Source organism: Clinocottus analis, unplaced genomic scaffold, assembly GCF_023055335.1.
Source record: "Clinocottus analis isolate CAN_PGR_092001 unplaced genomic scaffold, fCliAna1.0.p SCAF_24, whole genome shotgun sequence".
NCBI classification, from domain to species: domain Eukaryota; kingdom Metazoa; phylum Chordata; class Actinopteri; order Perciformes; family Cottidae; genus Clinocottus; species Clinocottus analis.
Genome location: NW_027175976.1, coordinates 3,201,719 through 3,345,897, shown reverse-complemented (window position 1 = coordinate 3,345,897; position 144,179 = coordinate 3,201,719). Strand labels below are relative to the sequence as shown.

The following is a 144,179-nucleotide window of genomic DNA, read 5'->3' as shown; positions in this document are numbered from 1 at the left end:
GCGTGACGCACACCTGGGCCGCCGTCCTCCACCTCTCCTCATATCTTCCAGATGAATGCGTTTAGAGGCCACCGGCTGTGCAGAGGTCAGCGATCTGGCCTCTCTCGCCCTCGTCCGCCGTGTCACCCAAAAACCCCGCCTCCCTCGCGTGCGCCCGAGCAGAAAATCAAACGCCTGTTCAGCAGATGTTATAATTTCATCGCTGTCTGGCTTTGAAAATGAAGGAGCCGCAGTTTAAAGAAGTCCCACACAAACGCACCGTTCAATGTTGCTCTCATTTAGTGGGCCGTGACGCGATGTGTGCCGAGGGTTTCACACTGCAGAGGCTACGGCGTTTTTTAGGATTCGGAGGAAAGTAAAGTGCGTTATATATTATTACATGCATTGTTGACATATAGACTCATTCGTTAAAGGGAAGTGTTGTCGTGAAATATTTTTAGTACATGGAGAAGAATGTCAGCTGCACAGTATTGGAAAAGACATGAAGAATATGTCTATTTGATCGAGAAAAAAAACATGAGTTGTGGAGTTTTAATTTTACAATTTTACACAATATTAAACTCTGGCTTTCAGCTGTTAGTCACCAAATATTTCCAGCATGGACTTCAAGATCCATAATCATATAAAATACATTTTTTCATTTGCAAATAATGATTATTATTAATACAAATTATTTCTATTGTGATCATTGTTTGTGATGGTTTGGTAGCAGGATGTTTTGAGGATCAGCCACTGTAACATAACCCAAATGTGGAGCGTTCACAGGCACAGCATCGCATCTGAAGACTGAGCACATGCCTCCCGTGCCCCCTGGCTCGTAGTTACTGCAGCTTCCCACGATCAAAGACCACAATGTGGATGGCAGGGTGGAGGGAAGGGACAGATGGAGAGAGAGGGGCGTGAATTAAGCACACAATTAGAACATTTCTTTTTTTGGATGGTGGATGCATGAGTGAATATTTTTAGCTGCTGCTGGAGCAGGAATATTAAGTGAAATGATTAATATTCATACCAATGCTCTGGCAAAGTGTAGTCACTGCCAGGAGACGGGGGGGTCTGCACATGTATAGATGTACAGTTGGGAGGCGCTAGTCTTGTGAATATAGAGTTTTATAACAGTGGCTAGATTTTCATTCATATTTTGTTCATAAATGGATAATCCTCCGCTGTATTTTGTGTTTCACGGCTAATTAGCACATGCTAACACGCCAAACGAGCATGGATCGCCATCGATGTTAGCGTTAAGCTCAAATTGCGGACGCAGCGAAGGGTCTCTCATCACCACTGCACTGAAACCCCTCGCCACGGAAATGCATCGTGCGGCCGCTCGCTTTCCCGCAACAGAAACCGTCCCATGTAGGAAGGCTCAGGAGGCGGACTCTATTGTATCCTGCGTCGAGAGAAAGCGTCCAGTCTCACAGGACAGGCTGCTGTTTGATTCCAGCACAGGCAACGGACTACGTGGTTGGGACAATAGGACAAAAAATAGTGTCAAGAATGCTTGTATGGTGCCAGCTAGAGACTTGCCATGAATGAACCGCATTATGCTCTTAAAAAGGCAATTATGAGAGTTTGATGTACCTTGGTGACTAATTTCTCCATCATATAGGCACTGAGCGTTTTTACAATGAGAGGAAAAGGAGAGCGCTCATTGGGGACGAGAAACCAGGGGCCTGAGCATACTGAGCATTAATAATTTATGTCATCAGCCTCCATTTGTCTCTCTCACCCTGGTTTTTTCTTTTCTCAAACGTAATAGACGTCTGGGACGCGAGAGCAAGGCAGAAGCAGACGGCACACGCATGTACGTGTCCTGTGGGGCGCCATCGTTTCTGCCTTTTTAAGTGAAATAAGAAGTGAGACTCTCTAATGACCCTCTTACCAATCTGAACTATTGAAATTGCATTCTGAATAAGATGCGCCTTCTTTCTCAAGGTTCTTCTCCATTCACACAGGGAAGTATTTTACCTCTGCTCTCCCACAGGCACGAGTTCTGAAGCAAGGCAGGAACATTAGCCGAGTGAATGCAGCAGCCCGTCAATAGCATCACCGAGACATGATTTTCTCAAAACTAATCTACTCCACATTATCACAGTGTGAAGTGAATAGACAGTCAGGGATGGAAAGTGGTGCAGTGTCGAACTCATCGACCCTTTCTTTTGGTTATCATGACAAAATGTGTTTTTAAAAGACTGATAATGGGAAACGAGTTGGCCGGAGGGGTCGATGAGCAGACCTTGTGTGGAAGAGGTGGTGAGTGGGAGCTGTGCACGTCAGCACAAATGCATTTGGTATCTCAACCAGGCCTTTGTCACGTAGTACAAACTCACAAATCCTGCTTCCCAGAACTGTGGACTCATATTCGATCAATTATTTCAGGTTTAAAGAGAGTAACCTTTCCTCAACAGTGTCTACTGTGCACAGAACATAAAACATGCTGAATGTTAAACTACTGCATTTAGCTACAATGCATTTTTGTTACAGATAAATAAAGTAAACCAATTCCGTAATGTCAGCTATGCAGCAATATTCATCTAAAGTTGGCTGTCGCAGCAAAACCTCTTAAATGTTTTGAATAGAGAAATAGTTCAATGTTTATGGCGTCACTTGAACCAAACATTGGCTGGGCAACTCTACTATGTTGCTGAATTCTGCTAAAGAGCTTTTTAAGAATATTTTTTTTTAAGGAAATTAAAATGTTAACATGCATACATCCAATGTACATTTGTTCTGAAAGGAAATGTTCTGTGAGAACATTTTTAATTAAATCAGAACTGCATTAGACACCAACCAACCGTATGGTTTCCCCTCCTCCTTAATCCCAATCTAACCCCCGGTCAATACCCGAAATAAGTTTTCTCACACCGCTACGGTCGGCTGCTATTGTAATGAGCCTGATTCCCACAGAAACGGCGGTTCACTTTGGGTCCACGCTGAAGGCGGAGGAACAAATGAAAGAATCTCTCATTTACATAGATCCCGGACCAGGTGTACAAATGAATGGATCTCATTAGATGGTTAAGATGTTAAGCCCTTGGCCTAATGGAAATCTTAATTATCGCTAATAGCCCCAAAGGAGGGCCGGCACCAGTTGTGACAAGCAGAATTAATAAGCAGCTGCAGAAATGTGGAAAAGGACAAAACATGTTGGGTTTTTTTTGCTCTGACCTCTCGAGGGTTTATTTGCTCCGGGCTGCAGGAGAGACATTATTGCAGAGTCGCAGGGGTCCACTGGTCTCCACCAGTTCAGGGTGCAGAAGCACCCTGCAATGATTTACAATCCTTCAATATTGTTCTTCCCCTGGCATTTATCCAGGGCCAGTCCAATTGATGAGATTTTACGTGTCCTTGACTTGCCTCATACTTGTGCATCCAAAACAAATTCTATTCAGGACATGTGTTAAATAATTGGAAATGGCAGAAAGCAAACAATATCAGAGAGAAGGGAAAATAAGGACAGGGAGTGGTGGGCCAAAAAAAACAAAAAAGATGAAGAGGCTGGCTTCAGTTCACAGCGACACGATTAAAAGGTTTAGAAGCCGACTCATCTCGCTGATTAAACCAGTTCCCCTCGAACAACTTTTGTCCAAGCTCCCTTTCCATAAATGTTTGTGTAGGTAGACGCACAAAATGTTCGAGAAGCAAAGAGGCGCGCTCTGCCGATTGGCTGAACTCGACAGTCGCGATCACCACAGAAAGGAAACCCTTAATTAGAACGACATAGCTCCGCTAATCGCGTACATATGTTTTGGGAGGACTTTTCAACCGATTCTGTTTTCCTCCGGGGAATTAAACGTCTAAATGAATAGAGCCTGACATCTGTCAATCATCTGAGGTAATCTCGAGCCGGCTTTAAACGGGTCGCTTGAGTCTTGACACGTGATTTTAAAAACCGCCAGCAGCGTGAGACCTGGGTAGGCGGGCTGTGTGATTAACTTAGAGAGACTTGACACTGTTCAGTCAAAGGTTTTTTTTAGCTTTTAGAGTCTGTCAGGGAGCCAGGATTTAGATGCAAGAAATACAGTGTAAAAGATGGTGAAGTCAAGTTGACTTGCAGAGAAATCTTCTCCTCATTTAACTTCCACAATGTCAAATAGGATTTAACGAACCAGATAGAGCGCCGGGGTGCTACTGTGCTCATGTAAATGTAAGAGATTATATAAAGAAACTACAGTCAATAGGTTCTTTTCTTCTTCTCGTTCAGAAGACAGAAAAGATGGCTTCACCAGCAGCGTCAGTCTGCTCCTCTTGTCTAGACGACCTTCAGCCGCGTTGAAGTCTAAGAACAACATTCTGTACTATCGATACGTCTGCTAATGTGGCGCCCGCTGAGCATGCTGGGAATCAAACATCCTGTGCAGGAAATATTTGTGACAAAAAATAACAGCGATGAAAGTTACAACACACCTAGACTCTGCTCATAACGTTACATTATACTCTGAGATTACTTCAATGTCATGTATTACATGACATTCCTGTTTAGATTAGGTTCATCCGTTTGTGATACTGTCCACCACGCGTAGTATTTTAACTTATATTTTAGCCCTGTATGCATTTTAGACTTTGTCCTGTATCACTTCTAAGACTCTCATTTTGCTTTTGCTTGCATAGAATATTCATATTTAATGAGCATTGTTGAAGGGAGCATGAGATTTAAGGTTTTCGCGACAAGAGGACTGTTTAGTTGTAAACTCTGTGCGAAGCCTCCGCTCAACTACTCAACAATAAAATCTCCCTCTCTTTGCGTGCACGAGGTTGAGGAAGTGTCACCTGCCCGGCCGTGGCGGTTCTTCCCATCTTCCTTCAAGCCAAGACAGTCGCCTCGTTTTAGTTTTTTCCGGGACGAGACAGTTGTTGGGTCGTTGCCCTGCTAATAAAACTTCTATTGCTTCTGGGAAGGGGAATTTAACTGAGAAATCATGTTCGTTAGCACAAACGGGGAAATGGGATGTTTGTGAAAATAAATGCAGCTGATTAGACCGCAGAGAAAAATGAGAGGACGAGAGGGGGGGGTAGATGTGTGGGGGGGAAGTAGAGAGAGATAACCATATCATAACCGAGCGAGGGGAAGGAACAGAAACGGAGAGACACAAATAAATGGCAAGAGAACTAATGCGGCATAAAAAAGCCAATTTCCTAAAGCTCTGAAGCCCCCTCCTGGGTGGAAACAATTACTGCGGACGGGGAGACAGTTATGATTAAACAAGCGACCGCCTTGACAGTGGAGATAAAGTTTAGAGAGGACGGGTATGACAGAGAGTCGTGTTTGCTGCAGAATGTGATGGCTAATTCACCGCCGCTGATCGGCGCCTGCAGTCAGAGCAGCAACACGACAAATGACAGTTCAGAGGCGGATGCATCCAAACGCAACCCACACACACACACACACACACACACACACACACACACGTGCTTGAAGTCGTGGCTGAACTTTCCATGACTTACCCTCCCGTTGCAGATCACACCGATTGCCGGTTGCTCAAAGAAGTCAAAATGACAGTTTATTGTATTTATTTGAACGGCAGCACGGAATATCTTCCACAAAACTAATTTCAAAGAATAGGACGAGTCTTTTAAATGAAATTACAGAGGATGGTGCTCTGGGAATGTGCCGACGCCTTCGCTGAAGAGCTGCGTCTTCGTCTTCAGATTAGAAAATAAGGAGCCGATAAAACAGAGTGGTGGCAATCGTCGGCTGGATTAATGACTTAAAAGTGGATGAACACCCCCTTCCCCCTCCCCACCCCCCGCGAGACCGAGAGGAAAATGGCCGACAACAAACCGTGACGTCAAAACAACAGCGGGGGGCCACTTTGGCATCTGCTGAAAGCCGAGGATTGTCATTAAATAAATAATGTTGAGCTGCAGCGCTTTACTGGAAAACACCGCTGTGAAATTGGTGCTCTTCTCCGAGGGAATAATAAGCAGATAATAATTGCCACAAAACTGCGCCGGGGTTTCAGATGTGGACGGGTGCTATTTCCACAAGAATTAGTCATGCGCTGGTTTAGTTTAGCCAGTTTCCGTTGGCCTGCCCGTGGAACAAACCCACCTTTTTCATCCCTGCAATGACTAAAGATGACGGCCGGGGCGATGCTTCGATGATTACAAAAATGCGTCCATTTGCATAACCGGCCTCGCCGTTAAGTTTTAAGCCAAGCGCTTCAGTCAAAATACGGATTCTTCAGTTCAGGGGAAAAGGGGCTGCTGTGACAAACATGGGACTTCCTCATTTCCCGATTTTCTGCCTCCTCGTCTCCTTGCCTCGCCGCCCTCCGGCTTGCGACTCGGAAATTGATCTCGGCGCTCCATCTTGAAGGAGCGAGGATGGAGGAGGCCCGCTGGAGGAGCCATAAGATTAAACACCGCCGCGTGTGGTCCCTCGCCGCGACAGATGAAAGAGGCGTGACACACGGATGGAATAATCTCACCTTACAAATGGAACTGCTCCTTTTTGTTTTCATAAATTGAAGTTACTTAAATTCATCAAACTTCCTGCCCTTCGCTTATATTGCTTATAATACACGCCTAATTCATCTGCTGTATTATAAAGATGTGCAAACAGCTGCTGCATCGATTCATCAATAACGACGTGCTCTTGCATTCAGAACTCAATTACTGTATTTCATGTTGTCATATAGATAAACAACTGTTTGTGTGCACGTAATAATCACTCAATCATGTGTCACTTTATTTGCATGAGACCTTTAATACAAATATTTGATTGAATTGACTTTAAATGAGGAATACTAGTTGTGATAAACACTGTTTTGCTCATCTGACAGCTCATAAAATACAGCGGTGGAACAAAACAAATGCAAACAGCTGCGTCACGCATCCTGTTTGATGGACGTTGCTGTAAAATGGCGGCTCTCAGGCTCTCACTGGTTAGATGCCTGTCGTGCTTTCAGGTTGTCGAGTCCTCTTTACGAATACCTGGTATTTGGTTTGGAAGTTATTCCTCTTTCTTTTTTTTTACATTGAGAACAAAATGCGCACAGTCGATCAACCTGACAATCGAAAGAGACAAAGACCGCTGGAGCCCAAAGGCACCATCGTGTTTCTGTAATTATCGAAGGTTATTTATGTTTTCATGGACTAGAGAACCATTTCTAATTGGGAAGGTATTTAGGGGGAAAGAATGCTCTTAACAGTGATCTCCCCTGGCATATAATCCTGCAGGGACATCGACTAAATGTATGTTTTAATCCCTTCATTCTTCTTCTTTTACACCAAAACTATTTCAAATGGAAACAGTACACTTGGCGTCTCTACATACTTGTTCTGTCTGTTATAATGGAAAAATATCAGTACGAGAGGGAAACAGGAGGGTATATATAAATAAATATGTATCAGAAAGGTTTTTTAAAATTTATTTTGGATAAATGAATTTAACAAAATACTCGTTAGAATAATCGATGAGTCAGTAATCAGATTAATCAACAAATGGAAAAATAATAATTTTATGAAATGACCGTTGTATAACAACACATATTTTGGATGTCTGAACACGGCGATAAGTTCAGTTCATTCTCCTCCAGCATCATATCTCTTCGGTTATTGAATAGCATTTTTGTAAAGTAGGATATTGTCTTGATTTCTATTTATTCAGGAGTTTACTCATGTTGTGCATGTTTCAGTCCCCTCTCAGCATGATGAATACCGTTATCAGTATCCAACAGGCTGGCTGTCCTTCAGTTGCACATTAAGCATGAAGTGCCATATGCCAAGTGATGCATTGGCTCGGGACATTTTGTGCAGTACGAGTCCTTTTCCCTTCTCGGATTGTGTTCTTCACAACTTCTTCAGCAATATTTGTTGCGCTCTGCCTGGCTCCAGAACAGAGACCAGAACCTGGCCTGCTCCCAGGCCTTCAAGACCCCAACCTATCGGCAGACAAGGCTGTTAATACTGGACCATTCTGCGCAAGGGGACACCGCTTCCTCCGTTCACACTGATTGGACATAAATCAAGATGTGCAGAATCCTTCAATAGAGGTAATCCGTTTGAGAATACTGGGAGTCCCTACTCTTTCCTTCTTGTTACTTCTGGCTACGCTTCTTACAATAAGTGAAGAAAACTAAATCCTCCATTGTTGAGTGCAAAAACAGAAATAAAGATCAGCTGTAATTCAAGCGAGCGTTTAAACGTGTTGTTCATATGGACCTTGTGCGTTGCTCAATAGTTCTTTAATTTACCGCTCAATCAAAAAGTGAGAAAGAAACACTGCCATGTGCCGTACTTATCAGCAACACATTGTAATGAGGCCAGTGATCCTGCATCTTAAAGGGAAAATAATCAACAGCATCACATATAGCCGTAAGCTGGGTGTCGACACCAGTTGCTATGATACACGTCCCTCTTTCTTCCTTCCATCACTGCGGATCTCCCTCTTCCTCCCTGCTCTCTTGCTCTCTGTAGATAGGTTACAGCCTGGGTTCCTAAATATTCACCCCTCTCCTTTTTTAGCCCCCCCCTTACCCTTTCCTCCTTGTTTACAGATAGAGAACGACAAGATAAGTGTGGAGGATGGTCCCGGAGTGAGCAGATGCTGGCATATCATCTCTGTAAATGGCAGTTTATGAGGAACAACAACAGAGGGCACAGAGAGAGACAGAGAGAGAGACGGAGAGAGAGAGAGAGAGAGAGAGAGAGAGAGAGAGAGAGAGAGAGAGAGAGAGAGAGAGAGAGAGAGAGAGAGAGAGAGAGAGAGAGAGAGAGAGAGAGAGAGAGAGAGAGAGAGAGAGAGAGAGAGAGAGAGAGATGTGGGTGGGCGGGCGGAGGTTGGAAACCTTTTTTGGAGCAGGATCGCAGCTTTTGGCTCTGAACTCATTACCGCTCGAATCAAAAGATGCTGCTGAAGGAGCACGCCGCTGTCACTGAGATCTCCGCCCCGCGCTCCTTATAGAACACAACTTGTCTCCCCGCCACGTCATTTGACGCCCGCCGCCCCCCAAACCACCACCACCACCACCTTCCTCCCCTCCCCGTCCTCGTCTGACGATGACAGGCAATGCGAAACTTCACACGGCTCGCTTGCAAAGTGGGTCAATAACAAACTGGGAGGCGAGCGAGGGAGACGGAGAGGGGAGCGAGTCTCGCCGCTGCTCTAGTTTTGAAGACGTAACAAAAGGGTTCTCCGTCACACGTGGCTTGTTTTAATTGCACATGTGGGTGGACTGCTCTTTAGCTTCTGGAAGCAGGCCGGAGCGCCCCCTGCCGTCAGTTGAGGCCTCAGTGCAAAGAGATTAGACAGAAAGGCTCCTTTTTTAGACGTTCTTGACGTCCAGTGGCGTTAATGGGCACCAAGAAGGCGGAGGTTCGGTTTTAGGTGGGGGGGGGGGTTGTGTACATTGTCGTATTAGTGTACTCGAGCAGCGCTTCCAACCCGGGGCGGACTGCGAAACCAGAAATGTTCTTTTCATCAGATTTCTAAAGCTGCGCGTGAACCTGGTTGTGCTTTATGAATCCCGATGCGTGTACCCGTCCTTTCCACACCCAAAGGTGGGCTTATAGATGGGTGTCCGACCTATCCATACCTCATTTCACCTGTGGATGAGGAGCAGTGCAACTTCGGCAACGTTCTCCACCCGACCGCGGCGCCCGAGGCCGTGTCCGTTCCGAGCGTCCGCATCGCTAATTCATCACACGCATCTGTAAACCGCCACGGCGGCGATATCTCAGTCATCATTACTAAAGGTCAGACGGGTGATTTATGATTCATTTGCGGAGCTCGTGTTGAAGCGGGCCTCGCAAATGGCTCCGTGAAGCCAATTTAGGACCAAATGAAAAGATCATTAACAAATGTAAACAAAAGGAGCGACACAAACAATGTTTTACAAAGGTTACATCTCCCCCTTCATATTCAATCACTTCCTTATCTAATCACCCGCAGAGCTCAACTTTTAATACGCCGGTCTGACGCGTCTGTGACGTGCACGCGTTCTCCTTTCATTAATATCAGTCTATGAGGGAAATGGCCTTTGCAGGGTTCTTGGAGTAGCTCAGTGTGATTTGATTAAAACATACAGTATATAAATCCTGCCGGATATGCAGGATATACAAAACAAACATGATGTGTTGGTCAGGCGGTCTGCTTGACTGACAAACCCATTTTGCTGCAATAAAAACGATTGGAGTGAGATGAACCGAGTGAGTTCATTTGAAAGGTCTGCGGGGCACAACAAAGGCAGAGAGCCACGGCTCCACTGCTTCATTTTTGATTGTTTTTTTTTGGGGGGGGGGCTTTTCTGCTTTTTTGATGGGGACAGTTCTGATGGCATGCAGCAAAAAGGGGGCTCAGGCAGCCGCATCCAGGACGCCAACAGGTGTGCCGTAGCGGTGGTGCCCCAGTGGAAGGATGTTCTGAGCCCCGAGTGGCGCCCGCAGCCCTCCTTTCAGGCTGCACACACGCCCACCAAGACGTTAAAGCAGCACATATGTTGCCAGGCAGAACCTGAGGCGAAAAGCACACAAAGCACTCGCTGCCGCTTCATAAAGAGTCACTTTTTGTGAGTGAGTAAATCCTGCGTGCCGGCACTTTATGACAATATCTATTGATCCTGGCTTCATTTTGTAATTTACCTGAATGGAAGTTATTCTCTGGCCTCTACCTGCTGCTGCATGCGACACCATTCTCACGATCTTAACATGTGCAATATCAGCTATATTTACATTTTACCCGGCTACACGTTTTCCCCTTTCCCCGTCTTGAGCCAGAATCCAGTACTGCATTCATGCACGACCTGCAGCTGCCATGCTGAGCGCCTTGGAACAGTTGAATCAGTCGTTTCTTGGTGCACCTGCACGTCTCTTTGTTATTTAAAAATTACAACAAAAAAAGGTAAAAAAAAACCTGCATGAGAACAAGTGAAAATGTGGTTCTAATAAATGCAACAAATAAAGAAAAAAAAAAAACGCCCACGCAGTTTAATGAACTTGCCGAGCCAAATTGCCGCCAAACAAAAGCTGTAGTTTTAATTGTGCAAGTGAAGAGGACGCGTGGGAGTCTGTTGATGTTTACCGGTGTCTGCCTGGGCTCTCAGTGCTCAACCATCGCAGCTTTTAACTTTAAAGTCCGGCTCCGGTGACTCACCGTCGGGATTGTTGCTGCTTTCAAAGCACAGGTTTATATTATGGGGAGAATCTGACCGAGATAACTATTCTTTTCATGGAAGGAACTTGAACTTGGTAGGAGATTAGAGATAAAGTGATGTTTTTCATCTCCTTTCATGAAACGCCGGCAGCATGGGCGAGCGCCAACAAAAGCCTGGAGTTCAACCGGGGGACCAGAATCCCACGACTTCTGGCTCCAATTAGCCCCTGGCGCTCGTGCGGCGCTGACGTCGGCGTCCAGCTGTTAGAACTCCTCCGTCTCCACTTTTTGTTCTGGATTCTAAAGCAGCAGAATTTTGTTTATGAATTATTCTTTAGCGCAGATGGATTTGGGGTCACTTCACGCACCTCCGGCTGCCGACTGAAGTCAGATAGCGACGCGTAGCACGCGGGATGTCACCTCGAGTGTGACGAGCTGTCACAACACGGGGATTTTCTCTCGGTGCTGCTGTGCAGCTCCGTTCATGCGAGGTGTTGTTTAGCATCTTGCCAAATTCAGCATCCCTCATTTTGCCAAAAAACTCCCTGATTGGAAATGTTTCACGTGTTATTTATTCCTCCTTTTTGTTTTTCACCAACTTTTAACTGTCTCTGAATGCTCCATAAAACCATTATCGTCAAAGTCAGACTTTTAAAGTATCTAAAGTGATCCAGGTGCTTTTTGTCTGTACATCTGTGCTTGCTGTGACAATTCACTAGAACGTAAACAAATATAAAAATAACTTTTATATACTATATCAAATTATATACTATATACTATAATAATGTAAGAAAGCACAGTCTAGTGGTCAAGGATATTTTTAAGTATTTGTTCTTCAGGACAAATGCTAGGCTGACATTATGATTGTGCTATGAACCATTTATTAAAGGTTTATATAGTGTTTAAGAATGATAAATAGGAGGGGCAATACATGCTTCCCCTGTGCTTTTCATTAATTTCATGGCTGCCCTTTTATTTCTAATTATGGGCGATTAATTACTGTTTATTTATTATATTTTTATACATTTGCATCAAAGTGTATCCTATGTTCGTTATTATGCTTTTTAAATGCTCTTCTGGTGTCTTTATTTGCCTCAAGGTGCTTTGAATAGCCTCTGAGCTTGAAAGGTGCTCAAAAACCGATGTGAAAACAGGCTCAGGGCCGCGGCTATCCAACCGACTGCACGGCAACACAACATGCTGTGTTCACGTCACCCGAAGCATGTTGGGGACGCTGGTGGCAGAATCTCAAAATACATCCACTGCATGAGGAACCGAACACAAAGAAATAGTGGCATAATCATCGTCCACAGAAATAAGGCTCAAAGTGTTCCCGCCGACAAATCTCTGACACGGACACTGTCCTCTTTCCTGAGTCTGTGCCCCGACTGTCTGTCGACGTGGCGGCGAGAAGTACAGCAAATACAAATGTTTTTCTTGTCCATAAAAACGACAGCGCTGCTGGAGTCCTGGACGCTTCTGTACACTGTGTAAATACATAAAGGTGTATATATATTCCCCTCCCCTAGGCTGTGTATGCTCTGTATTGTAAGGGTTAAAGCCGGCGTACGTATATAATCCAATAACAGCCCACTGTGTTTCTGTTACATTGTTAATCCCTACTGGTCTCCGGCTGACTCCGGACTGCGGCCGTTAAACGCTATTGGAGGCGTCTGCTCTCCAGTCCGCTCACGTCGGGCCCGCCTCGCTCCAACGCGGCGCCGCCATTGGCTCGTGGCACATTGGGTATGTCCGAGGCATCGTCGGCTTCCTGAAAACATTAAGGACCTTTTCTTGCCGCTCAGACGGCCCGCTATAGACGCTTTTGTGCCGCGAAGAAAGAGAACGGGGATGGATTGAAAAGCAGGGAGGAAGAGGAGGGAAAGAGTGACACATTGACGGAGGAAGAAGCCAACTGGTGCTCGCATAATTCTCATTGATAGACATATAGGCTGAGCCAAAGAGCTTTTCTTTGAGGAAGAGGGGGGCTTTGGGATTCATATGCGCCGGGTGTCTCGGGCTTTATTCACACCAGGAACAGAAAATCACATCTTTAACCTCGTACGACCCGGAACTAATAGATTTTTGAGACGGGGAATAGATGCGATCTGGGATGCATTAGGCTAAAAATCAACTTGTCTTTTCTTGTACACGTCCTCAGAATAAGCTCTTGCTCTCGCTGTGACCTAAAATCCTATTTTCAGAGCGCACAGCTTTGGCAACAACTTAATCTTTTTTAAAACGCAGACGTATTTGGACTCAATGAAGACGCAGCGCTCCAGGCCCGGCGGCGCTCCTGATTTAAGTCGAATCGTGACCGCTTTGCAGCCGATGCACTCTTGTTTGAAAGTGAACGTTGATATTTATGGTCGTAAACTTCTGCGTTTAAATCGATGAGGCCGCGATGTAGGCTTCACTGTTAATGCTGATGGCTCCGAGTTAACCGGAAGAGTTGTGGGTTGCTTGGCAGAGCGGGAGCGATGGCCTCCGCTCGCCGGGCCTCCGTCCTGCCAAAGTCCAGACGGGGTCGGCTCCGAGCCGCCGGGTCGTCTCCTCCACCTCATCCATCAGCCGCGTGGCTGAGACAGGATCGCCGGATCCTCCACTGAGATCCAACGGAGGATAATCCATTTCCCCGTTTCTCTTGCCGCTATCAGCCCATTAACTTCATGCCGAGCTCAACGTGGAGCCCTCTGTGTTTCTAATTGTCTGCGCAGAACCAAAATGCTTATTACCTCAGGTACTGAGTCCATTTCTCAGCCTAAACAAAGTACGTCTTCATCCTAATTTCCTATTCTTACGCAATAATGCTCATTTAATAGCCCTTTTTTTTTCTTTTCTTTTTTTTCAATTATCCCTATTTGATAATTAGCTGCTGGAGCCAATGTTGAAAAATAATTATGCAATTCTAAATCACAGCACATAGAGACATTATTGATAATTTGCCCGAGTGAATTGGCAGCATAAGCTGGTTGGAGACTTGGAAGAGGGACTTTGCCTCCAACGCCTCTCTCTCTCGCTCTCTCGCTCTCTCGCTCGCTCCCCCCCCCCCATCTCCCCACACATACACACACAAATGGACAGTACGAGTTTTAAATTAGGCCCTCGTTTCAACTCCATTTGCAGTATGAGCCGTGTTAATGAAACTGAAAGTGTGACTGTGGCTCAGCAATGAAGCGGCGACTATTAAGGAGTCCCGTCTCAAAGAGACAGAGAGAGTCTGACTTTGGCTTTTTTCTCTTTTAAACTGGTCACGAGTGGTAACTGGAAGCCCATCTGGCTCTGCTTTCTCTCTTTTTTCAGGCAGCATGAGCGAAGATGTGTCCAGCACATTTTCACAATACTTCGGTGCGTGCCGCGTGAGCTTTGCCAAACGATGGTCATAAAGTGGACCATGTTGGCCAACTTAGCTTCGCACTTTGCTAACATTTGCTCATTAGCAGTGAACACGAGGCAGACTTGAGACTGCCAGTGGTTTATTACCGCAGTCTAACAAAGCTGAAGTATTGGAGAAATGATTTTGTAGAAATCCACCCCATAGTTCACGCAGAAGTGGACAGATTACAGTGCCCTTTGATTCAAAACAATGAATAATATTTCCCTCTGCTTTCCGACCAGAAGTGAGGAAAGCCTGATTTGAGACACGCTCTCCAACGTGAAACTAATAAGTCCAGCTTCCAGGTACGGAGAACACAGAACTTCTAATCGTTTTCACAGCAGCAACATAACACTTTGAGTGTGCACGTGTGTGTGTTCGTTGTGTAACCGCTGTAGCGTTAGCCGGCAGTCTAGAAAGGGACGATGACGATGGGGGGCGGCACGAGAACAGCGACTCGTCGCCGACACACCTTGAGCAGGTGATTATTTACAAAGTCGGGACTCGGCGGCACTCGGCTCCCCGGGCTCGTCCCCAAAATACAAATCTGTTCACGTTGCCTGGTTACATTTACAATTGAGGCGCTCTGCATGTGTTCCCATGAACAGGTTTATTTATTCATTTTCCTTTTATTGATTTCAATCTGAAAAGGAATAAAAGATCGACGTCGAAAATCCCACTGGAGGAGCAACGTGGCCCCTTTTCTGTCTTTCTGGAGGAACGAGGAGTCAGTGGCTGATATGTTGTCGTCATCCTCACCAGGATGGTCGCGGGCCGACAGCTTGTTGAGTTTGATTCAGCTGTGTTGCATTAATGCAAAAGAGTTTACTTTATTTGTTTTGAACTGCTTTGTACACTGTTGGTTCCCAACCTGCAGACGACATCTGAGGCTGACTGATGATTAAAGGAAGATAAAGAAGAAATCTATTTTCTTTGTGCGGGGGACTTTTTCCCTCTCATCTTTGTCTTTGTTTGAACTTTTTGATCAAGTTGGGTACAGATTAAATGTACAGATTAAATGTACAGCGATACTTTCACAACAGTTTGTTTGTTGTTGCGTTGATGTACAGTACATGTGACTGACACAACATACATTTGCAATTTACAGAAATCACATGTTAATAAGGCATCGTGCACTATTTCATTTTATATAATGGCGAAGAAGAAAAAAAAGTAAAAAACATGAAGAGCCCCGTGAATAATACACAAAGAGAAAACAAGCTCTTTGGTTTGGGTATATTCAGAGATGCAAGCTCGACAGCGAGCCACAAGGGGCCCGGCTCTTTGATACTTTGACTAAGGTTGAGTAAACAAAGATTTATTTGAAGAGCATAATTCTCAGGCCATGCATTATACACACAGACACACACACACACTCGGCAAATGACAGCAGAAGCATACAGCCCTGTGAGCAGCACCTGGTGGAAGGATTATTCTCATTCTCCGTCCGTTCGTCTCCATTTCCCCCAAACATTTCTTTACCCCCGTAGCGTTGATCCAAATGGCTCGGCGCCGCCGCCGAGGTGTCCGTGGCTCTGCCCGAGGGGAAATATCTATTATCCCCCCTCCTTGTTTTTCTTGCCTGGCAGAGGAATAACCACTCAGCGATTCAGGGCTTTCACCTCTACTCTGATAAAGGTTATCTTGGCAATTTAGTGCCGGCGATATCGCATTATGGAGAGAGTTATGAGGCGGAAATCAAATTTTGCTCCCAGTGGCTCCGAGGAGAGGGAGGATGAAAGGTGTGTGGGACTGCACAGTAATGATGTGGTGGAAATGCTGTGCGTTTGCTCACGCCAGGATGTGTGAGAGTGCGTCTGTTTGCATGTCTGCTGTCTGCTTTACAGTCTCCCAGGAATATTAAAGCTGCAATTTCACTATAGTGGAACAGGCTTTTTACAAAATTGCTTCATCCACTGCAGGTTTATATAATACATGAAAGTGCCCAATGGGTAGCTTCAGCCAAGCCGCTAAATTGTTGTATGCGGAGTGTTGTGGCAGCCACAGAGATAGTTAGTGAGGTAGTTTTTTTAGGTATTTATGTGAGATGCGAAAACCCACATGTGAGGGTTTTTTTTAGGAAGAGAGCGTCGGCTGCAGTTTAATTAAAATATCGTGCTCATTCTCAGACCTGTAAGTCAGCCCAATCTGAACACACAGACGTGATACAAGACTCATTCTTGGATTCAGAATCAGTTTTATTTCATTTTTCCAGTATCCGCTGTGAAGAAACATCCATGGGTCCACTTGGAGCGCACAAAAACAAACGCACTCCTTACAACTCCAGAAATTCATTTTTCCACAGTATCAAAGTAAGCTTCCTCAGGCATGAGATAAACAGGAAGTGCTTAATGACTAATTCGGCGTATTTTTAATGGTCTCGAAACGCCAGATATTGAATATGAGATAGCCGGGCTCAAGTTGAAGCTTTAACCGACGACGCTGCACATCCTGTTGACGTTCCCCAAAGCCAAGATACAAAACGTAGATCCATAATTATCTTACTAATGGGATTAGTAATGGGACTAAAGGTAAATAATGATAATTACAAAACCCATTAATATTCCATTTTTTTATGTTGCACAATCAATATGTGTTGACAGTACTGAGGCCCCATTAACACGCTTCTCATATTCCAGGAATGAACACTCTCCTGTATTCATTCATATGCAGATACTTTACATGTTTGTGCCCTAATGGCTGCAGAGAGCAGCGTCCAGCTACTCAACCACTCATCTCCATCTGGATGAAGGGTTTGCCTCTGGAGGTCGGCTGTGTGTGTTCGGTACACTTTCCCGTAACGGCGGCACTCGCAGCGTGAAGCTGATCTCAGTGTGCAGAGTGACAGCTCCTTCCTCCTCTCTCCTTCCTCCTCTCTCCTTTCTCTTTCCTCCTTCCCCCTCCCTCCTTCCTCTTCTCTCCTTCTTCCTTCCTCCGTCCTCATTTCTCCTCCCTCCTTTCTTCTTCCTCCTTCCTCCTCTCTCCTTCCTCGTTCCTCCTTTCCTCCATCCTCCTCTCTCCTTCCTTCATCCTCCTTCCTCCCTCCTTCTTCCTCCTCTCTCCTTCCTTCATCCTCCTTCCTCCCTCGTCCTTCCTCCTCTCTCCTCCCTCCTTCCTCCGTCCTCGTTTCCTCCGTCCTCCTTCCTCCTCTCTCCTTCCTTCATCCTCCTTTCTCCTTTCCTCCCTCCTCCTTACTCCTCTCTCCGTCCTTCATTCTCCATCCTCCCTCCTTCCTCCTTCCTCCGTCCACCTTTCCTCCTTCCTCCTCTCTCCTTCCTTCATCCTCCTTTCTCCTTTCCTCCGTCCTCCTTCCTCCTCTCTCCTTCCTCCCTCCTCCGTCCTCCTCTCTCCTCCCTCCTTCCTCCCGGTGCAAAAGATCAGTAAATGATAGAAGTGCGTTACTATCGGGGGCCACCGTGGGAACCCGCACACACACACCATCACATCACACCTCCTGTATTTGTCAGATGCATTATCACATTATTATATTCACAGTTTACCCAACTCCCCGGAGAGCGAAGAAAATATGCCGTTGCAAGACTCATCCTGCCAAAAAAAAAGGGTTGCCATGACAATGAGATTTCACTCTCTTTTTTCCCTTTTTAGTTTCAGTTTATTCAACTCTACTTCTTCATCGTGTGCTATTATTACAATATCACCATTGTACCAGTTCGCCTGAGGATACAACCTCAGCTGCCGCTTTGTATTACAGGGAACTGTTTCTCCAGTTTATAAAACTAAATTACAGAGAGCGAGTGAAACCCTTTGCACCTCGGAGGTAGTCACTGCTAGCGCGGTGTCCCACAGCAAATTGGTTATGTGATGGTGGTCTTCTCACTGTTAGGGGATGGAAATATATTTTTAGCAAAGCCGGGGAACATTTTATGATATCACCGTGAACCGCTGCGGCCCGAAGCGCTGTGAGGAAATCATATCACGGGAAAGTAGGACAAAAGTGTTTCCACCGTCTCCAACTCATTCAGGTCACACAAAGAGGGGATGACAAAGTCATCGCGGCAGAGGCGGAGACGTCCCGACTGGATCCTCCATTTCACACAACGATACGATGACGTCGTCGCGGCCATTTTCCCAAAGGGGTGCTCAGACATAAAGATTTGACCTCCGGACCGGTCCCAAAAGCACCTGGCTCCTGCTGATCGGTGCGAGCCACTGGTTGGTTTTAGCCATGCTAGCAGCTCTGTGTTTAGCCCCAATTGGCTAACGTTAGCATGATACGTCAACATTGTGGCTCTCTCACAGAATCACAGGGCGAGGCTTTGGATAGCTGGCTGGTTTCATTCTTCCTCTGGCAGCGATTCCCCCTCTCTTCTGCGGTTGAGTCCGTTCCCCACTTGAGCTCCTCGTGGGGATGATGTGGCGCGTTGAACGCAATATGCTTTTTGTGCAATTTTAAACCAAAGCCTCCGTTTCTTGCTGTTGAACACAATAGTCTTGGCAACATAAATCCCCGACAGTCAAGCACCCATGTACGTATTTCATATTTGTGAAAAGCTGATAACCCCATGTAAGCAGTAAATAAACGTCTCTGGGGTCGCTGGCTCACGCAGGCTGAATGCAGCTGCGTCCTTGAGGTTTCCTGCCCCCCTGCTAACGCTAATCTGTGACATTTCTGAGAGCGTGGAACTCTTTTTTTTTCAATTTGGAATACATATTTATATACTCAGGCTTTTTCCAAAAGGATGAAAATGTCTTTTTCATGACGGGGGCAAGAAAACAACTGTAGCTAACCGCTCACTGCTAATATGCTCAAGAGGAGCCTCGATCCACTTGAGTGTCAAGAGTACAAGAAGTGAGCGCCGAGCAGTGCAGAGCTCACTGTGACCACACAGTCCATGGACCAGAATATACGACCAGAGTTTTACAGGGCTGCGTTTTTCTTTCTTTTTGCTGTCTTTGGCGAAAGCTGGCCTCTTAGTTTTGTCTCCATATTAATATTTTGTAAGTTGCCCTCCAACCTAGGTGCATAGAGACATTTTTGGCTTTTGTTTTGTCCATTTTTAAATCCTTTTGGCTGGGTTAATGCATACAGGAAGGGTTTGTTTCTAATATTGTAAATTGAACCTGGACTCCTGCAGCTATATTATGATAAATTATGGAGCCAAAAGACCGTGCAGACACTCACAGGACAAAAATGTCCCCATTGAAACCCATTAAAACCAGAATATTTTATCCCACGACCACTTAGGCAACAACACCAATGGTATTCATCATTGACTTCTCCCAGACTGTGGTAATTCCTGCTGGCATGTAGGACACCGAAAATAACATAATACTTGTGTTTTTCCATGAAAAAAAACCACTAGTGGGATTATGTAAACACATTTTAACTGTTAAGGCCTGAGGTCCTTAGGGGCCCTAATTAGAGGACTCTTTAATAACAGGTCACATGGTACAAACCAAGAAAAAAAACATGCCCCACTGCAGTGAAGTGAAATGCGTCACAGAGAGTTGGAAAGGTTCCCCGATGAGTCACCAGGTGATTGTGGATTAGTTCTCAGTTACTGCACGTCAGACAGGAAACAGCTTCAATTCTTATTGTTATCATTTAGAAACTAGAAAGAGTGTAACTGAAAGGACTGCCCGTGTCATGTTGCGTATTAAAGCAGATGTGCGTCGAAGAGCTCACTGGTACCACAGAGGGAGATTCTTCATTTTTTTTTTTTATCTTTTTTTAAAGAAAGTTGAGTCTTAACTTTCCCTCTCCTGACCCCAATCATTTCCATATTATCACTAACTAAGGAAAAGCGGTATCGTTGGGTAGAAGTCATTTAATATAGTTGATAGACTTGAATTTAGATTTTTCCATCAAACGAGGGAAGTTGGTTTGTTAGAAATCAATGCTGATATAATTGAAACGTACTAAAGCCAAATTAAATCCTCTGCACATATTGGGAGATAATTAAAAAAAAAACGACAAAATGCACCTTATTAAATCACTTGTCACGGTGGACATTTGTGTGCCGCTTAGCCAAGTCAATAGCCAGGTTCTCACCCGCTCAGACAAAAGCGTGGCTAGCCGAGCCTCACTCAGTACCCACATCACGACTCGGAGCGCCAACAGCAACTATTCTGTGATTCCCTTTCCCTCCTCTCCAATTCTGCCCCGACCGAGCATGCTACGAGCATCCGCCGAGACGCCTCGGCATCGCCTTTGTGTGCCGCGTGTATTCTCTGCATTGTAATGAAAAGCAGAGGGAGCAGAGGAGTCAACAGCCGAGTTGGTATTCAAAGCCGTGAACCCCGTAGGGTCACGCTATCCGTATTACCGCGCTCAGTGAAATACAGAGTGCTGGAATATTGGACACGAAGAGTCTGTGTGCAGAAGTGGGAACTTTATTGATGATATGCTCGGAGTTCGTCGATAAGTGTAACGGCGCGTAGTCCTGAGACGTGAGGGATCCATTTCTGCTGATTTCAGATCTGACATGTGAAGTAATCAGAAAATCCAGGAGGTTGTTATTCCGGTCGTTGCCCCAGAGAACGAATGTGCTCTCCATCTGAGCCGGTCACATATTGTTCTGTGTCTGCGGACAATAGTCTTTCTAACATCTCGTACTTCAAACTCTAGCTATCAGTAGCTAAAGAAACCTTCTCTCAATGCCCCAGTCGAACCAGAAAACCTGTTCTTTTTTCTTGGTTTCCCTATATCCTGCTAATAATCTTTAGGCCAGGATTGTTCAAGTATCACAAAGGTACAGGTTACGTGTTTTAAAAGCCTTTAAAAAGCTTTCCTTTGAGGGACGTTTACACTCAACGCAGGCTGATGTTACCCAAGAGGGTCGCGTTGCCAAACACTTCGCTTCTCGTCCTGAAAGCTTCTACTTCTACATTAAACATGAAAGCATACTTTTTTGAGAAAAAAAACAAGTAGCTAAGCAGCCAAACAGGGTTATGTCAGAGTGAAACAAGTCTTTGTACTAAAAGCATGCTAAGGAAATATCAAAGTAGCTTCACACTGCGTTGCTGTTTCTTTATTTCCATGGGGAGGATGCTGAGGTTTTACTTGGGGGCATGTTAGCTTCAGCCTCGGTCTTTCATCATGACAACATGCATGTAAACATTAAAGGAGAAAAACATTTTCAGTGGTTGTATACATGCATGCGGGTATCGAAAGTGTTTACCAACACCCAGACTGTGATATAAGACAATCCATATTTGTGGGCTGACGCTTAAAGAGACCCTGAAATGGAGCGTTTCAGACAAGACGGTGAAAACAGGTATGAGGAAAATAATGTTTTGCTCGTTTTATAACAATAAAGCATGGAAACATGTTCTTGTAGAAGACCCAGACGACATATGAGCCTGAGAATTAGCACGATCCGTCGCCTTTAAGTGCATATATAAAAGCCATTTCACAGCGTTATTGTTTTAAAAACAGGCTCGTCCATCCAGAAAGGTATAAAAATACACAGCAGATAATTGAAGTGCTTGAAGTGCTTCTTGCACCTGTGCTGCATTGGACACAGGCCTGTGTGTCTGTGTGTCTGCAGTAGAACAGTGCGACGCCTCGCAGCTGTAATGGCCCACTCATCAGGCTACAGGATCATATCACTGTGTGCATGTGTGTGTGTGTGTGCATGTGTGTGTGTGTGTGACATCCCGGGAGAGGAGGAGCTGGACTTTGAGACTGTCCTTTTACAAAGCTTTTTTCAAACTGTGTCTGCTTGACACAGTTCATCTCCCACAGCAGCAGGGGTTTTAGGTTTCATTTCAATTTTCTCTTCTTCCTTTTTTTTTTTGTTCGTGACGGCTCAGCGGGAGCGAGGTTCACTGCTCAGGTGTTCTGGGGGAAGAAGAAGAAAAAGAAAAGGGCATCGCTTGTGGGCGCGGAACAAAAAAAAACGAAAAAAATAAAAAACTTTGTGAATTACTGTAACGCAGCCGCCATTAAATACTCAATTTTCAGACCTTGCTGGTGCCGCAGTTAATGGACATTTATCATGGTTGATTCAGCAGACCGAGAGTCTACGTGACGGATGAACACAGCGATGCGAGTGAAATTCAATTAGGTGGCCTTTTATTGTCGTAGCGGCTCAACACATCTTCTGGGGACAAGATAGGTGAAATAATGTAATTCTCTGCTATTCATTTAACAAGTGCTGCAAATAAATTAATCTTCACTTCTCTTTTGCTGGAGTACAGCAAACACGCTTTCCAGCATTTGTCTAGGGAAAATGCTAAAGGTGACTTAATTTAACAGTTATGAAGTATTTTTAACTCAAGCAGGGCTGGAGTCGAACAAATAGAGTCTTCATTATAAATGCACAGGGGGCCCTGAGAAGAAAGGAGGCTGACGGATGTCTCTCTGTGAAGAAACGAGTCCGGTTTTGCATAATCAGCAAGGTGTTGGTGTGAAAAAAAAGAGGAAAATGAGTCATCGGCCCACATCTTCACCCTTCTCTCGCGCCCAGGCGCGGCTTCCTACCTCATCAGCAGAAGTGCGGCCTGCTGAGGGATCGGTCCAGATGTTGTCGCCGTCGTATCGTAGCACAGATGTGAAAGAGAGCAAAAAAAAAAGCAGTGTTTACAGAGCAAACCCCACGAGGGTCCGTGGGGGCGAAGCTGCTGAGACGAGCAGGAGCTGAAACAAAAGGGAACGCCGTGTTCTCTTGCAGATAATCTGCCTCACTCTTGTCTTTTTGTTCGGGGAATTCTAAAGCGCTAAAACTTTTGTTGTATTTTTCATGTGTGCTGCCATTGAATGCTTTGTGTAGGAAGATGCAGCACATATCATCATTTAGAAAGGTGGAAATTGGACAAGCTGAACCAGTTGGCCCCCGACAGACGGCGTCGGCCCTAAAGCAGACAGAAGCTTCTGCTTCCCCTCAACTTCTTTATGCTAAAAACAAATGGATCCTCGTGCGGAAATCCAGCATTAATTCTATTTGGCTCACAGTAAGGTGAAAGATTTCACAGATGTGGAAACTTTATTTGGATATGTGACATTATGTATATTGCACTTAAACAAGATGTTTCTAAAGTAAGAGGGAAGAGCTTTACCGAGTCTGTAACATTTCCATTATGTTTAATTTTCAGACCACGAACAGAAACAATATACTTTAGAGTCAAACCAACAGCAGCTGGCGAGAGAGGCGGGAACAAAGGGAGATAAATTGTTTAAAGAAGGAGGGAAGTCTTGAAAGCTTCCTGACCAGGATCCAAGTTAATTTGCCAAGTCATACTCTTGAGTTTATTAAAGTGACTCACAACTTCCTAATTACTCTGCCTGGATTTGATCAGACACACTATTACTAAAACAGTGGGACGGCTGGAGAGAGAAGTCTCCGCTCCCATTGTTTGCATTGAAGGGCTGCTCTTTCTGTCCCTGCCTCAGTCTGACTGAACACGGGCTAATTGGTCTTTTTATCATAGCTTTACTTCACAGCTGGGTGACTTAGAGCCTGACTTTTAAGGTGTGTGTGTGTGTGTGTGTGTGTGTGTGTGTGTGTGTGTGTGTGTGTGTGTGTGTGTGTGTGTGTGTGTGTGTGTGTGTGTGTGTGTGTGTGTGTGTGTGTGACTTCACTTTTCAACAGAGCACACTATGAGTACACTGACTTTTCCTGCATTGATATTAATATAAAACTCACCAATTCTATTTCATTTTTCTCATGTTTGTTCTTTGCCTTTCGGACTCTCGACATGTTCCCTCTGGTTTTGATGTGTGTACATCGCTGCTTCTGAACAGAACAAAGTGTGTGTGAGAGTAAATGTTTGCCTCAAGAAGAGACACTCTTTGTTAAGCGCTATTAGAAAACTTCCCACATGATTCTTGAGGGCAAACGGCTCTAAAAAAACAACTTTAGATTGTTTTCATCCAGCCTCTATTCATTGCAGTCTGCAGTATCGGGGGGAATCCACAAGGGGGTGCTGCTACACTATGATTCTCAACAGCTGAGAGTAAACCTAATATAATGGCTTGTTAATTAGTTGTATCAGTTGCCATGAATTGCTTTTAGCCTGATATCAAAAGCAGCCTGATAAGGAGCCTCAAATGGATGAAAATGAGCAAAGTGTCCAAGAGGATTAACATCCTGCCCTGCAAGTCAAAGACAAGTCCATGTGCATATGGAAGGAACTCCAGGGCCCTTTATGGCGGCAGCCCTGAAAGTACTCTATCAAACTATTGTAAAGTACTTTTGAAATAATATTCTTCTGCAATATACGAGCATAATACAGGGTGTATTGCATCTTAAAAGTACAAAAATATCATCAGTAACAAAGTATAAAAAGTTACTCATTATGCGATATGACCCCTTAACAAAGGGTCTACAATCTAATGTTTTATTGGATCATTGTTGTTATAAATTAACATTCATCACATGTGTGCATCATTCTATTGGAGAAGCACATGTCGATCCAACTTGGGTAGTTAAAAACATATTTTATATAAGTATATGAAGTATTCCTCTATTACTCCACGACATTTCTATGAAGTGCAATGATTTCCTCTGAAATGTAGTGAAATATAAGTATAACTTTACATAAATTGTAAATACTAAAGTAAAGGAAAAGTACCTTGACTTTGTACTTTGTACTCCCCGCTATTGTAGATCAAGTTATACAACCACAGATGTGTTAATGGATTTAAAGATTATTTTCTTCTTTGGTTGAAGTTCTCTCATGATTGTTGTGTTCATACTGAAGTCATTGTTTAGTATCTCCTCTATTGGCGTATTTAGTGGCATTTCAAAAGACTATGTTATACTGCACATAGTTATAATTTGCAGCCGATGGGAAACTTCCCTAAAACTACTGCAACAAACTAACCTCAGGTCCGTGTTGGCCAAGTGCTGCTGCAACAAAGGTCCCGGCGATAAGAGCCTGGCCCCTCGCGGGCAGCCCCCTGGCTGCAGAGCAGCGGCGGGGTCTGGGCCCCTGCAGTATAATTGATAAGACTGGGAGTGAATGGCTGCTCTCTGGCAGCCAATGGCTGAGCACCGGATGCGAGATATCCGCTGCAACAACAAGCGCTCTGTTCCCCCTTCAGCTTGACGCCATTTACAGCCCAAATCCCGACCTCCTCTCCGGAAAGAGCAAAAAAAAAAAAACATTCACACACGAGAAGAAAAAAAAAGTAGTCGCAAACCCCTCAGAGCTTTGCGGATGAAACACCGATTTTTGTCGCTCCTTTTTCCTCATTGCGCTTCTTCTTCTGCAGGAAACGCGGAGTGAAGCGAAGTTTACACCCCGGCGGTGACTCTTTAAAGTTTTCTCCAGTTTTTTTTTACTGCCTCGTGCTCTTGCGCTAACAACATGGGATTTACGTCTTAGCGCTGCCGTTCAATGGAAACGCGCCCCGGCTGGAAACTGTCTCCATGGATTTTACCGACGGCTCTCTGGACTGAAGTGCTCACGTGTGGAATAATCTCTCCCGCAAATTGGATTTATTTTACCTAAACGGGGGCTAAAGTGTCGAAAGCACGGTAAGTTCATTCTTTTTTGTGAAACATTACGCATGTCTTGGGTGGAAGTTGTCATAAACTTGCTCTAAAGTTGTTCACGTCGTCTTCAAGTTGCGTTAACGTACAGCCTTGTGTTATGGTTTCAACAAAAACGTGTTTTTTTTTAATAAAAACTGTGCATCTTTAAATTAGTTTATGACTTTTGCCGAGGCTGAGTGGTAATGTGTATATCACTCGCGTTAGCTTCACGAGGACACAGTCGTGTCCAAGTGGGCACATGTGTTCATGCGTGCATTCACGCGCAATATGAATCCGCAGCACAGTGGAAACCGCACGGCCTCATCAGATGTACAGCAGAAACTATGCGACTCCTGTGGTTTCTGAACCCCAACACATTGAGCCTCGTCACTAGTCTGTTTTGTCTTCTTTTAAAACAAAAAAAAGCTTGACATTTAAAATCCTAACCTGTCATATTAAGACCAGTTCTCTCTCGTCTACTTCCGCCCCCCTCCCTCCCTCGCATCACCCTCCCACTGTGGCCAACATGGCTCCTGTGCGCAGGCCCCTGTGAGTGGATGAGGGCCCCCTAACGTCACACACACTAACAGGTTAACATTTGAGTGCGCCTGCAAGCCCTTAAAAAAATGCTCCCCAATCCTAAAGAACCCTCACGCCCGCTGCTTCCCTCCCCACTGCCCTTGAACGCATCACTCACACTTTACATGGACTCTCTCATCACTTATTTTAATGTGTCACAATGTAAAATGCCTTGGAATGGGGAAGGTTGCTGCAGGCCATTTGTCATGCAACAAACAAAAGCCCTTCCTGTATTGTCATTGAAAGGGGGGGGGGGGGCACGGGGGCCCTCACAGACCAAAAGATGCCATTTGAAAGCTAATTAGCACAAGGAAGGAGAATTAATGCCAGTGCTGTCAGTTTCTTTACTTTAGTGTGATATGTTGGCAAAAACAAGACTGCGCATTTGAATATGTTTGCATATTGCCCTGTCACTCTGCATTTGTCTAATACCTACTCTCCCCATACAATGAAGGGGTGAGGTTTTAACTGGGGCCCGAGCGTCTGAACACCAGAGGACGGCATTTTTGTTTAAGCTTTGGGACACAAGAAAACGTAAGGAGGGCTCTCCAAAATGGAACAAAATGGAGACGTAGTAATGTAGACAATAGTGGTAGACATTATTATGGTTTGACACTTTGTAATTACATTTGAAGAGTAAGCAAATGTTCCCCAGTGAGTCATTCAGATGTCATGTTTTGTCTGTGTGTGTATATATATATATATATATATATATATATATATATATATATATATATATATATATATATACAAACTGATGCTTTAAAAAGTTATCAAAAGATTATTTTTCTCGGTGAGGTCAGTTATTGTTGTGTCACAGGGTGTGGGGGAAACAGGAAGTTTGCGCAAAGCGCTAGTAGGGAAGCGTCTAAATTCAGCGAAGATATCGGTTTGTAATCACGAGTCCTGGTTCTGCAACTTGAATCAGCTTTTAGTGAACAAACGTCGGTCAGCAGCTGTGCTTATTTTTTGATGGTCGCTGCAGAAGTAACTGTAGTTCTATAGATCCACGCTTACATCAGCTATGTAACCAAACACTTCCGTCATGCCTGTTGTCGTGCTTTGTTTCCATAGTGGCGTAAGCGCCGATATCTGTTATGATTTGCATGCCATCATTTGCATGCCATCTGCGACAGATATAAACGGTGTGTTTTTTTGTGACAGGACTTCAGATGTGTCCCATGCCAGCCAGAGTGACCCTTCAGGCCCGAGATGGATTCCACAAGTCAGAACGACAGCGACGGGGGAGGAGGACGCCACGGGCGGTTGCAACCAGCGGCCGGCTCGCCGACCATGCCGCATGACGAAGGGAGACCGCAACCACGGCCCGCGCCTCACCTGGATGGTCCACCAGATGCTGGGTCGACCAACAGGCAGCCGGCCCATACTCCAGCGGTGCTGTCTCTGGACCAGATCAGGATAAGTGGGAGCAGCAATGAGTACACGGACGGGCCCACAGTTGCCCAACGGTCTCCGGCCGCTCCGCATAGGCAGCAGAAGAGTGACCTGGTTTCGTCACCGGGTTCAAGGACCGCCGGGCAGCAGGAGACTCCGGAAGAGGGGCCCAATAACCTCCGTAACCTGATTTCATTGACTCCATATGGGAACACAAATACTTCCATCTCCTCCAGGGAGGGTGCGGTGCGGCCGTCCAGCGCCGAGGACTCCCAGAGCAGCGTCAGGACCAGCGCGGGGAGCACTCTCTCGGGCCAGACGCTCCTCGGCAGCCCGGCCGGCGGCAACCAGATAATCAGAACCCAGCCGAAACGGGCGGAGCCGAGTTCGGAAGAGCTGAAGCCCCTGAACCGCGAGTCCAGGGCCGTGTCGGCCGTGCCCGGCAGCGGAAGCCATAAAACCCCCGGCGCGCACGCCAGCAAGTGCGAGGACTGCGGCCGCTGCCGCTGCCCGGAGTGCCGTCGCCCGCGGGTGCTCCCTTCCTGCTGGACGTGCGGCCGGCGGTGCGTGTGCTCGGTGCAGAGCGCGGTGGAGTACGGCACGTGCGTCTGCTGCGTCAAGGGGCTCTTCTACCACTGCTCCAGCGACGACGAGGACACGTGCGCCGACAAGCCCTTCTCCTGCGCGCAGTCGCACTGCTGCGCCCGCTGGACCACCGTGTCGCTGCTCTCGCTGCTCCTCCCCTGTCTCCTGTGCTACCTCCCGGCTAAAGGGTGCGTGGCCGCGTGCCAGAGCTGCTATGACCGAGCGGCGCGACCCGGCTGTCGGTGCAAGGGCGCGGGCCCGGTCCACCGCGAGGATGCTCGCAAGCCGACGTAGGCGAGGCGGCGGGAGTTTGAAGCGCCGGAGGATGGGAAGACTTCCCGGTGACTGGACTGATGGACGGCCCTGTAGTTCTGTAGTTGAAGGGTTTGATTAGAGCGCTCATGATGCTTGAGCTTTTGTGTCTTCATGCCCTTCCACAACACGGTCACGGTTTGCCTTCAGGTGTCAACTTTCAAGGCCGGCTGACAGAAAATACTCACCCGAGCATTTCGAGTATTACTTGGAAGGTAAACCAAAATAAGCGCTTCACGTGATAAAAGGTATGAAGACACATTTGTCCTGACAAATAATTTCCTTCACTCAAGTGCCCAGATATCGTGCTGTTGAGTCCAAACGATCGCCTTTTTTTAACCTTTAATACAACTTATATGCTAAGAACAGACTCCTATTACTAACTGTATGTAAAGTAGTAAATGCAAAGGGTATGTACATTAGAAAATGAGTTTGACAGATGTTTTATTTTTGTACATATAATAATACTTCAACTGTGAAAATGTTCTGCCGTACCAGAGGCACCTGGATGAATCCACATTCATATGAATCGGGCGACTTCGTTCATACGATGTTGCTTGTACATTCACTGGAATGTATGTCAATCATTTCATGTCATTTACAAAAGAAAAATCTTATCCCTTTTGCTTGTAAATTGTACAGTGACCATATATGATAAATTTATTTTCTAATTCCAACATTGCTTAGTGTAAAGTTAAAAAATATATATTTATTTGAAGGTTTATTATTTTATAATGAAAGCTATTTATTTTGAGAAAGCATTGTTCATGCGTCACCTCCTGCGGCTGCTACTCTGTCGGTGACCTGTAGGAGTGTCAAAGCTGGATGAATAGTTCACTATGAATTAGAAAACAACTATATTAACGTTTGAAATTAAACAACCTTGAAGTCTGACAAAGTATTTGTTGTTTTTATTTCTGTATGTCTTGTGTGCTCGTGTTCAGGCGCTGCGTGGGAGAATGCTAGATGTGACAAATCCATAATGTGTTTTTTACACCGCAGTTGTGTCGACACTTCCCCAGATGTAGCGCCGCCATCGAGCTCTGCAACACCATCGCTCCACGGCGTCCGCAGAGATCAAACGGGGACGCGTTACCTCGGGCCCTGCTTAACGCAAAACATCTGGCTCTGGTAAAGCCACGTGTACAGGACTGTGCTCGTGTGGATATCCAGAAAACCCCTCTGGTCAATAAATAGCTTTATCCTCTTCGTCTTATAAATCTAGCACACCGCTCATTTTAGTTTTACTCTCTGGCTCGGCTTCAGGTTCATTTCACACGTTACTCTGTATCCTGCAGATACTGGGCTCCTTTTTTATTCTTTTTTTTTTTGTATCAAAGGTTTGTTCAGAAATTCCTCGGTCTTGAATGTCCCTACAGGCGAAACATAAGCCTGAAACATAAGCCCCTGACACTTGTTGACAGCATACGGACGTGTTTGCGGCACGGTATGCATTCAGAGCTGTGATTGACGCGCCGAGGCCCAACCTGCGCTCACTTGTTTGTTATTCATCCACAGCCTTTTACTGACAGAGAGGAGGGGGGGGGGGGGAGTGCACTTTACATAATTATCAACTTTCACCTATTTTTGTGTGAGGAGGACGTGGAAACATAACGGGCGGAATCCCATTAGCGACAGAAAGGAGAGCGTTGATCTTGTGTTTTAGTTCTAGTTTGTTTTTCAGCGCTCCAGTCGCAGGCCTCCTCTCTACCTCCATTGTCTCAGCGGTGAATGAAGAGGGAAGGGGTGGGTGTGGAGGAGGTGGGTTGTTAGGAAGAGGGACCACGAAGGGTTAAAAGCATCACTTTGAATGACAAAGACCTAACAGTTTACCCCCGTATTCAGCCCGGCATGCATTCATCCTGTTTTCAATAGTCGGGGGGGCAGTTTGGCTCCTCAACGCTCTCGGCTACCTGCTCCTACTTGGTATTCCCATAGGGACGTGGTTGTCTTGTGGGGGGTGGGAGGTGGGCAGGGCGATCCGTTGGACATGTTGGGGGGGGGGGGGGCGCTGGGACATGCGGCGTATTTTTAAAAAAGGACATTTCCTTCACCTCGGAGCTCATCGTGTCTCTGCACATTGATTTCACCAGAAGCAGCCAAACGCTCTCGGAGGACGTCCCTCGGGTTATCTCAGTTCCACTTGCGCTCGCTTTGGATCCCAGAGAGTTCAACGGCGACACGCTGTGCATCTCCTTCGGGGAAGAAGTGCAGCTTGTTGAGCTGATCTTGTATCAGGTGTGTATTTCTTGAGGAATAACTCGTGTCGTCCACGAGACACGTTGTGTGCTCAAACATATTCCAACAATAAACTGACAAAACAATAAATGGGGGGAATCGGTGCAGGAAAGGAGATACAAGATACATGGAGGGAGATTGTTTACCGACCCCGGCTGTCCCAGTGATTTGGCAGCAGAGAGGAGCAGCAGCAGGAGGAAGAGGAGGAGGAGGAGGGGATGTGAATTAGAGGAGAGGGGGGGGAGGCCCCAGAACGGCTCTCTTTGTTGGTTTTAGCCGCCGTGGCCCCCGCGGCTCATGGCGGCTGTGGGGCAGAGCGGCCTATTCACCCTGCTCAGCAAGGCAGAACGCAGCACAGGAAGACAGGAAGGAAGCAGGGCTATTCTTCATGGACGCATTGTCTGTCTGTCTGACGGCCAGGCTTAAGCAATCAAACAGCTCTGAGGGAGGGGGAGGACATGCAGGGTGGTGAGGGAGATGTGTGCCACCCTGTGAAAGCATGACAACTGCTAGAAATGTGAAGATGAATGAAATATGTAGCACGTAAATAGACACACTGGTAGTGCAAGTACTTAACACTAGTAGCTGAAATATTTGACTGTACTAGTACTTGAAAAGTGCTAGAGTGTGGTATACATGTAGGGACTTTAATGTGCGATGGGAAAGAAATGGGGTCAATGTGCAGACACGATGGTGTTTTTTTTATTGTATTTGTATTAATAACTTAAGTTTTATGATATTTTCCTGCAGTGACGGCATCCTTTCCTTTAGTGTTCTCATAGGAGCGTCCATTTTTAGTACAGGTGCAAAGTTTGTAGTTTGTAGTTGCATTATAGTTAATATATAAGTTACTTTTTCCACTGATGTGCAATTGACTCCTTCCGTAAAATACGGTATTGTAACCTCCATAAAACTACTGACGTGTTTCACACTCATCACGACAGAGAAGCAAGAGGAGCTGAGAGGATTCATGGTTCACCACAGTTTTTAGAGAACAATCATCAAAAGCGAGTAATCTTCTTTCATTGCCAGGAAGTCATTATCCGGAGAAGTTCATGGGCTTTGCCTCTGTGGTTCATGGTGTTCGACGGTGACGACTCACACGACCTCCACCGGCAGAAGCGTGTCCAGTGTGTGATTTCTTAGATTTCATTCGACTCTCAGGCTTTATAAATTGCTCATATTGGTTGCGAGTCAGTTGAACACGTCAACATGGGGACCACCGAAAGTAGGTGTTAAAGAAAAGAAGAAGAAGAGAACACACACACAACTTACTCGTCTCTACTGGTGAAAAACGTTTTCTCAGAAGCTGAACTTTTCTTTCTGTTTTTTTCCGACGTGGGCGGCGAGAGACGCACACATCTACAGCTGAAGCACCCAACACCTCCACCACCTGACTGTGGTTTTACTTTCCATTCACGATGTCCTCTGCTACTCTTACTATGTATTCAGTTGAAATACTTTTCTTCTTTTTTAACATGGCAGTTTTATTCCAGAATACGGTAAAAGTGACAACCGACAGCGCTGCGTCGACCTCAAGTGCTAAAACCTGAGCTATAAATCTTGTTATATTACGACTTTTGCCCTCCTTTTTTTTGCAGTTTTATATAATTTTTATGGCGCAGGGGAGGAAACGTGGTCACCTCTGCAGCTTTGGGAGAGCGCACGGCTCCGCAGGGTGACTAACGGGGCACGCCACGCCGCGAGAAAACCATACGCAACCCCGGTTCAGTCCCAGTGACAACTGAACTACTGTTATGCCTTAAAGGAGGAAGATTACGGCTTCCAGGAAGACTGAGACACCAGAGAGTTAGTCTGTCATAAAGGTTTAGTGTGTGTGTGTGTGTGTGTGTGTGTGTGTGTGTGTGTGTGTGTGTGTGTGTGTGTGTGTGTGTGCCATACAAAGGCCTCAGATAAGCCTTTGCACATGTTGAAAACTTTTAGAAAGTGGACCTGTGGGTGCTCTAAGGTCCATATGTGTGTGTGTGTGTGTGTGTGTGTGTGTGTGTGTGTGTGTGTGTGTGTGTGTGTGTGTCGGCATAATCAAGCCCCCCCAGACAATGAAGCCTGACTGGAGGCCTAAGTCTAATAGCAGCACTTAACTCCAATCCACCACAGGAAGTTGGCTCATCTGCACGTGCACACTCACACACACACACACACACACACCTACACACACACACACACACACACATACACACACACACACACGGAGTCGGTCCGCCGCTGACAGCCAGTGGATATTTGTTGGCGACGGCGTGGCTGCGAGGCTCTTTGCAGCTTAGCGGCCAATTGTTGTTCCCCCAGAGACACAAACGCACACACACACACACACACACACACACACACACGCACACACACCAAGAGCTCAGAGCTTCAGTTGTTATCCTGAAAGGCAACCCTGATCCCTCTGCTACACAGTGGGACAGACGCACATAAAAAGAGGAATTAGTGCGGTCTGACAGCTCACTATTCCACATCGTATTTAGTGTGTGTGTGTGTGTGTGTGTGTGTGTGTGTGTGTGTGTGTGTGTGTGTGTGTGTGAGAGAGAGATGGTGGCAATTCCGTGCGTGTGTTTTGTGAGGGTGCGTGAACATTTTATTTTATTTTTTTGCATTTTCCGCGTTGGTTTCATCCCACGTAAGACTCTAAAAACGAATCAATTGACTGTGAAAGGGTTGAGAGCTGGCGGTTAAATCACACACACGATAGCTCCAGCGAACCGTTTCCATGCACACGCGACACTCTTCTGTTGAGACAACAGTGTTACGCACCGGGTTCTGTATGTCTGCTGCGTGTACATGTTTTAGGCCGACACTCACTTGCCCAAAGCCCCGATGCTGCGTCCCACTCCGAGCCACCAGGGGGCGTAGCAACAGGAACATGAAACAGGCAAATATATTTCCATAATTGAGTATTTCTTGTCTTGGCTTCTCCTTTTTTTCCAGGTGCCTCACTCACCGTAAAGCTCGACCTGAATGCTGTCATTGACCTGGATCCAGTTATTCAAATCATAGCACAAGGAAAGGAGGGTGAGGACATTTGGAAGTCAAATCTCTGCTGACATAACTGGAGCCGTAATAAAAGTCTACAGACTGCAGACACACACGCATACACACACACACACACACGCACACACTCACTTGAAATCCGCTCAGCTCTGAAGGAAAGGGAAGATGTAAAACCCTGGTGGGTGTCAGTGTGAAAGAGAAAGACAGGACTTTGGGCCGGTGAAGATCTCAGAAGGAATCACAGGACTGATATTACTCTATATGTCTCCGCTGTGCGAGGGGAAGGGGCGTGCAATCGCCTGGAACAAAGCTGTGGCAGGAAAAAAAAGAAGATATGATCAACTTGTGTGCCATTCAGCTCCATTAAAAACAAATTTGCCTCTTTTCTAGGGCTCAAACGTAATGATGCGTTGGCTGCGTCGTGGAGGTTCAAAGACTGTAACTAAAACGGGCTGCACTCATCTGCAACGTGCCATTAAGGGTGAAATACTGAAATGCACTCGAGGCCTCCAGGCATGTTTGTATTTAATTATAGGAAGGCACAAGCATTTCTTAGGAGCGTAATTCTTTCGTTATTTTCATGGTTTTGTTTCGACCGCAGTGGGAAAGTCGGCTGAGTACACAATGATATGCTGCCCGTGTGTTGGCCTGGATATTCCCTGCTGGTCATGGTAAACACAGTAATTGGGGGCTGCCGTCCCTGATACTTTTTAGTGTCATAAAAGTGATAATTTGCTCCTGTATAACAGGTCAGTGTGGTAAACACTGGTAGTTCATATGAAGAGCAGCCCATATGGTTCTGCATGGGGACATTGTGGTTGTTTTCTTCAGAAATCAAATGGAATAATTTGGCCAGGACACTGTGAAAGATGTTTAATCTCAGTGAGGTATGATTATTCTGACAAAGTTATACATTCAACAAACATGAAAGCACTACATTTCATCATGAATCATCCGCTGTTAATTTACGCTGAGTTACGTTTTTTCCCCACAAAAAGATTGGTTGGAAGCCCTCTGGTTAAATCTGAGCTTATCCTGCATTAGATCAGCTTTACAATCAGTGAAGGTGAACTGTGGCTTCCTGCTGTTGCTTTTGAAAACGCCAAATGACTCATTATTTACAAGAGTTAACCACAAAATGCGTGCATGCACACGTTGCAGGAAATGCTTTACTGAGACACCCAAACACCCATGCCCTGTTTGAAACCTATTCTTTGAGTTGCACTGATGTTTATTTTATTTTTTTACATTATTATATCAAAGAGGATTTCGGGGAAGTATGTAATAGTGTGTTTCTTGCTCCAAATCCAAGGCCGACCTCGTGCATTCTCTCCCTCTTGCAGGAAATTGATCTCTTGAGTCTGTCAGGCAGCTATGAGAGGACCGCGAGCCTCGGCGTCTTGTTACCGCTCACAGGTGCGGCACGCTGACAAGCCCACGATGACAGCCCAGCCGAGCCAAGGTGAGTGTGCGTGTCTGTGTGTCTATAATGTGCACATGAGCGCGCTTGTATGTGTGTTTCCCCCCCCGGGCCTGAAGACAGAAATTTGTCAATGGCTGCAGAGATTGCGGCATGCCTGGGATTCCTCCAGATTCCAAACACTCAGCGACATGACAGAGAGGCATATGCGAGAGCAGCCAAAGCTATCCCCTCTGCGACGGGCACAGGTGCAATATTTCACAAGATAAAGGCTCCTCTGTTTGGAGGAGCGCGCTGCTTTACGGCCGTGATACATGGGGCCTATTTAGAGGCACCGGGGGCCGGCAGCTTTGGGATGCTGATGTGCAAAATAGAAGAACATCGGGACGGATAACACTGAGGGCTGCAAAGCTGTAAGGAAGGGAACAAATCCCTGCATGACAGAAATGTATCAATTCATCTTCACGGGGGAGAATGATGTGGCTCGTTCAGACGGAAGATTACTAATTAACGACATTTGGAGATTGTTTCCATGAAAGTCTCAGAAAGATTGGGTCAGGCTGCAGCTCTATACTCTATTACTCCATACTCTGTGACTCCTTATGTTACTCTGTGACTCCTTATGTTACTCTGTGACTCCTTATGTTACACTGTGACTCTTTATGTTCCTCTGTAACTCTTTATGTCACTCTGTGACTCCTCACTTACATTTTAGCTTGACTTTAATGTGTAATAGCCATTTGAAATGTGTACCAAATGTTCCATAATGAATCTCTTGTAATGCTGAAGAGCATTTTGTCCTGATAAAGTCTGCGTGAGTGCGTGTTTACAGAGCTCGGCGTGCGTTCCATCTCCGAGCCGCTATAGTCCACTGCAGACAGAGATTGCCTCATTGCAGGGACCCCGAAGTTGGAGAAAACGCACTTAACATGTCATTTCACTGCGAGGCGTCTTAAGAAGCGGCGCTGCAGCTGGCACGCAGCCAGAAACAACAGAATTCCTTCAGCTTGGAATGCCTGCTTGATTAATATAGAAAACAGAGTCTTGCTTGAGCTCATTTGGTGTAGAAGTGTGGCACTTTCCTGCTAGTTAAGTTGCCTATCAAAATAACGAGGCACCTCTGCCAGGACTTGACCATTAAAGACCACAGCGCTCAAACTCGCGGCTCACTATAATCAGCTTTCAGATAGATTTGCCAATATTGGAATGCTTTAGGCAAAGGAGAAATGTATCAGAGGTGCTTCGGATAAGTCCAGGAGTCGGTCCCTCCCTTTGATGTCTCGACCGCTCGCGCTCAATCGACGTTGTGTCAAAGCGAAAGTCCAAAATCAATGCTGAAGTCTCCAAGGTCTCATGAACACACCGCCATTAACATTGATTTTCTTTTTCCTCCGCGCACTCTCACACCAACACTGGATGAATAACATGCATGGAGGGCTTGCCCCTTAGGAATTTTGTGTGTGCGTGTGTGTGTGTTTGTGTTTGTTTGCCCAAAGAGGAAGTTCCTGTGGTGAGACGGCCCTAAGCTGAACACACACACACCACTGGAAAAGCTCTGGAAAGCAACTTCCTGTGGTCACCTGTGCTCAATGACCCTGAAGAAAGAGACCCTTACAAACCAAAACTCTCTCGCTCTCTCTAATATATATATATATATATATATATATATATATATATATATATATATATATATATATATATATATATATATACACACACACTGTACTACCTAGCCATGCTAGTAGCCGGGGCTTGGCTGTGACACACAGGGCAAGGAGGATGAATGGCGCCCTCAGAGAAGCCTTCAGTGTGCAAGAAGAGGGAGGGAGCGTTGCGAAAAAAAAATAATTCAACCCAGCAATCCTGTAAATCTCGTTGACATCTTCAAACAAGCATTTATTTTTCACTTACTTCTGCTGCAAAATAAAAAATGATATTTATATATCTTGAGTTTGTTAATAGCTTCGCGCCCGCGTCGCGTGACAATGGAGGTAATTCATGAAACACAACAGTATCTGCGTTCCATCGACAGAAAGCAGCGTGAAGCGACGGCGAGCGGCCGATTGCCGAGTCAGATTGCGTAAGTTTCCCGTTGCGGCGAAGGGCACAGCCGATGAAATGATCATGCCTACTTGAGTGTAGCTTATTGAGCGCCATTGCAGTGAGCCAGCAAGGTGTCATGTTCAAAATGGACACGTGTAGAAGAACACAGCGTGTCGCCTTGGCTTCAGCTTCCTCTCCCCCCATTTGCTCGCCACACAATCAACCGCTATTCATTCCACGTTGATGCCGGTGAGAGAACAAGTTGCAGAAAAGGGCTCCAACAGATTCACGAGTACAGTTTGGCTGTCAGGGGGTTCAAAACAATACCAAGAGAGAATACCAAGAGGCCACCATGCCAGAGTGAGACCCTGAGCCGGTCTCTCATCTTTCTCAAACTGAAGCACCGCTGCACACATGAAAGCAGTCGAGCACTATTTGTTTCACAGTCGCTGGAGGTGAGCAGCGCTGTCATTTTCGGGCCAGAAAGACGAGCGGGGACAACCGTCTGATGGTGTTACAACAACCGCAAAACACTGCTGTTCAACGAGAAAAGGCTTCAGACCTGTTTGACGCGCGACAGAGCTCGTGAGGGGTCAGAGGTTTAGAGAAACGGGGTCATTTTCAACCGCAAACTACAAATCTGGCGATATTCAGTCCAACCCGAGCCACGCAGTGGTTGCCATTGAACATCAGAGTTGCTGTTGAGTTGCATTGTGGGATGCAGCGTGACTCGTACCCGGGGAGGCCGAAAGCCCCAGCTGTGAAATCAGTCCTGTCTCTGTCCTTCAATGCTTTGGAAGGAATAGCGAGTGACATTTTGGCTCTGCAAATCCAGATTTGTGATTATTGGCACGATCCTCGAAATATTATGTGTAGAATGGCCTAAATAATAAATTAATCACCTATTCTTTACAGCTAGAGAAATTATGTATTTAGTATTTGTGTTGGCCTCTCCCGAATCCCCCAGAATCCTCTCTGTGCGAAAGAGGAAGCTACTTATCAAGAATCTGGTCTTCCTGTGCCAAGCTGAGCTTCATGTTACTGCCTCTTTAACCAACCCAATATCGTGTGTGTGTTTGTGTGTGTGTATGTCTGTGTGTGTGTGTGTGTGTGTTTGTGTGTGTGTCCCATGTGTTTCTTGGATAGAGGCGGACTGCAGCTCCTTCATGTTTAGCCTCAAACAGACACACACGTCGTCACAGACACACTCCGGCGCATATTCACACACTCACACACACACACACACACACACACACACACACACACACACACACACACACACACACACACACACCCATCACAAACAGACTGCATCTCTTTGAGGCCGGGGAGCGAGAGCAGCAAATGATCGCCGTAAAGTTTGCTGTTGCTATCGACAAAGCAGCCTCTGTTCTTCATGTTGTGCCCCCCCCCCCCACCACCACAGACGCCTTCCTCCCTCCCCCCCTCTTCCTCCCCCTCCTTTTCCTCCTCCTCCTCCTCTCACCCATTTCATGGCTTCTCCCTCCTACATCCCCTCTCTCGCCTCTTTTTCTGTCCCTCTGTTTACCCCCCCTCTACCATGCTCCATCCTCTCTCTCTCTCTCTCTCGTTCTCTCTCTTTCTCTCTCTCTTCTGTCAGCCTGCTCCCGTTCTCCCTCCGCTCTCTTCATTCAGCTCACTTCTCCTTTCGCTCCTCGCATTTCGGATGTAGGGCAGGAAAAAGGAAACAGCGCCAATATCTGTTTGTGAGGGGGAGAGCAGGGGGCTGAGACTGCGGCAAAGGGACCATTTTGTGTGTGTGTGTGTGTGTGTGTGTGTCATCAGAAAACAGATCTCAGCTCAACATTAAGCATGAATTGAGAGTCCGTATCAAATCTATAACTCTGTTTAAAAAAGATTTGGAGAGGAAAGCAGCTCACTGCAGCCGCTGATACTGATACAACCTGATGCTCACATATCTACACTCATTCTGTTTTGTTTAGCAAAAAAATAGCTCTGACATACATACACATTGATATGTGATCAGACCGTCCCTTCAGACCTATCATGATTAAAAGGTGATCTGAGGAACTTTGTTGTACAAGAAGTTTGGATCAAACAAGTAGCCTTTCGTATTATTTTGTACCTCGAAGTAGATCTCGGTTTCAAAACGGTTGGTGACCACTGATGTAGGTGATCAGGATCTTTCTATAAAAAAACAGTGACTACTGGCTTTTAATTTGGCGAGGCGCTTAAGTAATCTAGCATCTTTGGAAAAAAAAAAAAGGTGAAAAAAAGTGGAAGTAAAGAAGATGCAGACGGAGGGTGAAGTCATCGGTTGGATGCATTAATTGTTGGATCCGGGGGGATGAGCAGGGAGGAGATGCGAGGTCAGAATGTAAAGTTGGAATTAGGACCCATCGCGGAGCAAATGAATGGCTCATTGTTACCACGGACAGACAGCGAGGAGGAACAATCCGGGCTTTGTGCTCGGCGTCCACCTCTCCGTCGCCCTCCTTCTCACCGAGTGCGTGCAGAGATGATAACGCTTTAGCGTGCAACGCAGAGGAAAGGATGCTAATCTTAGAAAGTAGCAGTAAATAGACGTTGTTTATTCTGACCCTGCATGACAAGTTTAAAATATTTGTCTTTATTTTTATTAAGTTGAGCAAGCGCAGCATTATCCACAAAAAGCACTTGTACTTGAACACTTGATTGACATTTACACCCTCAAAAGGACGTGCATTGATAACTTGTGTGTGCACGCGTTTATTTGTCCAGTAATATGAATTGTCGTGAGACTGAGGCTCTGTTTGAAATCAGTAGAGGGGAGAATAGGACAGGCAGGTGGCTCTTATCTCTGGCATGCCTCAGCACAGGGACACTCGCTGCATTGTATTCTCCCTTTCTCTCTCTCACACACACACACACACACACACACACACACACACACACACACACACACACACACTCGAGCACAGGCCGGTTGGCTCGGTACCAACCATCTGCTGCAGAGGACAGGAGCCGTTCACTCTTCAGGGTGATGTATGGTGTCTGGCTGCTACTTGCCACCTCACCCAGCAGTCACAAGTTCAACACTTCATCATATGCGGCCAGAAGTGGGTCAAACTCCAGCTTTGAGCCTCGCAGATCAGGACTTTGTCTGCTCAGGGAGAACATGTAGACCAGGGTGGGCAAACTACGGCCTGCGGGCCGCATACGGCCTATTGGGCGTTTTAATCTTCTTTGTGTTTTCGACATAGAACTTTTTTTCACTTTTTTTTAAAGTATCACGATTTCACTCTTTTTTCTTGTAAATATGACACAAATATTATCAAAATGATTTTCTCCCTTTGCTCTTGTCTTTATATGAGGTTTTTAGCATTTAAAAAATAAAGGCTTTTTTAAGTTTTCGACATACTCTTTTTTCACTTTTTTGGATGTTGAAAAAAGTGTTTAACAAAATTACTAAAAACATAATAGACTATTTTTAAAAACTTTAAAAAGTTAAATTGAAGTTAAAAAACTTAAAAATGTTATAAAGATACTGTTACCTATACTGTACATTTAACTCTTACATGAGCAACAAGTTTATTTTAAGTACTTTAACTTAAAAAACTTACATTTTAAAAATTTAACTTTAAAAATTTTTTTACTTTAAGTTTTTAAAATTTAACTTTTTTAAGTTTTTAAAATCTAAGCAACCGTCAGGCCTCTCCTCCCTATTGACATATTAATAAGTGGAAAATTGGGCCGGGAAATGGAGCCGGAGAAGGTTTATTCGTCCTTTCCACACTGCATAATTGCAGCCTCAAAATCCTGCCCGTAATTAATCTTTGAGAAAACTTGTCAAATTATTAATAGGTTCCTTAAGTGATGGCCCTGAAAGGAGGCCACTGTACGCGGGACGGGGGAGAGGGAGCTGTTTACTGTGAAATTACGGGGAGGTCGCTCTCCAGGAGTCCCGCGCCTCCATGTGTCAAGGCTCTCCACACATGACGGAGTTAAAAGGAATGTGGGTCTCTCCGGAAACCAGAGAGCTCAGACTCGAGACTCAAAAATGTCATCGAGTCTAAAGTGAGCCGCTCTGTGTCCAGACTAAATGGAAGGTTTTTGTCAGCGCTCCAAGCGGCCTATCTCCGATCGGAGGCGCTCATGCTCGGACGTACAGGAGGTTTCTTAACATCTCTGTTTTCCAGCACATAGGCCGCACTCTTTACGCTCGCTGGTACCCTGACGCCCCCCCCCCCCCCCCGCTCCTGGTGAACACAACAAACCATTGTTTTCTCCAACTGGCCACCTCACACCATCCACGCACTCTTGCGTCGCTATATGCGTGCGAAAGGGTTTAACTCTTATTTACACCTATCAGTCGCTCAAATGCGCCACGCAATCATGTAAATTATATCCAGGATTTACATTTGTTTTTATTTCAAACACGAAAAAGGAAGTGCTGCAGTTAGTGCACCGCTCGCCTCTTCTGAGTCGAGTTGATTACGCTGGTGTAAATGTGACTGAAGGACTCACAGTACCGCCTGCTGCACTGTGGCTCTGGATGTACTCTATAGTCACTTTCATATCACTCTCTATTGTCAGCATGGAAACTAATTACATGCTTGAGCACAGTTCTGCTTTCATGGAGAAACAAAATGAGAGCAAAGAACTCAATGAGGGAAATGACTGCACACTGAAAATAAGAAGCGAGATTAAGTTCGATGTGATGCTGAACGTCATCACTCCTCAGGCATAAAACTCCAGAAGGTTCAGTGAATACAAAGCGCAGAAGATTGCGTTTGTGTTTTAATTAGTAGAAAGAAAAAGGGGATTTTTTTTTTTTACTTTTAAAATGTAATTTTTTTGCCACACTCGGCGTGTGTCTCATGACACAGACAGCATGCGCGTAAGTGAATGTCCAGCTTGAGTTTTGATCCAGCAGCAGGAGGGAACTTAAACGTTTAAGACAGAAACTAACACGAGTATTTAGAAGAGATTCACCAATTGTGCATACAGCCACATACGTCACATGAATTTGATTGGCAGCCCAGGTGGCATCCGCAGGAGAATGGTGGCAGCCGAGCTTGCGTCTCCCAGCTAATGGTGCTAACGATGCTAACAGTGCAGATTTTATTCTCTACTCAGTTAGACATTACTCCAATATGTCTTTACATAGAACATCTGTTTTTATCTGGTGTATTTATTAACATCTGTAGAACTTTTAAGGCCACATGTGCGATCACTCGCTAGCTAGCACTACTACGACCCGGACAAATAGAGGTTGACTCATTGCCGATGTACGGAGGTTGTTATGGACTCAAATCATAAGTGATTTAACAAATTCATGTAAATGCCCCTTAAGATCAAGTCAGCAACAACATTTATATTTTACAGGAGGAGAAAGAGAGGGATACTTGGACATAAAAATAACAAGAGCTAAACAATTAACAGTGATGCACAAACTTGTTTCAATGTGTCTTTGGAGACATGGATCCATTTTCTACAATTCTCTGAAAGATGTAGTAAACTTGCCAATGCAGGACAAACCCACACATTCATTATACAATATGTGGAGAGGTCTTCACATCCCATTGAGAAATTCCTCATTCTTCTAAAGAGATAACCTTCAGGCCACGTTGGAGGTTTCACATTTGTGGGAAATGCCCCCTCCAATACAACCCGTGTGCATGTGTGTGCGTGCCGTCTGGTGAAATGTCTCGGCCCCGCGTTTGACGTCCGACAACAGACAGGTATGTGTCCTGGAAGCCACTCCAAGCCCATTCTTCCTGTCCGTACGAAAGACGCCCCGAGGCCCTACAGTTTGGAGTGGCTCCTGAATGAAGGAGGCCTGTGTGTACATGCCAGAGCCACACACATACGCGCACGAAAAAGCCGAACACACACCAGCCATTCTGTTCTTCTTCGTGCCCACGTGAGAAGCGGCGCTGCCTCGTGCCAGAGAGATTACATGCTTCCTCACCTCGAGCCCACGGGGGTTTCAAACCGCTGCTCTGCCGTCGCGGGTCAGCGGAGGGTTCAGTGGCGGAGACGAGTCAAAATCATACCCATGCAATCAGCAGAAGCTTTAAAAGGAACAGTTCAACGTTTTGGGGGGGCGAGATCCAAACGAGGAGATCAAAGTACACCGAGCCGGAGCCTCATAATAACTTTTATTGCATCGGCAGCTCGTCGAAGCTCGTCCGTACATGGAAAGTCTTTTTATCGCTGATCAGCTGTATTTAAATGTGATTAATTTCCATCCTGATCTGATCTCAAGCGTGAGTAGGTGGCTATCAGACCACAAGTCGTCAAGCAATGGTTCCAGCACGCAGCTCGCCGTGAAAAAATATGAGATGTGTACGAATTAAACCTACTAGATATGACGCGCTAATGAGTCAAATTTCAAGTCTTCCTCCTGTTTCCAATCAACGCTAAGCTAAGCTAATTAAAGCACAGACATGAGAGTGCTATCAATCTTCTCATCTGAAAGCCAATGCGCATATTTTACAAAATGTTGTTGTTGATTTGGTCGAATGTTTTGAGTCCATACACATTGTCAGGCCAAATGTGTTACTTTAAGTCATTTGATTGATCACTGCATTGTCTTTAGTTCTCAAACCATTCAATTTGGCACGCATGCTTTTTTTCTTCTTTTCTTTTAGTGGCCAAGGCGAGCCGTCGGCTATCAATAGAAACACACACACACACACACACACACCGGAAAGCTGCTGGATGAGCACGGTGAAGCAGACACACACACACACTGGGCAGTAGCTAGGCAGCCGAGGCCCTCAGACACGCTGTTGACAGAGATTATCAGCACAGTTCCGCCCGGCTGCCTTTCTCTCCCTCGCATGTGACAGAGTTTGCTCTGGGCTCGGACCAGACCCCGACCAGGCTCCACCTGGTCCGACGGGGAAACGGGGAGCGAGGATGAGGAGAATGAGCTCGGAGACGGGAGAGGGCCTCATAAAGGGGGGGAAACCGTTTTTAGCGGACCGGAAGGGAGTTATGTAAATGGGTCAGTCATTAAAGCCTTCTAAAAGAGAGAGGAGGCCAGATTGGGGCCGGGGGCAGGCGGGTAGGCAAGTAGGGAACATAAACCCATTATGTGAATGGGCTTCTCTGTTCAACTCCTCGTTCTGTTTCCCTCTTTTTTATTTTACAGTCTTTATTAATTAAAGGCTAAAACCAACTGTAGGTGTCCACTTCCCAGCGTTTTCTTGACGCTGTCATTACAGTATATCAGGCAGCAGTGAGGCTGTCACTTGACTCGTGCTGTCAGTGCCTCTGTGTTAGTTACTCTGGTGTTTGCATCAAAGATGAAGCACACACACACGTGCGCCGACAACATCGAACATCTCCTGTGAAATCTGCAGCGCCCCACGATATATAATACAGCACATATTTGGCCGCAAGCTGCCGTGATGAAGAGAAGAGGAAGGGAGAGACAGAGGAAGAGGGGGGGTGGCAACATCCTGTGTCAGATGTGACACCTATCCAAACTGGTGTATAATTTAGGCCGGTAAGGAAGGAGGCAGGAGACAGCTTGTCACTTCGAGAGGGGGTTTCACAGCGAGCACATGAGGCTCCTCTCTCGGCCGGGTCGCGCTCAAGTCTGGTCTCGAGTGAGGTCATCAGTCCAGATGTCTGTGCTGGATCCCTGGTATCGATTCCCCACCCTGTAAAAAAAACAATATTGCGCTCGGCTCTAATGAAACCGCCAGGAGATGTCAAAGTCGTCCGTCACTCTGAGGTGCGGAGGGGAATTGGATCTCGATCCCTAAATTATTATAGTTTTTTCCTGTAATAAAGATCGGCGCCCGCAGGAGCGTGAAGATCACAGGAGCCTTGTGCACCCTTAATGCGAGGCCCTTAACCCGTCGCATCTCCACTGGAGCCAAACCTGGACATGAAGCCTGTGGCGTTGGCTCAGCAGCTCCCATAGGGGAGGGCAACGTGGGCGGCTGGTGCCTCCCTGTGGTAAAACACCGACATGTTACCGTCTTGCAACCTTCCATCAGATACATGTTTGCCACCTTGCTTCCTGATATTGATCCTGATAAGAGGATGCAAGTTTTAAACACATTCGCCACCTCAATGTTTGGTGCAGTCTCGAGGTGACAGAGAGCCACTTGAGGAATCTGTAAATTTTTCTTCTCACGTAAAACCAAAAGCTTTTGGACGTTAACACGTGGAAGCGAAGAGGGTCTAAGTTGATAGCTAGAGGCACTTGTGTGTGGGTGTGTGTGTGTGTGTGTGTGTGGACACACTCGTGTGTGTGTGGACACATTGATCTAGCAGCGAGGAAAAAGCACTCCCCGAGCAGCGCTAAAGAGCCTCTGGCTTATATTTGTCAAGCCCCTTCCGAGCGGGGCCACTGATTTCGGATCAGTGGTTAGGCCACGCCACCATTTAAACTTCAATAAAGCTCCACGAGTTAAATGGGTCACAAATCACCACAAATCAAAACTGGCTGCTGGGAAGACTAGATCATAAAATTATTAATAAAAGTCCAATCCACAATGAAACAGGAGTTATGTAATGCAGTGAGAAAAGAGGCGTTGAATCTATATTTTATTATACTTTGACTTTTACATTTTACACATATAATAATAACAATTATAATGAAGAGGACATATGACATATTCAACATTAATGATCTGGCCCTGCACTTAATATTAATGAAGCCTCTGGCTTCAGCTGAGGAGTCCCTTTGCCTCAAAACTCATGAAACTTACATTTAACATGAAGGGCTTTATTTTTCAAATGACAGAAGCTAAGTCAATAAAAAAAATGAATAATACAAAATAAAGGATCCTTATGGTGGTGAGATGAGACGAGTCGTCATGACTTGTCATGAACAGAAACTCACAGACGCACATGAAGAAGGCAACGCCGGAGTTGGACCGAGGTTTTTCCTCAAGGACCTCGGCTCAGATAAAGAAAGTGTGGACTCAGGCTCCTCCATGTAGAAAACTTATGTAACACACTGCAATGTAACAAGCAGCCGTTAGCGCCATCTAGTGGACGGAATCAATCAATGCAGCCGAACCTCACTTGCACTGACTTCCAGTGCTTTGAGCTATGTTTCTGTCTTTATTGAACTGTGGTGAAGGCCGGAGATCACACAATGTGTGTGTAGGTTGGGGATCCACCAGAAGCACTCTCGCTAGCTGGAGTTACAGTCAAGGAATATAATATCCAGAACTAGAGCGTGTTTTCTAGAGGTAATTATCACCTGAAACCAAGAAGAAATCCAACATTACACTTGATTGATCATCTTGGACCAAAAGAAAACCCGGTTTGGATGCCATCTGTTTTTTTCCTTCATTTATTTACAAACAAAGAAATGTCATCGTACTAGATTAATCCTAATATTAGTGGATAAATCATGCAGCTGAGCTTTAATTCATTGACAGACCTTGATATTGCTGAAAGAGGCTTTAGTTGGATATGAGCAGAGGCAAAACAAGAAGAAACGAGCTGAGCAATACTTAAGTTGTCAGTTTATGCTAAAAAGCAATAAAACAAGACACACACAGTAACATGTTCATTTCTTTTAAATAAAAAAAGAAGTGCAAAAAGGCAAATTTGGGATGATTAGGAATTCCAGTTGTAGAACTTGTATGGCTAAGATAACGTGATTTCTTCTTCTCTGTTTCCCTGTCCACCATATCAAGTTAAGCAGATTAACAAATCATACTATACAGAAGTTCTTCAAAGTGCAATATTATGAATTGGCATAAGCTGGTATGTACATTTCATGGATGACAAAAAAAAAAGAATCAAAGCATGTTTTCCTTTGTCCCCTGCCCCCTCCCTCCGGGAGCCTCTTATTGCATTTTCCTCCGATTAAAAATCATTTTGTTGGCACGGAGCCCTCTGGGATTAACCTCATCTCCATCGACACTTAATCTACGGTCACAGGTCTTCACAACTGTTGTAGGTTTATCGCGAGGAACTACATTGCATACAACTCTTTTTGCTCCAAAGAGTTTTACTCTCGATCCACGTTGGTCCGAGCCTCTGGGCCACTTTACTGCTCGGGGCCGGAGTCGTGGTGTGTTCTACAAGCACCAAGGAGGACGTATTTTGGCAAAATCTTTTGGTGTATATCATGTTTCACAGATCTGTTGTGATGAACTGAACCCTGGGAAGGTGACACGTGTTTCACTGGAACTTATGGCGAGGAACAGTTGATTACGTTTTGTAGTTTGGCAGATGCTTTTTTTGTCTTTGATGCCGACTCTCTGTGACGAAGAGCGCACAGGTAAAAATGTGTTGTTTAGGGGCGAGTTCAAAAGTTCCCAAAGGTCATACATATCTACATTTAACAGATTGGTTGACTCAAAAGGACATTAAGAAAAGATTCTCCGTGATTGGCTGTGCGTTTGGTTTCGAAACACTAAAAGCGTCGGGGCCGGTGATATGTGAACTGATGGACGCACGTCTGCCATCTTTCCCCTCCGGCCTCCAGGCTATTCTAAAACGGGGTGAGGGACCAAGTAGAAGTGAAGGGTGCAAAAAAAATGCTACATCACGGTTTATCAAAGTTAAGACTTGTTGTTCAACACACCCTTCGGCTTGGAGAACGAGGAGAAAAGGGGGGCAGGGTTAGCGCTAAAAAGAAAAACGGCTCGGAGGCGCTTCGTAAAGTGCAACAGGTCAGACGGGACGCAAAGCTGCAGGGAGAAGGGGGAGGGATTTGAATATCAGACGCTCGAGAATAGCTTTCAGCCAATTATTCGCTATTTCTAAAAACTCCAAACATTTATAGACAGACCATCACACTGATGAGCCTTGTTAGTTCACTCAGAGATAGCGAGACCCTCAAGAAATGAGCAACAGTAGCGTTTGTGTTTCCTTCATTTAAGACGCTCCGTTGAGATCGCTTCATTGTGCTTTGACGTCCCGCCCATTTTTGGTCGGCTGAATTTGCCTCAGGTGACGACAGATGTGTACCTCGAAAGCCCCCACTCATTCAGGGACATGATACGTACGTGGTACCGCTTCTTCAAACCGTGTTTGAGCTTTGAATCAAAGGAAAAATGAAAAACAGATTAAAAAAACAAAGCCAGAAAGAGATCTAATCATCAGAGACGTTTTTTTTTGTTCACACCGCCGTTCAGAAGTTGAGAGTGAGCCGTGTTATGCTTTTAATGAGACAATTTCTCCCGACGCCTTTCCTTCCCCATCTCCTCTCTTCGCTGCAGGGCTGGTCGCTCAGGTCATTCGAGGCGGGGGAAGGGGTGGGGATGTTGCGTCGGTAAGGAATGGCGATGCTGTAGCAACCTGTGGGAAAACAATCATTAGGCCGAGCAGCAATATAGTGCTTTATTTGTGTTTCCTTCAAAAGGGAGAGTTTGCTGTACCTTTCAGTAGAGGAAGAAGAGGCGCGTTCTGTGAGACGTGGCCATGTTCTCGGACATGTTACGGACTTTAAGATAGTTCACGAAGCCCCTGAAGAACAGCAGGATACCTGTGGAGGGAAAGCGCAGCTCGCTTCAACAACAGCTCTCCAGCTGAGAGGCGGCCAAAAGAGGAGACATTTAACGCTGCGACGGAGACTCACCGAGCAACAGGAAGATCCACCAGAGCCAGTACTGGCCGTTGAAGTAACCGGTGAAGTAGTCGGAGAACTGGAGACGAAGAGCAAGCGCTTTCAGCAATTTGTATCTCCATGATTTGATATTAGAAGATATGAAAGCAGCTGCGAACGTACCCTGACGATAAGAATCCACTTGACGAGGGAGAGGCCGAAGCCGCAGATGGCGCCGTAGCGCCCCGCGATGGTGTTGGTCAGACAGAAGGACAGGCAGAAGCCGATCCAGTTGAACAGGAAGGCCACTAAGGGGTGGGAGACGCTTTGTCAGTCTGATAGTGTGTTGATACGCAACACATGACAAAATAACAACCGTGTCTCCGGTCCTCTCTCTTGAAGGACTTACTGAAAAAGGCCAACATGAAGATTCCGTCGTTGCCAACTCGAAGCTGATCGGCGTCGCTGAAATCATCTCTGGGAGGGAACTCATCATCCTGGACGCGCACACAAATAAAACCCCGTCAGTCAAACAGCGACAGACACAAACTGGCAGGCGCCGACACTCGGCATCTTGATAAGCATCTCATCTGTCTGTAACCCAGGTCTGGACCTGGAATGCTTCAAAGGAGAAAAAATAAAAAGGAGCTGATGGGACTAAAGAGAAATGACAAGTGAGCGCTTTGTCCTCACCCGTGGCATCACATCCACAGTGGAGGTCGCCATGGCGGCCGCCTTGGCCTTCTCCGCCTCGTCGTACGTCGGCAGCGAAGTGGCGACGCTGTAGGGCGGAGGGACCGGGAAGTCGCCTCGGTAGCTCGCCTCTGTGGGGAGGAACAGACGAGGAGACTCTGTTACAAGGCCGCACGAGCTGAGCAGCTGCTAATGATTGCGGTAACGCCGTCATGGAAATCCCCGCTGACACAGGAGTTTCGGGCCGACCACAGGTCGCCACGAAACTGCAGCTGTGGCTATTTCAGGAAGCTCACAACCACACTTTGGAAAACTCAAGAAGGAAGTGTGCATACCTGGTGCAGCGGTTGCTCCCAGGTCGATGGAGGCGTAAGGAGGCGGGGGTGCGTCCGCCTCCCCCTGGGTCGTCGACCCCGACGCTTCCCCCTCTACGGCGGCGGGCGCCTGGCTGTACTCGGCCTGGCTCTGATCCTGGCTGGACGAACCGGCCGCCTGCGCAGAAGTGCACGGCTGCTGCTCGCTGGTGGAGGCCTCTGAAGAGTCATCCTCATTGTGCAGCTGGAGGAGAGGATGAGACGGTGCGGAAGGGGGGTGAGAGGAATCGGCACGAGCAGATCAGCTGATCAGTCAGCCAAAAAACAGTGTGGCTGCTGGAGGGCATGTTTGTCGCCGTGCAGATTTCTAAAACTGGTGTCAATCATGTGTTTTCTGCCAAACAAGTATAACTGTGTCAAGAAGAGCATAAAACATAATTTTATAGTCTGACATCAGTTTTCTGACAGCAGCAACAACATCAAGTAGTTATGTAACAAGAGGAGATTGCAATTGTTTTTTATCTTAAGAAGAAGATCAACATAGAAACAATTCCAAGCTCCTAAAAAAATTTTCGGGAGACGTTTTGTCGGTCAGCACATTTTCAGCATTCGCTGCTCGCCCGCCGGTAACGTTTCCTACTGCCTGCCGCATTCAAAAAAATATAAAATAAAAGCGCTAAACCGGGAGGCTTTTATTGGTAAGCCGCCGTCGAATTTCCAACGCCAGATTCCGACTTCAAACAAGATCAACTACCATTTGGAAGTATGAGCTGGGGGAAAAAAACCGCCCGGGGAGCATACCCCTGATGTCGTCCCTCAGCAGAATGTTTGACGCTGTAAGCACTGAGACGCGAGACTCCATCGGCATGTCAACAGAGGGAAGGTCTCCGGGGAACTGATACACATGTAATCAGTTAATGAGGACAGCCGGGAGTCAGCAACATTCCTGGGAGCGTTTATTTCTTCGCCAGGCGATTGAGCCGAGCGCCGTCTGAAATTACAGCGGGGCAATGGGAACAGGACGGCTGGTGGGGGATCCGGATGGGCCCTTGAGGAACTTGAGTTCCACTCGCTCTGAGGCGTGAAACTAATTTTCCAACAACAAAAGTGAAACGGATAAGTGTCGGCTGTTAAGGGTCGATTTCTGGTGCACAATGTCCGAGTGGGGCTGAAACAGGATACCGATGTATTGAACAGCACAACCCAAAACGATTAGGCTAAATACCTCCATGGAGTTTGCAGTTTCGGTCCTATTTATTTTCATTATATTCATGAGGTACAACTTCAGTTTATAATCATGTGTTAGAGAGAAGATCAGCGAATAATTTTTTCGAAGCAACATTTTTCCACAAAGTAATGGCCATGTCTCTTTGTGGTGGTAAAACACCACCGCAAGCTCGGAAACGCCCTTTTAATAACAGTTTACAGCGTACCGATAACTAAAGAAACGTCTCGGGTGACTAATACCAACAGAGCTCAAGTATCTACTGCCCTTTCAAAAGAGAGAGAGAGAAATGAAGGGAACGTCTTTATCAGCATGCCGATAAACTTCTCAGAAACAATCCTTGAATTGAATTCAACCATTGAGTGAGTGGATGAGGATGACTGATTTCTGGCTCTGAATCAAGGGCAAAGCATAACCCCCCCCCCACACACACACACACACACACACACACACACACACACACACACACACACACACACAGGGAATTACGTAAGATCTTAACAAAATAGCCACGAGCCTCCTCCTGTTTCCAAATATACCCAGAAACTCACGCAGGTGTACTCTGAGCAGGAAGAACCTGGACTTGAACAAATCTGCATGTTTTTTTTGTTGTTGTTTTAACTTTTTTTTAAAGGCAATATGTGAGGGCGGGATGGAAATGTTGCACGTGTTATGTGGAAACCACAACATCGGGTAATCTTTGAAACAGTTTGACCTCAATGTGTGCAAATGTGCATAGTACCTGTTCATAAATACACTTTAACCAAACATTGACTGAAAGTGGATCGTGGTCACGATCTGCACTTTGTTCAGGATTGAAATGTTTGCCTTGGACTCGCACTGAAGGAAGGGGATTACCACTGGCACAGGCACCAGGAGCACAAAGCGGACTTCACCCCCAAAAGATGCTTAACATTCATAAGCAGTGTGTCTGCTGGTGGAGATGTAAAACACAGTCAAACCTTGGTGACTTAAGCTAGTTAGCGAACCCGTCACTGCCACGCGCCCTTTGCCTCATAAAGTCAGCTAGTTAGCTAGTTTACGCTCGTGTTAACGGACACGTCGCTTTAACGCCGGTTGTGTTTCGCAGGTATATGCGCCGGAGAGGCGGTCCTCTGGGGGTGTGACGCGGTTTACCACGGGGTCAACTTCCACGGCCTCCGGGAGAACTCTCTCCGGCTGACTGCTAGCTAGCTGACGTTAGCCGATGCGGAAGCGCTCGAGAGGCCGGATGTCACAACAAAAAACACATTAATGCGATTAAATTAAACCTTAACACAACCGGTCAGGGACATAACATATTGGCCGCGTTTATGTCGACGTTTATGTTACATAGCGCGTTCCAGTTTAATAGTAATGAAAATAACAACGCCGTAGTCCTCGCGAGGCCCCGTTTCCAGTGACAGGCTGTGAAACGGTGTATTGATCCCCGTCTGTCCGCACTCACCACTTGGTAGCGGCTTGCTGGGTCCATCCCGGAAAGATTCAGCTGGCGAGCGAGCCAGCCGATCTGCTGCTGTTGTTGTTGTTGTTGTTGTTGTTGTTGTTGTTGACGCTTCAACAACGTAGACTAACAGGATACGGACCGATGACAGAAATGGCTGCAATCTACAGCGCACTCGCTACGGGGAAACACTGCCGTTTGGAATAAAACGTTGATCAACAGTCGAGCTGCTCGTGTAATCTCCCACTTCCTTTATATATTTCAAAATAAAATACATACGAAGCTTTTCTAAAATATTGAATCTCCAAAGTAATATTCAATTAGTACTAACACCAGGAGCTGCTTTAACAGTGTTGTGATATTATGATGTATATAATTAGCAATATAGTGCCAGTTTGAACTAATGTATGTGCATTACTCTCGGTATGTATAATGCATCATATTTTATAATCTGATCATAAAGTCTGAATGTAAAACTTTTAATCGTAAACCACACTTCATCATAGATACCATATTGCTCTCTAAAAATGCAGTTAAGTGGCCTAAAGTGGAAATAATTAAGTGAAGTACAAGTACCTCTTATAATGTATGCATTTAAGTGCAGTACTTGAGTAAATGTACTTGAGTACGTTCTACCACTTATTATTTTGTAGTACTTAGCATGTTGGATGTTCTCTGTTGAATTCTTAGGTACAATATTTTTGGTGTTCTCATCTATGGGAGAGAACAATACCGAATACAAATTTTAAGATGTTTTATTTTGAAGACCGAGTCGCCTTATTTCCGTATTGTAGTCTGACGCTAGCTAACTTGACGGTGAGGGCTGTTTACGGAATTCCACGGATTGAGAAAAACGTGATGACGCAAAGAGAATTGTGAATAAACGGGCCACTGGGTGGAGCCAAAGCGCACTTACGTAACTGAACCGCCGCCAGCTGCTGCCATCGCAATAGAAATCTTGAAGATAATTTGACATGCCTCATTTTTTTCCAAAGAAACAATAATGACCACGAAGTTAACTTAGTTAGATTTGATAACAAATAGCTATAACTCATGCTGTAACAAAGATGGAACTAAACGTGTTTTCTGGAGTTTCCTACCACATCACAAGGTCTTCATCGAGTTTAACTTCTGCGTTATTTTTCTCAAGACAGATGGACAAACAGCTCCTGTTTGCGCGAGATGCACGCGCTCCTTCTGCAACATCCTCCAGAAGTCAAACCTCTGTTGCAAATTATAACACACAGATTTCTTCAAACAAACTTTTTTGACCTTTAGCATTGCAGCGTTAGAGGTGGTGAAACAATGAGGCCCTGACGCCCCCCGGCTCTTTGTAACAACTCTCTCCTACAGAGAATCACTTTGTGGTAGTGAGTGTACTGGAGGGGGATTGCTCTCTGCAATATGTTGCCAACATTAACAGCTCTCTGTCAAAAAGAAACAACTCAGGCAACATATTGCAGCTGGCTTGTGTCTATTTGTTTATAATACACATACACATATATATATATATATTTTTGAGGCGGGTTGGCGTCTCTATCTCATGTTGAAGTTTACTCCGTTATGTGTTCTCGCCTCTGGGCTAATCCTGGATCAGCGTTGCAGTGGATCAGCGCACAATGGGCTCTTGGTACGTGTATGAATGCGAGCGTTGGAGGTTTCAAGGGTGGAGCACAAAGAGGTCCCGACACGGGCCGACTTTAAAGGGACCGTCGGGGTTATGGGGACATGATCTGTCACAAGTCACCGCAACTTGGTTTTCTCTTTTGGGATAACGCAGTAATGTCATGATGATCGGACAACCTGAAGGCCAACAATGCCTTAATGCATTGCTCATAGGCCATTTTCCTTACAAATACTATTTTCAACTATCCGGCGTTGTGTATTCTTTTAGCAAGATGCCAATTAAGGCCTCTGAAACCAAAGGAATGCGGATACTATATCCAAAGCGACCGGACGATGCTCCTGCAGTCCTATCATGCTCAATCCATCGCATTAACGCACTTAACCATTCCTTCGATTGGGCCAAGGCCGGGTAAAGCCACCCCCCGAAACCAGCTGGGGAAACACGGCGAGGCATTGATAAAAGGCTCTTCTTGAATTAAATATTAATCCCGCTGGCTAAGAAGGGGATTACTGTCGTACACGTATCAGTTAGGCAGCTCATGCTGAGACAGAGAGGGAAGCAGAGAGGTTAGGACAAAAAGGTGTGGGGCGGGATGCAGAATGAAACAGGTGCAGCGCCCTGCCACATGGAGCGCGTTCCCCTTTTGCAGGGCGGCGGCATTAACCGCATTAAGGTTTAATATGTAGCGCTGTGATGATCGATGAGTTCCTGTCTGCACCTTTTTTTTCTTTCTTCTAAAGCAGCAGACCTGCCCGAGAGAGAAAGAGGACTGGAAGTCATTTGCCCAGCTGCGGTTCGAGCACCGCTTCGAGAGCCCATAATGGCACTTAAACACATCCATCGCTGACACACACCTGCAGGAAGACACACACACACACACACACACTCACACAGTCAGGATGTTGTTACTTGGCAACATCATTTCAAGGTAAAATAGGTGCTGCAAAAACAAGGTGTTATATAAAGAAACAGTGGGTGTCTCCATCAGATGCTGCAGCTCTTCGGCGAGGCAGACTCCTTTTCTTCGGGCCCTGAAAGCTTTACTATTTGACTGGTGGTGAGGGTTTTGTTAGGGGCCGACAGGATGGTGCATTACAGGAGGAGGCATCTGTTAGTTTTTGCAAAAGGACACCGGCAGCAAATTTAATTGCCTTGCTGAGGCGTATTTTAAGTCGATTTACATTTTGTTGTGTGGGGAATTGCATTAGACGAATGGCTTCTGCAGAGGACTTCAGTGTATTTCCCAAATGCTGCGTGTACGTCGTTATTAAAAAAAGGATCATAAATCAGTCCCCACAGCATACACACTGGAGTATTGTTTGTCAGGGACCGTATGGTTAGTTAGGGTGGAGAGGAAGGGTTTAAAAGGGTGTTCATTGAGCAGATGTTCTTTGTTTCTTTTAACAATAGGTACATGACTCACTTTGACGTCCAGTCAAATCACCAGCACAAAGTATTTCAGCGAGAAACATCCAATCACTGAGCGTCGAGTTATGTGACGTGCGACTGCTACGCAAGCAGGTCTAAATCCTCCCTCCATGACAAGAGAAAGGTCACGAGGACATGGTCGGCCCAGTGGAAACTAAACATCCTCATATAAGTGCAGGTGCGTCCAATAAGCAGGAGTGGTCCAGCTAATGACTCCTTTCTGACTTTAAAAATGTATTAAATGAAGTCATTTAAAACGCCTCGGAGAAGACTTTATGACTTGGAGGCATTATTCAAGACATGCATGCTTTTTTTTCATGATCATAACATCATTAAATATGCACAAGCAAGCAACCGTTTCACAAGATATATAGACATGTTTTAAAGAACACTGAATAAACCGCACTGGCGACGTGAGATACAGGGCCGTAATTGAAAAATGTAAATAAGCAGGAACTCTGTGCATGAAATTGGCCCCTGCACAGTGCAACCTGCAAACATGGAGTAATGTAACGTGTAATTACAGGCGTCTATGGCTCTATCGACACAGGCTAAATAAAATGTCTGTTAAATAACCGTCGGTATGGAGATGCAAGCAGCTGCTAATTAGCAAGGAATGTGAAAAGTGAGAACATTAATCACACGTACACGCCTCTCTGTGTCTGCAGACGAGTGTGTGGGCGTGTGAATCTGTGATGGGGGGGTGCAGCGTTCAGTGCATGATGCTGTATGCACTCAAAGTGCCCAGCAGAGGGCAGAAAACACAAAGTTATTCTTTGAGGTATTGTATTTTTTATTCTTTTTTTTCTCACCATTGAAAACGCATATAAAATGTAAAAAAAAATATACAGTATATTTCACGCACTCTGATCGACACCCTAGTATGCTCATGCATGTTGGTGTGATGGTTAACGCTGTTGGTTGATCCACGTTCGGATGTGATCAGATCGGTTGGTCATGGAGTCAAACGTGCGTTTGATTGGTCAGACAAAGCAAAATCTTTGTCAAAATATAACACATTTACAGTTTTTCTTTAGTTTCAACAGGTTTTGTTTTGCACCCACATTGTTCTCCATGAATAAAATGTGTGGTTTTAACGCGGACGCCGACTGCACGACTTCAATACGTTTGATTAGAAGCCTGCAAACTGAATGAGACAACAGACCTGTTGGCCTTTGTGGATGTATATGGCGACATTTAAGACAAAGATACTTTTGTGTCCTTCCCTGGCAGCCAGCGCTCACTTTGTTCTGATCATAATGAGCCCAGGGAATAGAAGAGCTCCTGTGGGGTGCTGGTGGGGCGGGGAGAACAAATGGCTGATAATGTCTGAACACAGGAAATGGAAATGTCCACTCCAGAAGCAAGCTGTGTAACAAGTGATACCATCTTGTACTCTGTGTAAAAAAAAAAACAAATCCAAAAAAAAGGAGAAAAAGTCTGTTAATGTCCTCCATGCAAAATAATTCATGAAAAATATAACATTATTTGAGATGCTGATGAGTCAAGACGATGTGTGGAGTGGAAGGATTTAAATTATTCCACCACATCTGGCCTTTTTTTTCAAAGTTGGTCATTTTCGTAGAAGTTCAAAGTTTTAAAGACCTAATGACTGTGTGCAAGAAAGTCTGGTGCGGTGCACTAATTATATTTAATGTTGAGGAACTTCAGTTTGACTTGTGAATAAATGAGGCTGTCTGCACCAAATAACCTTCAACTGTTGGCCAGTAACTAACTGCATGAGGAGACAAAGGATGCTCTGATTGAAATCAGGGTTTAATTAGGTCCATTTAAAAAGTCTGCACAGGAGCCTGCTGTTCCACACCTGCCCACCAGGTGTGTTTATCACCTGACTCGTCAAACGTTGATACGCCTCACATCTCCAAACCAAAAATCACCTATTTTTCAGATCATGTCAACATAAAAGCTTGTATGGTTTACATGTTCGCCAACAGCAGTGTATCCGCACCTCAAACCAGCATTAGCGTTAGCATTATACCAGCATGTCATCAGCTGTGTTTTGTAAATAGAATAGTAAGATTCTTGGCCTGTACTTGTCGCGAGGTATTAAAAGTTGATCACCCAAACCCAAATATGAATGTAGTGTGATCTGACTGGGCCCCGCTGACATTTGAAAACAGTTTTTCAGATGGCTCCTGTGGGATAAGCGGATAAGTGTCTGGCCTCCTGTCAATAACAGCCAATTAACACATTTCCCTTCCATCGGATGATGTCGTAGAGTAAATCAAATAGCCTGACACTGCTGTATTCTCCAAAGAGCGGAAGCCAGCTGAACAACTGCGGCTGCAGAGACGCAATCACGTTCAATTAAACATTCAATTTGAGTTTTATGTTACTGCAGCAAACATGAAGCGCCACTGTACAAAAATCCTTCCTCTCTGGGTTGACAAAGCAAAACAGTGGTCAGTATTCTCTTTTATCCATGTCCAAATAGGGGGGCAGTTCTTAATGATTATTGCAGTGAGCAGATGTGACTCAAGATATGAGTGAGTTGTTTCTGGGTCATACATAATAAGACATGTTATTCTCTGTGGTATCCAACACTTGGGGAATAGTCCTTTAAATGTTTAATGATTCAGGGATATGCGGTTCCCTCTTCAAGAAAACTTTATCGTCGAGGGACTCAAAGGTTTCTCTGTAGGAGGGATGAGCCATCACAATATTGTCTTGTACAGTACGCCCTTGCTCACCAGCTGATGCCAGGAAGTGTCTTACAAAATAAAAGAGACAGGGTTACAATGAGAGACTGAGTGATGAGCGTTGATGACGGAAAGGGAGTAAGTGTGCAGAACAGTAAATGGAGAAATAGGCTAATACACTGCTGCGGCTGTTGTGTATCACTGAGTTCATAAAGCAGAGAGGCATCATCAAAAAGCACATGGAAGAGTCAATGTATTCCCCCCAGTCTCCGAGACAGTCTTTTGATGCAGGAACACACTTTCTTTTTCTCTCCATCCTCCCATTCTCCCTCCCACTCTCTCCCACGCTCCCACCATTGCTCGCCATGCTGCTGATGAATTAAAAGAAAGTATGTCAGTTGGCAGGCGGGGAGCGGAGAAGAGAAAGAAAGAAGACATCAGAAAGAATTCATTCAGTGAGTTTCTCAACAAGAAAACACGGGCTGAACCCTTCGCCGCCGCGTGAGTTCGGGATGGCGGCCTATTTGGGTCACCCATCGGGGTCGGGGATGCACCTTGGTCTGCCCACAAGGCGCTTCGGACAAAAGTGTGACAAAAAACGGGGGCCAACGCGTTGATCCCCATCAGAGCGACTCGGCCCCATGTCCACGGGGCGCTCGCTATTAACAAGCAGCACAAAACCCTCCGACTGTATACGAGGAGCCCCGACCGTTTGGATGCTGCTGTTGCTACGCGACGGCTGCGGGCTCGTTCGGAGTGCCGCTATGCTTAAAGTTTAAATGTTGTTTTTATATATTTATCTCACAGCAGTTGATGTTCTGAATGCTACAGCAGTGCAAGCTCTTAGCGCTGCGCAGCATTGAGCGTGCCGTGTTGAATCTCCATGCAAGAAGACGGACGGAGGAAGTGGATGTTGTGAAAGTAGGTTAAGGTTCCCAGCGTGAATGTCTTTGGATTTTATGAAAACAGATTCTGGTCCCAAAAGTTTAGAGTTTCTGTGAAACACTCGCTAAACTTTGGCTGAACAGCAAAACAAAGAGCTAATCGCAGGACAATGAGGAATGTGGAAACATCAATGTGGTAGTAGCGTGAGTAAAGAAGATACAAGTTTTAGTCACACAGCGGTGTCCATCTAAAGTGAGCTAACGTTAGCTCGTGTTAGCTCGTGTTAGACACCATAAGCTACTCTGAACCATGTAGAGTTTGTTTTTAGTGGCCCTTAAATAACACTTTCATGAGCTTGTGATTATTGCAGGCGAAACGTCTCTGATCAGTCAAAGAGACAAATAAAGGACGAAGAGTTTTTAGGGCCCTTTCGGACTGACCTTGTTTTGTCCGGATTCTTGGCCTTTTCAGTGAGTGCGAAACCAAAGTTACAGGGGTCAAACCTCCCCAGGAACCTCGGTCCGTATGTTAGGATGACCGAGTGGCCAGATCAACAAAAGAGGCAATCTGGAGACCAAGCAGTTGAGTTGCAACTTATGTTATTCCCCCCGACCCTGGCAAACAAATTCAGCTCCTCATAAGCACCCTTAGGGACGAATTGGCAAAGACCACTCCTCGATAGGTCAGTCTCTCCACCCCAAATAACCCGTCACTTCCCCCGACCCGCTTCCTCCACTTGGTCCCATGTGGAACTATAAGTGGTGCTCAGGCACCCGGGGAAAGCTTTTGCCCGAACACCCTGGGAACGAGGAGGCAGGTAGAGGTGAGTTTCAACACTACATCTCTGACATTGCCACTGATTATATTACTAGTCTTTGTAATGGCGACACGTCGTCACACCGTACAATAACTGCCAAGTTTTGTTGAACAGAAAGAGGAGCTCCAGCCCTGAGTTCAGATTACCAACTTCTACTTGGTTGATTTCAGCCAGTCTCTGCAGCGCCACCAGCAGGTTAGCATACTGTGTTCAGAGTGAGTTTCTGAGGATGAATTATAATGTGTTTGCTTACCCCCGTGACTTTTTAACCAACGCCGTTATCAGGTCCACATGTCAATTTATTTAACTCTTTGGTTTGTACTCAATGAACGTTAGCGCGCCAACGTGATGAACTCCCTTGGTTTACCGTAGGCAACATGGTGCCTGGAGCTCAAAGCACCACAGGTGCGTTGTGGTCTTGTGTAACCACGCTTTGTATTGCTTGTTCTGAGAGTATTTCATTTTGTTTATGTCCTACATGTTCCTTTTTTGTGCATTTGTCTTTGTTGTGTTTGATTATTTGCCGCTGTTGCGACCTCATTTCCCCCTTGGAGCGATTCAAGTTGTATCTAATCTCTAATTCTGGACAAGAAACAAAAATAATAACACTAATTAAATATGCATATTCTTTCCACTGCTCTTTTATGAAAGCAATAAGTCATTTACCACAGTGCTTCGGCTCAGCTCACAGAGCTCGAGGTCATGCCTCACAATGCATCTTCCCACCAACACCCCCATTAAGCCTTATGAGGCTCATTGCCCGTAAGTGAAGAACTATGATTTGTGTACAGTTTTGACAATATTCATCACCCTTAATATGTGCGCTTCGTCATAACTCTTTGAGCAGTTATACAGCTCCAGATCCTTTGCACTGCCAGATAATGATGTCAAGCCCGGAGGCGAGGCACTTTATCCATCTAGTTATCACTTGCCGTGATTTCACTTTCCCATGTGTGAACAGCTCGTTTCTTTTTACAGCTTCCGCATCAGGATGCAGACCGAGTCGATGAGATGAAAAATGAGCGATAGCGCGGCAGAGAGAGAGGATGCAGCTTGTAAAAAATACTGTTGTCGCTTTGTTCCGATAACCTTTGGTTGCCTTTTGCTTTACGGGCCTCTGGAGTGCTTTTCATTGGTGACTTGGCATCTTTTTTGCCCGAGGTCATCCATCAATATCTCTGTCAGCTTCTTGACGACCTCCGAGAAACCGGCAGGCAGGACCGTACGCTTTTGATATTAACTGTAAACTTTCATTTGGTTATTCATTATTTACCTGTTTGAATGAAATAAGGTAATACAATAAGTTCTGGTGCAGGTTGTTTCCAACACCGCAGAATTATTCAGCAAAGTTGAAGAGTACGAGTCTGTATTTTATTTTTTCCCATCTCAAAACTGAGCGCGGAGATGATCTGGGGACCTGGTGTGCTAGAAACAGTTTGACAGCAAATCTGTACTTTGGTGTCTTTTGAATTTGGTACAAGAGGAAAGAGCTGTTTGTGCTGTGAGTAAGAAGATCTGCAGGTAGTTACAGCTGGAAAAACAAACATATTGACTGGCTAAATATATTTCAAACCCAAGCTACTGACAACGTCATCGTGGTGATCTAACCCTCCATCTAGCCTGATTATCCAGTAATTGGCCGTGTGTCCCCTTTTAGCACTCGTGATTGGCCAGGTCTCATTTTAGTAGATTCAAACGGCCAAAACAGTCTGAGTTGCTCCTCTACGTGGACTTGAGTCTGTCCTCGAGACTAAGCAAGTCATCAACAACAGCTCCACTCACATGCCCCCCCTTTAAACTGCTGAACTATGATATTCTTTAATGATTAGCTTAATGATAAACTGCGCAATATATCTTGGGGTTAGAACCCCCATATACATTATAAAGGGAAGAGATTAAAAATCTATCACAGGCACCCCAAGGGGCTCATATAGCCTACTGTGCTGAGGCAAGGAGGGTACTGGAAAGCCGAGCTCAGCATTTTCTAAAGTCATTATGCATAAATAGTGTGTGATACGGCCGCTTTATAAATTTCCTCCACCTGAGATGAAGGGAAGGAGATTCCAACATTGAGGGAACGTCCTTCTTCCAGAAACGGACAAACATAAGTCAAAAGGAGTTGAAAGGTAATGCATCTATTGTGGAACGGGGCATTTGATTTCCCATTGTAAAACAAAAACAGCATGCATTTGCAAATACTTCTTTTTTCTTTTCCTCGGAGGCTGAGCTAGCCTCTTCTTTTCGTTGCTCAAACTCCAACAGCCTCAAACCGATGGCGACACGGCTGCAAAGCCGCTTGATTCATCGCCTCTGCTTTGAACTCCCTCTTCTGTCGGTGTTGAGTTTGTTAAGACGTCTCAAACATGTTTTAGCGCTGTCGCCCACAGTCTGAGTAAACCCCACCGCGGTCGCTGCCAGTTGTCTGTCTTTGTGCGTCGGCCCTGCGGAGGACGCGTTACTTTGAGACGGACCCGTCCTTAATGTATTGCTTCGCTGCGTGGACCCAGATGGGCCTTTCAGTTAATGAAACGCAGTGTATCATCTACAGGGGCTTGTCAACCCAGGTTTGGTGCACTGTATTGGCAGGGTTGAGAAGAAAAACTACATCACAACACCTTGTTGTTGTTTTTTGTCACATTCTGTGTAAATCTGAGTGTTGATGAAATCAAAAATAGTTCTGCGTGGGTCCCCTTTGGGGGACTCTGGCCTCTTTCTAATGGCCTAATTATCGTCATTAGCTTCAAAGCAGGAAACCCTCTTTGTAAATTCACATTACGCTGCATAGTTGTGTGGATCTGGTGTAGCGTTCATGTCATTGATACTGATGGAGGAAGAGGTTTCTTCCAGTCGGAGTGTCCAGATATCTGATACGTGAGGTCGGGACTATACAGTTGTTCCTTTGAGATTGTGTCCATACCTGTAAGACGGCATCTTCCAATGTGATCACCACCAGTACAAGCCCATATTGTTGAGACTTAAAGTTAACTGAGAAAAAACCCTTGAGCAAAAGCTACAACTTACTAATTGAGAATCAGTCGTATGGACAAGTCACTGAGTGACTCATGAACTTGGTGGCTCTTGACTAGGATGATAAAATGGACAATAATTGCCAAATAATAACCTCCAACCCCACACAGTTGTTGTTTTTTTTAATCTTTATTTATGCAGGGAACCACTGTACTCTTACTCAGCAACACTCTGGCACACATTCATAAAGTTCACTTCATACACAAAAGATGTCCAACTGGGAGTTGCAATGAAAAGTCTTCAACTGTCACCGTGTTGCACTGGAACAGGTAGGGATTAAGGGCCTTGCTCAAGGGCACCTGGATAGTTTTAGAGGAGGTACTCCCAACAAGTGTGAGGATATGCACAGGCAACATTTTATCAAAATTCTATTGCATGTGCGAAATGGCGGCACATTGCATTAGCTGGCTCTACATGTACGGTCTGCAGATTGCTCACGGAGTGTCATGCATGCTCGCAATACCAAATACACAGGTACAATGTATATAATTTATTCGATGGTTTAACATGATAATCTATTGAAAAAGGAAGAGAAACATACAGAGATATACAGTATAAATCTAAGCCTAAATACATTTTGTGGCAGCACAGAACATTTCACATTCCATTATGGGACCAAGGCCATACAACACCTGAAGTCTTTGATGACTATTTTTTTGTTCTTTTTATTCATTTTGAAACTTTTTTTGTTCTTTTTTCTTTTAGGCTCACGTGGCATATTGTCATCTCTAAAATGAACAGTTGGCAGCTCCTCCGTGAGTGAGTTTTTGCAAAATATCTTTTTTTTTCTTCTTTTAAAATCTACCCAAGTTACGAATTGTAGTCGCATGCATGATAAACAAGTACCGCGTTTTCGTCTCATTCACTTTCCAACTGCACTATGTAGTTCGGTAATCAAAATACTGACTCGGAAGTCATCGTTTAAATCAAAGTCGGCCTGGAAGTAAAAAAAGTTATTTTCCTCTAGCATCAGTGTTCCAGAAATTGGCCTCATGATATCTTATTTACACTCAGCTGAAGCCTCGCAAACTGCTTTTGAGATTTATTTCATACGAATTTCCTCCTCCAAGCTCTACGAAGCAGCTGGAAACGTCTTTGGACAAACTGGTTTAAATGCCTTGACAACCTTGAACGCATGAGATCACGAAACAACGCTTTGTGCTTTAAGTCGGGGCCTCCTCTTCTTCTACTGTGTGCTCAGGCTGAACGCCAAACGTCTCCCACTGGCGCGATTGCGTCCAAAATGCACGGAATGACGCGAAGAATTGTATCCGGGTTTCGAGTCGTAAACGTCTCATCTTCCCGAGGACCAAAAAAAATGACGCACATTCCCACGGTTTCATTAAATTAGCTTCGGAAACGTACAAAGAGTGAAAGATCCAGGGCGTCCGTCGCTAGCTAGCATACCGCTAACGTACAGTTTGTATGTTGGCTGTTTGGGGCGAAGAAAAAAATAACGGATACGAGTGGCGCGAGGCGAAGAGGAGTTTCCTCCCAACACACCTTTTGCGAGAGGTTTTGGCTTATCCTATAGGATCATATTTCATGTACATCTGGAGCTTTGGACCCGGGTCATCATGTGCACTGCGCCCCGTCTACACAGTAGAAAACAGGACAAGGATCCACCACAAGAGACGTGCGGCCCCTCGAATGTGGAATCAACTGGAGCCCTAATTAAACGGGAGTTGAGGTCAATCCTGTTTCCAGAACAAAAATTGCATCTGTGCAGCAACAATCCGAGTACAATACATTCAGTTCTTAGTCACATATCAATCAGTCTGTACACATAAGAGGTTGTTTTTTTTAAAAATTGATCCCAACTTTGAACCCCCCCAACATGCACAGTGTATATATGCCACGTGTATAATCCATGACAAATTAACGTCGTCGTCCATGAAGTGTAACTGCTTGATTGCTCTGCGACCTTCGGTGAAGCGGCACACAGTTGATCAAGAGTGGGACGAGGAGAGCTATTTTTATCCACAAAACTATTATACGTTGACATTTGTCCACAGTCCAGCGAGTGGTGCAGAAAATAAATGGTCTGCCCACCCCCCCCCCCATCTCCAGCTCTCCTTATCCACTTCCCATCTCTCTCTTTCACACACACACACACACACGCACACACACATGCACATGCGCACACTCTTAAGAACGCCGTCGCCTCTCCTCCCTTGTCTTCTCCGCTCGTGAGAATGGGGCGCGTTACATTCTGATGGAGAAATGATGACCATGGCTCATTATCCTCTCCCTGAAGAATGGATCTGGTACATTCAGCGCTTGGTGTGTGCTTATTAGTCGACGGAGCGGTCGCCGCGGCCCGCCTGCGGAATCGATGAAATCCATTTGCATCTGCCGCACGGCGAGTCGTACGGTGACTCTGAGACGCAGGGTGAACGTGCGCACGGTGTCTGGAGTGGATTCCAACGTGGTCGTGATGATTGAGGAGATATTCAGAGTGCCCCACAAATGCTCAACAATTCAACCAGTGCTTAGAGATGACCTGTTAATTTGGTAACAGTTTTTTTTCTTTCTTCCGGCAATGAATAGCCAGTATGACAATCACAAAATGCTCATTTTCATTTTGGGTTGCACACACAGTACTTGCATGTGTGTGTATATATATATATATATATATACATTTATGTATATACACACCTATGTACTTATGTACAAAAAATGGGTTTCATTCCTCCACTCTATTACCACAACAGAGATAGTGTTGAGCAAAGAAAGTAAAAATAAAAACACAGGTTAGGAAAATCAAATGAATACCTGAAGACACACAGAGTACAAAAATATCGTAGTATTTCATGGGTTGAGTAACCGTGTCGCCCAAAAAGGCCCTTGGCAGTTTGTTTTAAATTAAATAAGACAGTTTTTTTCTTTTTAGAGGAAGTTTGATAAATTTGAGTGCAATTCTGTCATGCTATTACTTAAAGCGCTGTTGCTGAAAAAATGGCAGTTTTATTCGTGTTTGTGCTTTTTTTTTCCCCCTTATGAAATTACCAAAAAGGGAATATTTCAGTGACACTTTTCTTTGTCAAGAACAAGATGTCGAATAGCAAAAAGATTCAGATCCTGAGTCACATTCATCCTGAACAGAGGAGAAAATCCTCTCCTTTAAATTATTGTGTTTGGGTAAAAGTTTACCAGATCAATGCATGACATGGTTCATAACTATTCTGTATATTCACGATGCTTTAAACAAATACACATCAACAGAGTCTTCTGTGAAGTTGTGACATAATCCAAGGCAGAAAAGGAGTCGTTATTTGTTCCATTATGGTTGATCGTTTCATGCATTAATAGTGCATAGGATACCAGTCAAACACTAGTTTGTTCAATGGACTTTTAGGAATTGCCTGCATTTATCTGATCACCTGTGTTGTATAAAGGTTTCTTAACTTTTTTAATTAGAAAAATCATTGCGTTAGCTGTTATTTTGTGGAGTGTTTCTTTTTTGTTGCAAATACTTATTTATTTATTCAATTGCTGGCTTTGTGTCTCTCTATTTACACACTACTGAGAGAGCGAATGTTGGGAAATGACTGTCACAAGTCCCAATTACAGTACATACTTTAGAAAATAAAAAGACCTTGGTACGAAGGATTCAAAGACTGCAAATATAAAAACAATTTTGACAAGAACTTGGTCCAAAACTCAGTAGTCTTTTCTTAGTCTGTTTTTCTGTTTGTTTCCGTCTCAAAGTGTTGCAGTCTTCAACTCGACACATTCTATATATAAAAGCAACGAAAAAAAAGGAAGAAAAAAAGAAAGAGAGAGAAAAAAAAAAGAAGAAAAACAACAACGAACATCTCAACAAAACAGTCCAATCAGACATAGTAGAGCCAGTAGATGAGGTTGAACAGTGAGAACACGGAAGGGAAGATGATCCGTGACCAGCGGTCGATGGCGTTCACATCCGTCAGGTCGGGGATTTTGATTTTGAGCTGCGAGGACCGCCTCCGCAGGCGGCTGCGCTTCAGCTGGGCGGCCCGGTCCAGGGAGTGCCGGCTGGAGGAGCGCGGGCCGATCCCGCCGCTCTGCTTGCGGTACTGGATGTGCGACGAGGCCGTGCTGTCCAGCTGCACCATGGACTGAGAGTTCCTAATGTCCGCCAGGCTGGTGGTGATCTCGCCTCCGCCCACCTCGTTGTGGATCTCCAGGGTGGTCAGCAGGATGTTCCCGTGGCCGTGCGGTTCCGCCTGGATGGATAACGAAAATGAGGGAAACGAATTAACGACGTTGCGTGGGAATAAACGCAGCAGCGGAGGGAGGACTCCAGCTGAAAGCGCTCGCCCTCGGTGCACAGCGCATTCGAGACCATGAAATGTGGATGTCATCATGGAAGGATTACTCGACGGGCCGACCGGGCAGAGGCCCGGGGGCCCGGAGACTCCAAACCATCACAGAAACTGGCGACCGGCTACAAAGTGACACACAATAGTGACAAGAAGACGCAAAACAGCTACAAGGAGACGCAAAACAGCTACAGGGGATGCAGAATGACAACAAAGATGCAAAACATCGACAAAGAAATGCAAAACCACTACAAAGAGACGCAAAACAGCTAGTGGGGGATGCAAAATGACTGCAAAGAGATGCAAAATGACTGCAAAAACAGGCAAAATGACTTTAAAGGGATGCAAAACAAGCATTCATTTTGCATGTTGATGTTTGGCCCCTGTGTAGGAGGGGTGGGAGGTCCTACTTTCTCATAATCCCGTTGCTCTTTGGAACATTGGGACATTTTCATTGCCGCGCTTTGCCTTCGCTCCCGACTTGACCCGTGTTCATTGTGATAGTTTTAAACAAGACATTTAGTACACTTATCATCACAAAAAGAAACCGTTGTGAGTGTTTTTCGTGTCTGGAGTGAAGGAGGGAGCAGTTTCAGGCTCAGCTTGGACTTCGACCTCATGCGCCCGCCACTCACTTACATGGCATTTTTGCAGAAATTAATGGCAGCCACTAATGCAGCGAATGACTGACGAACAAGAGGAAAGCTTCCATCGCTGATACAATCTTTGCCCCCCCTCCTCTCCACAGTTTTTCCCCCGGACTGAAGCGATGTAATCCCACATTATCACGTTCAACAATTTCATCAAGCATATAGGACACACATCATACTCCATGCCTATGATGTGTGCACCACAAAACAGACCAACAATAATGGACGATGGCAACTCTTCGTGCAAATGTAGCAACTGTAGAAGTCCCAGCTTTCCCTTTTTTGTTTATATTTCGGCGTTTTGAGCTAAAGCCCATTCAGACGTGTTCACCGACTTCCTCTGACGTCATATGAACTTGGTTGTACTTCGGTCTTATATTTGCTTCCCATTCAAACTGTTTCACAATGTCTATTTTACTATTTGTTTGTTTTTTACATTTTATCCTGGCACTAATGCAGCAAAGATGCATGATTTGGGGACCTCTACAGTAACTGTAGAAACTTTTAATGATGATTTCAGTGGTGAAAAAAAATCAAATAAAAGATGCACGGGCAGCATGCATTCAGTGTGACATCTGAAAGGGGAAAACAGCTTCATATCTGAAAACAACACTTTTACAATGCGGTCGAGCAATGAGCATCATTTCGACGGAGAAAGAACTGCAATGAAGAAGTCAAAGTCAAAATGAATACTCCTGAGAATAATGGCAATGTCATGAAGATGTCTGTTGCTGCTTGACTCATTCCATGGATGGGGAGATATTTTTGCATTGAGGCAAAAAAATGTAATAAAAAACATCCATGTCAGCTGATGGCAATGGCGGAGTTGACTCAAGGATATTGAAGAGTCTCACTGAACGAACAACTCACCGAGCGTGAGTGGCGAAGACCTTTAACCTGATTGGACCGCTTTAGGGACGCGGTCCTACTACCTGCCTCCTGAGGAGATGAAAATATTCAGCCACATGTGGGGAACAAATACCTGAAAATACCTTTAAACCCAACGTATTGTGCCGACCGAAGCCTCCGTGTGGCAAACAGATGCCTCTTATAATGTCAGACAGTTCATTTACGCAGAACATTTTCCCTTTGCTGCTCCTGCTACCGAGAGCTGTTTAAGTCCTGTTAGGAGGAAGACAAATTAGGGTATTTGAGAGTCCACTCAGACCGTCCTTTCTACTGTGTTTTCCCGTGGCATTTTCTGTGGAAAAGACATCATTTATTGATTTACTTCTACTTTAATTCAATACATTCATCCACTGTTAGTTCGAGAAATCACGCCGCACGCGTCCAGTCGTCAAATCTCAGCTCACCCTCGCGGCGTCGTATTTGGCCGCCCTCTCGTTGTTGGCCTTCTCCGCCTTCTCCGCCAGCTTCTTCTGCATCTGGGGGCCCCTCCCGAAGAAGATGTAGTTGACGAAGGCGTACTCCAGCAGGGCCAGGAAGACCATGACGAAGCAGCCCATCAGGTACATGTCGATGGCCTTGACGTACGGGATCTTGGGCAGCGTCTCCCTCAAGTGGGTGTTGATCGTGGTCATTGTCAGCACCGTGGTGATCCCTTAGGTGACGAAAAAGGAAACAAGACATCATGTTTTTAATCTTTGAATACATCCAATATTTATTTTTCTTCCAGGCTTTCTCATTACTAATGCCGCAACAAACAAACCCAGGGCGGCACATTTGATGCCTAATTGGTCCAAATCCGTCAGAGCATAAGCTCAAAGAGCGCCCCGTCTTTCTAAGCAGATGCTTCAATCTCGTCGGTAACCTTGAGGTCAAGCTGGAGAAAAAACTCCAACAGATATCTTCGGTGTTACTATAGAAACAAGGATATTCTTATAGGAAACATGGTTTCCTCTGCTAGTTAGGACCCACTGGGAAAGAAGAAAGCGCTGAAATTGCCTTGATGAAGTGTCAAAGAAACAGTGTGGGGGGGGGAGCAAATATCAGTGTTTTTCTTGACCACTCTCATGAAGCTGATCACTTTCATGTTTGATGTTATTTTACTTAAACACACTGGTAAGTGAGGGCATAACATCTGCCTCATTGAAATTCAAAAAAGGTCTGAATTCAATCCCCCAACTGGCCCTCGGTCATCGAGCGGAAATAACTCATGAGAATAGCGCTGCACGTATGCAGCCCCCAGCTCTTAGTAACCTTAACCACAAAGGATCCTGGGTAGAGGCTATTGGACATCTCTGAGTAAAGGCACCCTCGCACCTTGTACGCGTCTGCATGACAAGGAGATCGACACTAAGTGAGATTTAGATGAAACTACAGACAAATAGATGAAGGGAAATTTAATCGGCTGAGGTACGATACATTTTTAAAGTGGCCCTGAAAGCTTAATGTACTGTAAGTTAAGAAAACACATGCAGATAGACAAGACTGAGACAGAGTTCACGACCAAATACAGAAATGTTCTGTAGCTGCAGAAGCGCACTGCAATGACTAAAAACTATCTATTGCGTTGTGTGCAGCGTGCTTCTTCTGTTTCACTCGTGTCGTGCAGCTCTCTCGCCAAAGCACTGGCGTCTCCCACGCCACCGTACATTTCAGAAGTCGCAGCAAATCAACACACGCCTTACTCGTGATCACGCAAACCCTGACCTCCTGCGATCTAATAATGACGCCGTGCCTCATCTCATCATGGATATGTGGCAGATATACGTCTACTACTTGATCTACTCAGGCTGGAAATAAATTGAGCCTATCGGTGGCCTCGCCGCTTGTTTAACACGCGAGGACGGGGCTTTTTGGAGCGTTTGTGTGTGCGCATGTGTGTGCCATAAAGTACAGTGATGAGACCAGGACCAGTCGGGGGCTAGCTAGAGATAGCTAAGGTCAATCTAGCCCTTAGTGTGATTTATTGGCACATTACGTGGCTAACGCCACTCATGCGTACGTGTGTGTGTGTGTGTGTGTGTTTCTGTTTCGTCAGAAGGGGTGTGAGAGGCGCGTGCGTGCAAACGAGCGCGCACGTGCACATGCTTCTTGTCTCGGCCCCTATTGGCTGCTGCGATCTCTGGTTTTTTTTTTCTTGCTTAACGACAGCCTTGTTCTTTATAGGTGTTCTCTCAGCTGTGCCATTACTCTCCGTCCTTCACTCCCTCCCTCCTTCCCCTCCATCCAACTCTCTCCCTCCCGCTCAGCCTCTGCTCCCTCGCTCCCTGTTCGGACAATTTAATCAAGGGGCCGTGCGCCCATGGGCCTCCCTCCTTTTTCATCACGCCGCTCCGCTCTCCGGGGAGAGATTTCTTTTTTTATGGGGTCTCTCTCTCTCACTCTCCGTCTCTCCGTCTCGTCCCATTGTTGTCGGCTATCGCTGCCTCGGCTTCCACCACCACCCCTTCACGTGTCCTGCATCTCCTTCTTTCCCCCATCATCTCACCATCATTTTGTGGTGCTTTCCCTCTTTCCCTCTTTCCGTCACCCCCCCCTCTACTCTTTTCTCTTGGTATATGTCCCACTGTCTCTTTCTCACCTTCACAGCTGGAACAAAGGCACGCCGCAATTGAATCACGAGCCAATAGGCGATTAGCAACATGGCCCAGCGTTGTAAAAAGGGAAAGGTATCATGTAAGGTGCAGTGAAGCGTGCGGCAAATCAAAGCAGTGTTAATGCAGACGGCCCAAATTGACAGCTAGCCAGTTAGCACGCGCGGTGCTCCAGCCTGCAGTCTTGGAGGGGTGTTCGCACACCGCAAACTCAAACGTGTGTCTACCATTACACTTGAAGTGCTCCATCACCAATTACAGCTATTGACCACACCTCGACTGTTCACGTAATGTGATTGTGAGTGAGCGGGACGACTGCGGGAAATGGCTTGCAACCGCATTAGGGAAGCGAGCGGGTCGTCTGCAACTTTGCCATCCTTTCCGAATTGCTGAGGAAAATGAGATTCTCCTTCAAACAATTCAATTGTTTGCCTGCTGCCTCCTTGAATTGATTTCTCCCCGAGCATTACACTGCTGTTACTGGCAGGTTTGCACACAGAAAAGGAGCAGACGCACACACACACACACACGCACGCATGCCCGCACACGCCCACTTGCACAATGCACCTGCTGAAAGCTTGTAATGATCCATCAGGAGAAGTGGATGGACCTCCAGTCGCCGCTCAGCTGCGGAGGCACACACACCGGATATTGCAGCTTGCAGGACTTCACACATACACTGCCCCCTCATCCCCCCACTCCCACGAACACACACACACACACACACATGGACACATTAGAAGCCCACATACGCTCTGATGGTAAAGACCGGATATTGCATGCGTGCCATCACAAAAATAACTAGTTCAAGCTGGCAAATAAGCAGATAAACACACACACAGATGCTCAGATTCCAGTCTCTAATGAGCTGCTTGTGCCCGTGGATACCAGGTAATGGATCAAAGCATGTTTTCCAAAAAGCATTATGATGTGTTAAGTTCATTACTGTCCCATCATCCATCCATATGAAGATGATTTAATGGCCAAGGCAGCGATCAATTGGTATGGCCGAATTGAGCTGTTTGGAGGCCTCGGGCAAAGATTTAATGCTGGGCCCCTGTTGCCCCCTCAGTCTTAAGCATTTCCTCACAGCAGATATGGAAGCTTCATTATACGGCCTCATTCAAATTACCACAAACTAACTGACGCACGGTGAATCTGGGGCTTTTAAATCCCACGGGGCGGTTACCTCATTTGTCTGGTTTGCATTACTGTCAGTCGGTGAGACACTTTTGCCTTTGACAGAGATTGACATCTGAAACTGCATGAATGGAGGAGAAACAGCTGCATGGTTGCAGATTCATACCAGAATCTCTCCTTTTTTTGCATTTATTGTAGAGAAAAGAGGAGAGAGAGGAGTATGGTTCGTAACAAAGGTTCTTGGTCGTATCTGCTGTAAGCATTTAGCTACAGGAGATACTCCCACACCCAGCATGTTAAGAGGCGAGTAGACAAACGCAGACTTCTCCTTTCTCGCTGGTGACCAGCTGAAACAACAACTGTTGCTGGCAGATTTCATCAACTGTAGCAGCCCAGTTAATTATGCTAATATTCGCTCCATGAGTGGGTTAAAAACGGATAAATGAGGACTCAACAATGCGCAAGCTGGATGGACTAATCATCCATTTGGTGGGAATGTAGCCGTGGTTCAGGACGTGAAGCTCGGTCATCACCAGGCAGCAATATCCACTTCTGAAACGCAAAATCAATGAAAAGTGCATTCTTACTAATCGCCATCAGGGGGCGCCTCTTCTACGAGAAATTGACTTCTCACTTGATTGATGGTCCTGTTATAGTAATTAAGGCGTGGTTACTTTGTGATTGACAGGTGCTCCGTGGCATTGACTAATCTGGGAGTTGCCCGTGCTTTTGCATTGAAACTTTAACCCTTTCACCGCTGGTTTCTCAGTTCATGAAAGCTAATTGTAACATTTTGGTTGTCTCTTTGCCCTGTTGTGTCCATTCTAGTTGCAAAAAAACATGTAATCTAATCTAAACATCTTATGTTAATTACATACGTTGTTATTGCCGCTTCCTACTGTGGGTATAAGCTTATATTGGATCACATAAACACACTGTTTAATCCATCTTTTCAACTGTTCTTGCTGTGTTATTTGGTTTTGGAAAGGCTTATAAAAGATGCAACTCTCCAAGCAACAATATGTGGTGAAATCCTCATTGCTGTTGCTAAGCTGTGATTGGAGCTTTGCTGATCAGGGGAGGCATTTAACGAATGGTCAATTACCAATTTACCGCGGTACTAATTATGCAGCTGTGGAGAGTCTGTTAAAATTGCTTTTTTATCTATTGTCTTGACAACCTGATTACATGTTGTGGCTCCTCATATGCGATCTGGAACTACAAAGACCCGACTGTGCCGCAGCCTCCTGTGAAGGATCACGATGATTGCAAACCAGCGACCCGCTGCTTCCTTCTCTGTCTTGTTTACTGCTCACAGGAGCCCCACAGTGTCTTGAGCCTTTGCACCCACACAAGCACTCCTCAATAAAAAGTGAAATTATGCTCATTAGAGACATAATGTGGTTATAGCCCCAGGAGGCCTCTCAGTGACCACAGCAACAGCAGACAAAAGGTATGACCCAGTTTGGGCCGAGTCAAGGTTATGTATTTCTGCTTTTGCCCTACGGAAAGGCTTGTTCAGCTTGTTCCAGCGTTTCAGCTGCACTATACTTTCAAGTAAAAACAAATTGCCTATGTCCATAGAAGACAGAGACTAAATGTACCTTCCCCCCCAAATAATAGACATGTTCTTCCAAACCATTTGCATTTAGTCCAACAATTTCCAAGCCATTCCCTGAAGCTCCCGCAGATACCGCCACAGTGTGAGGCGTTAAGCCAGGGAGGGTCTGGCTCCTTCTGGTCCCTGATCTCATCTTAGAAATCCAAATACCTGCTTCTTAACAGCCACTGCCTCTTACCGAGAGCCACTCTGGCTGCTGACGCGTCATAGTTTATCCAGAAGGAGACCCAGGAGAGGATGGTAATCAGGATCGATGGCATGTACGTCTGCAGGATGAAGTAGCCGATGTTCCTCTTCAGCTTGAAGCTCAGAGACAGTCGAGGGTAGGCACCTGAGGAGGGGCGAGACAAAGGCCGAAAGCGGTGTGTTTAGATCTTCAGGGTTCAGAAATCAAAATGTTTCGGCAGTGTTAAGAACCACAGTACATACATGTTCACTCCAGAAACACATTCGGTTCCACAGATTTAAAAACATGCCATTATTGACAATAAAACCATCGAACGTATGCTGTTCATAGGAGCGCCACACAGGGATACCGTGTGTTTTTGTTTCAGTTTCCAGGACAACCCGACAGCATGGGTTGGATTTATTTCCATGGTAACAAGCATCCTCGTCACTGGCGCAAACACGCGCACCGACTCTCTCACACACACGCACACGAGGACTATAACCCTGTTTCGTGATGATGCGACACAATATTTAAGATGGCGATAAAGATTTCGCCGCATTTTGCCTCATCAATTCTCAGACGTCTCCATAATTCATGTGGTGATTCTGGGAGATTCAGCACCAGCGCAGGAATAATAGCTTTCTGAATGCACGAGGCAGTGCGTCTGATGCTTCATAAGTCTGGCAAATATTATTCCTCTCCACGATCCGCTATGACGGAGCATTTGTGTCATAACTTTCCACGACCTGGAGTATAACCAGCATACGTGTGTGCGTGAGCTTGAATACAGTGTGATGCTTGATTTTGTATTTTTTTTTCTCCCCGCATATCTCTTTATGGATTGAATCTATGGCTCGTTACTCCCACTATTCTTTTGCTATTTTCCCATTTTCTCTTCTATTGGAGGCGAACTGGGGGTCCATTATGCTGTAATTTCCCATCCGTGGGTTTCAGCCAGAGCTACTTGTGGCGAGCGTGGGTCCAATCAGCTGCACCCTCGTGTGCAGAGTTGGATAGAGAGTCACTCTGAAGAGGCACACAATCTCATTAAGATTCTGTGCCGACTGTAAGTTAGATTGCAATAAAATCCCGACATGTTATTTTAAAGGTCCGAGCCATTCGTCAAATTGTTATCTAAAGCTGCTGACTGGCATAATTGACATTTGGAGGCAGTCAGCAAACACAAGACCCATTTTGTAGCCTGGGCAAATATGTGGACCTGTATGGGAACCGTGTATGTTGCCTCAGAGAGGAGGATCAATGCGATCGGTCGCGTGTGTCAGTGGGTTTCTGAGTGAGAGCCCTCACATGCTGCTGCACCAAACTGCATTAATATTGTGGGTGCCCAGTAATGGCTGCGTGCTCAAGGACCTCTCTTGGTTGCGGTGACTCACACTTTCTCAAAACACCCTCATATTGCCTCTGTTTTTGTGCCATTGACTGTTTTTGGAGTTTCAATTGAGTGTGTTTTTGTGTCGCTTAGCTGCGTACTTATGTGTGTTTGGCTAACAGCTAACAAAACTACTAGCGCACACACTGCTGAGCCTCTCTCAGCCGCCACTAAATGGGCAAACGTTTTTTGCTTGATATGCAACTTCAACAATTATGCGGTTACAAAAAAATATATTTTATGTTGATCGACTAATTCACCAAAGGACTGCAAACTTTGCGTAAAACTAAAGATCAGCACATTGTCGAGCATATTATAAAGCTGCTGAGCATCTATTAATGCTCAAACTTCAGATGATCCTCCTGCATGTGGCTCATGCTTAACGCCTGGCAGCACACGCGAAACAACACATGCTAAACATACACTTCATTATCGTGTGAATGTGGGAACAGACTGTCCCAGGTCCTAAAATATCCCATTCACTTCTTTTGATGCGTACTTAATGGCAGCTCCTGCAGTCTCAAACCGGAGCCGAGTATCTTCGCAGTAGCGGACGCAGAAGTGGTTTTCAAGAAAAAAGAGTGGGCTGAGGTTCACTGGTGCGTGGGTGTGGAACTGTACTGGCTGTAACTGCTACACCAAACAACATCCGCGAGTAGGAGGGACACCATGTGTGAGGCCGAGGCGGAGAGCGAGGAAGGAGAGGAGATGAGAGGAGATGGGATGCAGGGATGAATGTGGAATTGAGTGGCTGGTGACAGAACGACAATAGAGTCTGGGAGGGCGGCTGGATAGAAGGTGGTGCTGAGTGGTAGGAGGCCTGCTGTCTGTCTCTTCTGTCACCATCGTGTCAAACAGCGTCTTTGTTTGCTCCATTGTAAGCCACACACGTTAGCAATTCCGGATAACTAGCTTACGACCTACAGTGGCAACCTCGCTGAGCTAAGGAGCTAATTACACTTTGTGGGGTTCAAAAGTTAGTGTATGTATTTCCCAACTCAGCCCATCGATACTTTCCCTTGCCCTACTTTGTAATAGATTTAGTCAAGTCTACACTCCAGCTACCCTAAACTCCATATTCAAGATAGCTTTATGTTTGGAAGGCATGGCTTTTTCTCTTGGACGTATAGCTTTAGCCTCTGAAGATGTAGCCACTGAGCACATATTTTACTTATTGTAAACTGCATATATGCCATTTGAGGATGGAAAGCTTGACAAGGGCTAGTGCTGGAGTCATCTATGTATGCAGAGAGGAAAGTGCTAAGATATAGGCCCACAAATGAACATTAATGCTATATTAATTAAAGGGCTGTTTTTCAAAAGCTGTTATGGAAGCATTTCATGTTTTCTAAGATATTCATGTGTAAAGGAATATTCAAGGGCTTTCATGTCAATTTACAGCAAAAACATATATGCTTTTGAATATTTAAAGCTGTTATTCTTGCCACTATCTTAACGAAGATGTCAGGGAAGATGAAGACAATAAAGGTGACAGAAAATGATGGATGCCCTCACCCTTAAACAGCAACGTGAGCAGTCACGCGCGCATTTGCATATGGACTTGCGCTGTATGTACACACACAAACGAGCAGTATATGTGTGCTTAGAGGAGAATAATTGATGTTGTGGGTCGCCTTCCGCATGAATGTATGATGCCCTGAATCCCGGGCTGCTTTTCCGTCAGAGAGCAGGGTAATTGGCATCCAACCACACCTCTTACAAGAGAGAGGAAAATATATACTGAGACGGCTGGGGAAAGTAAAGGAAGCGACACGGGGTGAGAGAGATGCCAAGACAGGGCAGAAACCCGGGCATAGAAGAGGGAAAAGGTGGGAGGGAATTAAAGGCTGGGCAGTGGCACATGTAACGGAGGAAACCTGGTCATTAGCCAGTCTTGCGGGGAGGGAGCCTTTGATGTGCTTCACACTTCCTGCCAAGAGCACGGGAGCAGGACCACTAGACACTAAACTTTAATTGTCGCCACCCGCAGGGGACGTGCCACTTCCCTGAAAGAAGTGCACTCTGGCGCGCTCGCCACGGCACATCCACACACGCCGCGCACACGCAGCCAGGGTTGATGGCCCAACGCAATGCGGCACGCGCGCCTCATTGCGAGATGAGGACAAAGACGCAGCGAGAACGAGGGCGACTCAAAGTGACGCACTTGTGGGAAGACTGAGAGGGAGAAAAAAAAGGAAAATGTGTAGCCTCAAAAGAGATGTTAAAAATACCCCGAAAAAAAAAGCAAACAAAAGGATGATCTACTCTTTGTGTCCTTTTTCCAGACTGGGTGTGGCTCCTCCTCATAAGCATAACTTCTGTGAGAAATTTTGTTATTAATAAACATCAAACAGCTTTTACTTCCCCGCTACGGCTGTGGAGAAGCTGCCTCCCTGAACGAGTCTCCACTGACCAGATTATATGGCAGTTGGTTAGGGAGCATCAATAAAGTCCTGTGTCTGGGACTTGATGTACACATTAAAGAAACAGATTAATTTAGGAGCTCGGCGTGCGACAAATGAAATCCAAAGTTCACTATGTGCCATAGCAGAATACCCCAGTGAGCAGTGAGGATTGTTGAAGTACTCTTCTGTACGTCCCTTCAAGTTAGCAACGCAAATGAATCCCATGAACTACGATGTCGCAAATGATTTTCTAACCTGACAGATTGCTCCAACGTGTCGGCCTGTTTTCCAATTAATTGCTCTGGGAGACAAAAATCTCTGAAGAAAATGGCCATCGAGGGCCTATAAATAACGCACGATTTGATGTGTTTCACAACACCAGTTGACGATGACAGCGAAGGATTTACACGCCGCGTAAACCTCTCTTATGCGTTGGCATTTATTTTTTTTCTGAGCATCCGTGTTTCATTTTTGGTTCCGTGAATAATAATTTGGGGTTTTAAAGAGATCCCTTGTGTTTTCTGCAGGTTATTGACAAACTACTTTGTTTATTTCACCATTGCACTTGTTTATTTCACCATTAAGTGCGAAGGCTAAACACAACATGTACCTTCACTTTGAGGGTGTGAAAGCTTTTGTATTATCTGCTACTGTCACACTGATGGATTGTATTGACTGGTTTGATTGATTGGAGTCCTCAGCTGCATTTTGTTGGCATCAGTGTGATGACCAAACCTTTAACTCCAGTGTCACCTCTCAGGGTCAATGGCCACCCTACGTGGACACAATTTGTGCGTTAAATCTCGACGTTTACATTGTGTTTTGGTTCAGTACCATCCCAGCATCCTTGCATCAGCCCGCAGTTACTTAAGGGATACTTCAAAGGCGGCGCATTTTCTTCACTTCAACCCAATTAGAAGCACTGACGAACACAACTTTGGCTCTGAGGATTTTAGATCAACAGATCAAGCTTTGGCACGGATTTCTTTGCTACCGAAATGGATTAAATAATCAGTATCTTGAAAATACGCCAACACTCGATATGAACAATATCATCGAAAACATATCATCCACTTGTCATGCGTGATTCCCGAAGGAAATCAAGTGTGCGCACAACACATTGCAGTAGCGCATATTTACCTGTGGAAAAGACTACGTTTCTGGACACCAACTTGTAATCGACAATGGAGAACTGAGGCAACTCGATCCGCGTCACCCCGGTGACAGCCGTCTCGCCTCCTTTCCAGTAGAACTCGATGTCGTCTGTGGTGTAGCCATCTGCACAAGAAACGCACACACACATGCACCAAGGTGTAACCATCTGTCTAACCCTCACAGGAGACCAAGATATGCAGTGTTGCTGATCCTCCAACTGGGCTGTCAGTTGGGAAGAAGCATGTTTGAAGTTGTTTCCAAGAATCAGACGTTGCTTTGAAAGCAAGTGAGCTCATATGTTCCTGTTGAGTGCACAAAAATGTCAGAAGACTTACAAAAATAGCTCAAAATGTCTTGTCTTTTCTTTTTTTATTATTCAAAAACAGACACTATTAGCAACAAATCTGAAAAAAAACTGCAATGTGCTCCAACCTTATCTGCATTTGAGAAACAGGCTTTAGTTGATTTTAACTTGCAAGGACACCAACAGGAACTTTTCCTGACTTGATGTTTTGTACCCCATTTAGTGACTCAATCACTCCAAATCTAAATGATATTTGGTCTTATATGGATAGATTTGTCTGGGTCCACAGATTCAAAGAAAAAGTAATTGTGTTTTTGAGCTGACGGTTAAAAAAAACAGGTCAAAGCATAAGGTTTGTTGTTATAGCGCCACCATTTGGCCAAATAACAAATACCCCTGGGTCTCCAGCAATGCATAAATCGGACGAACGTAGCATCCAGTGTTAATAGAGCGTGACAGGATGTGCTGCTTCAATTTGACCGTTCTTTCTTCTAAACTGTTTCTCAAAAGTCTCCAAACTTGCAATAATTCATCTGTTAAAAAAACAAACATTTAAGGTGAGCTCATGGATTCTGTCACATTGCCATATCAGGTGAACCCGATCCTTCTACTGTAGCACCTGAGGCGGATTTACAGCGAATACACACACTGTGTTGGTTTTCTCCTCAGCCTGCATATTGTGCTGACAGTCAGTCCTGACGGCATTCGGTCTTTGTACTCACAGCTCTCTATCTCCAGAGTGCAGTTCTGCTCGTCCAGTGGATACCTCCTCAGATCCATCATACATGCTGCTGTTGTAGTGATCCTGAACAAAGAGACATAGGAGAGGTCGCAGGAGAGAATATGTTAGCTACTGTATGCGATCCACACAAATTGTATTGAAAAGAAGACGGATGGTAAGGAATAAAGGAAGAGGTAACTCGCATTTTATTTCCCATTTGAATTGTTGTTATAAAAATAGCAAAGGAAGTAGTAACTTAACAAGGAACCATGCAGGACTGTGGGAATATAAATAGATTAAAGCATTAAGGTGATAGCACTTGACGTTGTCCTATCATCTTAAAAGGAAACCAAATGTCCATTTGTTTTGACACTAAGTTCCTGGGTTGGCATCATATTACTGGCAAGTATTGGCATTGTCGTCTTAAAATAAGATTATGGCACCGCCTCCGAGGTAAAAGGCTGACTGTGCAACTGTACACATGATAATGCTATAGATCGCAGACAGAAAAGCAGTCGTTCTCACCCTGGTATTTTAAATCCACCCATATCCCCCGAACCAACAGGCTCCCCTCCATCCAGTGATTAAGTGAAAATGTGTGCAAGTAAAGATGATATTAATGCAACACATTTTGGCAGAGTTTAGTGCCTGCTCATCTGAACTGGGTCATGAAGAGGTATCCCTTTGTTTATCAGATGTATGAGCTCACACAGTTAAAATAAGCAGCGAAGTGAAATGCAAATTCAGAATGATTTCGGCTGTCCTGATTAACTGCTTGGCAGTAAGCCACTCGATGTCTCCGTTCGATCAAGACTCATGAGGCTGCTTGTTAGAGGTGTTGTTATTATACCGCTAAAATTAGCAACATAACCTGGTGTCTGCAATATATAGATGTATTATTGTGACAGGGCATTTTCTTATTTGGACTACTAATATGTGACTTTACACCATTATAATATCAAACCTGTCTGTTGTGTCACTTTTTTTTAGCAAATTCACTTAAAACTGCACTGCAGACTTCAAGTAACTATGAAGCAGAGCTGAAAAAGTGTTCAATCGTTTTTCTTTATGACATTTTTCAGTGACCTTTTATTTCATAATGTCACTTTGCATGACAGGTGTCGTCAGCAGCCACCGCCTCTCCTGAGCTGGAAGCTCAACAAATGCTACAAGATGTAGCCAGTTAGCTCCTCTTCTTCAGAGCTACAATGTCAAAGTAACTCTGAAGTAACCCAGTGGTACTGTAGATAAACACAGTACTGACTTCTCCTTTTATTCAGCTGAACAAGTTTGAACACACTCCCTAAACAGCCTGCTAACTTGCCACGCGGGGTTAGCATCAAAACAAAGGTCCAGTGTTACCGGTAGCAGCTAATGTTAGCCGGTTAATTCAGCCTCACCTGACATACGTTTATTGAGGAGCTCATTACACAAACACCACGTCACACATCTTCCTCTGGCTTTGATCTCTTGAAAGCATTGCAAGGCCTATAAGTAGCCCACAAGGCTAAGTGCTATGAACTCCACTTGCATAATCAAGCATGGCTGTATGACTGTAAAGTATGAACACTGACGGATGCAAACCCAAGTATGCGCACAAACACACACACACAAACACACACACGAGCGCACACGTTTTCCTCTCTGCACTCTAATAATTCAAAGCATGCATCCATATTCATAGGTCACACCAACTCGTCTGAACCTGCCTGTCGAAAAGATCAATGGAAATTCAAAACAAGGGCTTTATGAAACAAATATCAAACAACAGCTGCAAGCTTCACATTGCATTAGGGCACTGTCTAACCTGTTCAGACTTCATTTCATGGCTGATCTCTGGCTGCGCCTTCCCTCCCTCCCTTGAAAATGCAATGCCGGGGTGCCCTTGAGCACGACACATAATCCTCTGGCTGCTCAGCGGCCAGCGGCAGAAGACTGCCAAGTTCTCAACGGGGGCAGCCGTGGTGCCGTAACAGGGCTTTAAACACAGAGAACGAACTTGACGCTGGGAAACATCGGGGAATGTTTTTTGAGCCTGAGCTTCACTTCGCTGCCTGCTGTGGGGAGTTGTTGCCCAGAAGTTTCACGTTGTAGATTATAGATTACAAAAGCTCACTCCTGGCAGTGTATTGAAAAACACAACAAATGGTTGCATGTCGAGTCAGTTTAGTGCTTTCTGGTTTTCTTATTGTACACAAGTGTACAGTTAACTTTGTAAAAAGGACGCAGCAATTTTTTGCAGATACTCAGACTGGAGGAAATCGTGTATTTGTTGGGGACTATGTGGATTAACAGTTTTGGAGAATCTTTTGAGTAGTTTTTGGGCAATGATGGAGCTCCATAACACAGAGGAATAAGGCTACACAATGATGCTTCATGGTAGGATCAGTGAATTGTTGGTTTTGTCTCAAGATTTATTCACCACCCTTTTGCGTCCATTTTTAATTTTTTTTTACATTTTTGCGTGGATCGCGAAGCGGGACCCACCTGAGGCCGTAGAGAACGGTTCCGTCCGGATGCAGGCGGATCATTCGGTTTTTGACGGTGACTCCGTGGACGAAAGACTTCTTGTCGTTGAGGAAGTATGTGTCGGGGACCCAGAGCTGGTCGGCAACCCTGTTATCCAGGGTCAAGTTGAGGGGGATTCCTAAGTAGGCGAGACGCTTGTCCCTCCAGTACTGTTGGAAATACATGGTCAGCGTGTAGTCCTGTGGACACAAACACAGGGAAAAGAGACGATTAGAAAGAGTCACAGCTGATACAGACATGTGTGATCCATGAATCATACGGACTCCTCACGTCCTCCTGCATGGAACAAGCTGCTGCGGACCTCACAAGCAAATATTAACCGCTCTGAAATATTTACTCTGCCCATTCCCCCGCTGTTAGAGCTCCTAATATTTATCTGACATGACACATCCTCCTACAAGGTGGACTGAGTGTTGGGCCAAGGGCTCTCTGCCGCTGCCCTCCCCTCCGCAACACGGTTACCCATACAGTAATGTGCCGTTGTACACCAAGCGTGGACATACTGACTGACTCATGTTGCTTCAGCCTTAGTGGAAAATGTTCACCTGTGATATCCGTAGCGTATTCCCAGTGCCAGCAGTGATTCACAAAGCCGAGGAGTTGAACTGTAATGGAGCCCAACAGCTTTTCAAACATATGTTGCCTTTCATTTCATTCCAATAGACTGACTCCAGAGATGTACAGAATTGTTTTTTCCCTCGCAAATACATGAAACATATTGTCAACTAATAATATCCAATGGCTTCTTTTACTTTGATGGTTTTTTTTAATGCAGTTTTGTTAAATGCTTAGCTACTGTTATTTCCCCTTCTTATGGGACCCAAATGCAAGCGCGTACCTTAAGTGACACTTTATTGTTCTATCCTCTGGGATAATCTCTAATTTCTAAAGCTAATAGGGATTTCTGCAACCCCCACAATGCATGTTTCTACAGAAATACTGAATCTACTCCTAATTGCCGAATACGTACTGTAAAAGCTTTGGAGTTCTTTTACCACTTCCTGTAAATGTAGCTGCATTAGCTCAGTCAATGGCTATTCTCCTATAAATCACCTCAATCTGCTGAGCTCAAACTACACTTTATAAACACAGGTAGTTATTGGATTTCTTTAAAATCACTCAAGTGTTTGCAAACATTTACGAGTTGGAGTCTCTGTATCTGTCTCTGTGACAATCCCTCGCCATCTGGCACCTAAGCCAAATAAGCATTGGCAAGTCGCACTTAAATCCAGACATGAGGATACTATTAGTTCAGGGATATTCAGCATTTTTAGGACGGCTGTGTGAGTAAAAGAATATTTTTTTAATTAAATAGGGCGGTAAGAAAATAAATGTTTGTGTTTTGCCTTGATTCAAGTAGTATTTGAGCAGAACGGAAGCAGCAGCGAAGAAAGAGGACAGAGCCCCTCCCTTCTTCCTTCCACATCACATAATCCACTTACCCAAGCTAACAGTCTCTCTTCTCTATTTCTGTATTTCTCTCAGTCTCTCTCTCTCTCTCTCTCTCTCTCTTCCTCTCGGGGCCGTGCCATGATCTCCCCTCTGCCCGCTGTGGCGTGGAAATGCAACCAGCCCGCACCGAGCTGGCACCGGCAAAGGCACACATGTCCGTCGGTGCTGCAGATTTCAGGTTCGCCCCGAACGTAAATGCAAAATTATAATTTTTTTTTTTTTTTTAAACGAGGATTAAAAGGCCACTGGAACGAGCACGGCTTCCCAAAAAAAAAAACAGAAAGAAAAAAAAGAATGCGTGTTATGTAAGCGTGATAGTTATTTGTCTCAACACTGTGTTGCAGAGAAAACACTTGAGGTTTCACATTTGCATGAGAGAAGGGGATGAAATACGATTATGACTGCATGTTAATTATTCATTCCTTTATTTTTTTACTAATACTTCAATCCTCAATGAGCATGTTTTCCAGGATTGGTTCGCGCACCGAGACGTGAACAGGGAAGCTCTTAGTCAGCACAGGATACAGATTGGTCCCCCAGCAGGAGGAGGAAAGCTTATTGGCACCAAGCCATAAATGTATGGCGGCGGCACCGGGGCCCGTTTGGTGTCCGCAGCCTCCGTGGTGATGGAGTCTTTCTGGTTGTGGCTAGTTATTACCGATCCAGCCATGTGGGAAGAAAAATACTAACATTCCAACGATGCGGTACTACGATAGAAATATTTTTTCTGTAACGCTACTGTCATCTATCTGCAAATACGCTGAATACTTTTGTGTGAAAAATACCAAAACCCTCCGTTTCCAGTTCAAATGTGAGGACCTCCATTGGTTTCCAGTAAAAAGATCAACCTAAAACTCCTGAAACCATGGGATTCCTAACCGAGTCCGCCACCGATCTAGCATATGGAGTTATGTTTACTTGTCATGAGGAGGGCCCCTCAGCGTGTGAACAGCTGTGTAATAGAGCGCTGCAGGAAACTAGTCAACGTGTTTGCTCTTCCTGTTCCTTTCGTCTTGGAGTCAATGTTTTTTTTGGGATGCTTTTGGGGGTTTTGATGCCTGAAAAAAAGGTCTGTGATTAAGCTCAAGAGATTTAAATGTCTTGTAAACCTCCTCTCAGTTTAGGTTTGACAGTAAAACACATCTTCCAAGGAGCTTGGGCGTGGGGTTAAAGAGGCTGGGCCTAATGAAGGATGCTATTGAGTTGCATTATTGGAAATGTCGGAGGCTCCTTTGGCGCTGGACCAATCCTGGGGACTAAAGGTCAGGACGTCTCTGCTGCAATTATGACTCAGAATTCTTATTAAAATCTGTCCCTCTTGCACTTTATGGTTGTGCAATATTACATCATAAATCAAAGAGGTTTAAGTACCCACTTTCAACTGAGTCCTGTGTCACAAAATAACCTTTAAAGATGTTTTCTTAATGCATTAGTGTTTAATAAAGGTCTCTGATTGCCATACTGTACTGGTTGAGGCTGTGGGTGAAACATAGAAGCTGCTGGGGTCGTCTGCTGGATCAACAGGGGAACAACTCTTTCTGTGGCCGCAAAGTCCCTTAGCGGGTTAATTCAGCCGTAACAGACTACTTTTTGTCTTTCTTTTGATTCCGTAGTAGTAGATGAACTAAGACCCCTACAAGTTGAAATCCCCCTCCACGAGGTGAAACCAAGCACAAGTTAGTTCAGTTATACCAGAATTTAGGAGACTTAATCCACCAAAAGAAGAGCAAACAGTACCGAGGGCTTTCCTCAAAGGAGAAAAGCTTTTGCTCTTCTCCAGACTCGCTGAGGCAGGAGTTTGATTGACATATGGTGAAACCAGTCATCTTCCATGTCATTTTTTAAAGTGCCTGCCCTTTTCCAAACGGTTTCACAATGACGGCTTCTCGAACAAGTGCCAGCGCCTGCTTCATCGCGTGTGAAGCTGGAAATAAGGATCCGAATGTCACCCAATCTGCACCAGACGATCATCGCCAGTCGCGGCAATATAGCAATGAAAGATGCACTGCTCCGCTCTGGCGGATGAATACATCAAGTCAACCGTCCCTCTGTGCCTGTAAGTGATGAGAATAAATCCTTGTCAATTTTCAGGATTTCATGACATAAAGGGCAATAAGTGTTATCAGTCATAGTCTCATTAGGAGGGCGATGTGGATTGATCACAGCATGCGGCAAAAATGAAATCTCCTGTTAAGACTTGCACCCCCCACCCCCCAACTTTACCCCCACCCTCCCTCATCAATCCTTACAAATGACTAATGTCACTTTCACACCGCCTCGTTTTGACCCTTATCAAATCACTCTTCCCACCCTCCTCCCGTCCCCAGAGAGGAGTCTCACTTTCGGTATGCATTTCCATCTCCCGCCTGAGTGTCAGCAGGTGGGCAGCGCAGCGGGCGGGCAACAGCGATGCATAAATGATGCAAATTAACCGTGTAGCCTGTACAAACAGGAGCCCTCATTAATGTTGCATGGAGACAATCAAATCGAATTTCAGATGAGGACGGGTGCAGCTTTGCAGTACCTGCCATGCAACTTGTGGGAGGAGGGGGGGGGGGGGGGGTTCTATGAACTAGGCCTGTATGTCATAAATTATTGACAGCGCTCCCGCAACACATGAATTCCCACAGCTTTACCACTGCTGTGGGGTTATTAGCATATGTTTTCAGCCGAGATAATGAGTGACCGGTGGAAATGATTTCCAGCAAGCCTCAATTATTCAATTAACTCGACTGGGATAATCGCTCTCATTCGGGGTGTGCGAGAATTCAGATAAGCAGGGTTTTGGATGCGAAGTGACCCATATTCAATTTAATCTCTCCCCCTCTCTGCGGCGCCAGCGCACCGACTGCTTGGTCGCGATACCGCCGGTATCTAGGAAACATCCCGCGAACATTGTTGAGTCACATGGCATCACGCTCTCTGTCCCGACCGGCTCATCCTCGTGGGCCGCGGCACAATGGGAGCGGATGCGGGGAGAAAAAAAAACAATGCGCTGACGAACCCGAAAAATCACCAGTCGCTTCGGCGAGGAACAATGAAACGGCCCCGCAGCTCCACGAGTCCCCGAAACTTCACGCATCTCGATGCGGCGATAGAAGAAAAAACAATGATACATGTAATCCCTGTGTACTCCGCGTGAACCCACGTTTCATGTAAAGCAATTTGAGTCACTTCAGTGTAATTTCGGAGCCCTCCCTCGGGACGCCCCCGAGGCGGTGTATCACCGCAGTGCGGGGGAATCCCTCAGCGGATCCCTTTTCCCCTCCTTCTGCTGCTATAGAATGGTAAAAATAGCTCTGTCCCTTATTGAGCCGGGCTCTTTCCTCCAAATGACAGCGCTTGGCCTTCAATGTACGAGATAATTCCCTCACTGTCTGATACTTTATGATGTATTGCCTTATAACAGGTAAGAGGAGAGGGAACGACATTAGTATAATAAATGTTCTCCTTTATGAAGAGAGCCGCTGCGGTACACATAACTGTACACAACATTGTTTTATTGGTGTGTATCACATACAGTCCCTTGAAAATGTCTTTCTTTTACACTAAAATGTAACTTTCCGAATTTATTTGTTTGCCTTTATCGCTGGATTTTAGGAGAATGCAGAGTCTGAGTCCAGGATCCATTTTCTTTTCTTATTTGTGAATGGTCTCAAAAAGTGTGTCATATGCTTAAATAACTAATACAGTCCGTGAAAGCGCAGCTCGTGGGGCGGAGCAGGTTCCAGAGGTCTTTTATTTAGGAAAGTTGCCAAAGAGTCGATATCCTGCAACACGGGAACTCAAAAGAAGAAAAGGGAATGGTATATAAATAAAGTATGCGCTGGTCCAAGCAGCGACACGGCGCAGCGTGAGAATCACTGTGAACGGATCTGGAAGCTGAAGGAGCACGCGTGGACGCTTGTCGAAGTCACAAACTTTGTCTTCTTTAGGATTTTCTCTTCAGCGGGTCAGTATTCAGTGGGTGTGTGCGTTCATGCTAAAGAAGCTATTTGACCCACCAATAATACAACGATCCACCTGAACCCAGGAGGCGTGATTTGACTTTCTAAACACATGACAGCTGTTCTCTCGTTCAAGAATGTTCGCGGTGAGATTTGCCATAGGGAACTAGTTTTATGTCCGCGGTAACTGTCGTGAACATCTGATACGATGACAGCTCTGCTGTGTGAAAACAACCCAGTGTCGTGTTCCATCTTCTCGCTGCGCAGGTCTTTACTCTCCATAGAGCCGCCCGATCCGTTACAGTTAGCCGACTCAGACCGTTGACTGATGACCTTTTCTACAACCCCCGCCATCATAAATCCAGTTCATAGTTTACTGGCCCTCTTTTTGTATTTGCTCCAGCGTAACAGCTGCTTGAGTGCCACTGAGCGAGGAAATGAGGCCGGCGCCCCGTCAACTTTACAATCCCCCCGGAACGAGACGCGCCGCCGCCGCTTCAAGGTGAACGCGGCTCCGAATAGCGAGGCCATCGGCCGCGATGGAGCCGGACAGCTAGGGGGGCCGGCAAGACCGTGGGGGCGAATCGCACGGCCTTTATTCACTCAGCGGGTTGGCAGCGCAAAAACCAGGAAGTGCCCGCTCTGTGCTTGCTCGAAACCTCAGTGATCATCACTTCACCCTGCAGCGTGCGCTCCCCAGAGGCCAATTACGTTCCATCAGGCAGGAAGCCGGATGCAGGATAAAAGACATGGGGGTATATTAAGCCACACTCAGAGCCCGCAGAAAAAAAACTATGTGCTCTTTTGCACGGCTGGAAGACCTATATAAAATAATTAGGGTAACATAGTTTGCGCATATAGGCAACATCTGATTCCAAGATGTATTTAATGCCGTCTGTGGATACCTTGGTGGCTGTGGCGTTGTACTTTATGGGCTTGTTTTCTTCCTGGTGCACAACGAAAATGAACAGGCAGCGGGAACATTTGGAGAAAGAGAGATCTTTTCACCTCTCCATAATGACAGATTTTTTTTCTTCTTCTTCTTCTTTTTGACACCCACACGGCTGCGTGTGGGTGTCTGGATGACTAGCTTGTTCAGCCTGTTACTGCAACTACATTCACAGCGACCGACTCTGGTCATTCAACCCCAGCCCCCCCCACACCCTCTCACCGCTCCCCCCGTGCGTGGAGAGCGCTACCGCCATAGTGATGTTTAATGCCCACCCCCAAAAAAAGAATGATGATGCCATTAGGTACACAATGGGCTAGGATGAAGGCCTTGATGGCTCTCAGTATCACGTTGGTCTGAGGTCATGGAAATGACCTCACTAGGCGGCTGTCACTTTGATTTCCACCTCCACACCTTACATTCAACCAGTTGTCCGATATCACAACAGCTATTTAAAAAGAGCGTTTATTTCACAGTGATCCTTTGCAAAGTACACAGCGCTGCCTCAGCACGCACACACACACACACACACACACACACATGATCTAGTTGGCCCCGCTCTGATCTCGACCTGCCGTGTGCGTTGTCTCATCAGCCGAGGCCTCCCGGCTCACCACATGCTAACCTCGGAGGTAATTAGTGTGCCTTTCTCAGCCGCTTCAGCATCTGCCAGCGCCGGCGCCCACGAAGGCTCCTGGCGTGGAGGACTCGGGTCGACCTGCCCCTCCAGGTGGGTATCGGCGGACGAGCCAGATGCCACATTCCCTTTTCCCGTCTCGTGATCTCTCGCCTCCCCTTTCTGCATCTTCCCTTTTCCTGTTCTCACATCTTCGCTCACCCCACCCTCGCTCGCTCTGCTGCTCTCTGTTTCGCTCAGACACTCAATACATCTTTAGATCTGCTCGTCCTCCTTTACGGCTGATAGAGTGTTGGGTCCAGTTCAATTCCCAGGGCAAAGATCATCTTGGACTCTTCACGTGGTTCGAGGGGAATGAACTCCCACTGCACGTCAAATAAAACCGTGTGCACAGCAAACGTGCACATAACCAGCAGTATTATGGTTAAAGGGCTGTACACAATTTATTGGGTCTCTCTCTCTCTCTGACGCTCTGTTGCTTCACTAATTCCCACGTAAAACTTGTTTCATTACTTATTCTTTTACCTTCTGTTACGATGCAGATTAAATCAAAGAAGGTAAAGATATAATTGAATTGTAAATATCCAGAGAGATCCAGGGGAATTCTGTCCTTCTCAACCCTGACACATTGGTACACACACACACACACACGCACACACACATAACATAAATCCATTCCTATCTGTGCAGCTCCTCTCCCCCTAATGAGTTGTATACAGTCCCTAATGTAGTACTTTTGATGGCCTGCATAGACTAAGCATCTGTTTGTATGTTTGATGTTACACACTTTCACATTCACATGCATGAAAACACGCATACATTAACTTGTAATACCCGTGGGTGTATTATTATTGACTCCCACTTGTTTTTCTACCCAGTCACCCAGTCACCTCCACCTAAGCCCCCGCAGCCGATGCCTCAACTTATCGGCAACTTTATCGCTCCATACACACTCGTGATTTATCCACAGAGCGTTGAGCTGTTCTGTTTTTCTCTTTGTGTGAAAAGGAGAGAGAGAGTCAGAGAGAGAGAGAGAAAGAGCCTCACATCAGGGCTGAAATTTGGCAGTATTGTTCTGCAAAATCTGCGCTTCTTTTAGAACAAGCTGCATTGGATCCAGACCCCCCCCCCCCCTCTTTCAGCAACGCGAGCAGTGCTTGTCAACTTTTCAAACACGTTTCCCAGTTCTGCCTGTGGGTGAAGGGGTTTCAGTGTCGGAAGTTTTGTAGAGATTAAAGCAAGATGGAGCCTCCTAAAATAAAGAAGCAGAGAGAAAGCGAGAGAGGGAGAGCAGCAGCATTTGTCGGTCCGTGTTGTTTAGCGTTGCTCAATGGATAAACCATGGCACTGTCACAGTCTGGACAAAAGCGCTCATTATCCATTTTCCCGCTGGAGAAATCCCTCGTGATATGAAGCCGCAGACGGCGTTGGATGAAAAGCATCCACCAAATGTCACAAAACGCTGGTGCGTGAAAAAAAATGAATAACAAACGGCTTGACCGGTCTTGTTTTGGCTTGCGCGCTGGATCACAGCCGGGGATTGTTCATCTAACAGGCGCAGACGCACGTGCACGGTCCCCCCAGTGCACTGTTGGCGATGGGAAACAGACCTAATTAATTATCTATTTGAGTGTCATCTCAGCTGTCTGATTCCCCGGCCTTCGCAAGCTCTGCGGAGAACAGCAGTCTTTGGCTTGCAAGGTGACGTTAGCAACCGGCAAGCTAAGCTCAGAGCGCGAGTCATATAGAAGCTGAAGTTCATTGCAGAGTGCACGCGATATTGTTTGAAACATTTGGGATTTTGCATTGCAGTCCCTCCCTGCGTGATATTTCATGTGAATTTAAGACACAGATGTTTACGGCTGAGATTTCTAGTCCCATAATAATGTAACTTTGAACAACTCTGTCTGCTACAAATGATGAATGTTTATTTAATACTAATGTGGCATGTAGGTACAGATGTATAATGAATGAGATGAAACATGAAGATCAAGGGTCACGAGAATAAAAGTGTAAAGAAATGCTCAGAGTGAACGAATATACCAATAAATACAGCATAAAAATGTCAGAAAAGAGTGAAAATGCCAAGTTGATGTCTTCAAATTGCTCAATTTACTCTCATATAAGACAAATCAAACAGCAAATCCTCTCACAGGGTTGAAATGCATCAGCACTACAAGTTCTTGTTTAAAGCCCTGAGCACTGGAAAGAGGCTGCAAAGTCAAAGCCAGGAATCACCGGGTGAAGAAACTATTGAGTCATTACTATTGATCAACACCGGCCCACACACACATACACAGCTCCCACCAGATGAATAGCGATCCTTTTCTAATATGGTGCAGTAAAAATCTAGCCCTTTTCTCCCTCCTCAGTAGATGCGGTCAATAAGGAACTGTGGCGTGTGATGTGATGCTCGTAAAGAGGTCCAGGTGCACCCAGCTGCACTCCTGACTGACCCGAGTTCAACCCCTCGATGCAGCGACCCTTGTCGCTGTGACACGGGCTCGCGGCTAATGAAAGTCGCAGCGTCAACCGCCAGCGGCCCCGTGAAACGCGTGGGAGCCGAGGTGTCGATCTACAATCGGCTGTTGTGGCTCGTGGGCTTTTTAGACAACCCGGGTCCAGGTTTAGGACGCAATAGCCTGAAGTAACTGTCCGGCATGTGAGGGCCGACACGACGCAGACTTGCAAATTAGCAAATCCAATCAGGAGTGCCTCGATAGCGCTCTGCTCGGTGAGGCCTCATGGGAGGACACTGCTGAAACACTGTGGCCCAGAGGTTAACAAGCAGAGCTTTGTGCTTGCTGCGATTAACACGAAAAACAACATTTAGAGTGAGGAGAGAGGAGTCCACCTCGTCCTCACTCCATGTCCCGTCCATGCGTTGCATGTGGACTGCGCTGAAAAGGAAACCCACGGTTGCAGCTCTAATCTCTCCTCTGTAAGCGAGCGGCTGTCTGAGGTTCGGCATTGTTGGAAGCTGCATTGTGTTATTTTAATTTTGCTCTCTTTTACGCTGAGCGGCTCTGTTGCATGTAAGGCAACACTGCGCCGGCAGTGTGCACGAGATAAAGACGTTTTATTGCTTACAGGAAACCCAGCCCATCCATCTGGGCATCACATAATGGCCTGCGAGGGGGGGAGAAGAAAATAACGGGATTTACATCAGCACTTCCCTACTACAGCGAGACAGCCTGAAATCACGTTGTGTGAGTGCCAATGTATAGAAGCAGCGGGACTCTGAGTGTGTGTATGTTTTCTTCTCTGTGTGTGTGTGCGTGTGTGTGTGTGTGTTATGCGGCTGAATAAACACATAAGACACTCTTTAATGTGCAGATTCACTCACCATGTTGACTTCTGACACCATGTCTATGCTGGCCACGTCTATGCTCATGCCGACTGCAACAGGGGCGCCTGGAAGAGGTTAAACAGCAGAACATGTGTATATGTATGTCTCTCTCTCTCTCTCTCTCTCTCTCTCTCTCTCTCTCTCTCTCTCTCTCTCTCTCTCTCTCTCTCTCTCTCTCTCTATATATATATATATATATATATATATATATATATATATATATATATATATATATATATATATATGCCTGCACCTGACCACAACACTGTAAATGGCGCCAAAAATAAAGCTGCCTATAGGCGTGGAGGGACATTTTGATGGAGGCACAAATACCTCCAAAGTCTGGCCTCAGTCGGATGTCGTATCCCTTCAGTAGTTTGTCCACCGTCTCCTTCACGAAAGACATGTTGCCCGGTTCGTTGACGCTGAAACGACAGCAGACACAAGAGGGAACAGAGGTGGGGGGGTGAAAGAGGGGGTGAGGGGGCAGACATCACCTTGACTCCCGTGTCAATCAGCCCGGGCAATAACCTTGACTTCAGCAGAAAGACAACAGCACTCACCTCTTCGCGCAGCACACAATCGAACCGACAACCAGCGCGGACAAGACGCGGAATTGACGGACCCTGTGCAGAGCAACCATCACCCCTATCCTGTGTGTGTGTGTGTGTGCGCGCGCGTGTGTGTGTGTATGTCTCTCTCGCGCTCTCTCTTTCCCCGTTGTTTACAAAAGCAGCAAGAGTGGAGAGGTTCCGGGCGTAAAATCAGAGTAAATCCATTGATTGCCCGGAGAGGAGAAAGTCGACTGAGAGGAGGTGGGGAGGGGGTTAAAAAGTCAGCAGCCCGCCGCGGACGGAGTCAGATGTGAAATATGGGCACACATCGCCTCCACCGGCATGAAAGCCTGGCTGCGCGTTGTTTTTTTGCCGTCTGTGGCCGCGCGAGATGGAGAGGCTGTTACGCTGGGGAGCCGGAGCGCATATTGATGAGGCGCTGCTGCTGCTGCTGGTGGCGGGGAAGGCACTCGGCTTGTTCAAACGAGAGACGAAGCCCAGCACCTACACTGTAAAAATAATACCACGCCACCAGTAGCTGCATATAGTCGGTCTGGTTCTTCTTTCTTTCTTTATTTTCCCAGTAAAGCTCTTTTGCCTGTTTGTCTCATTATTTATTTATTACCTTACATATTTTGCTGGTTGTTTTTGTTTGCTCTTGTCTTCACGTTCGTGTTCTGTTGCGTCTGTTATTGTCTATTGTGTAAAGCGTCTTTGTGTACTATGAAAAGTGCTATATAAGTTGAAACTAGTATTAGTATTATTCTAATGCAAATTTACTTAGCCTAAATGATTATTCCATTTATTCCATTTTCATGGAATAATTGGTTGACTTTGTTGCCTTTTTTCAATATTTTAGTGTTCTTTCATTAGGTATAGAAAAGTTTCACTTTCATTTAGGACACATTTCATTTCATGTAATCAATTTGTATTATTAATATTATTTTAATAATTTGACCTGTTCGACTTCTTTTTTATAGGGATTTTTTTTTAAAAAAGAGTCAATTATTTTCTCCTCAGATAAATACATTAAATTGCCTTGTTAAGATGGACCGTTTTTTACAGTGCTCTTCACGCCATCTGCGCCAATCCCCTTCCCGTGTGTTTCCTATAAAAATGGCGGGACCCGAACAATATCGAGGAGGGACAGGTGGCATTTATCAACCAATTTATCGATGAATGTGATTGATTAGCCTGTGAATCGGCTATAATAGCGTGTATGCCTTATCTTAAAGGTGTAGGGCTCTGCCATAGATTAATTAAGGTGAAGACTATTAAAGTCACCGGACATCATGGCCGCGTGCGTGTGCGCGCGTCGTTTACAGTCGGAGAACCTCCTTTATACATACTGCGCGCGTGTGTGTGTGTGTGTGTGTGTGTGTGTGTTGTGGTGACATGTCCTACCTGGTGTCATAGATGGCGAACAACTTCTTGTTTCCGTCAACAGCGTTCCTGAAAGAAAAGGGTGATGACATCATTAATGATAGAAGAACGTTTAGCCAATGAAACGCATTTAAGGCGCCACTAATAACGTAAAAGAACATATTTAATAAAGGAATATTTAATGGTCCAATACGATGCCCATTTTAGGTCATGTTGTCATGGCTTTAAATTTACATTTAGCCGTCTACTAACCCTAAAATGATTGTTCGGTTGAACCCTCCCTGACGTGTTGTGTGCGTTATTTGTTTTTGTTGTGTATTATTCAGGTCCCACTCGGGTTTGTGGACCACAGTATGAAGCAGGAATATAAAACAGCCGAATGCTTGCAGGGCCAATATTGCAAGTCTATTTACTGTATTTACTGCCCTCTCCCCCCTTCTTATCCACACACACACACACACACACACACACACACACACACACACACACACACACACACACACACACACACACACACACACACTCCTGCAACCGGTCGGCACGTGAGAGAAGTTTGCCCTCGGGGCTTTCTGCCAGAATCCACCATGTTTTCATGAACATAACCCGGTAGGGTTGCTGGAGGGGCCTGAAGGCAAAACCTCTCCTCCACGTGCGACCGGCCACGAGCTGTCCGTGGTGCTGAAGTCAAGTTCTGATCATACATCCGACACTAATGATCCATACGGAGCGTGGATCTCGGCTACCCTCTTATGGCAACTGTCAGGATGATAACGACTTTGTGTTGAGACTATGGAGGAGGGCTTCATTTGGATGGAAAGGAATCGTGAGTAGAACTAAACCAAGTAAACAGTTTATTCTTGGTTTGGTGTGGTATTTAACTCACTCCCCTTTCCTCGTTTCGCTTCCTCGTGGACACCGTAAAACAGCAACGCCGCTCTTGTGTGTGTGTCTGTGTGTGTGTGTGTGTGTGTGTGTGTGTGTGTGTGTGTGTGTGTGTGTTGGAGGGAGGAACGGGGGGCATATTTATTTTATATGTCAGTGATTCTCACCCAGGGGTGCGTGACCCCAGGGTGCAACATACTTCTGCAGCTGCCAGGTTGGTATATTTGTGTAAAAACGTGTAGAGTAACTGTAAACACGGCTTATCAGTGCAAGTGGAACTAAGACCTTGTGATAACTAACGCTAGCCAGCTAGCTAGCTAGCTAGCTAGCGGAAGTTAGCTACATGGTTTAAATAGTTATCATAAAGCAAAATTAACGAGTAAATGACCAAACGTTTGAGCTAAAAGTAAAGAACAAACAGTTAAATTAGCGAGCTAAAATAACTTAATGGACAAACATTTCAAATAGTTAGCTAAAAGTAAAACAATTAATTAACCCAACGTCAGTTAGCGTGGCTAAGGGTATGCTAATGGCTAAAGTGTGGACACAGTTAACCTTAGCTTTATGCTTTAACTATCAAACGGTTGGAGAACTACGTTAAAAGTCATGCAAAACGGTTAAAATGTAACTAAACCGTATGGATAAACGTTCAAATGTAACCTAACTAAACAATGTGGATAAATAATTATTTAAAGTAATTATCTATCTATCTAAATGCAATGTCCTGCTTCAGTCAATGGAATTGACCAATCTCAACATTAGCGAGCTAAATAGTTTGAACGGATTATATCTCTCTGCATAATTGATGGTACCAGATAACACCCAATTAACACGACTTCAACGGAACACATTTGGCACATAGCAGGTGTCGTGAAAGGGGGTTGATACATCCTTTAATGTCTTCACTTATAGAAACAGCGTAATTTCTCTCCATTACATTCGGCGACAGGCTTCAAAAACCCGCACCTGATTTTGTTAACATCTGACTTCTCCCCCCTCTCTCCCGTGTCTCCCCCCCAGTGCACCTCCTCCTCCCAACCCAACCAATGGGCAGCACCTTTTTATCAAATTATTAGCCTCCGTTGCAGCACCGCGCTCTCTCGCACCGGCGGTAGGCGGTGTAGCAAAAGAGACGGGAGAAAGATGCGGAGTGAACGCGGTCTCCTCCGAGGCGGCTCGCGGACAGGACCGAGGAGGCAGCGCGTGTGATGCTGCCGCTGCTGCAACACCTCTGGAGGCGATGCAGGAGACGCGGTGCAGCAGGCGTTAGAGGAGGGGAGGCGGAGTAGCCTATAGGAGGAGACGACCAGACAGACTACTACAACAACGCCAGATGGGGAACCGCTGACTGAGAGAGAGAGAGAGGGAGAGAGAGAGAGAGAAAGAGAGAGGGAGGGAGAGAGCAGAAACAGCCCATGGTGGAGAAGCAAAAGGAGAGGAAGAAAGAGGGGAGACAGCCTACGAGCAGGGGATTAGGTGATTGAACCCGTGATCGCACTGTTCCAACACCGCCGCCGGAGACCCCCAGCCTCCCGTCGCTGTTTGAGGGGGTGAAAGCCACCAAAAAAGAATAATATGGTGGTGATGGATCTGCATTCAGGTACCCCCCCCCCCCTTTCTTTTTTCTTCTTCTATTTTTCCTCCACCCTCTGGGATTTTCTAATTAGACACAGCGTGGCGAATAGGAATGTGATTCATGATTTTGGTGATGGTGATAGAGGAGAAGGGTGATGGTGGAGGAGAGGATTGGGGAAATGTGGTGGTGGTGGTGGGAGGGGGGAATTCATTACATGAATTGTAATGCGCTGGATTCAAACGCAGTTGGAGCTCACACAATGGGGATCACACTGCAGAAAATAGTACCCCTGTTCCAATGTCTTTTCTCTGTGATATCCCATTCTGTCCGGCGACTGTAAAGGTAGATGTTTCGGATGTTAAAGAGTTACAGCCTCATTGAACAGAGATCGTCCCGCCGCTTGATTTAGTGATTTCTGTAATGGTCCGCCTCTGTGTGCAGCGGAGTTTCTTTGTGTGAGTTGGGGTGCCTTATTGAGATGGCTAGACCTCTAGGTTTATCATATTAAGAGGTTGATGGAACAGTTATTTTTGTTGCGGCCCTAGAATGTGGTGCTTTTCTGATGCTATCTTGTTCTTTGTTTGTGTGTGTGTGTGTGTCTTTCTCTCTCTGTATGTGGATGTGTTACAGCTCTGAACAACAAAGTGAGCAGAATCTCAGTCATGGCGAGGCTCGTCCTTTCCCTCCTGCTCCTGTGTGGATGCCAAAATAGGTAAACTAGGAAAATAAACAAATGGGATGTGGTTGTTGCCAGCTTTAAAGTAGAATTCTATTTCTCCCCTAAAAGCTTCCTAAAGAATGGAGATTCAGAGAGATTATTATAAAAGCAAAAGTTGCCATTTGCTCGAACGTTCATTCATCAGTTCACGTTTTTCTGTTGCAACCACAAATCCTGATGGCTCCATCTGTAGTCCTGTAAATGACTCTCTTACATATTTATATAGTGCCTGCCGGCTCTGCCCTCCTCTCTTGATCGCATATCCGATCTTCACTCTGCTACATCACTGCTTAAGTGGCTGTCCTGCACTCAAGGAAAGCGAAACAGATCTTTGGGCGAAGCTGTCAGTAAATCACTGGAATAGTCCACTCTCCCAGATCAATGACTTTTAAATCACATGTTCAAATCTGCCTTGTAACCTTCTTCCTATGTCACTCCCTGCTCGTCCCTGTGCATGGACACAATGTTCTTTGTAAGAAAACAAAGGTTGTAATTTCCCTCGTTTTCTAGCAACAGAGGACATGCTCATCCTCGACATAATGCCTCGCTTCTCGCCATATTTAGCGAGGGAACTCATTTGTTTATATTTGGATCACATATCAAAGCCTTAATTATCGCTACTGGTAGTTGTAAGCAGTACTTATGTTCAATAATTAATCACAACAAGCCTGTCCTTAATGCGGCAAGCTAATTAATCACAATAACCGTGTGATGTTCGACGTCCCGCCGTGTAACCAATGCCAGGAGTCTCTTTTTTTTACGCTTGCTCCCTTGTTTCCTCTCCTAGTCGCTGCCAGTCCCCCACAGAGGCCCAGAAGGAGGCGGCGGCCAACGACAACAGCACCGTTTTCACCAGGATTTTGGACGGGCTCCTCGACGGTTATGACAACAGGCTCCGGCCGGGGCTTGGAGGTTTGCTGGGGATCTTATTTATCACGTTGGCACCATTCTGGGCCCCTATTTTTTATTTGAAAGCAACACAGATCTCACATTCAAATATTATAATGTCACTGTCGAGCCTCCCAGCATGCTAACTTAACCCGCTAACCCAAACTCCGCTATTAGAGGCCCCGTGTCCCGCTGCGATTTCATGCACCGTTTCACAGGAAGTGGCTGTGATGCTGGCAGACATCAGGGTCGAAACTGTGAGAGCAGGTGTGGAATTTTCACACCCATGTCAGCTCAGGTGAACGCACACGCATGTTTCTCAGATGCAGTGTTTCCTTCTCAACCGTGGCCAGGATCATGAGTGCAGGCAGTCTTTTTCCTGTACGCCGCCATGGTCAGGAGAATAAATCAATCCGGCCCTCCTCAACACAGCCTGCGTTCAGCGCGCTGTGGTGTTTTATTCACACTCCTCCTCACCCTGGCAACAGGAGATAACCTTGAGAACTGACAAATTGCCATTCAAAGATGGAGAGTTCTTTTTTTCTAAAGGGCCACTGAAATAAAAGCGTTTCGTTCTTTTTAGTTTTATTTTCACAACCACTACCTCCATGTTCTCTATTAGCGCTGCACTTACTGCGTGCACCCCGGCTCTTTTTTCTATCCTCACACCGTTGTTCCTCAATTTGTTTCCCATGTACATACCTGTCCCCATAACTCCTTACTCCCCATAGGAGGAAACCAGGCTTTTTTCAAGCCCGAATGCCTGATGTGTCATGGCAAAAGCCTGCTCTCACATCCTGGTAACGGTTGCTACCCTTGACAAGAGGGCCTATAAATACATTCCAGGGAAAAAAAAAGAAATTCAGGCCTTCATTCAGCATTCAACAAGCTGCTCTCCACAGCACGGCCAATCCTGGCTCGCCTGGACCAAATTTATATGCGTAGCAGAGATTTAGTTGGCTTTGTCGGTACAAATGACAGATATAATGTGCTATCTTCTTCACATCGTCTCCAGAAGGAACGCATGGCGTGAGAACATCATGGAAATGTGTGCATTCGTATGAAGACTGAGACTGGGTTTATTCTGTCGCTGCCTTTCAACCTGTATTGTATTGCCTAAATGTCTCATTCATATTTTTAGATTTGGATCATTCCCCCCTCAGTTATTAGCAACCAGTTTTCCTTCAGAATGTCATATTTGTCAAGATGTCAACACCTCTGAAGCTTCAACTGTAGTCAATTAGTGTTTTGACAGAAAATTAACTGGTCATTTTATTCCCCGAAAAAATATTTCAGCTTCTCTCGTAAAAATATGAGGATATTTTTCTTTTTTTATATTATAGTAAATTTTATATCTTTAGGTTTCAGACTGTTGGTTAGACAAAAATAATTCTTTTAATTGACAATGAAACTCGTTGTTAGTTGCGCCCACCGAGCCGTTAAAAAGAACTTTTAAGTGTCTCGGGTCTGGGACGAACGTCCAACACATCAGAGGAAGATGTTGTCTTGCAGAACGTCTAATAAACCAGATTATCAATCCGATATTGCTACAATTATATAATTACATTTCACTGCTTTTTTAATGACCATTATGCTCCACACTGTAAAACATTCCCACCTGTGCTCTCTCAACAGAGAACGTCACAGAGATCAAGACGAATATTTTTGTCACCAGCTTCGGCCCAGTGTCGGACACGGAGATGGTGAGTTCATCTGCAGCAAACACAGAGATACACAGAGAGGGGGAGAGAGAGAAAGAGAGAGGGAGAATGGCTGAGCTAGCCAAACACCCACACACACGCACACACAAAGGCTACTGTGGGTATTTTTAGATTTAAACTTATATTTACATTTCACGATACTGTTACAAACAGGCTGTTCCCTGGAAGACACACTCGGGCTGTCGTTGTGTCTTTGAAGATTGGTTCTTTTTCGGTTCCTTGTAAATGAGACTAAAGGAATGTGGATAACTTAAAGATTTAATGCAATGTGGCTGGCCCATTCCAACTTGTTTCAAATGACTCTTCCCTTTATTAATCCATTCTCTTATGAACTATAAGGTTCCACTTGGATAGCGAAATGCATTAAATCTGCTCTTTCATTAAATCCTCTATTACACCCCGCAATCTCCCTGGCACACTCTCACACAGCAGCTGCCACTTTCCCATAATTGACTTGAAGAAGGTATTGACAAGGGCGCACGATTGATTAATGAAATGTGGCGAGAGACCTGAATGCTTCTGCGGTCCATAAAAGCTTCCATGTCGGCCTGCTAACAGCAGTTTCTCAGCCATTCGTTTGTTTGTTTCCAAGCTCGCAGCGGGTCGATATTTCGCACACGAGCAGATTTATGACGGATTTCTTCACCGCTGTGTTTGATCAAGTGCAAATTGTTGGTGGATTTATGAAGGCATGAAGGAGGAGCTGCTGTCATTGGACGCGACGTGCCGTAGCACTTCATGCTAATGGTCATTTGACGCAAAAAGAAGCACGTTTTCCCATCTTAATTTACATATTTGTAACTCTGACATAGGACAAGACAAATGCACAAAAAGCCCCAAGATAATCATGCTGCAACAACAGAAACTGAGACTATAAAACTTTAAATTCTTGTTTCGGGTAAATACACCGCAAACGAAGACGATGCTCTGAAACTTGACAGTGCAACAGACACAGTGAGCGCTCCTTCCCAGGGGAGATCTTTTAGCCTTTGGCATCCCTTCAGCATGTTTTGGGATGAAATGATCAGAGGGCAGGCAGATCGGTAAACAAAAGTTTTACTGACATCACATTACATGGCTTCTGGGTCCAAACATTTACTCCTCGCCTTTTCCAGCTGAGCTCTCTGAAACCTCCCTTTTGCCCCTGTCTCAGGAATATACCATCGACGTCTTCTTCCGTCAGAGCTGGAAGGACGAGCGCCTATGCTTCAAAGGGCCGATGGAGATGCTGCCGTTGAACAACCTGCTGGCCAGCAACATCTGGACCCCCGATACCTTCTTCCTCAACGGCAAGAAGTCTATCGCCCATAACATGACCACACCCAACAAGCTGTTGAGGCTGCAGGACGACGGCACTCTGCTCTACACGATGAGGTTGGTCCTCCCACTCTGGCGCCATTTATTCACAAAACAAAACACAGAATAATGACCTATGAATATTTAAGAACCCACTTGATGCCCAAGGTTGATGGCACTTGAAATATGCTGCGAACCATTTAGAAGAAGTAAATTTTTTAGCACAGTGCTGAGGTTCAAAGTGCAGCGTTTATTTGCCAGTATTCAGTCTCGGAAATCTTAAACCTTATGTGCCCGAGAGCTTTTATTAAAGTTTTGTGAAGAGAAGGTTTTTAAGAGTTCAGAAAAATAATCTAGTTAGCAAGGCCAACATAACACACAATACAGGCCTGAACTCAGAGAGAAAACAGTGATAAAAACCCTCAGTGTGTGTCGTATGGACAGACTGTAGGGAAATAGTGTCACCCAGTGGCCAATCACTGGCATTTGATTTGTAGTACAGTAAGAGCAAAGTTATTGGCACATAATGCAAATATTTCTTTAAAGTATTCTTTTTTATTTAATTTTTTTTCAATTCCTGTTAAGATATTCATGAGACATATAAATGCCAGAAAGAAGTGTCTCTTTAAATGAAGGGTTTGAGAAGAAACTGCAGAGGGAGATCATCCATTATGAAAAGCAGCCTCATTGTGAACTGTAGTTTTTGGCAATGCTGCAGTGGATTGTAGTTGGCAGTAACGTGGTGGAGAATTAGAAGAAGAAGAAAGAAACAGGCCATCAACCAGATGGTGATCACTCTGAATGAAACTACAAATATTTGCAACTTAAAACGCTGAACAAGTGAGGACAAAGTGATGTCAACTTGAGACACCTCTCTCGCACAAATAGCTGTTGTTGTTCTGTGGAACGCCGGCGTAACCACCGGGGTTCCCTGTGACCTTTGCACCATAGAATTAGAGTAATTCTCTGCTTATCCTCAGGAGTTACTGCAGCTGCAGGACTTAAGGGTGACTGTGTCACGGATGAGAGCACTCTATCGGATACCAGTGCCACCCACAGGGAGAATAATGCTGGATGGATGACAGATTATCCATATGCAACCACGCTGACATATATACATATCTAAAGAAGTGCATACTTACAGTCACCTCTTTGTCACATACAGCCAACACTCACACACACACACACGCACACACACACTGATGTCTTCTGCACTAATCAGTTATAGTGACGCTCAACTTTGACCTCGAGGCTTAGCAAGTGAGGGGTTGCGTAAATTTGTGCGCGTTCATTTCCATATGCGTCATTTTATGGAAATCTACGCATTACAATATTTATGTCTAAATGCAAAGAACACACACATTATAGAGGGAGACACAGAGAGAGAGGGGGCTTGCACTTCCGTCATCTAAAAATGGCATCAGACTCACCGCCACAGTTGAAACGAAGCAGCAGTAGGTTGCTTTTAATCGTCTAATTGTTACAGTACTGTGCTCGTCATTACCAGCAGAGCTTAACCACAGGCAGCACTGATTTTGTTTCCTGCATAAACACACACAAACACACACACACGTGGACCATCTGGGTACTTGCAGGTTACAGCTAACTCAACAACAGCTTCTTTTTTGTGTGCCTTTTCTGCCTTTTTTCATAGCATACAGCATCCTTCATGTAGAGTAGGCGCACTACATGTGTTCATCCCCAGAGGATCCACTCAGACTTTTGTACAAACACACACACACAAACAATACATCCGTCACGGGTGCTCCGATCAGGCCGAGACGCCCTGTCATGTCACATTACGAATGCCACATCCCCTCTCGCGCCACTTCCACGTCCCGTTTTGACTTGTCACTGCGGGTGATTCTTAAAACGCCGCTTTACGAAACCCCTCTGCCAGCCTAATGCCCACAGAGCTCAATGGCAGCAACGTATACGGCTTCATCAGCTGATAAAAACCTCCTGTATCACCACAGAGTGAGTGCGTTACACATCATTCTCATTAGGTACAGTTGAGTCACTGTTCTCACTGATGCTCCTTGTGTTGCCTTTAGATCGGCTGGCTTTTTTGTAGTTATTTGACAGTTTATGTGAATTATAATGACGTTTATGTTGATGTTCTCGCACTTCTAGCATAGTTAATTTCTATTGTATTTTTTTCTTCACACCGTGGGGACGTTATATAACCCCGGCTCCCATGAGACCGATGATATGCTTGTTAATGTGAAAAGACAGATGGCAGCTGGCGGCTCAGTGGTTAACATGCAATAAAGACCCTGAACTCAGAACTCAGCCTTTTCCGGCTCTGTCCCGTCGTCCAAGTTCTCGACTTTTCTGCAAAGTCCGGTATTGGAAACTTTTAGATTTCCCACAGGTGCGAAAGGTGCATACGCGGGTCTGTTTCTGGGGCGTTAACGCTGTGATGCACCGCCTTCCACTCGCTGCACGCGGGCTGAACAGAATCATGGGACTTATTCTAAGCTGCTATTTTACCCCTCATATTTAAGTTATAATTGCAAAGTCTTCTTTTATAGGGACAGATTTTCTGGCACTAATCACGCTCCAAATTAAAAGCAAGTATCTTTACAGGCATCCCTGCTAATGGGGCAAGGCCACATGAATATTTAGAACATGGTATAATAGCCAACAGCCATGTTCTCATTTATTTCTCCCAAAGACACCCTTCCCCTTCCTCCAATCCCGGGACTTCAGCTGTTTCAGACGCAACAATGCAGTTGGAAAATCCTGCGCTGATGTCGGCTCTGTGGGGACCAGAGGTGGCCTCTTATCCCACTTCGCTATGCTTCGTTCACTTTGAGGATATAATTGGGAACCCCCCCCCCGCGGTGGCTACGTACATGCTGGAGGTTTTTTGGAGCGTTCAAAAAAACATGACCCAGGAGGATTCGGCCACATCTCGGTGACACAGTTGTCATCAAGATTATGATACAGATCAGTGAAGGAGAAAACGATTAACGTTACACTGTAGCTAACGCTGAGGTTGCTCATATGCCTGAACGGGTAAAGCAGAAAAACTAACTGCTGGAGAAACCTTTCCAGCAGGGGTATTAAAGCTTTTCTTTTTTTTCCTCTGAGAGCTAATTTGAGGAAATGAAAGTGGCCGGGAGCTACTCAAGTTGTACATCGGCAATAGCCGACGTAATTTCTGTCTTACTTTTATGGCCCTTTAATAACATTCCAGCCACAGCAGTCATCGCCTCCATTACAATCCCGCCATAGGCGAAGGGCTTTTTGTGTTCCATTAGGATGTGGGCCACTAAACGAGGCCTCGGCTGCTGCCTTGGCCTTCTGCATCGCTGTTGTCTTTTAAGCGTCGCTTTCGGCTCCATTACCTTCTCTGTTTGTAGGCCGGCTCCAGCCGGAAAAGCCCCATAAAAAGATATGAAGTGGCACCCGGCGTTACATCTTGCACTGACTGACACACACATTTGTCTCTCACACAAATGAACCCACGCCCCAATACAATAGCATATTTTTAATCTGTAAGTTTGAATGGATATACATTTAAACAGTGGACATTTTGTCATCAAATTTGTGCCCATATTCTTTTAACCTTTAATGAGCCACAAGAGACGAGTCGGAGATACACCTTTTAACTAAATGTTTTTGTGCACTGGTTTCCTCACCACTTAATTCCCCTTTATCAGGCTTTGTAAGTTCAGTGAATGCACATCATCACGCCACTGTATTACTGCTCGTCATCATGCAATGAGGAAAAAATGCACAGAGCAACATGATATAATCTCAGACAGATGGCTGAAACAGGCTGAATTCTGATATCATGATGTGTGTACGTTTGGATTGTACGCTTGAGTCACTTAAATCTGTGGTTCCTTTAGGAAAGTGAGAGAGTGAGGTACGGTTGGAGAAGCTAAAAATGATAACAACATGTCGGGAATGACTGGTAAAGAATCAGATTTGAGAAGCCGTGGCGTGTATGTGAATGATTGACAGCAGATATACTAGCTATTAAAATGGTTCCCATTAGGAGACAGATGAATGTGAAATATTTATATTTGAAGAAAATGTCAAAAGACCTGCAGGAGAGGTTGTCCCAGCGGTCATTTTGAAGAGTTTCCCTCCAGTTTACTTCATGGAGACACAAATAACACAGAAACTGTGTGGCCACCAGGTGGTAGTATTGCCACTGTAATACTGGTGTTGCTGGTGAGCGAGGGGAAGACTGCACTTGCAAGTTCCTTGCAGGAAACTGTAAAGTTAATTTCACCTCTCTCCTGAGCTCAGATTGGTTAATGGTTACTATTTAAAAGCGAGGGCAGAGCTGCGACATTCCTCCTAATTGTTGTTGGTACCCTGTAATTTTAGCAATTGTGGCTCTTCCTGTAATTACACAGTGCTCAGTTGAAGACATCTACATGCCCAGTTAAATAGTCAGAAGGTGGTGACGGCTGAAGTAAGACCTTGCTACGTGGTTAATTGGTATACTGTATGTGTTTCGCCTCAGACTGACCATATCGGCAGAATGCCCCATGCAGCTGGAGGATTTCCCAATGGACGCACACGCCTGCCCGCTCAAGTTTGGCAGCTGTGAGTATAATCCCGTCTCTGAATGTCTACTTTTTATGTCCATCTCGCTCGTCGCTATATGCTAATCCCAGTTTCTGCGAGTCCAATGCAGTAAGTTTCACCAGAGTTTAATCTAAATTTAGAGCAATTCATTTAGAACAATTAGGAATCATTTTGGCTAATTGATGGAATGCTGCTGCAGGGATTCAGTCGACAAGTCATTATCTGCTGGAGATTGCAGAGTTTCCTCACATTAAATTGTCAAGTTAAAGCGCTTAGCTAAAGTGCTGCGCTATTGTAACAGGAGCACAAAAGAAGTAAAGGCCGCGGAGTGCAAAGCTTGTCGCAGCAAAAGTGAGTTTCTCTGCTCATCAATTCAACTCCTGGACGTCGAACAAGGCACATGTATGTATATTATGTCTGTGTTCAGACCACAACTGTAAGTGTTGTCAGTTTTTTGTAAGTTTTGATAAATCAAAAGCACATAAGTCTGAGTTTAAGGAAGTATACATGCACATGCACTGACTCAGATTAACACACACTAGTAAGCAAAGTCAGCGACAGGATCCTCCTCAGATTTGACCGACCAGAGAGGATTAATGAACAGACCGGGTTCAAATCACTTGTGTGTTTTACGGTATCAGTCACAGTCAATTTGAGTCAACCGGCATGCACCGTAAAGGGATTTTGCCCGAGCAGCATGCTCCTGGGTCTCACTTGGGTGTGGGCCTCTGGTTCTTCGACAGGTAATCGTCGCCCCTCCACTGCAGCTACTATTCAAGATAACGGCAGAAGTCGCTCAAAGAGGAGAACATTAGCGCATGTTCTCCAACGCTCCATTTGGCCTTCGATCGCAAGGGTTCTCCCCAATGTCCTCTAATGGGACGGCTTGTCTGTGCGTCCTACCGGCGAGGACACGTATAGAGGCTTGAGTGGCCCTGAGGGTATTTAAAGACAGATCTGGCAGAATGCCACACCTCGGGAGCCTCTTGGGCTCAAAGGATGAGGCTCTTATCCCCAGATTCCTGTGTAACACCGTCCACCCACACCCACTATGTAGAGGAAGCACATTTGACTGCAATCCGATTACAGCGTAAGGAGCTGTTGGGCCTTCCCATGGCAAACCAAACATAATCACCCCCGCTGAGAAGCCCCGCAGGTGAGAGGTGTAAGTGTATAATGGGAATAATGTGTTGATGGTGACACTGCTGTTTTACAAGTTTCCCAGAGGAGAGAAAGATTACTTTCGGTGTTTTGAGCGCTCAGACTTTGTGTGTCTGTCTGACCTGACCACTACCTGGTTTATCTCTGTCCTCAGGTGGCATTACGCCACACACACACAAACTAAACCTCCTCAACACAATGCAGCAAATGTGCTGGACCCGCACAATCATTACTACGACGCCATGGCACAAAGGACGACAATGCCTTTTCCTGAAATAAACAAAATGGCTGAAGTGCCTGACACGAACATCGCTTTTAGTCCAGTAATCTGTGACAACACCAAGCGGTATTTCGACTGCATCCTCTGTTTACTATTGTACATCCGTGAGGGATAAAAGGGGAAAGCATCCGGTGTGATGAAAAATGGGCAAAATTAATCCCTCAAGCAGCCAAATCTCTATGTCCCCTCCTCCTTTTATTTCCTACGCAGACGAGGACATGTTTGTTTGTTTGTCAGCAAGATTTCTCATGAAACTCGATGGAGTGGATTGTGTTTCTAGTTCAGAATATCATGATTTTCAGTGACCATCAGTAAGATTCAGGCTGAGCAGTTGAGCAAACTCTTGCTAATTTCTGAGGATTAACTACTTTTAATGTACATGCACATTGAAATTAATATTACACACAAGATTTTCAATGATATATACTTAAAGGTAACTAGTCCACACCAAACTGCATGAACACTAGTGGAGCTGTCGCTCTGCTGAACTCTCTGCATTTCCCTTCAAGAGAAGTTCAGCTGCCAGTTTTTCCCAAATTCTCATGGTTTGGTTTATGGTGATAATCCCCAAAAGTGTCAGTTTATTAAAATATAAAATGTTTTTAGTTACAGGTAGCAGATTCAAAGCTTTAGTTGAGGTAGACTGAGTGTAGTTAGGTGATAAAGTTGATAAAGTCTAAAAGGTACCAGGGTAAAAGTCTTGTGCCGCATTTACAAAGGTCGTCAGAGTCTTGACGTGCAGATTCGTAAAGCCGTGCTGCATCGCTCCTTGTATCCAATCATTGGTGACGGAGTGCTGATTCGTTGTGTTAAAAAAAAAACACAAGGGCCAGCTCTAAAGTTGGTTCAGGTGAAGTGGCAACTAATCCCCTTTTTTTCTGGCGTACTGTACCTGTGTCCTAATTTAGCTGCTGCCATGGCCTTCAGCCATCAGCTCTCACATACACACACCCTTAACTGAAATGCTGCACTGTCTCTCTTCACCATGTATATATCCTTGGCCTCGAGAGACATTAGAAATGGCTCTAGTTTTAACGGCGAGCGTTGGAAACCTCTCCGGTATAACCACACAATTACCATAATCGACGGCTCTCAGACGGAGAGAGAAAAGAAAATGACTTTGCAGAGCTGTTGTTTATGGCGTACCGGGTGTTTAGGAACCGCTTGTTCCTCGAATAAGTGCATAAAGATGCAGACGACGACGCGAGGTGCACAAAACCGAGCTGAGAGGGGGGGGGGAACAATAAAAATCCGGTCTAATGAGTCATCTCTCAGCTTGTCTTGCCCTCAGCCCACAGTGGTTCCCGCTGAACATACGTAGTAGTGAATCACTTCATGATTGCTCTCCTTCTCGGAGCCCTTCACGAGTCCAAAGAATACGGCTGTCAGAATCACTCGTATCCCTGAACTTGAGCTTTGATGAATTGAGTTTTCATGAACAGCAGAGAGAGAAGCCTGCCATCCATGCATCAGCGCATTCTCAGAGAAAATGAGGATGAGGGTTTCCGCTTTTGACTAAAGTTCAACACCAGTTCAGGACTTACGGGGTCAAATGTTGGAACGAAGCTGCGCTGAAGCCCAAATTCTTGTTGGTTTCTGCAAACTCTGCACTTTTTCTGCAGATATATTTTCTTGAGTCTGTTCTCACCACAACAAAAATAATTTTACTCTGCTGACAAGTGACCTTTTGCAGTTGTGACCAAAACCCCACCCAATTAGTTGTTAGCTTATGTACTTGTTTGGATATTCAGACAGTATGGTTCATTTTTATGCTGCTTAAGGTATATTTCACAATAGTTTTAACTGTCAAAACTTTCACAAAGTAAGTTGTTTTTTAGTCGCCTGGTTGTGGATGAGCACTAAGTGCTTTTGTTGTTCAGATATGAGGATTTCTGCACGTCGGCCACCTTCGCATTTGATGGTCCGAGCTCTCGTTACACAGGGTTAAAAGGGGTTAAAAGGGGTTGAAAGCCACCCTGTGGCAGTACTTTACTGATATTGACATATGTGACTCCATGAAAAAGTAAACACATTTGGGTTTGTGAACTCCTCTGCGTTCTCTTCCATCAGTATGTCTGAGCTCCTGTATAGTCAGTGATGAGTTTGGCTGAGTTGTCGCTCCCTTTGCCGAGCACACAAGACGGGAGCAGCAAAGCATTAAAGCGTGACCTGTTGAAAAGTTGGCACAGGTGCACCTTCTCGCCTGCCAAGGTCTTTAGCTCTTACCCTACGTACTAAAATTCCCCAATAATCCCTTATTGCAATCTAACTACCATACAATCAAGGTCCTGGCATTTGGCCTGACAGTGGCCAAATTTAAGCACTATATTGTACAGCAGTATGCCGCTGCCAAGGAAGCACACAGAATGGAAATGCTCAGGTTAAGATGTTATCCACTGGACAAATAAACCACCACGTTACACAAGGTCTGGTCGAGGGTTTAATGGCTGTCTGATACAATACACTGAACACATTTGAGCGTTGTATTGCAGCTTTTCCCTGATTGCGTGGAAGTCTGTCAGGGAGCCATGCGCACTAATAGCGGTGCTCGTCAGTGTAGGAGCAAATTGTCGCCACATCCTGTCTTTCAGTATTTAATTGCAGCTTTTAGAAAACGTCAAAATACAAAAAAATTCAATAAGATATTGAATGAAATTGAGTCGGCTGACGCAGCCCTTCTCTCTCTTTCTTTAATGTATTGAATATAAAGTGACATGATCACTAATAACTTCTTTGATGTAAATAGGGAATACACGGCACATTATTTTCTCTGACAAATAGAACACTTAGATTGAAATTCAGGCTGAACGATGACAGATAAAAACTGCAAACATGCCATTTCAGAACAAATCCGAGATAAATCCCTCTCGCCATGCGAGTTACAGTTTTCATCTTTCCATGTTCCAGTCCTCATCAGGAGGCGGGGGGGGGGGGGGGGGGGGTTGCGGCGGCTGATAGATCGATGTCCAGTGTTTTGTACAGGATTCATCATGAATAAATGAAATAGCAGGGGGAGGCTTCAGAGTTTGAGCTCTGTTTTTCATCACAAGGGTGATGCAACACATTATGGTTAATCTGACTCGGTCTGGTCCCTGCCGACGCGGGAGCTCACCTCTGACCCAGAAGTGTGGTTTAAACAAAAATACACTCAAATATCTGGCCACACACACACAGACACACAGGCATGCAAGCAAAATTCTGTTTTTGTTTTTTAAGCCTGCAGTCTAATCAAAAAGTGCTAGAAAGATCTTTCTTCGTAAGTAGATTAACATACATTTGGGTTGTTTGTATATTAAAAATGAACAAACTGAGTTCTCTGTTCACAGGCTTACTCCTTTGTCTCTCTCGGTCTCTCAGATGCCTATCCGGTGTCAGAGGTGGTCTACACTTGGACCACGGGGGCTGATACGTCGGTGGTGGTGGCAGAGGACGGCTCCAGACTCAACCAGTACCATCTCATTGGGCAAAACGCCGGCACCGAGAACATACACACCAGCAGAGGTGGGTGTATTACAAAGAATAAATACACATCAATGGCTCAAACAAGCCAATAAAAGAAACATAAATGTAATACTGGATTAGTAGCAGGAGCAGTAGGAAGGTCAGTATATAAAGTAATAAAAGTAGCAGGAGACGTTCAAGAGGTTTTATTTCTTCAATGAAAGCAAAAAACAGAAGAGATGCGAGACCAACAAAAACGACCTCCATGAAATAATTAGACCAGTATAGGATGAATCCAAAAGGTAGAATCCACTCTGTAAAGGTAAGTGTCACTCCATGGACTGAATAATATGAGTATTCATTTAATTTAGCTTAATGGAGGGAGCCTGTATGGTCTGTTGCTAGGAAACGCCTGAAGCGCCGTCCATTAAATATGTATATGTTCTGTACAATCACTGCAGCTGTGACGTCATGCAACAGTTTGAGAAGTGTTTTCCATCTGCATACGTGGAGAACCGCTGGTGTTGCAGATGCAGTTTAGAATGACTGGAGATTTTATTTTGTAACTCAAAATGCTCGCACACGTTTCATAGCGCTACCGTTAACTTTGTCGGCCACCTCCATAGCGCAATCCTTCCTTTATCTACTCGTACAATCCCTCCTCCCCCGCCGTTTTTCTGAACCTTTTTCCTCCACGAGTGAATTCATACTGTATGTGGCGCACGATAAGTGTAATACCAAACAACGTGATGTAACTAATTCTAGATTAGAAGAAGATAAACGCCGCGAGGGGAGATGGCCGTGCGGGCCGAGAGTAAATGTGGGAAACATTATCAGGAGATCAGAGTCAATGAGTGGAGGCGAGTGGAGGAGAGTAGCCTATCCCTCACACAACCAGCTGTCTACAGGCCCGGACAGCCCTGTCAAACAACACTTATCCCCGCATGAGCCCATGCGCGCGCACACACACACACTCACGCGGCCACACACACACACAGTTAGAGAGAGACCTGAGACCTCGGGTTAATCCCTCCATCCAACCACCCATCAGCTTTTGCATAAGAAGATGACATCACAGATCAGTGAGGGATTGGTTGGTTGGCTGTCGCTGAGTGTATCTGTGTGTATGTGAGCACCAAATGTCCTCATAATGACGGTGAAAGACCGGGACTTTTTTGCGGTCGCTGGTTCATTCAGTTACATCTGAGCTATGGGTCAGGCTGAGGGACAATTTTACATGGATTTCACAAGGTTACGATCGGAGGCTTTTCTTTTGTAAATGTGGCGCGATGGAAACAGTTAGACTCAGAATGTCAGCGAGGTCCTCGCAAAGATAGCAAAGGAAATCTGTGTGTGTCTGCTTGTGTGTTGGGATTGGACAGCCTCGCTCTGACGCGTGGGGGGGTTGCGTGGGGGGTGGGGTGTGTTGAAAGGCATCTGCTTAATACTCTTATGTAAAACGGAACTGTAATACACTTCCTCCCCCCAGTTTCTAGTAGAATCATTATTAAAAGTGTGGATTTCCCCTGTTTGTTGCTTTTTTGCTTTTTTGCTTTTTTGCTTTTTTGCGCGCCACAAACTAAATGTTGTTAGTATTGCTGGTTCACTTGCTGGACGGTTCCTCGTTGTCTGAAAGGCTGAATGTCTGTCTGGTGACTCCAATTAAAATGGACAATACTAGCGATACCTGTGTAAAAGTTAACAATGAACCAATTCAATAAAACAATTGAAAAAGTGATAAACAAACAGGCTTTTTTGAAGCGCAGTGTGTGTATGTTGAGCCCTCGTGAAGCTCTTGCAAGGACGATACTTTAGCCGTAGTTTTTAAATCCTGCGCGCTAGCGGCCCACGTTTCATTTCAATCAGACATCAGCTTCTGACACATTGTCAGCATCAATCGACCGTCTCTGGCACTCCAGTGACGTTGTTGGCTGACGCCCAAACGGCTCCTTCCTTCTCATATCTGTGATCAGGAACAAGCAGGAACTACATGTTTGTCTGTTTAGAAGAAAACAACCTGACCTAAACATTTAAATCAATGATCAAAGTCATTTGATACGTCAGGACAGTTAACTCATCATTATTCGTTCCTCTTTAAATCGCCATCTGGTGTTCTGAATACTACAAGAAAAATGCTCAATAATATCTGTGGACTCCATTCAGCCAAAGGACTAAAGGCAGTCAATCATCATTCATGCCTCCTAAAGCTTCTGTCTGGAAACGGTCCAAATCAGCGCTGATGAGTTTCGGGCTCTGGGGGTCACATTCAGTCCAGTAGGTTAATTTACTCTCTGTACCTGTTTGACCCTTTCGCTAATAACTTCCATGGACCAAATATGACACTATTAGCTTTAGCTTAACATGCTTTTAAGGGACTATTACCACCTTAGATACAGCTGGCCAGTGTTACTGGAGGTGTGAATGCCAGAAAAATCTCATCTCATCTCATAGTTTTTGCATTTCATGCATCTTGGTACGAACAAGTACTGACAATTAGACACCGTGTCGTCCGGAAGTCAAGAGCGCAACAACCAGAACGACGTGCGTTTGCTTGTGAGCGTCTGCAGCGTCCTCTCTGCTCTGATAAAAGTCACCCGGCATTAACTATTCTTCCCCTCGCTTGATTAAAGCCAGTCTGACAGCCACCTGCTGTTTCACAGGGTCTAGACGAAGTAATGAAGCACTTGTAAACCTGAAATGAACACACAGCAGTCAATTAACGCTTGCCCGGCCTTCCTCGTGTTGAGCAGCGGCGATTTCGTCTGTTTTCAATTCGTTGATGATGTGCAGAGACCTTGGAAAACCCTCCAGTATCGAAGTCCGTAGCTCAGAATATTGCTCGGATGGGATGTTGTGAGCCTTTAATTAGCGCATCTAATCTTAGAAAACACTCCCATTTGAGGACCTAAAGGGGGAGATTAGCCCACAAGTTTCTTTTTAAAGAAATCTTTAGAGGATGTGACTTCTGCCGTCTCAGAAAGCGGTACCTTTCCTAAAAATAACTCCCGGCTCTAAAAGTAGAAGAGGCGGCCTACAGCAGCAGTTTAGCGTGCTAAGGATAATCGCTACAGTGGACCTCGGGCTAAAAAAAAGCATAACGTCCCACTCACCAGTTGACCAGCATGGCAGCGTTGTTCCCCGCGATGAAAGGAAGTTCCCCTCGGACGTTGCGAAATACAAATCCGTGGGAGAAAAGCAGTAAGATCCACCAGAGGAACATGTTCCTCCTCATTCCTCTGCCCCCAGTCCTGTCGGGATCCATGCATCAAGGGCAAAGGTGGCCCCGGGGCGTCCCAGGTCGGCAGCGCCGGGCGGTGTCCGGATGTTTCCGACAGAAGTAGAGGTTCACGGGGTTGCTGTGAGCCAGACGGCCTGGAGTCATGAGGGCGTCAGAGGGCCCAGGTGATGGGGTCGCGGTAAGAACTAGCGGTGTTGGGGATCTCCTGGTCGAGGCATGGCCGTGGCCGCAAGTGTCGTATTTTGCTGTCTGCCCTCTCGTCACGGAGCGACCTGCGAAACAAACAAAAGTCTACCTCACTTTTTCGGGCCCGCGGCGCATTTTTCCCGAATTGCTTCTCCTCCCCTTTCGCACGGCAGCCAGTCCCGTCAAGAACGTTTGATCCGTATTCCACACACAGCTGTCAGATAACCTCCTATATTGTAAAACAATAAAATAAAATAAATAAAAAAAACATAAAAGATTGAAAATGTCCACCCAGTTAGTCCCCCTCCATCACACCAGTGATTAGCAGACAGCACAGCGTCCCTCTCCGCGGCTTAGAGTGTGTGTCAGCAGTTAGAAAATCATGCTTCATGTGTGTTTCAGGGTGTGTATGTGTGCACGTCGACGCCTGGATTGGCAGGGCGGAGTGGGCGGAGCTTAGGGCTCTGTGAGGATCCCAGGACAGGAAGCCTCACCCCAACCCTCCCCCTTCTCTTCTCCGCCACACTCCCTCTCTTTCTCTCACTGATGGCAGGATGCAGATTGTAACCGGGGATTAGGGAGGTTCAAAAATCCGATTTTGCCCGGAGAAAGCCTCATGTATTACTCTGCGTGTGTGTGTGTGTGTGTGTGTGTGTCTGTGTGTGTTGGAGAGAAAGCCTGTGTACATGCACCCAAGTGTGTGGAATATAGTCATCGGGTTTTTTCATAGTTTACCAGCGCCTGCAGTCACAAACTGCTGCTGGCGAGAGGATTTTTTAAAGCCTCAAATGCAATCTTCAGTTGTTTAACTCTCTCTCTCTTTCTCTCTCTCTCTCTTTCTCATTGACGACACCTTCTCTGAATTCACCTCCAACTGTCTCATCCCAGACGTTAACCACATAATAATCTATTGTCATGTCCTGGCGATAATCACAGCAGGCTTTTTCAGTTCGCTAATGGATCTGAATTCAGGTTCCTTTGGCCGTTACGTTCAACTGAATATGACAATGCTCTCTCTTTATCTCCTTTGCAAACGGATCTATCCCCACCGCTTCTCCGTGCTGCAGTTTGAGGGGCGCCACCTCTAATTGCTTCATAATGAAATAGCAGGGAGGAGAAGAGACGCATTAGTTGGGGGAGAAGAAGAGAAGAGTTTATGACCACTTTTCAGGCTGCCAGGTTTACGGTCGTAAAAATGTAATTTTGCCGGTAATGATTATGTCGTCCTGTGTGGTAACCCGACACCTGTGGTGCTGTAAGGAGGTCACATCACATATTCATAAGTACACTATGTGCGAACAATATCGGCTGTGGTTGGGCTTAAAGCAGACATTGTGTTCATTATTTGTTTCTAACTTTTATATCCTTTTTAAATCTCTGCCTCCCTTCAGGGCAGTACACGGTGATGATGGCCCACTTCTACCTGAAGAGGAAGATTGGATATTTTGTCATCCAGACATATATGCCCTGCTTCATGACTGTAATCCTGTCCCAGGTGTCATTTTGGCTAAACAGAGAATCGGTTCCCGCCAGGACCGTGTTCGGTGAGTGAGGCCGCTCATTTACTGATTTACTAGTTTGCCTCTTAACGTTTTATTTGTCTGGGCATCGCTATTCCTGCCGTGCGCATGTCACGCGCGGGAGAGTAATAACAGAGGAGCAGCAGCGCCGCAGCGGCTGGCAGTTAAGAGTTATTAAAGCGCCCACCTTTGTTGTGCGAGGGGAGGCTGTTCCTCGCTTCCGGGCGGCCTGTGAAAACTCAATTTAAACTTGTCACGGCCTTTGTCTGCACCCAGGGGTGACCACTGTGCTGACCATGACCACCCTCAGCATCAGTGCCAGGAACTCGCTCCCCAAAGTGGCCTACGCCACGGCCATGGACTGGTTCATCGCCGTCTGCTACGCCTTCGTCTTCTCCGCCCTCATCGAGTTCGCCACGGTGAACTACTTCACCAAGAGGAGCTGGGCCTGGGACGGCAAGAAGGCTCTGGAGGCGCAGCACCCCAAGGTACAGCGTGTGGCCGCTTTTTGACGATTTAAAACACACAAACATTAACTTGCAGAGATGTATATCAAATATAAATATCCCATTCTTTACTTGTGCGGTCCTTAACAACACTTTGAAGAAATATTTGGGGATCAATGAGAAGATTAATAACCCTATCATGTCTGTATGCTCAATGCGTAGCCAGAACCATGAGACGGTTAGCTTAGCTTAGCATAAATGAGGGAAAACAGCTAGCAAGCTTTATCCAAGGAATTAAAAACACTCTTCTTATGTTCACAGTAGGAAGGTACTTTTTGTTAGCTAGGCTAGCTATTGACCCCTGTCCCCGGTCTTTATGCTAAGCTAAGCTGAAAATGTCCTATCTGTTTGCTACTTAGTTAGTGTACCAACATGAAAGTGTTGTTGAGCTTCTCTTCCTCACAAGAGAGCAAATACACCTGTTTGAGACACCTTTCAATGTAGAACATTAAGGTGGTATTCCCAAATGACAAGTAAGTTAGATCCCGTTTTAGACGTGTGAATCACAATTAAAAAGATGTATCGTGAGTCAGAATCATGTTGCTAGCAATTATCATGGTTATTAAACAAGTTCTTGTTTGAATATTATCAGAGATGAGCTGTGTTAAAACATACCTCTGCATATTTCAGTCATGGTAAATAAACACCAGACTGCAACCTGAGTGAAATCCAATGAAACAGCATTTTACCAGAATCTTTTGCCAGAAATGTTTCCCTTCCGTAAACTTACTAATCGTTCCAGACAGACTGGAACACATTGATTATCCAAGAACACTGGTAATTAGCAGCTCAATGTGATCTGTCCCGCTGCAGAAGCGAGACCCCATGGTGCTGTCCAAAAAGCCCAACAACGTTTGCTCGGCGGGCGTCAACTACACGCCGAACCTCACCAAGGACGTGTCCATCTCCACCATCTCCAACACGACGTCGGTGCAGCTCCGGGCCTCCGAGACCAAGATGGTGGACCCCAAAAAGACCTACAACAGCGTCAGCAAGATCGACAAGATGTCGCGGATAGTGTTCCCCGTCCTGTTTGGAACCTTCAACCTCGTCTACTGGGCCACGTACCTCAACAGAGAACCGGTGGTGAAAGGAGTGACCTCAACGTAATCCCTCTCCTTTTTTTTTCTTCCTTTTTTTTTTGCTGAGACAGAAAGTTTGTGTCAGGGATTAAGTTTGAGCCTGATTTGCGGGTGTGCGGACAAACAAGGATAAGGAGTTGTTGTAACAAAAAAATAATGAATAAAACACAAATATCTGCGCTTGAAGAACAAAAACAAACTATACTCCACTATCTAATTCAAGTACTTTGAGTGGATGCAAGGCTGCAACCGATCCCTTTCCTGTTTTTCATGGCCTAAAAAACTGCTTTGATCACGAAGAAACTGCTCCCGAGACTACGTCGGCAAGAGAGCGGCGGTTTTTGCTTCTTTCTCATCTATCCCGCTGCAGTTTGCATGACGCTCTCCTAAAAAAATGGAAACCGTGGACTCCTCTTTGTCTTGAATACCGACCATGTATATGTCAATCACTGCTCAAAGTGTGGGAGCGCGCTTCATTGCTACTACTTGAGGTTTTAAACGAAACAAACGGGAGATATTTTTTAGCAATTTTGCCTAAATTTTAACGTATTCTTACTCTTGGAGGCTTGAAATGCACTGAGCTTATGCTATTGAGAAACCTTGCAATATATAATGCATTTGAGAAGTTGATTTAGAAAATGTACTTAATTCCACACTGTGTGGAAGAAACATCTCTTGAGATTAATGCTGCAAGCGCATTCATTTTTACATTTTATGTCTCTTAAAAAAAAAAAAAACACAGCAAAAAAAAACAACCTTTGACATTTTTTCCCTCCTACTGCAGCTGGTGTTTGTGTGTCTCTTTGTACATCTCTACTTGAAGATGCAGAGCCTTCTGCTGCAGGCCCGCTTACCCAAAAGCATTGGTAGCCAGAGTCTCAGTGGAACATACCGGAAAAAGATCGAGTGCGAAGAAAAAATGTGGAGGAAAAAAAAATGTATTCATAAGGTTTTCATCGCAGGGTGTTTTTTTTCTTTAAAGGAAGATATCACTCTTCATTTCTAAAAAAAAAAATAAAAAAAGTCAAAGTATGAAAAAATGTTGGGGCAGCTGCCAGCAATCAGAAGAAAAAACTTCTTTGGCCCACTTCCACTGGGTGACTGGTCAGCTGTGGGCGGTGTGTTCAGGACAAATTTAGGATTGGATACATGTGCTTTGACTCAATGTTGAGCCGGGCCACTCGGCTAGGAAACTAATATTCACAGTCGAGAGACCAGTGCTGGAAACGCAGGGTGTGTCACATACAAACCAGCAGAGTGAGAGTTTGTAGACTGTCCTTCAGGCTGCAAACCCCCTATTTAGATCAAGCCCCATCAACACTGCAGCACCAGCAGCTCCAGGCGCCGGTGGTCATGAAGATAGATTTTTCCGTGAATGCTGTGCAAATTTGTAGTCTTTTCAAACAAAAAAAAACACCTCACCAATCTCCATTCATGACAGCAGAAAAAAACATTTTGCCTTGTGGAAGTATAGACATTTCAAAAAGATGACATGCTCATTTGTACACCAGCAAAAATAGACACAACTAATCCCCAAGAAACTGACTGAAAGGGCCTGTAGCCTGTTTCTGTGAAGCCTGGTGACTCACAGTCTAGCTGCAGAGCTAACCGCTCCACACGCTAGCCAGGCGGCTGCATCAAACTCTTTGAGTTTTAAAAGATTGGTGCGAACAAAGAGTCGGGTCTCATAAGGGAATCATGTAAATAAACTTTTAATTTCCCACTTTTGCTTTGACACAAAAAAAAGAGAGACTTGTTTGAGTCTTACGCCCACTTGGACGTAAAGAAAGAAAGAAGTATCTAATGTTGACTTTCGTTGTGTGAACATGTTTCCATTCGATTTCATTCTTCTCAATGTTTGCGTGCACACGCGCGAGACTCTTTTTTTCCCTTCTTGTCGCTTTTAGAGGAGGTCACGTCTGGCTTTTTGATCTTTGGATCTCGTCCCCATCCCTGTCTCTTTCTACAGTGACTTAATGAAACTGGAAGCAATGAGCACACGCTGTGGCATTTTTGGGCTGGAGCCCACCATGGCCCACACACGCATGTTGGACTCGTTGGACTATGGTGAGACGTACTCAGGAACCAAAAAAAAGGACCTACGCTCCCAGCAGAGGGAGTTGCCTCAGAGTCACTGTTTCTTTGAGCTCGCGGGTGTTGTGTTTTGGGAGCGTCGTCGCTGAAACAGCGGCTTGGTGGGAACACCACATGACTGAAGGCGACGCCAGCTGCTACTGTACCTGCTTTGCTTCGTGAAACTGGGACCTACGGTGAATGTCGTCATGATATGAGCTGCAAAATTTGCTCCATCATTTCCTGTAGTGTTTTTTTTTTTTTACAGTGCCAGTTTGGGTTGATGTTGAATCCGATGAAATGCAGCTGACGAGGCGATCCGTCTTTCATTCAGATGAACAGAGCAGACATCCTTTTTCCCCGTTAAAGACATCCAACCTCTGTATCTGACTCTGCTGCTCAGACACAAGATACAGAAACCTTTAGTTCCTCATTTCTGCAGTCGTTCAGGGCTCATTTGTTTGTTTCATCAAAGCTGTGACGCACCAGTGCGGCCGGATTCCAGCTGACTAAGCCTTATTTTGAGTTACATTACCAAAGGAAATGAAACTATAATGAGCATTTTGGGCCCCAATCATGCAAGTGTGTTTAGCCTCCATTCTTTTTTCTATGGATGCCAATGTCGGCCGTCTGTCCTCCGCAAAAACATTCCCATCAGCCTTAGCTGGGGTGCGCATCTGTGCTGCCAGGCCTCTCTGTTCCCCGGCTCAATATCCTCTTAATATGACTCATTGAAGGGATCTTTCAGCGGTCTTAGCGACGTTTGAGCTGAAAACCATTAAGCCCCTCAAAACCCACACCTTCAAATGTGCAGGTGTGTTTCCACAGTGGCAGGAAGGATTGAGGGTGATCTTACCACTGCAGGACTCCACCTCCCTTAGCTGTAGTTCATATGCTAATGCAGCAATTGTTAGCATGCTCACACGCATGCTCTCACGCTACGGCGAACCTAGTAAACGTTACGCCTTAGCATGTTAGCATTGTCACGTTAGCCGTGCCTCAGAACAGCCTCACCGAGCCGTCGGAGCACACTAGCATGACCAGCACTCGGCAAACAGCGGCCCCCCCCGGGGCCCAAATCTGTGTCCCTGAAACGTTTTGGCCCCCTGACGCTTCACCCTTTTTATAGTTGACACAACTTCGCCGTCAATGTCATGATTGGACTACTATTCTGTCCGTTGATCTTTCTGGCTGTTCAAGTAATGAGCGTCCCCACCCGCCCGCCCGCCGGTCCATTTAACCAACCCCCCCCCTTCTTCTCTATTGCCAGCCAAGAAGCGATTGCCCAGCCCTCCCTCCTTCCTTCACTCACTGTGACAGACTCATCTGCCATACATCTGTTAGAAAAGGGATTTAGCTCCGCTTAAGTTACTTTCACCCATTCAGGGGGGGCCCCTCGCAGCAAAGCGCTTCACTCCAATTTAAGCCTCCGAGCGGCCCAGCCGATGACAAACGCTTGTTTTTTTCCTCCCGGTAGTGTCTGGACAGCTGTGGCTGGTGCGTGTTAGGGACAAATTTGGGATTGATTAGATGTGCTTTACCCAGAGCTCGCTCACGGGCGGCGAAGGCCGGCTGACGTTTTGAACTCGGGCCTCTGGACCCGGGGAACGTGACGCACGCGCAGCGGCCGCCTTTAAAAGAGCCTGAACGCTGTAAGGCCGCGGCCACAACAGTTGTCCATCCCCAGAGGGCTCCACACAGCCGTTACACATGCATGAAGTTACTCTTGCTTTTTTTTTTGGATCTATGAAGAAATTATTATCATTTTATATATAATTTTAGGAGGAAACTGAGATATTTGCTTAACTTTTGCAAAAACGCAGCAAAGCCATTGTAGCTATAGCTGGGCTTAAAGTATTTGTGTTATTCACTCTTTGTTTCATGTACTGTATTTGTTTTATGTGTTATACTTAAAATTACAGAATAAAAACGGATGAACAAAGATGGCATTCATTATTAAGCGTCGGTGCAAAGCTGCTGTATGTTATAGAATCCATCTTACAGCTTATGTGGCCTCGCTGAATCCTGATTATAGCTGCTGACATGCGGGGAAGAGGGACGGCAGTTCTTCTGTTCATCCATCTGAGCCCATTCCCTCTTGATAGTTATGAAAATAGCATGGAGAACTGCATGTGTCGCACATTTGGGACAAATCTGTTTCTCAATCTATATCCGCTTTTGTGTTTTTACTTTACGCAAGAACGCTTGAGATGAATCAGCTGGAGTTGTAGAGCCGCCCGTCCACCATTTCTCACGTCATTATCTGAAGCTTTTTGCTGCGTCTGATGTACGGGTGACCAGATTATTACAGATGAAAGTACTTTCACTTCTCAGATTTTATCTAGCAAGCGGATACAAGAACATTAGACATCTTGTTAGCCACAATGGAGGAAAATCATTATTAATATACTCACTTTTGAAGGTTTTTTTATGAGATAAAAAAAGACTAATTTAGAAAATTGCACTAATTGAATGTCCCCCCAAAGATTTCCCCTCTTGATATATATATATATATATATATATATATATATATATATATATATATATATATATATATATATATATATATATATATATATATATATATATATATATATATATATATATATATATTGCATCATCTCATGTCTACTTATAATCATTTTATGACTCCTTGGTACTAATTCATTGTATGTGACAGCACTTAAAGAAAGTCATATATTATAATATATCACTCACAGGAAAGTAGTTATTGCTTTTGATGCTTTAAGCACGTTGTATTTTTTTACTGACAATACTTGCACTGCGATACTGATGATCCTGAAGTGAGGACTCTTGGTCACGTGTCCCGGAAGTCGCGGCGCCGCAGTGAGGATCCTCCTGCCTATGGTCCCGTCTCACTTTCAGCCACCAGGGGGCAGCGAAGCCTCTCAGTGTGTGTGCGTCACAAGCCTCACAGGAGTGTGGGGCCTGAACACTGGGCAGCCCCCTTCTCCTCCTCTTCCTCCTCCTCTTCTTCCTCCACTGAGTTGCGCGCCTACTCAGAGAGGACTTGTTTTGGAGAGTGGAGGAGAGCTCGCTGTGACTCTGCGGCACGTAGAGCGGTGTGTGCAAAGAGTATGAAGCCATCTTCATCAGGCAAACAGCAATAATAACAATCAGTGAATCTGATACCCTATTGGTTGTTTTTTTTCTTTTTATATGCTGATATTATTTAGTTTGATCTGCATGTTGAAGCCTACTTTCAAATGGTGGATAAAGCGTTGGGAACAGTACAGAAATCAATAATAATATACCCCTTGTTTCATCCCTTAATTGACTGCATAATTAATTGGTATATTTCCAGTATAAACATGCTGAAATCTTCATGAAATAGTTACGTTTTCATCATGACGCAGCCTGGGAAGAAAAAAATCTACATCTGGATAAATAGTGATCCAGGTGCAGCATGTAGACTGTGCACGGTGTGAGTCACGCAAGATGCTCTTCTGTAGGTTCACCAGCAGCACCACCATCACCAGCAGCAGCACCACCAGCAGCACACAGCGTCACCTAACTACTGTTGCCCACACAGGCGTCTGAAGAGGGGAGGAGGGCGCTGCTGGATCCCGTCCGATTCGACTCCGCTGGACTGATCACATTGATTGATCGCTCGCGGGTGCGTCCCGGAGGAACCCCTGCGCGGAGCTCAGAGGGATCGGGGAGGGGAGGGGAGGAAGGGGGTGGTGGTTGGGAGGAGAGGGAGAGGGAGAGGGATAGAGGGAGAGAGAGGGAGAGACCGCCGTGTGGGTCTCAGATGACACGCAGAAGAAAGTGTGTGGGCGGATGAGGAAGTTCAGAGCACGGATTGATGGTCACACACCTATACTGTACTGGCACTTTATCGCAGCGGCGGCAGCAGCAGCAACATCGCCGGGATCTCCGTTCCACCGATTTTTTTCCTGTGATCCAGAGGGGGGAGATCCGCGCATGGGAAAATGACAATCAAGTTTGGGGTCATCCTCTTCATACTTCTTGCGCAAGGTGCTCGGTGAGTCGGATTTGTGCCCCTTTTTTTTAATTCATTGGCATGATCAACAGCTGAGATGTTTCTTTGAAGCTGTAAAAGTTCACATGTTTACTCTGCTGTTGGGGGAGGAGGGGGCGAATACGCATTGCATGTGAATGAGTCTGGCTGATGCATGTGGTGTTTTCTTTGTATTTTTTTTTCTCAGGGCTTTCCTTGCACACACACACACACACACACACACACACACACACACACACACACACACACACACACACACACACACACACACACACACACACACACTCACTGCTGTGCCCAAACGTAGATAATAATCCATTTACAATCAATGCATTAAAAATATAAGCAGCATACGCAACTGCTGCTGCGACAAAGTTGTGTATGTGTGTTTTTTATTATGACAATGGTGTTCATTAAAGGAGGAGAGCGGCGCATCAACAGGATTAACGACCCCCCCCCCCCCTTCCTCCACACCTTTTGTTTTTCACACCCCCAGTTCTGATCTACTGGAATATGGCGCCGACGACGAGGATCCCAACGACACCAGTGTCAACCAAATGCTGGTCCCCAGGTCGCACCAGGAGGACGCCACGCGCATCCTGAACAATTTGCTCAAGGAATATGACAAGACGCTGCGCCCGGATATCGGAGGTGAGGTCGGATCAAATTGTGGTGCTGTCCATGGTGCTGATTGTCATTGGTTGGGAGCGGAGCTGTCCGTGGTGCTGAAACGAGGGGACGCTTGGTGGGGGTTGTTTCACCCCAGTCTTATTGTGTCAGCTTCTTTCTTTTCAGATCTTAGTTAGTTGAGCTAATAATTAAAGTCTGGGCACATTCTCAAGTGGAGATGTTCTGCATGTGTTGTCCAGCGTTCATGTGTGTCCTCAAAGTGCAGGTGGCCATATTTGGTGTATCTGGAGGTCCACTATTCGGAATAAAGTTCTGTGTGTTTGGACACTGTTGGGCTGGACAGCATGAGTGTATAATTACGACCCCGGGCCTGCAGCTTGTTGACAACGTTGTCTGTTTACTGAAATAAATCAATGTGTATAAGGTGTTTAAATGTGGTTTCGGTATCTGCAGTATGGTCATGCATGAACTAGCGCTGCAACAAACAGTTGTTACATCGTCTGCTGATTATTTTCCAGATTGCAGTTCCAAAATGTCAGAGTATCTTCATTTATAAATGTTTGTCGTCTAAAGCACCATCTTCAGATGTCTTATTTTAACCAACAGTATAAAATTCCCCCAACCTCAAGATACTTGATTTCGAGCAAATCTTCACATTTAAGAATCTTCAGGATTTAAAAAAGCAAAACAACAAATGCAGGCAAAAAATGTCTACAAATAAATCAACCAATGTCATTCTTTCAAGAATAACGATAAGCTGTAAAACACTCAGAGTTTGCTTATCGGACTAATTCAGCAACAAAGTCGATGCAGCCTTGAGTCTTGAACTTTGAGCAACCTACTGTACTTGACCTGTAAGGGATCAGCAGCTCGCTCATACATGGGCGGCATTGTGTAGCGCCACCACGATGGTTGTCAAAGTTTGACAGCAGCAGGATTTTTGATTTAATTGTAGAAGTGAATCTTGGCCTAAACATTATTTAAGTGCATCCCAGGAGTCTCAGAGCCAAAATGGTGGAAAGACAACCGGCGACAAGACTGAATGACTTGAGATGTGTCTCAAAGTTCAACATGGGACTCAAAAATGACACTCAAAAATGACGCCTTGTTTTGATTTGACTTCAGGAAGGCCATGACCTACTTCTGACCATTTATTTTTGTTAAATTGCCAGATTTGTGAGTTGAATAGGTGTGATTATTGCTGGAATATTAGTGACGTCAGATCAGGAGGCAAAGGCAAAGTGGATTCAAGGCTACTTTTGTGGAGGAAGTAGTCAGATGCTTCACCAAAACCAAAGTACAATAAATGTGTTTACAAAGCAGAACTACCAGTGATTCAAAATGATTACAGTGAATATATATACTCCGTTACAAATACAACTCTGCATTGAAAATGTTATCAGTGTCTGACGACACCCCCTGTCCTTTCGGGGAAACGTGACATGACATTGTCTATATATTTCCAGAGATCGTGGTCATGAAAAATGAGGTGAAATAGAAAAATGTAGGGCTGGGTATTGTTCCCTGTTTACCCCTGTAGGCCTGTCACGCTGCACACACAAGAAAGGTATGTGTGTGAAAGTTTGAGGGTGGCCTGAGTCCAAATCATTCTCTGATTGCGACCATATTATTCCTGCACCCATATGCTTCTGGAGCAATCAAAATGCGGAACTTCCTCCAGGGTGAACGTTCCTCTTCAGACACGCTAATCAAATGGTTACTGGTGTGATTCCCTGCAGTGTTTTCACTAGTGGTCTTGACTGAAAAGTTAAAAGAATAGAAGAAAAGGAATGTTACCAAAGTCCCATTTATCGAGTTTAAAAATACCTCAAGTAGCTTTAATTTTATTCTCCTACAATTTTTCTAATTTCCTTTGGCTGCATTTATTTCCCTTGCTTTTGGGATTCCGCATTTACAATCAGCAGAGTGCTGCAAAAAATCAGAGGAATCGTTGATATGTGGAAACCATTTGGGTATTGCTCTACTCCACATTCTGGAATAAACACTGTTTGGGTTTCCTAACTTTTTAGAAGCCATAGTTGTTATCTCGTTTCCCGCTGCTCAGTGTGTCATCTTCTTCACCTCTCGTTAGCTGAAATCCTAGCAAACCTGCTGGTATTCATGCGGGAGAGCGGGGCCACTGCGCAGCCAGGGGCCGCTCCAGCCCCCAAAAGGTCTGAGCACATTCATCCGTTGAACATTTCTTTTTTTTAAATGTTTTTTTTACATTATTATTCGAGTGACCACAACACAATGCATATTACAACTTAAATAAATGAGTAACTTTATGCAAAATTGACCCCGGTTGACGCCCGTCTTTTGATTGGTCGATCAGACCGCGTGCGTCACAGATGGGCGTGTTTACGGTCTCGTCGGAAAAGTTTGGCAGCGTCAGTTAGCGGTTAGCTGAACGACACGGTAGCCACGAGTGGAGAGAATTGTTTGTTGTTGTTTTTTTTGGCGCTGTGGATTTTGTTGTTGGCAGCGACGCAACTTCACAACATTCACAACATTCCGGAGTCACGTGGCGTTTCACGTGGCAGAAGCGCCATATTGGCAGAAACGCCATACTGGAAGAAGCGCCATATTCGAAGAGACGCCATATTGGAAGAGGCGCCATATTGGAAGAAACATACAGCAACGTGTTCGGGCCCTGGGGTGCTTTCATGGACTTATTCAAACTGTTGTGTGGCGTTACCTTTTTAAAAAATGTTTTTATTAACGTTACCATTCGTGCTTTGAACACAACCTGAGAGAACGGGGACACCGTGGCCCCTGGTGAGTACACGTTTCGTTCAATTGAATATATTAAGTGAAGGACCACCGTTTGCTCACTCTGTCGTGTAATGGATAACATGGCTCACGTCTCTTATGGTTTCTATATGTTGACCATTAACTGACACGACGTGTAGGCGGTTGGTGCAGAAGATCCGTGCTGAGAGGCTCAGAGTACCTTTTAGCGGAGGCGAAGCACCTTTAAAGGTCAGGCCTCGTCACAGCGCTCTGGCTACCCGTGATTACGATTATCCATCATGCATTGCGTTTAGCATCATTCTTCAATAAAGTATAGCTTCCACTTACTGAGAGCTTTTCCCCCACAGTTATGGAAAGGATGTGCATACAGTATGTGCTGCTGTTGCACTAAGTTAGTTAATTAATGTGAGAAGCATCTGTTAAAGTGTTTCATGTTCATCAAGTACACGAAATGCTTTTAACGTAGAGAATGCGACATTAACATGTAACCGTTTCGTCAACGAAGAAAACGCTGAACGTACTGGATGTATTAAAGTGAAAAGTGCTTGTTTTGTAGACAAATCTACTATTCCATATGTCATTGCAATATTAGATTGTTAATGTGGTTGCAGCAACGTGTTAGTGGCATTTCATGTTGTAGCAGGTTTGAACTACTTGTATATACAATGAGGTAGTCTAGTAGTGAAGTGGGTCGCAGCCAATAGTAGGGTCACAAGAGATGCATATGGGAAGTCGTATGATTCATGGATGTAAATACTTTGGATTTTTACCTCTCTCTGTGCTTCAAACGCACAACTTTCATTCACAAACTGAGGCTGTCAAACACCACTTAGGAGAAACATCTCTCCCTCAGCTGCAGGACTCGTGGGTTTTGAAGTCATATTAAGGTTTATGAAGGCTTAATGCGTGACTACACTGCCCCTTGAAGTTGCGGCCTTCAAGCCTAAAAGACTTTCACTTGTAATGGCTCCAGCTGGGGCGTTTGGAGATGAAGTATCAACCGGCTTTGTGGAAAGACTCTGGCGGGAATGCTTATCGCCAGATCAGTGCAAGTCTTTATTTGTGTTCTTAAGTTATCTTTGAATGACCGAGGCAAGCGCTCAGCTTTCACACGAAGTAACCTGCTCTTGAGAATTGATTTATTTGTTTGTTTTTTTGCTTTCACTTCCGGGACGCCGGCTTGGTTCAGTCTGGGTAGTGGTGGAGGGAATCTCCCTCCAGCTTAGCTCCCATAATTAAGGATGAAATTTTGATGAGATCCAGTTGACAAACCTCCAGTGTCGTCCATGAAATGTTAATGTCGTAGCAGGATAATGTGAGGCAGCGGAAACACGCAGGCAAAACAACAAAAAACACACACACACGTAGAGATCCACACTCTCGAAGATGAAGTTGAGTCAAAGACAGATCTGGGACATTTAAGTCATTGTAAAAAAAAAAGAGTGGGTTCAGTTGCGAAGTGCTGCATTGAATCTCTGTGAAACACACGCTCAAAGACAAGTACACTCACATAGACAGCAAGCTACTGTCAGAAGTCAGAGCAGTGTGGCTCATTTCTAAGCTTCACCTGGATTTTGTCTAAATCAAAGTCATTTTCTTCACACACACACATGGTATCAAACTATGATTTTTTTCTCCCCGTTTTGCCTCGTTTTTAAATGCAAGGAACTTTTCCAGCTTGTTAATATGCTGCTGGCTGTTGAACCAGAGCACAAACTGTTGTTTTAAGCATATTTCGAGATTTTCTGTATTAATTGGCCATTAATTCAATATGAGAAGTTGTGTTTGTATCTCACAGTAGAGGCTCACTTCTTTGGTGGGAAACAGCCTCTCTAAGCTGAAACAAAGTGGGGGTAGACTGGAGCTGGTTAGACCTTTACGTTTCCTTTGCTGTGTGAGACCTTTTCTAAATCTTCATTTGCTGCACCATTTACTTAGAGCGTTGTAACGCAACAAATTGCTGGTACATCTGCACAGAGCCTACACGTTCACCTCGTGATGATGACATTTAAGCCACACAGACTTTTTTAGATGCCGATATTTGGTTTTAGGGGTGCTGAAGATTAGCCGTTTCCCCCCCCTCTGTCCATTCTGTATGCTAAGATAATCTTCTGCTCTCTGTGGCCTTATAGTATTATTGTATGAATGTGAGATTGATATTGACTTTCTCATCATGTTTTTCCAAAACATTGTGCCTTCCAAGTATTTTTTTTTGTAGTTGAGGTGAGACTTCTGAATGTAAATGGTATATTCTTTGTACGTGAAATAGATAATTTCTGTTCTATAAATTTGTAGTTTGTCAGAACCATCTTTTAAAACGAGTAGCGAAACAATATTTTGTATTTTCAAAATGTCATACTATTTTTATTTACCTTTTGAAACCTGCTGATATGAATACAATGTCAGCACTTTCACTTTAGTCTACTTTTGCTATTAAGAAGATATGAGTCTTATTTAATTTATCTTACTTGGGAACCTTTTAAACTGTCAACAGTACATTTTTCATCCCGCTGCAGTGAGGCGAAGCTTACAGGAAACAGGAGAAGAAGCCCAAGATGCAACATATAACAGGGTTATTATTTTATTTCCTGTGTTTGTTTCCTCCCGTCTCTTCCAGTCTTGATAAGTCAGCAGTGAGCTTAATCTTAATACAAAGTTGGTGACTGGTCCTCTTGTGAGAAGGCCTCGCACATCCCTCCCAATTAGAGCAGGCCAAAAAGTGTTGAGCCTCACCTTAACCGATAAGAAGCAGTCCGCCTTGGATGAAGATGAGATGATTTTGTGTCCCTATTGTGTCACTTTCCTTTGGGATTTAGAGTGTGATCACTGTGTGTGCTTGTGTACGATCCCAGTGCGCTGTGCGGACAAGCGCGTGCGCACGAGTGCGTCGGAGCGTTGGCGAGTGTGTCAGCGTTTGCGTGTGTGCTCACCAGGGATTCGAGGACAAAGCGGGTTGGAGTCGTGGCTCTGCAGCCACGCACATGTACGGTTTGAGTTTAAGAGCCGGGGAAGATTCAAGGTGTTCCATTAAGGTCTGAGCCTCGCTCTAAAAAAATATAAAAATAGCCTACAGCAGTCCTCCAAGTACAAATACATGTGTATATATGTTTGTATGTATATATATGTGTGTGTGTATATATATATATATATATATATATATATATATATATATATAGGTGTGTGTGTGTGTATATGTATGTATATATATATATAGGTGTGTGTGTGTGTATATATGTGTATGTATATATATATAAAATAAATAATATTATTCAGGAAAGGTTAGAGTCTTGAGTGCACAGGCAACTATCTTTGTCCAAAGATCTGCTGCTGAAAATAGTCCCCGACAAATGCTGTATTTAATACTGTTTGAGTAACATTTGCCACAGTAACCAACTTCCTGAACATCAGTGTTTTGGCCCCGTCGTCATGTCTCGCCCGACTTCTACTGCGTTTAGTTAGCTTGCTTGATGGATGAAAACTCTTGTAGATGCACCAACACCAGTAGTTCTTTGCAGGGGAAAAGCAGTTGCTACGCAGCAAATGGTGCATTTAACAGCAGCAGCTGTGTGTTTTGCTATTAAAAAAAAAGGAAGAACTGTTGGAGCTTAGCAGCAATAGACGTTGTGGGTGAAAAGACAAGGAAATTACCCTCATGGACAGAGACGCAACCGAAAATCCAAGGAAATCACGCTACTGATCCAAGAGATATCAGTGCTTAGCTGCTCAGAGACAAAACATATGATTAAGCCATTATCACTTTTGAAAAACTGTCTGTAGTAAACTTCCCTCGACTTTTTTTACAACTATACTATTGAAACAACTGGACTATATCACATTTAAACTCCTAATTTTTCTCTCCACAAAGTTGATCTAACCGATATGCAGTTTCTCTCTCTGCTCAGGTGCTCGATTCATCGTCAGCCGGTATGCAAATACAATCAAGCTGACAGCTTTTCAATACAGCCAGGTACACAATCCAGAGACTGTGTGTGTGTGTGTGTGTGTGTGTGTGTGTGTGTGAGAGAGAGTGTGAGATTGCAGCTGGCAGCTGGGACTGAAGGCTGTAATCGTCTATAACTAACAAGCCTTTGATCTACACTGACTGACCAGGTCGTTGCAATCATATCCGCCATTATTGCCTCCCTGAATATGTCTGGCGCTTGCAATTATTTATGTTGGGAGTGAAGTGTGTGTGTGTGTGTGTGTGTGTGTGTGTGTGAGTGTGAGAGAGACTGTAACCATCATGCAGCTGCTGTTTGTAGTTGTACTGTACTTTTATTCATCTATATTTATTCTTTTGCCTCTTTATTTATACGATGTGTGGTTGGTCAGTGGTTTCTTTGCATACTACTAAAGTGTGCGTGCTTGGAGAGCAGGACTTTGATTCAGATAAAGGCCAGGTGTTTGTCAGACATTATTGGTTTGTAGCTGTTTCCTGCTGCTCATTCTCTTCCTGTTGGTTTCTCTGACTCCCTCACTCAATCACCTCTCTTCTGTTGTCCCCCCTCCTTACAATCCATCACTATGTTGTTACATGATTCACGTCAGTGTTCGCGGTCCAGATTTAAGGCCTTTTGGAACCCAAGTAAAAGTTTGACCCACTTTGCAGCCTATATTAAAACCACATAGATCTGATTCAGAAGTCATGTCAGATTCAATCACTCCAGGGCGAAGCACGCGAGGGGGGGGAGGAAGAGGAAGAGGGGTTTCAGGCAGTGCAATATTTGGTCTCAGTGAATTCTACTCGTATCTTTGCTCATTGTATGCCAGCAGCCCTATATTGTCTCCTTGTTTGATGAAGGATTTAGATGTATCCTTTGTTTTATTAAAGAAGCCAGTCAAAATCAGATCCAACAGTCTTTACTTAGAAAGTTCCAGCTGGGTTTGTATTCTTTTCTGTATCCCGCCACCAGAAATATCAAGGTGGTGTTTTTCTTGCGCTCAAATGCTGTGATTGTACTCTAACGAGTACTGAAAGGAAAAGGGAGTGGATGGAGAATAAAGTATTCAGGTCCTTTTACTTGGGTGAAATTAAATAAACATTGTAAAAATATTCAGTGACAAGTTTAAATCCTACGTTAAAAATGTTAATTAAAAGGGAAATGAGCAGCTTCCCAACCTCTTCTTTTTTCTATAGTGTGTAGTGTGCTTTCTGTGTATCTTAGTGCAGCTGCAAAATCTGTTGTTCTTCCACATACCAGTGAAATTATGTTTACGTACTTTTGACTGTTGTACTAACGGCTTTAGGGAGTGTTGTTTCAGTTTGAATGCAGTGTGTTTTACAATGAGTTTGCAAAACTAACACGCCCGTCTTAGTTCAGTGAAAGAGAGAAACCTAAAGACCGAAGGTGTGCGGTTGCATTTTCCTGTTTTAGTTGTAAGAAAAGAAGAACATTGTGTTTTTAGAAGTATCTCTCAATGGATCCTGGTACATGTAGGCAGAGCTGGCACGACTTCTCAGCAGGAGGAATCAGTTTTCTCAGTCAATATAGCACCCACTGATTGAACTTCATTTACCTTCAGCACCGATTGGACACCTGACTAAAAGATGGTGCGTTTTCCTTCTGAAGCTACTACAAGGAAATTTGATTTTGTGCTAAATTTGGCGCTCCATTTGGACCCATGCGGTGGTGTTTCCAGGCACTGGAAACCCTCTAGAGACTCCGCCATTTTACTGCCACTGGATCTGGGTCGGTCCACCCGTGGGCTGGCTGCTGCCGGAGGCCACGCTGGATTTTGAGCTCAAGGAGTGGTACCGACCCAACACTGTTGTACCAATGACAAACGTTAAGAATAACTATGTAGGTATAGCCAATCTTCTGGCCAGTAGTCTTGCTTGCTTTATGTAGGTCATAGAGAGGCATCAATATTCTAGTGAGACTTTTTTCACATGATATACAATATACTCTAGCCATAACCCTTGTTAACTTCTTTTAGCAGAGGTTTGGCATCCTGACTCCTGATGGAATGATTGATAACTGGTTTAGTCTGCCCTTTTTTAAAAAAAAAAAAACATGAGTCATGCTGTGGAATTATATGCAGATTTTTCCTCTATGCCACACACAAGCACATTTCATAGACTGTCAGCGTTTTGTTAATAGTGTTTCGCCACAATTTAGTGCAGTATCCCATTCATCATGGCACTCCAACTCCTCAGTGTTTTGTTTACTTTGTGTGTAAAGTAAGTTCTCAAATCCTCTTGTAACTTCTATCAGTTGATGAGGCTCTTTGGTCTTTGTTTTCAAAGATGATGAACTCTCATAAACATAGGTGGATGATTTAAATTGCCTTGAAATCAGAAAAAACTCTGCACCTCTGGCTCAGATCTGGGTGGCTTTGAGGCTGACTCGGTCCTGGCGGGGCCTCCTCTTCTTGATCCTCACAGAGATGACATTTGGCACAGCGGCGACGCCTCGCCAGTTGAAAGGACGATTCTTTGCCGAGCCTCCTCAATATTTCAAGTCCAGTGACATTTCATTAGATGAAGAGTTTAGATCCTGGCGAACGCTCCGCCTCGCGTCTTCGGTAGCCAGGTTAGCCGAGCTGACAATGGCCTGAGGGAGGGAGGTGCAGCAGCTCCGGGCACACAAGCTGTGGACACAGCAGACGGGAATGGATACACACTCGCAGACGCACACACAAGCTGGCGGATGGGGTAACCTTTTAGGAGCTTGTGTGTGTGTGTGTGTGTGTGTGTGTTGGAGGGGCTTAATGTTTCAGGATCAGCAAGGTTTTCATTGACTTTTACACATAAAATTTAGCATATACCCCTATAACACTTTCCAAATCAGTTGAGATCAATGGAATCCGCTTTACAGCCAATCAAATGTCACCTGACTCTGACTCCAGCCAATGACTGAGCTTCATTTTTCGAAGCCAGCTGCAAGTTAAATAGCGGATGCATTTCTTTTCCTCGTTGATAGCCGTGTAATGCCGTGTATTGTCTTGTCATGCATTGTTGTCTGGCACAATAGTAGACTGCGTGTGGGATGTTACGTCGCCATGGTGATGTGTGCCCGTGTGTTGGCAGGCATTGTGATCGTAATCACCTTCAGATAAGATGATCTCATTATATTTTTGATTCTTTAAAAATAAAATAAAAAAAAGAATACTGTCTCCTCTGCCATTATTAAAAAGAAGAAAGAAAAGAAACATGCGCTATCGGAAGAGTCGAATCACGGGCCATGAGCATATTTTTAGCTTCTCTAAAAATGTTTAATTCCTCTCCAAAGAGAGGTTGTGCAGCGCCGTAAAGCCCCTCGCCTTTCATTCCTCCAGCATCGCCGAGTTAATGAGAAACCACAAAGGAATGGCCGCGCAATCGCGAGGCGCCTTAAAGCGGAGGGCCTGATACCAAAGTGAAGTGCATTAGGTGGTAATAAGACCAAGCTGGGTCCAGATCATGGCTGACACATCTCTCATCCCTGTGAGCTCTAACCATTTAATCGATTCTTATCTGTGTCTCCCATGTCCACTCCACTCGCGCCAAAGCACCGATGGTTAACCAGGGTTTTGGGAGGGGGGACTTTGAAAACATAGGAAGAGAAAGGGCAGCTTGCACCTGTGCTGTTTGTGTTTCTAATTAAGCTTGGTCATTTAGTCCTGCTACAGAGAACAAATCAAAGGGAGTATTTTTTTTGGAGCTGTCTCATACTGCATTGGCGAGCATTTTTCTTTGTGATTGCGGCAGATTTGATGTAAGATTGAAAGTGCTTGAATATCAACAAAGAAATACAGTGAAACACATCCCCATTGGGACAATTATTTCTGTTTTTACAAATGCACATAATGGTCTTCATTGAAAAAAAAGATATTTTAATGAGAAGGATTCAGCTTTGTTTCTATGATAACTGAATTTGTGGTTTTTCATGAACTGGCGTTTGTGTCGTTGCTGACTTGCCCCGGTGGCGGCCATTTCCCACTAAAACTGAACATGTAGGTGCATTTCTGATGACCCACAGCAGGTCATATTAGGCCCCGCCCATAGCCATGCAGTTGATTGGCAGTTGATTGTTGTTGTGAAGAATGTGTGCATGTTTTTCATTTGATTATTCCACATGTAACTATCTATTGTCACTTTATTTCTATCTTTTTGTGTTGGTCTTATACATCCTCCATGAGATTTGACTTTATGTTTTGCAATCAGAAAAACAGGGGCATTACCTGCATGTTTTTGCCACTCTGGGGACATCAAACTTGAGACTGATGTGTCATCTCTTCTGAAAGCCTGAAACAGCTAAACGCTCATCCTCCACATGATGAGCTTGTTGGGTGTCAGGCAGTTTCCATTGTTGCGTTAGCACCAGGGGAGCCAAATAATGCATAATTCATTGTTTACCTGACGGACACAAAGTCTAATTAAATCCAAAATGTCTCTCGCTGTGACGGCTGTCTCAGATTTTTCTGCGTTAAAGTTGCAAAGTTGCTCGCGGAGGAAGTTGCAATGCCCGTCACCGAGCACTGAACTCTCCTGTCAATCCCATGTCGGTGTAGCAACGTGGGTGTGTGCGCGAATGAGGCGCCTCGCCTTCAGTTTCTTCCCTCATCAAGGAGATTAAAGCAGTCCCTTTCGTCGTTGCAGACGTCCGAGGCCTATTTGCATTATTATTAGAAAAAAAACTATATTCGTCAAAACGGTTTTGTTTTTAAGCATCAAAATCTTGTCCGAACTTAGGAAAATGACTCGCGCTCTTTCAATTCAGTCAGTTCACGAAGTAACTAATGCAATAAATGGGTTGTGTGCTACTCATTCTCCAGTGTGAGCAGGCACAAGGGCTGTTTACTTTATTAACAGAAATTGAATTGTGAGATAATTCATTTTAAACGCCCTCCTCATTGCATGCATAACTGTTTGTGTGAAACAAGCACCCCTCCCTTCCCTCACCCCACAGCTTATATTGCGATATTATTACTTGGTGTTAGCTGTGTGATTGCCTCGTGGCGATTCATAAGCACCGAGACCTTTCCCTTTGCCTGGTTCTCATTAAACCTCCAAGGGAACAGAAATACCTTCTCTTCCCAGATCTATTATATTCGATTCAGGGAGCTGAATAAAAGTACAGCAAGTGCTGTACTTCTAGGATATACACACCCACACAGACGGTCAATTTCTGTCCGATGGGAAAGTCTGTTCATTTACACTTGCATCACTGTTTTATGCCTTCATAAAGCAAAGATAAGAGTTGTTACCAAACCCTCGGCACACCTGACTCGCATCTTTTGAGCCCCGTCCAACTAAATGAGCCAGACCAGTGTTTCCACAGCGCGTTGGCTCGCTCGGCGTAGTAAAAACACACTCTGCAGGGTCACCCGGTGAACCTGCACTCTTCAATTTACATACTGTTTGTTTATCCAAGGAAGATTTGCTGAGCAAACGTGCGTCAGCAATACCAGATTTTATCCAGGTAGATGTACACAGCTGGCTGCTATTTTTAGCCACAGTTCTGCTGGCTATGCAGTACCCTTGCTCAAAGGCACCATATTTATGGTACGTCATCCCGAGTTTCAGCTTATTGTTAAGTTATCTGTTTTTTTTATTCAAAAGCAAAAGCCCACTGTGCCTTATACCTGTCCAGCTTCACACTAGCGAGTGAACACAGTGGAACGATTAGCAGCTAAAGCCAAAATATGTTCCTCAGGAGCTGCCTGAGACCAAAAACCAGAGTGAATATAGGACTAGCATTCAACAGGTGAAGACAAACACGACTCCTCATGAACAATAATGTTGATGTGTAACTGCTTGATGTGTAACAAAGCAGCGTGTCAACTTTAATTGTGAAATACGACTTTCATTCCCCGCTTTGCAGCAAAGAAGTTATTACAGGTTTATATTAAAAACGGTTCTTTTTTGCTTTCTTGCCGAGAGTTAGAGAAGACGATTAAAACCACTCTCTTGTATACTCGCTAAACAAGAAGCTACTAATCCTGTTGTTAAATTTTTGTTTAGGTCTTCATGCTAAGCTAAGCTAACCAGTTGCAAGGTTTTGCCTCATATTTGGCTAGCAAGACACGTGTTATATCGATCTTTGCATCTAAGTCAAAACAAATTAATATACACAAAGTTCAAATTATTTCTGAAGTATTTTTTTTCAACACCAAGGTGATTATTAAATTCATTATCGACACCATTTCACAACTATCTTCTTTTCACACTGTGTGATATGGCGCTGGTATTAATAACTTGAGGCACACACACGATAGCCCCTCTATTGTAACTGCTGGGTTCTCTTGCTGTGTAACATCAGTTATCAGATTAACCCATACTTTAAAAAAACCCTTATTATCTTATTAATTATAATCAACTGCTTTCACTCCACTGCTGGACTTGTCGTCTGCCAGGGGAAAGGCAGTCAGATGATGTGGAGGAGTCTATCAGCGAGCATCACCTGCGTGTGAGGGGCTGCAGCTCCCCAGAAGTTGCAGCTGATGCCCCTCTCTGCGGGCCGATGGCTCGCCCCAGCTTGTCCCGTTGGAGCAGGGATGCCGAAATGTACACATGTGGGTCAAATATCATTTGCAAAATAATTTTTAGCCTTTGCGTCTCCCTGCTTGCAAGAGCCAGATGGCTTCTGTCTGCCGCTGTCGGCAGGCCGTTTGAGTTATTTAAACATTTCTTTGAGACAGAAATAGTGGCGTTGGTGGCGTTGAACCCCGGTTTCCAGCATTAGCTGTGCAGTGCAGTTCAGGATAATACTTGCCCCGTCGTTCCACGGGTGTTATTTTTACCACGTCATCTGATATTTAAGCCTGGCACCTGGTTTGTGTGACTTGAATAGACTGAAAACTGACAAGCTGAAGTTTGGGGCCCGTCTCAAAAGCGAAAGCTTTTCAGAATTAAGTTTTCTTTCATGAACACAATTTCATGCACAACCTCCCCCTTTCCTTATGAAAAGTATACATTCACTTATATATTCATACCTGAGGTCATAGTTAAGACATAGATAACTGGGCTACCTGATGTTGAAAGGCGTTTACATTATTTTGTACTTCTATTTACATACATGAAGCGAGCAGACTATTAGTAACATATCTGAATAAAGTTGGATTTCTCCATTGGACCACAAATATTGTATAGAGAGGTGTCTGATTTTTTTTCTCCATCTAATTGTCTTGGTTTGCAACCTGTGTAGTCTGAGGTGTGCGGTGACATTTTGCTTAAATGTTATGTAAATTGATCCATTATCCAACAAATCTATTTGATCAATTTCATTAAAAGCCAGTCCAGGGAGCTTATGTAAAGTCCTTTTGTCTTTTTTTTCTGGCGCTTCTTGGCTGTTTTGACATTTTTCAGCAATCAATCGTGTGTGTGTGTGCGCGCCTCAAATGTACTGCTTTGCCAATGTGTGGTGCAGCGCCATGCTGGCTGAAAAGTGCTGGAAAAGACAGCAGAGCGGTTTCTCCCCTAGTGGAGCTGGTGCAGTCACATACATAAACATTAGGGGCCACTGTGCCCATCACCACATCCAGACCCATGACATATAAATATATAGAGAGGCGTCTCAGTCAATGTCCTTCACATATCTCAAGTTCACCGGATCTACTTCACACTTGTCTGTGTACTGCTGTTGCCATCTTGATTTTTAGACCAACATCAGGGCATTAGTGTCTGCCATGCCAAAAGGGAGTTTGGGGAGTACGTATAAAAGAAGAAGACAAAATCTGCTGCCCGGCCTACTTGTGATTACCGCTAGGGGGCTGACACCAGAGAGCTGACACAGATATTCCTGTCGTCAGCCCATATTTACATGACTGTGGCTGTGAAATACAACACTGAGTTGTGAGAACAGGCCTGCAGCCTGTAAAACTAAAGTGCACGAGCAGTGCTTTGTTGCTCTGAAAAGGACCGCCACTTAATGGCCTCTCATGTGCGAACCTGTTGGTCTGCTATTAAGTTGTTGACAATAGTTTAAGCTCCAAATTTGTACCATTCAGTCAGAGCTGGAGGTGCAGTTACTGATCGAAAAGCTTTGCTTCCAGCATGTCAAACCCATACTCCAGGAATGCATTGGACCCAGACAAGAAATAGAATATAACAAAAAAGATATGATTATTGGACTTTAGAGGTACTTGTCAAATAAACATGACGTTTTTAGACAGAGCTATGCTAGCTCTTTCCCTCTGCTCCCAAGTTAAAGCTAAGCTATGCTAACTATTCGGCTGTAAGACTCAGACTACTCGAACTCTTCACATGAAAGTAAATGAGCTTGTTTCCCAAAATGTTGAACTATACAACATATTTCTAGACTTAAACTTGTAGCTAGATAATTGTTTTGTCAAAGCGACTAATAGTTGTGGGACAAACACCTTTACAACTTTAGCGACAAACATTTCTTATATCATTTCTGCATTCTTTTATTTCTTCTGAAAGAGTACATAAAAGCCTTGTTTGTAACTGGCTGTATGTGTTTTATCTTTAATGTTCAGTGCCAGTTTGTATTAAACTAAGCCTTGCATGTTGGTTCTATAAGGAACGTATACAGCGAGTATAACTTCCTCTTGTTCAGCTTCATTAACTACAGCAGCAGAGACCGTATGTTCACCACTGGAGGACGAGAGCAGCAACAGCTTTTACAGCGCAAACCCAAACCAAAGGCATCGTGGGCTGCAGGCGTTTACACATACCAACGCTGGAGCGGAGAGGTCATGCATGACATCATGTGTGATTCCTGTGGATGGGCTGTTGCAGTGCAGCAGAGTGATGGATAATGTGCGCGGACTAAATTCTTTGTAAATCCATAACCAACTTGAACCTAATGGCCCTCAACTGTGACTTGTGAGTATAATGGAAAAGAGGCCGTAGTTATGAACAGACTGTACTTGTTGAACTGGAATAATCCAACCTGTTTTCAGGAAAGTGATCTGACGAGGTTTCTGAGTTCACTTCTCGTTGACATTTCGGATCAGCTTTGAATGGATTGAACAACTTTTGCAGCATGTCTTGTTCACACAATTCAAGAATGAAGCTTTTCGGATCCACTAGTGCTCTGATTCACGATTTAGGCCGGCTTCGTCTCCATAGCAACAGCAGCAGAGACTCGTATGTATGGTATTTCGAGGCGTACGGCATGGCTAACAGATGGACAAAAGATGCAAAGACACAAAGCTGAGCTACGTAAAAAAAATCTTTAATATTTTATAATAATAACATAAAAAGTCCCGCATGAATCTGCCAAGCTCTATTTGGACACGCGTCGACTCAGCTTTTGTGACGGTTGTGTTTGCTCAGAGACACACACACACTATGAGGGACATTGAAGATATTGTTGGAAGTCAAATGACTTTGTAGCTCTTGCACAAGTTGTTTTATGGTTCAGGGTTCACAGAAATTGGATGTTTCTATGGTGAAGCTGATGCCTCTTCACGCAATTTAGTATTGAGGACAGAGTAGTGCTCGTAACTGTGAGCCTTTTGTCTCGCAGTGTTCTTCTTTTGCAGCCACCTGAGGCAAATTGCTGGAGGGATTTTAGTACTGTAGACGACTTTTGGTAAACAGGACATGATGAATTATTTTACAGCACATTTATTTTGAAAGTGAGACTGAAGATGTGAGGCGAACCCTCGGGATAGCATCTGACAGCCCACTGAGGCGGCACTCCCCCGTACAGTGCTCCTTGGACTCTGAACATATGGGAGTTAAACGGTCAGCTGGGATGTGTACGTCTGCAAATGTGTGTGTGTGTGTGTGTGTGTGTGTGTGTGTGTGTGTGTGTGTGTGTGCATGCAGAGGCTGACAATGCGTAATGCATTTGTCATGCCAGCAAGGCCAAGCAGGCATTAAAGCCCTTTCTTCTTAATCGAGGCCCACTGGGTAATGTGGTAATACAGATGGGGCCTGTCATGCTTTTCTGAAAAGCAACACGAGGAGGAGGAAGATGAGCAACATGAGGAGGAGGAGGAGGAGGAGGGGGAAGGATTCATCTGGTCTCTGGACTGGATCCTCCATTAGAAATGGGAAATTAGGTTGATGGATGGATAGGTTGATAGGTAGAAAGATGTTTTAAAGTTTCTTCCAGTATTGAATAGACGTGCTTTATAACTTTATATTTCTCTTTGAGAGATGAAAGAGAGCAAAACAAGCTCCCACACAGAAGTGTGGAAAAAAAGATGAAAAACTACACAGAAGAAGGGCATATCTGTCCTGAATGATTTCTTTTTACAGCAGCGTCATCATTACCTATGCACCATCCCACATGAATCTGCCATGCGCTATTTGGACATATGTCAGGTCGACTAAGCTTTTATGATGGTTGTGTTTGCTCAAAGACACACACACACAGATACACACTTCCAGGAAGGCTGGAATCAATGGACTGTAGTTATTTCCTCGTGTATTGCACCGGGAAATGAATCCAAGTGAAGACGGAGTGATTACTGTAACGCAGTAGAGCTGACTGTCTAAAACACGCCGCATGCTTTATACCGACTGTCATCTTCTACCTTGATTATCCACCGTGGTGTAAATTGAGAACGATTTCCCTCAGGTTGTCCCAGTTCTCAAACGCTGCTGCTAAGCTGTAACAGATCAGCTTTCCAGCCCATGCTTCCACTCCTGTGGTCTTTTAAATTGTCTACGTTTCCTCTGCAAATGGGTCCCAAAGGAGGGACACTGTCACCTCGGATCCCTTCAGCTGTTTTTCTGCCCCATAATCCAAAAACCTGCAGATGAGTTGGACTAGTCTGCACTGCCTCAAAGTGTGCATCTTGTTTATCTCTGAGACTGGCAGCATGTCCAGGGGTTTTCCCACTGCATGCTCGAATACCAGGCCCCGGTTTCCCCTCCGTGAACAATAGATGCATCTGTATTTCTCTTCGCTTCTGTATTGTGTCGTGCACGCCTTCAATGCCAGATTTCCCCAAATGGACCACAAAGATTGTATTCTCAGCGTGGGACTTGGGCTCGATGCCCATGCGGTGGTTGTGCCAGACAGTACTCCCAAAGAGGGTTAGAGATGTTCCCAGGGACCAGAAGGATGCCAGGAGGAAACCCTGCTGTGACTTGAATATCATTTTAAAGCAGAAATGAACCAATCACCAGAAGTACTTCAAGGGTGTTGTCGGTTCAAAATGTGGCCAAACTTCATCGCGATTGTTGGCCAAACATTTAACTGAAAAAGAAAACATGTCACCCTCACAGTGGCTCTGGAGGAAATGACTGGGGGTTGGGCCAAGTCATTAGGAATTTGTAGTTAAGGCCAATCCATCCAGTCGATGTTGAGGCGTTTTACTGGATCAGTGAAAATGTTGAAAACAGGCGTTATTCAAATTCATCCTCTTGGGACCACGATTGTCTGTACCAAATGTCATGACAATCGTACAATAGTGGTGGTTTTCTGTTTTTGCTGAGGGCAACATTTAAAAGTAGCGCCGCTTCAAATTATCAGCATTGTCACTCTTGGAAATGGATGCTGTGTCTTTTGGAAAGCAGGTTTCTGCCTAATAGATCACAAAAGGCCGTATCTGTAGGCATACTACGAGGCAATCTGAGTCATGGACGCATAATAATATCATCATCATAATAATAATTTCAGTCGCACATCTGCATTGTTGTCCCTCATTGTCCAGTTGGTGGAGCAGAACATGCTGCTAGAATCCAATCAAAGCTTCCCAGCAGGCCTCCGCGAACCAAAACTGTTTGCATCAGTGGTCCAGCACAGCGGGTCCCCGGAGACATGCCACGCAGATGTGAACACACCCGCGTGCACGTCAACGCTGCTTTTCATATCGACATCTCTGATGACAGGGGAGACGATTTAACGATGTCGTAAAAAGCCTTCAATACCACCGAACCATGGAGAACCTTTTAAATGAGGGTCATGGATTCACTAAGGAGTCCTCCCCCCCCTTCATGTGTCAACTAACATTATTAGTTAACTGTTAATTAATCCAGCGCTGTCTGTCGATAACCAAAAAGATTCCAATTAAAGTCGCTCTTCAATTTTTTTGTTTTTCTCTCCTCACCTTCCTGTCGACCTGTTTCTGTGCCGAGAAGATTTTCTTGAGGATATTTGTTCCTTTTCTGAGCAACACCCCGCTTCGTATTCACACCTGGAAGCTGCTCTGTAAAACAGCAGACTTCGTCTTGTTGGATTTACGGCTTTACTGATCGAGGTCAGGGGTTAAGCTCGCCGCTCGCAGACACATTTTCTGCAGGGAACGAGTATAAACATGCAAAGTTTAACATAGTTTTGTTCTTTCTTCTGTAACATTGAAGCTGTGCTCTCAGAAGGATGACACAGTCACAACTCTTGAAATTGTAATAATGTAATTGTGCAGTGCAGATAAAAGAAGCCACTCTTTTAAGCTGCGAGCGGATCTGTAAAATGTCTTGTGTGTGCATGAAGCGCAGCACCCGTTCAATAACTTGCTCCTTAAGACTCTCCGCTTCCAAAAGGAGTTTAA

General features: G+C 45.1%; 5 protein-coding genes across 9 annotated transcripts in view; 3 read left to right on the top strand and 2 right to left on the bottom strand.

Annotated features, from left to right (window-relative positions):
- The first annotated feature begins 25,432 nt into the window (after window positions 1-25,432).
- spry2 (sprouty RTK signaling antagonist 2) lies at window positions 25,433-29,670 on the top strand. Its single transcript, XM_068590244.1, has 2 exons — window positions 25,433-25,915; window positions 27,656-29,670. The coding sequence occupies exon 2, from the start codon at window positions 27,704-27,706 to the stop codon at window positions 28,763-28,765; it is 1,062 nt and encodes a 353-aa protein (XP_068446345.1). The 5' UTR covers window positions 25,433-25,915; window positions 27,656-27,703; the 3' UTR covers window positions 28,766-29,670.
- Window positions 29,671-46,996: 17,326 nt separating this feature from the next.
- Window positions 46,997-52,888, bottom strand: ndfip2 (Nedd4 family interacting protein 2). Its single transcript, XM_068590676.1, has 8 exons — window positions 52,673-52,888; window positions 50,022-50,244; window positions 49,687-49,817; window positions 49,403-49,490; window positions 49,177-49,301; window positions 49,027-49,093; window positions 48,827-48,933; window positions 46,997-48,746 (listed from the first exon to the last, which is right to left on the bottom strand). Exons 1-7 carry the CDS (start codon window positions 52,697-52,699, stop codon window positions 48,830-48,832), a joined length of 765 nt encoding a protein of 254 aa, XP_068446777.1. The 5' UTR covers window positions 52,700-52,888; the 3' UTR covers window positions 46,997-48,746; window positions 48,827-48,829.
- Window positions 52,889-63,887: 10,999 nt separating this feature from the next.
- Window positions 63,888-94,346, bottom strand: LOC137794042 (gamma-aminobutyric acid receptor subunit beta-3-like). 2 transcript variants are annotated; one of them, XM_068590605.1, is made up of 10 exons: window positions 93,899-94,346; window positions 93,669-93,760; window positions 93,333-93,400; window positions 82,960-83,180; window positions 80,474-80,556; window positions 79,433-79,570; window positions 74,507-74,659; window positions 69,381-69,628; window positions 68,938-69,006; window positions 63,888-67,321 (listed from the first exon to the last, which is right to left on the bottom strand). In XM_068590605.1, the coding sequence occupies exons 1-10, from the start codon at window positions 93,976-93,978 to the stop codon at window positions 66,950-66,952; spliced, it is 1,524 nt and encodes a 507-aa protein (XP_068446706.1). In that variant the 5' UTR covers window positions 93,979-94,346; the 3' UTR covers window positions 63,888-66,949. The 2 variants fall into 2 exon arrangements, with proteins under 2 accessions (XP_068446706.1, XP_068446707.1); XM_068590606.1 differs by lacking the exon at window positions 68,938-69,006 and having other exon boundaries at window positions 93,899-94,345.
- A 1,622-nt stretch (window positions 94,347-95,968) lies between these two features.
- Window positions 95,969-122,317, top strand: LOC137794044 (gamma-aminobutyric acid receptor subunit alpha-5-like). 2 transcript variants are annotated; one of them, XM_068590607.1, is made up of 11 exons: window positions 95,969-96,095; window positions 97,175-97,754; window positions 98,361-98,442; window positions 99,236-99,360; window positions 100,972-101,039; window positions 102,211-102,431; window positions 106,840-106,922; window positions 111,703-111,846; window positions 116,602-116,754; window positions 117,007-117,218; window positions 118,050-122,317. In XM_068590607.1, exons 2-11 carry the CDS (start codon window positions 97,730-97,732, stop codon window positions 118,344-118,346), a joined length of 1,410 nt encoding a protein of 469 aa, XP_068446708.1. In that variant the 5' UTR covers window positions 95,969-96,095; window positions 97,175-97,729; the 3' UTR covers window positions 118,347-122,317. The 2 variants fall into 2 exon arrangements, with proteins under 2 accessions (XP_068446708.1, XP_068446709.1); XM_068590608.1 differs by lacking the exon at window positions 95,969-96,095 and adding an exon at window positions 96,274-96,368.
- A 1,842-nt stretch (window positions 122,318-124,159) lies between these two features.
- Window positions 124,160-144,179, top strand: part of LOC137793893 (gamma-aminobutyric acid receptor subunit gamma-3-like) — a 64,937-nt gene continuing 44,917 nt past the window's right edge. The window contains exons 1-2 of one of the 3 annotated variants that reach the window (XM_068590313.1): window positions 124,160-124,400; window positions 124,894-125,048. In XM_068590313.1, coding sequence (XP_068446414.1) covers window positions 124,348-124,400; window positions 124,894-125,048 — 208 coding nt within the window. In that variant the 5' untranslated portion in view covers window positions 124,160-124,347. Of the gene's footprint in view, window positions 124,401-124,893; window positions 125,049-127,410; window positions 127,806-131,683; window positions 131,749-144,179 lie in introns of those variants that run through there. The other 2 variants (XM_068590315.1, XM_068590314.1) reach the window with 2 other exon arrangements.

Bases quoted from the DNA above. Each gene is read 5' to 3' on its own strand.
- spry2 (XM_068590244.1), top strand. From the start codon at position 27,704: ATGGATTCCACAAGTCAGAACGACAGCGACGGGGGAGGAGGACGCCAC.
- ndfip2 (XM_068590676.1), bottom strand. From the start codon at position 52,699: ATGGACCCAGCAAGCCGCTACCAAGTG. The intron at 49,491-49,686 runs GTGAGGACAAAG...GTGCGCGTCCAG, and splicing joins CTGTGGATGTGATGCCACGG to GATGATGAGTTCCCTCCCAG. The intron at 48,934-49,026 runs GTGAGTCTCCGT...TTCCCTCCACAG, and splicing joins GTGGATCTTCCTGTTGCTCG to GTATCCTGCTGTTCTTCAGG.
- LOC137794042 (XM_068590605.1), bottom strand. From the start codon at position 93,978: ATGGTTGCTCTGCACAGGGTCCGTCAATTCCGCGTCTTGTCCGCGCTG. The intron at 93,401-93,668 runs GTATTTGTGCCT...AACCTCTTCCAG, and splicing joins ACTGAGGCCAGACTTTGGAG to GCGCCCCTGTTGCAGTCGGC. The intron at 83,181-93,332 runs GTGAGTGAATCT...TTGTGTCCACAG, and splicing joins TGGTGTCAGAAGTCAACATG to GACTACACGCTGACCATGTA.
- LOC137794044 (XM_068590607.1), top strand. From the start codon at position 97,730: ATGGTGGTGATGGATCTGCATTCAG. The intron at 97,755-98,360 runs GTACCCCCCCCC...GATGTGTTACAG, and splicing joins GGTGATGGATCTGCATTCAG to CTCTGAACAACAAAGTGAGC. The intron at 98,443-99,235 runs GTAAACTAGGAA...TTCCTCTCCTAG, and splicing joins CTGTGTGGATGCCAAAATAG to TCGCTGCCAGTCCCCCACAG.